Below are 143,404 nucleotides of genomic sequence, written 5' to 3' on the forward strand. Positions count from 1 at the left end.
TCAGCTGATTTTGCAGAAGAAACTTTGCAGACTAGAAGAAATTGGTAAGAAATATTCAAAGTTATGAAAAGCAGGGGACTACAGCCAGGATTGCTCTACTCAGCAAAGCTATTATTTAGAATCAAAGGGCAGATAAACAGGTTTCCAGTCAAGAAAAAATAAAAGAGTTCATCATGACCAAACCATTAGTATAAGAAATGTTAAAGGGACTTATTTAATTTATTATTTATTAATTACTCATTTATTTTTAGAGAGGGGGGAAGGGAAGGAAAAGGAGAGGGAGAGAAAGATTGATGTGCTAGAGAAACATCAGTTGCCTATCATATGCTCCCAAATGGTGACCTGATCCATAACCCAGGTTCGTGGCCTGACCAGGAATCAAACTATCAACCTTTTGGATTGTAGGCCTGTGCTCAGTTCCCTGAGCCACACCAACTAGGGCCTGAAGGGACTTATTTAAGAAAAAGAAGGTCAAAAGTATGAACAATAAAATAGAAAAAAAAACCCAAAACCATATCTACCAACAATTAAATCTAAAAAATAAACTAACCAGAGTCATGGATTTGGAGAACATTTTGATGGTTGCCAGATGGGAGGGAGATGGGAAAGAATGGCTGAAGAGGTGGGGGATTAAGAAGTACAAATAGGTAGTTACAGGATAACCATGAGGATGCGAAGTACAGTGTAGGAAATGGAGTAGGCAAAGAACTTAAATGCATGACCCATGAACATAAACCATGGTGGGAGGATTGTCTGAGGGAGTAGGGGTGCTGGGTGGAAGAAGGTAAAGGGGGGAAAATAGGATAACTGTAATAGCATAATCAATAAAATATAATTTTTTAAAACTCTATAATTGGCCTTGGTTGATGTGGCTCAGTGGATTGAGCTCTAGCCTGCAAACCAAAAGGTCCCTGGTTTGATTCCCAGTCAGGACACATGACTGGGTTGCAGGCCAGGTCCCCCGTAGGGGGCACTCAAGAGGCAACCACACATGATGTTTCTCTCCCTCTCTTTCTCCTTCCCTTCCCCTCTCTCTGTAAATAAATAAATAAATAAAATCTTAAAAAAAATAAAAATAATAAAAAACATTGCCATATGTCCTCATCTTCTTGCTCTAACCCATTCTAGTATCTTCAACAAATGTGTCCATAAATTTGAATTCCTTTTTCAACATTATGCTAACTGCTGTAGCTTTGACCTTTTGCCTTTACATGATTAAACTTATTTACTTCTGGGAGACAGGAACCTCTCACTCCTCCTTTTTCTAATCCCTTTACAATAGTAGAATACTTTGGCATGCTGAAATATTTTAAGTACAATATTTAGATGCATTATTATTAGTATTAATACCTTTATTTCATCCCACTACCAGCAAATTAGAGCAACTAAGGTGCTAGATGTTCCCCTTCCTTCTTATCGAAACCACCGTCACCTCACCTCACTCAACTCCCTCAGTCAACTACTTTTCTTTTTTTTTTTTAAAGACAAAGTGAAAGGGAGGGGGAAAGACAAGGAGAGAAACATCAGTGTGTGGTTGCCTCTTGCATTTCCCACACTGGGAAACCTGGCCTACAACCCAGGCATATGCCCTGACTGGGAATCGAACCAGCGACCCTCTGCTTCACAGTCCATCATTGAATCCACTGAGCCACACCATCCAGGGCTCAACTACTTTTCTAAGTTCTTCTTCCTCATTCTCTAACACCTACTGATACACAGAGAAGTTCTATTCACCTCTAGATCAAGAATATCAGATCCTTCTAGAGCAATTTTAAACATTTAGTCAGATTTGGTAGACTTTTCCAGATGCTTCCCCCCCTCCCCCGGAGGCTAGACCTAATAGGGGGAAAAGAAAGCTCTTTTTACATTGAGTCAAAGGTGCCCTGAGGGTAAGGTGGGAAAGAGGGAGCAATGCCCTGATGTCCCTAGTGTGCTCAGGGTCAAACTCTGAAAATTCACCCAGCCAATGACAAAGTGTGGAAGTATACTAGGACTCACGTGAGGGTTGACTTTGGCTCCAGCACTCCCAGATGGCATTGCTGAAACCTACTTAGACTTTTAGGCAGTCTAGGATGTTTCCATTCAGTCTCCCTCTCTTCCTTTCTCCTTCACTTGGGGTCAGACTTGCTTCATGATCTGCTGTGGCTCTCCAGCCTTTTAAGCTCCTTCCTTATTTGCTCCACTACAGGCATTTCCCCTAAATAAATTCTTGCATGCTTAAAAAAAAAAAAAAAAAAAGAAAGAGTACTCCAACCACTCAGCTTGATGGTTTACCCTTCTGAACTCTTCACTAGAACTTAGAATTTGGTACACCTAATAATTTACTTCTTAAATATCATAAACCTTTAGTCAGAGTAAGATCTAACAAATCTAAAACTGAAGCACAAGAAAGAAATCTGCGTTTTTGTTTGTTTTTGAGCGTTCTTACAATTCTCCAATATTCTGAATATCATTGTTTTAGCCACGGGAGCTAAATTATTAATTAATAAATAAGTACTGAACATTTTCCTTTCTGTCCCTCACTGTATTCCAGAGCAGTGTTTCCCAAAATTTAGGGTGTATAAGAATTAGAGATTTTTTAAACTGATCTTAAATTCTTTTAAAAAACATTTTTGTTGATTGATTTTCGAGAGAGACCTGAATTTTTTGTTTCACTGACCACATTTTTAACCCCTCCCCCACATCGCACTGACCATATGTTGCTGTGTACAGTGTGCTCCCAATGTATAATGTGCAACCATGTTTTGGCCCAAGCTTTCAGGAAGAAAATCTTTTGTTTTTATTTTTAATTCTATTTTTTACTTATTTATATCTAGAAACAAAACTAATGATCATATTCCAGGGTATTATTTTGCATACAGATATCAGTATTACTTTCTACAGTTACACTTTTAACACAGAAGCATAAATAAAATAACTAGAAACATTTATACAGATACCAAATTGGTACTATCCATGTATAATGTGCATCCTTATTTTTCCCTCAAAAATTTGGCCAGAAAAAGTGCACATTATACACAGCAAAATATGGCTTTTAACATTCATTGGTTGATTCTGGTACGTGCCCTGACTGTGGCTAGCAATGTCGGCATCTTGGGATCATTTTCTAACCAGCTGAGCTATCCGGCCAAGGCTGAACTAGACATTTTTAAAAGACAAGATTCCTGAACCCCATTCCCAGGTATTTGGATTCAGTAGGTCTAAGGTAACACCCAGCCCACGGATTTGCATTTCAATAAAGCTCCCTGGTGGTGCTGACTGTGTCGGGAAAGTTGGGACTGTGGACTCTGCAGTGCTAGCACTAAGTTGTAGTATTAATGAGCCAGACCCTCAAGGAATTTTTATTCCAAGCTGGGAATCCAGACACACGAAACTGTGACCAAAGCGTAAAATTACAAATGCTGTAAAGGGAGTTGGACACAGAAGAAGGGCACCTAATTCACTGGGAGAAGAGGGATTATACAAGGTGACACCTGATCTGGGTCTTGGAAGATACCTAAGATGGGAGCTCTGGCCGGTGTGGCTCAGTTGGTTGGAGCATCTTCCCATGTAAACCAAAAGGTTGAAGAGCCATGAGTTCAATTCCCAGCCAGGGCACATGTCTGGGTTGTGCGGTCCCAGTCAGAGAGTGTTCGAGAGGCAACCAATTGAAGTTTCTCTCTCACATCAATGTTTCTCTCCCTCTCTCACCTTCCCTTCACCCTAAAGTCAATGGGGGATGTCCTTGGATGAGGATAAAATAAAATGAAATAAAATTTTTAAAAAAAGAAAGATAACAAAAATGAACCAAGCAAAGAGAGGGGAGAAAAGCATTCAAGGCAGCGGGGATTGCTTGTGTAGAGCAATTTGCCGAAGCTTCAAATGGGCTTGAGAAGCAGGCAGAGAGCAGACTGTGAACCTACTCAGAGAAGACTTCGGCAGGGGAAAGCATGGCTGAATGGCAGGTCCATCGCTGTGGCGCAGTCTGGGCAAGAGGTGATGCCGTCCCTAGGGTCTAGGGACTGGTGTCGAACATCTAGGGGACAGACTGGAGAAGAGTTAGAAAATTAAACCATTACGACAGTTATTAATTTACTAAGTAAAGGTTTGGATGGTAAAAAATGTCAATGATGTCTCACATATTTTTCTTTTAGGTGAATTTTTCACTGAACTTCAAAACACGTGCTAATGGTAAGGTCTGAGGTTCTTCCTAGTGCACAGACTACCTGTGGAGCCCCTGCCAGCAAATGGCTGCTGGACTCTAACTATTTGTAAAATTTGGACCCTTGATTGACCATGGGGAGTCCATCTCAGCAAATAAATTTCTTTTAAGATTTTATATATCCCCTTTTCAAGAGAAGGAAAGGAAGGGAGGGAGGGGGAAAGAGACACTGACGTGAGAGAAAACTCCTGCATTTGCCCCAGCCAGGCACAGAACTCGCAACCCCGGCGTGTGCCCTGACTGGGATTCAAACTGGTGACTCTTTGCTTGGCAGGAGGGTTCCCAGCCAACTGAGCCACAACAGTCAGAGAAGCGTATGCACTCATTTTGAAGGTTCAAATCAAGTGAATGTTTCTTCTCTGGGCCCACAAAAGTTATTTTGTGTATCACCACTGAAGTAAAATTTAATATTTAAATGTAAGAAAATGGCACCCACCCTCTGTTTATTTGCTTATAGAGTTCCAGATTTTATTTAACCCCATTCCTTCATGTACAAGTAACACAAAGCAGTACTATTTGCCTAGTATTTTCCTGAAATAGTAGTTCTTAAAAAATAGCAAGTGAAAAAAATTACCTGGAGAACTTTAAAAACACAGATTTCCAGTGACCTCCACCAGAGATTCCTATTCAGTACGTCTGTGATAAAGCCCATCCACTGTGTCCCTAACAAGATTCTGGGCCAGGCTGAGGGTGCTGGCCTTTGGACCACTCTCTCCCAGGGCTGGGGATACTGCACTGAACAAAACACAAAAATTAAAATAATAGCCCTCATGTAACATATTTTAGTAGTAGTGGGGAGATAGAAGATGATAATAGTTGATGGTAGATGACAAAGATAGGTAGATGATAGATAGAATTTATATTATGGAAGATGATGATAAATGGTATGAAAATAACCAAGTAGAGGATAGGGCATAAGAGACATCAATGAGAAGACGATAGTAAAGATTTAAAAAGAGGGAAAAGGTAAAGCTGGTTAGATTTCTGAGGGGAAAATGGAGCAGAAAGAGATAAAAGTAAGGGCAAAAACGCTGATTCTGGAGCTTTGTTGGCTTGTTCCTGAATCAGCAAGGAATCTGGCTTTGTGGAGTAGAAAAGAATGCAAGGAGACAAGACAGAGGTACAGTACCAAACTAGAGGGGCGTTTATGTAATCTCAGTAGTTTGACTTGTTCCTCTGAATGTGACAATGCCAAAGACAGGTTCTGAGCAAAGAAATAATTTGATGAGACTTGTCTGAAAAAAAAAAACAAATTTTTTTCATTTTGGCCAGTAGGTTGACACTAGGTCAGGAAGGTGATGGTGCAAACAAGGAAATCAACTGGGAGGCTGTTAGAATAATCCTGGCAATAGATGGTAGTCTGGATAGGGTGATAGCCGTGTAGCCTGGTAGATACTTCCAAAAGTTAAGTGCAGCTTATTTAGAGCAGTTGCCAGTGTAAATTTACTCTTTGGCTAGAGGATGCAGGTAATTTCAAGCCCCAGCTCTTCTGTGACACAGGCAGCAACACAATAAATACATGTCAAAAGAAATAACCATTTCTTGCTCCTCTGGTTCTCTGAGCTCTAGTCCATGTGCTGATCAAAAAAATCACTCACTGAAAATAGAAAACATATGTAGAAAAAATTAAAAGAAAGAAGCAAAAATTCAAAGAAATTAAAAGAAAGATGTATATATATACACACATGTGTATATATATATAGAATTCTATATATGATTCTCTCTCTATATTCTCTCTCTATATATAGATTTAGATTTTATTTATTTATTATTTTAGAGAGAGGGTAAGGAAGGGAGAAAGAGAAGGAAAGAAACATTAATGCACCCCTAACTGGGGACCTGGCCCCGAAACCCAAGCATGATTGAGAATCAAACTGGCAACACTTTGGTTTACAGCCCGGCACTCAGTCCACCGAGCCACACCGGCCAGGGCTGATTCTAGGTATATTTTGATGGCCTGGTAAACAAAAATAGTTTTAGGATCTTGGCCTGAGCAACTAAACAGCTGGAATTGTTACCCACTGATGGAGAAGTCTATAAAGAGCTTGTACAGGGAGGAACATTGGAAGTTTGGTTTGGAAAGGTGGATTTTGTGTTGCCTACTAGAAACGCAAGGAAAGATGTGAAGAAAGGGGTTGGATATATGAGACCTGAGGTAGGGGAGTAGGTCTGGGATAAAGATACACATTTGAAAGTCAAAAGCATACTGATGGTATTTAAAGTCCTATGACAGAATGAGATCACCCAGGTAGTGAATATAAGTGGAAAAAAAGTTTGAGAACTAAGAGTTGGTACACCTTCAAACACACAGGACATAAGGAAGAACCAGAAAGGAAACTGAGAGCAAACCACCAGGTTAGGAGGAGGAATACCAGAGCAATGTAAATTAATGACAAGGGGAGATTTCATTGAAAATTTACAGGTTTGTTTGTTTATTTGTTTTTGTAATACCCAGGGCCATTTCTTTATCTCTCAGGTCTCTTGACTATAATTTCAACAAATAAGCAATAAATATAATATTTCCTGACCAATACATGTTTATTAAATCACTAAATATGCACACATGTATGTGCGTACATAACCAGCAAGGAACGGTTGCTTATAGAATGGGCTTATTAGGTAGAGTGGAACGACGTAAAGAAGAGACATAGAATAAAGGGACACAGCTGTGTGGTGATGGGTGGTGAGCATGATGTAGGACATACAGATGTCAAATTATAATGTCGCACACCTGAAACTTATGTACTGTTCTATAAAAATGTTACTTCTATAAAAAAAGAAATTTTGAAAGAATTTTTTAAAAGATTATGACTTGCTGACCTCCGGCCAAGATGGAGGCATAGGTGGAAACACTGTGTCTCCTCGAACAACCAAGTTTAAAGATAACAAATTTTTAGTAACAAAAATGCAACCAAAACACAAGAAATTGAATTGTACCGAAGTCCAACAACGATGAACCATTCATCCAGACCGGTAAGAGGGGCCGAGTCAGCGGCTGGTGGAGCGGGGTCTCGCAGGAAAAAGCACTAGACTGGACCGACCCAGGCGCGCAGGGGGCCCTTGGCGAATCCCAGGCATGGGGTGGTAATGGGCAGACCCAGTGAGGGTGCAAGGCAGCTGGCTGACTGCAGTCACACATTCACACTCAGGTAAATCAGGTGAAGGAGTGAGCAGTGAGAAGGGGTGAGCAGTGAGACAGACCGCGCAGGCTACGTACAGCCCCAGCAATGGGAATTAAAGTCTAAAAGCATCAACTGGAAAAACTCTTGGGGTCGAGGTGCCGGGAGAAGCTCCCAGGCTCACAGAGAGTTTATTGGAGAGACCCACAGGCTGCTGGAGGGTGCACAGGCCCACACACCCAGGAACCAGCACTAGAAGGGCCCAATTTGCTTGCAGGAACCAAAATCTGAGAGAGAGGAACAGGCACCATTGCCCCTCTCTGACCCCGCCCCCACATACAGTGTCACAACCCAGCAACTGGGTCACCCCTCCCTGGTGAACACCTAGGGCTCTGCCCCTCATAGGTAACAGGCCCGAACAGACCAAAACATTATGGTTCAAGAACAGCTCAAAGCCCCAGAGCCAATAATTCTAAGCAACCAAGAAATAGCCTACCTATCAGATGCACACTTCAAAATATTGGTGATCAGGATGCTCACAGAACTGGTTGATTTTAGTCGCAAATTAAAGGAACAAATGAAGACTAAACTAGTTGAAATGAAGGGAAATGCACAGGAAACCAATAGTGATGGAAAGAAAACTGGGACTCAAGTCAATAGAGTGGACCAAAAGGAAGAAAAAAATGACCAACCAGAAAAGAATGAAGAAACAAGAATTCAAAAAACTGAGGCGAGGCTTAGAAACCTCCAGGATATCTTTAAATGTTACAACATCCTAATTATAGGGGTACCAGAAGTGGAAGAGGATGCGACAAGTGGAAAACTTATTTGAACAAATAATAAAGGAGAACTTCCCCAGTCTGACAAAGGAAATAGACTTCCAGGAAATCCAGGAAGCTCAGAGAGTCCCAAAGAAGTTGGATCCAAGAAGGAACACACCAAGGCACATCATCATTACATTAGCCAAGATTAAAATGAAGGAGAGAATCCCAGAAGCAGCAAGAGATAAGGAGACAGTCACCTACAAAGGAGTTCCCATCACACTATCAGCTGATTTCTCAAGAGACCTTACAGGCAAGAAGGGGCTGGAAAGAAGAATTCCAACTCATGAAATCCAATTACCTACATCCAAGATTGCTCTATCCAGCAAAGCTTTCATTTAGAATGGAAGGACAGATAAAGTGCTTCTCAGATAAGGTCAAATTCAAGGAGTTCATCATCACCAAGTCCTTATTATAAGAAATGTTAAAGGGACTTATCTAAGAAAAAGAAGATAAAAAATATGAACAGTGAAAGGACAGCAAACTCACCGTTATTAACAACCACAACTAAAACAAAAGCAAACTAAGAGGACAGCTAGATCAGGAGTGGAACCATAGAAATGGAGATCACATGGAGGGTTAGCAACAGGGGAGTGGGAGGAGGAGAAGAGGGGAGAAGGTACAGAGAATAAGTAGCATAGACAGTAGGTAGAAAATAGACAGGGGGGAAGGCAAGAATACTATGGGAAATATAGAATCTAAAGAACTTGGGACACATAGACGTAAACAAAAGGGGGGAATGGTGGGGGAGGGGTGTGGAGGGTAGAGAGGAATGAAGGGGGGAAAATGGGACAACTGTAATGGCATAATCAATAAAATAAAAAGAAAAAAGATTATGACTTGCTGAACAATCAGATGATGGTTAACATTTTTTAGCAAAAAGTATTTTTAAGTTAGGGTATAAACACTATTTTAGACACAATGCTATTGCATACTTACAGGCAACACTGGAATAAATGTAACGTTTATATGTGTGGGCAAACCAAAAAATCGTGTAACTCATGTTATTGCAGTGTTTGTTTCATTGTGTTGGTCTGGAGTGGAACTTGCAATATCTCCAAGGTTATGCCTCTAAAATGTAGAATAAGGGTTTCATCCCAGTCACACTTGCAGCCCTGGACTCCAGCACATTACAACACACCCCTCCTCCACCCACACAGCCTACCCAAACAAACTCAAGGTCGCTGGCAGCTTCTGAAGAATTCTCAACTTATTTAAATTGCTTTCCTGGTCAAAGAATGTAGTAAGTCTGCCTTCTAGCTACCACCCCCTTCCTCTTGACCTTTCACTCCGGAGGCTCTTACACTGGATACAATGGGACTTGGATCCGGACGATGGGGTGAATTTGTCCCAGTCTTTCATGCAAAGAACCCCGTCAGCAAAGAACAACTCTTCTGGTACCTGCAGTTTAGAGAGCTGCAAAAAAGCTATGGTGGCTTAGACTGCTCTCATTTACCAAACTGCTAAATGAGAGCCAGGAAGTAAGGTGTACTTACTACTTACTTTTATCCCAGTTTTACTGAGATGTAAATTGACGTATAACATTATATTAAAGTTTACAGCAGAATAACCTGATATATGAAATGTCAATAAATGATTACCATAATTAGTTAACATCCATAACTTTGCAATCCCTCTTTTAAAGAAATCTTATTCTATTTCTTTTTTTTACTTGATTTTTTTTTTGAGAGAGAGAGAATGAGAGGAAGGGAGAAAGAGAGAAACATCAATTTGTTGGTTTTTTCCAATCACTTATGCATTCACTGATTGCCTCTTGTATGTGCCCTGACTGGGGATGGAGCCCTCGCTCCTGGTGTATCAGACGATGCTCTAACCAACTGAGCCACCTGGCCAGAGCTCATATCCTATTTCTAATGAGACAGAGAGTATCTGCCTAAACCGCAAAGTCTTCCCACGTACCCTCTCTTTGGCTCCCCTATTCCAGACCCTTGCTTTCCAGAATGATGCTCTGCAAAGGCAAAGAAAAGATCACATAAAATTTCATCCCCTCATTTGGACCGGGCCATATTCCTACGCTCACAAGTGGACATCTTTGCATCGTGAACAAAAACCAGCTTGCAGGGCCGCAAAGCCAGTGAGTGGCTCTAGGTGGAGACCCAAGTAGCTAAGTGCATGGAGGGGACTGGGTAAGAGTTGTGTCTTAGAAAAACATGTGCTAGGGATTTGCTAAAGGGTTTAGTTTTAGGGATGGGAGATTGAAAGGGGGGAAGAAATCTTAAATTTCTTAAATGTTGAATTTGGAAGTGGGTAGGAAAATTGAAAGCTGTGGACTGTTATCTTTGTCATAAATATGTCAGTGCTGGAACCCACTCTAAAAATTGTCCCTTTGGAAGACATACCAAAAAAAGAACAGTGTGAGGATGTAGTAGGGTTGAAGGATCTGACCTAATTGCCAGGCTAGCAATGAAAAAACTGATTAAAGAAAGCCAAGAAGGATGGGGAAAGGCCATAAAACCATGACTGCTTGGGAAAGAGGGACAGACTGGAAGGCAAACACTGACTCTAAAAGGAACCTATCACAAACACTTCTGCAAGTCCATTATGGGAATATCATTTGTCCAGAGGATGTTCTTTAATTCCTTCTTTTCAATTGGTTGGTCAGTAAATTTCATTATTTTACATCTAGTAATATCCCAGGTAAAATTAAAAGGTTGTGGTTTCATTCTATCATGTTGTCCATTGGATTAGAATAAAAATCCCGACAAAAGATAATTTCAAACTTGAAGGTCATGGGCACAGGATCCTGACAGAATTTCTATTAACAGCCACTGTTTGTAGGTCACTGTTGTATCAAATATTGCATTTATCTTTATTTAATTTTTACAACAACAGAGAGATGGTACTTTTGTCCCTATTTACAGATGAGAAAACCAAGACTTTTTAAAGTAGCTGAACCAGAATTCTATTCAGTAACATGTGTAAGCAAACCAAAAACCTTCCATAGAAATGGTATGTACATAATTACTAACAGGACACCCAAGTATCTTAGGTTAGCAGATCGCAGCTTCTTTCGGGAAAACAAGACAACAGTCCCGTTGGAAAGACTAGGCTGTCTTTTTGAAAACTAAAAAACAAGAAGCAACTTCAGTGGAAGTTGCAAACAAGTACTATTTTTAACATCAATTGAAGCCTTAGCAACACACAATGTGTTTTATTTCGACCCCAGGGTGAGTCAAAGAGGTAAACTGAGGAAGTTGAAGTTTCTGCATAACTAGCCCAATTTCTAGGAGTCTAGAATTCAAGAAAGCAATTGTCCTAGTGGGAATTTTATTCACCTGACGTAGCCTCAGGAATTGGAAGTACACCTTTGATTTTAAAAGGTAGAAAAGTGATGAATCGAGAAGCGTTTCATTACGGGGTTTATTGTGTCCGTGGCCCCAGTTTTCTCATTCCCCACCCAGTCTGGGTTATTCCGCAGCTACCTTTTGCATTACAATGGCCTTGGGGAGACTGGCAGACGGGATTAACTGAGATTTCGAGAGGGTGTGTGTGGGTGTGGGGCTAACAAGAGGGGCGGGTCTAAATGCCGCTGAGCCTCCCTTATAAATCGCGAGCTTCCAACAGTTCAACCTTTTCGTGGATTGGGTTGGTTGACTCTGACTACGGGAAAGGTTGCTCACTTCATCCTTTTTGATACTTTTACACCTGGAGGTCTTCGTATTTCTCTAAGCTCTTCTCTCTTACCATCTGGTTCCTGACGTGTTTTTCTCCTTCAACTCAACAGCATGAGTGTGGATTCGGCTTCTCCCCAAAGCCTGCCCTGCCTTGAAGCATCCAATTCTAGGGAACCTTCACCAGTGCCTGAGGTTTATGAGCCTGACAAAAACTATGCATCCTTGCCAATGTCATCTTCTGAGACACTCCACACAGAGACTGGTAAGAAAAAATTGAATCCTTGCCTGAGTTCCTTCAGGGAGCGAGGAAGAAGGAAAAGGGGTTAAGGGTCATCCTTTCCCTCTTGTGAGCAATTACACCCACTAAGAGAAGCAGGTGTCATCTATTTATTAATCCTTGTGACGCCTCTCTTTCCATTGTAATGTAGCACGTGTGCCCTTTCACCCGCGTCCCAGGTGTCAGGAGTTGTGGGCTGAGACTAGGCGCGGGACTCCACTGCATCCTGTACATTTGAGGGTTAATGTGTGTGGACACTGGAAACAAATGTGTTGTGGTCAATGAGCTGATGTATGAATGAGAACCTTGTGCCAGGCACACGGTAATAGGAAATGTTTCTAAGCCAGAGGTGATAAATAACATCCCAGTTTGGGGGACTGCAGGGGGTGGGCAGGGTTGTGGGTGGTGAGCCTCACCTTCCTGGTCCGCCTCTCCAGGAATGCCAGAAATGGCTTGGCTGGTTACATGAATCTCACCTTGTTCGAATGTTTTACTTTCCACGACAGTAGCAGTGTGGCTTTTCTCCCACCTCTGGATGTCTGGGAGTTCATGGAAAGTTCTGTGACCACATGCTACCTCACATCTCTTAAATCCCAAGGAAGTGTTCGCATTATGGTGGCTAGTTTCAGAAGGTTTAGTCTGCTGATAGTCAAAGTGGCTGGAGTTGGGAATTAAAATCCAGTCCGGCTTCAAAACCTATACACTGTGGCACCTAGGCTTCCAAATAACGGTGGGTGGGAGGTGTTGGGATGTTTAAAGCCAGCAACACCTTTTTGGAAATCATTCTGTTAAAAATGAAAAGGTAAATCAATTTTTAAAGCCAAGAACGCCATTTTTAACATAGTATAAAATTAGCATAAAAACTGTTATTATAACTGTAAAACTTAAGTCATGGGAGAGTTATAACTATGTTTGAGTGCTGGGCTTTAATGCTATCCTGTTGCCTTAAACTTTGTGTCAGTGTCCTTTGATAATTTCAGCATTGAAAAAACAGTGCTGGATTGTGGGAGAAATAGCAGATGTGCATGTCCTCTGTAACAAGCCAAGTACAAGTTTGTGTAGATGCTTAATTTTTAAAACTTGCCCCACTTCTAGTCATTCGTTGAGGGCTTTCCTTCTTAGGTCTGTTTGCAAGAAGCACAAGATTGTGAATTTTTGCCTTTAAAAAAAGATTTTCTTGGGGAAAGACGGAGAGAAACATCAACCTGTGGTTGCCTCTCACGTGCCTCCTACTGGGAACCTGGCCCTGCAATCCAGGCCTTTGCCCTACACTGGGAATCCAAACGGTGACCCTTTGGTTTGCAGGCCAGCACTCAATCCACTTAGCCACACCACCTAGGGCGAGTGTTTGCCTTTTAAAGCCTGTGCATTTATACCATGACTAGGAGAACTGGAGTTGAGAACTGGGAATTCCTTAGTGCAAATAAGAATCAAAGTGCCTACCTAAATGTAGGTAATATAGGAAATAAACTACAAAATCGGTATACCCAAGTCCTGTGCTGGACCATTTTTGTCTATTACCTCATTCAGTCAGTGAAGAAACTGACTGGGGGAGGAATAATATTGGAGATGAGGTCGCAGAGCTAAGAAAGTCTGGATCGGAACAGAAGCCTATTGAACATCACATCTCCTGTTGGTTGTGGTATTTAGTAATGGGTAGTAACTGCTGGTGGTATAGGGTTCCCAGAATCTGATCATCGGTTTACTTATTTATTTACCTTTTAGATTAAATACCTTTGTTACCGGAGCTGAGGGAGGAGGGAGGAGCATTCATTTGCTGTTTTGGGCCTTGATTTTCCTCAGCTACATCCCCAGCTCCCTGCCCTCCAGCACAGACCATCTGCTCTGCCACACGGGCCTGGTCTTGGAGTGATGCACGCAAGCAGCTTGCCCTTTGGTATTGCTCCTCAAGAAGACGGCTGATTTTGGAATTCTTTTTCCTTTCATCATATTTCTTCTGAATTTTCTTTGATCATGTTTAAATTCTCTTCCTCCTTAGGAGTCAACTTGGTGCCCTTCTTGTAGCCCAGGGCAGTGCCTAGTGGGATTTCCACTGTCTGCTGTGTGGCCAATGAGTACAGTGCAGTTCTTATTTATTTTTAGAGGGAGTGGGAGGGAGAAAAGAGAAAGAGAAACATCAATGTGTGGTTGCTTCTCGAATGCCCCCTCTTGGAGACCTAGCCTGCAACCCAGGCATGAGCCCTGACTGGGAATCGAACTGGCAACTCTTTGGTTTACAGGCCTATGCTCAATCCGCTGAGCCACACCAGCCAGGGCAACATGCAATTCTTTACTAGAGTCTTGATACAGACTAGCTTATTGTTGGGTGCACTGCAGACAACATCAGTAATCTTTGTTTTTCATGTACAACACTTGGAGCCCCAGGAGAAACTGCCCACATCCAGCCTCAAGGCACAGGTGGTACTTCTGGTTGCCTCCCCACACGTGGACTGTGTGTAGGCAGTGGGCCAATCTGAGCACTGGCAGCAGGGTGCCCCAGCTCAGAGTTTTGCTTCTTGCGCTGGGGTTTGCTCTTGCCCCCAGTCTTTGTTGCTTGTGCCAGCTGTCTTGAGACATGCCCATGGCACAGCACTGGCTGGAAAAAGCTGATCATCACTTTAAAAAATCATGTAGGTATTAAGATTACTAAAGGAAGTTATGAAGGGACACAGTAGGTGGGAGTCAAGTAATCCGTTTTGACTTTTATGAACAGCCAGGGTGTTGTCCCAGAGGTTTGAATCCCACTCTGTTCCCCAGCAGTATTAGCCAAGTCCGTTAGGATTAGCCATGACCACTGCATGTAAAATGGTAACACTGGTACACTGAACTGTACAAAGGTTGGCATATTATTCAGGTTACTTAAAAACTATTTGTTCCTACCTATCTCTGAGGTTGTGAAGACTTTAAAGATGCTTTGAAAATAAATATACATATTAGTATTTTAAAGGCTTTAGAGAAAAGTGTCATTTTTATTCCCAACAGTCTCTCCTCTTCCTTCCTCCATGGACCTGCTTATTCAGAACAGCCCTGATTCTTCCACCAGTCCCAGCATAATACTGCCCACTTCTGTAGAGGACAATGTAGCGAAGGAGGAAAAGGGCCAGGTCAAGAAACAGAAGGTCAGAACCGTCTTCTCACAGACCCAGCTCTGTGTACTCAATGAGAGATTTCAGAGACAGAAGTATCTCAGCCTCCAGCAGATGCAAGAACTTTCCAACGTCCTGAACCTTAGCTACAAACAAGTAAGGTGTTTTTGGTTGTTTTCTTTGCAATAAGAAATTTTAAAAAATGGAAAGCTAATTTGCAGATAAGCATTGCTAGCATCTTTCTGTGCCCTTTGTCTTTATAGTACCACCCACAAATAATTTAATATGAGAATGGAAGGTTTTTGCAACATGTTTCATAACCATCTTTCTTTTCATTAAACAGTCGACTGTGTGAATGTATCTAATTTATTTGACAATTTTCCCTGTTGCACAAATCAAAATTGTGAAACTGTTTCCAATTTTGCCTTAATCAAAAGAGGTGCATACTTTCATCTTCCAGGTTAGGAGAGTCCCTGACCAAAACTGGTTCTCTTTAAAAATTACATCTTTTGTTTTTATCTGTTTTCATTTGATTACTAATGAGGTTAATCATTTTTTACACGCTTCTCTTTTTTTCATACATGTGTTGGCATTTTACTCAGTAAAATATTTTATTGTGATCTATCAGTGGTTCCGTACTTAGAAAGGCCTTCAATCATGGTTTTATTTTACATGTGTGTATATGTGTGTACACACATTCTGGTCCTTCTGTGATCTCATTTCCTAACTTAAGTTTATAAACCATGTGGAATTTTAGTTTCTTGTGTCCTGCAATATAACTTGATATTTTCTAATTGTCCTGGTTGTGTGTTTCATAATCCCTGAATTAAAATGCCACCATTATCATGAAATGCTGCATTTTTCCACGTATAAAGTGCTCCCGTGTATAATGTGCATGCAAGGTTTTGACCCACACATTCAGGGAGAAAACCTTTCCTTTTATTTTTATTATTATTTTTTAATATTTTATTTATTTATCTTTAGAGGGGAAGGGAAGGAGAGAAGGAGAGAAATATCAATGTGTGGTTGCCTCTCATGAGTCCCCTGCTGGGAACTGGCCTGCAACCCAGGCATGTGCCCTGACTGGGAATCGAACCGCGATACTCTGGTTCGCAGGCCCGCGCTCAATCCACTGAGCTACACCAGCCAGGGCAAAACCTTTCCTTTTAATTTTTTAATTCAATTATTTATTTGTTTATATTTAGATATTTGGGGGTTTTTTGTATTATAAAGGAATTGTAGCATTAACTTTTGAACATATTTTGGTATAAGAAATTTTGTGTAACAAAAAAAGTACAAAAATAAAAGAACAGATACAATGTACAAGAAGTTTTTTACAACAAAATTATCATATTCCAGGGTGTTAGTTTACATATGGATATCATTATTACTCTCTAGAGTTATACTTTTTTTACAGGTTTTATTTCTTTTTAGGGAGAGGGGAAGGATGCTAGACAGGGAGAGAAACATCAGTGTGTGATTGCCTGTCACACACTCCCTACTGGAGACCTGGCCAACAATCCAGACATGTGTCCTAACTGGGAATCGAACCGGCTGCACTTCGGTTCATAGGCTGACAAACCACGGAGCCACACCAGTCAGGATGTTTTTTAGAGTTACACTTTTAACACATAAGCATAAATAATTAAAAACGTTTATATAGCTATGGAATTAGTGCTTCCCATGTATAATGTGCATCCTTAATTTTCCCTCAAGAATGTGGGCAAAAGTGCACGTTATACATGGCAAAGTATGTTATGTGTTCATGGGGAGGGGGCTTTTTTATTGCAAACAGATTAGGGTTGACTGGGGCTAATGGCATGAGTAAACTAAAGGAAGATGAGTAGACATTTCAATGTGCACTTCCAGGTTAATAGAATTGCAGTTCTTTCTTAAAAAGAATTCTAGAGATCAAAATTTTGTTCCTGAGCTTTAGATAGGGGTAGTTGTCAGGGAGGGAAATGTGAATAGTGTTCTGATCCCCAGCACATCTGCATCACTACTACTGTACGTTGTCACTTTTTTCCTGCAGATTAAGACCTGGTTCCAGAACCAGAGAATGAAATGTAAGAGGTGGCAGAAGTACAACTGGCCAAAGAGTAGCAACCATTTAACTCAGGTAACAGGAAGCATTTTTCCTGCTCTTCCCTTCCAATGACGTTTTAGTTTTGTCTGTTGCTGAAGCATACAACGCCAGTCACAGGCAGTTCTGAGTTTTCCTGTACCATTTCAGTTAACACACCCTTCTCTTTCAGATGAGCTCGGCAACTACAGAGTACATGGGCTTCTCTTCCTATCATCACCAGGGATATGTGGTGAATGCTTCTGGAAACCTTCCGATGTGGAGCAACCAGGCCTGCAGCAACCTCTCTTGCAGCAACCCTTCCTGGAACAGCCCGTCTTGGAACTACCATTCCTGCAATAGTCAGGCCTGGTGCCCCCAGACCTGGACCAACCAGGTCTGGACCAACCAGTTCTATGGTTATGGAGAGGAATCCCTGCAGCCCCAGATCCAGGTCCAGCAAACTCCCATCAGTGATTTAGAGGTCACCTTGGAAACTGCTGGGGAAAGCTATGATGCAACCGTGCAAACCCCTATGTATTATAGCAGCCAGCAAACCATGGATTTATTCCCGGATTACTACATGAATATGCAGCCAGACTCCACAGACATCTAGCCATGAACATCCAGTGTGACGACAGGTATATTCAGTCTCTATCTGGGCAGTGGCTGTATCTCTCCTAGGATTTTTCAGTGTATCTGCCTCGACAGGCTGCTTCTCATTATGCCTATTATGCTGACTTGGAGCAGTGGGGGCGAGGTGTGCTGAGTCTCATCAGAGATTTCCATAGCCTTGCTGCCATAGACATATAAGATGTTTCTGGCTATAGATGATTAAATACAATATTATTTTGAATTACTCTAGGGTGTAGAATCTCAAACTGAAGAATAGAAAGTAAAAAGTACAAAGATGTGTGATAAAAGATTATGTGTTTTCCGGGATTGGAGGCCTGTTACCAACCTCAGTTCAGGTGAATGCGGTTAAGCTACAACATACTTAACTGGTTTCCTCTGCGCCTTTTGCTGTTTTACTACAAACCCCAATTTATTACTCAACTATTTGTGATAGATGTTTTGTATTTTGCTGTATCATCATACTACCAGTTTGGCTGGTTGGTTTATAAGTTTAAATACAAATAAATAAAACATCTATTTTCCCATTAGCTGGCTCTATCCTACTTTCACCCAGTGATCTAATGAGTAAAAATCTGCCCAACATGGGTACTTACTGCACTTTTTTGATGGGGGGGATATTAACTGAAATTTTCTCTAGCCACGGGGGAGACTGCTGTTTTAGAAATGAGTAAAGAAAAAGTCAGCAAGGATATGACAGATGACTGACTAACCCAAACAAACTTACATCCTCCTGGTATGTGTAATATTGAAACTACAATAAAGTCTGTGGCTATTTTCAGTGAACAGTGACACATGTGGAGGATTTGGAAAGTGAGGAGCTCTTGGGTTCGTGGAGGCAGCCGGGAGAGGCAAATACTGGGATGTCGCCCCGGAACAAATGTCACTTACACAAAAGGCTCTGTGGCTGCTCTTCATTCAGTGTCATTCTACCCTGCCAGAAGTAACTATATTGAAATAAGCTTATTTTTAAGCATTTAAAAAACAAAGTGCTTTTATTTTTTGGCATTTAAATTCATAGATCAACTACACAGCCCAATTTCATGTGTCATTTTAATGTATGACTTCATAATTAATGTTAAAGACAAAAAATGGATCAGAGACCAATATATAAGTAAACGCTAGGGCTAGTTTGAAATAGAATTTTTTTTTTTTCAGGTAAACTATGTTCTCATCTTAGAAGAAGCTAAGCGGTCCCCTATAACTTACACTAATAAACCCTTTTTTACTTCCCTTTCCCCACCCAGGCTTGTCCCCAGTTGATTGGATTGTGGGTGCACTTTTCATTCGTGACTCTGCTTTTTGCTCCGTGGAAACCTACAGGTCTCGGAAGCATCAGAGATGCAGAGAATAACCAGAGTAGGTTTTCACAGTTCTCCCAATTTTCCACTATTGCGCTATAATGTCATCCAATCCAATTACCTAGACATTTCACAGAAGAAAAGGAAGGCAGGATAATTAATTTCTGCCAAGACCTAAGGACAACATGCTATTCCTTTCAACCGTCAGGTGTCTGAATCTGTGCCAAGCATTATATTATGAACCAAGTAGATAACTGAAACAGCATTTTATTGAACTACAAAAACAGTATACGAAATGCCATTCTCTGTCACCATTTTTTAGTTTTACAATTCAAAGACAGATTCAGTTTTGACTTTGAAAAACATCTGCCTTTTTCACTTAAATTTTGAATGTATGAATAAAGGATTAAACAAAAGATTAAACTACAGCTTTTTTTTTTTTTTAAGAAAATAATTTGTCACTAACACTTTTACAAAATGTTTGGCTCTAACTAAATGCACATAGTAGACAAAAATGTTGAGGAAATACTAAATGGTGAACCAGAGCCTAGTAACTTTTGGGAAAAGAAACTTATTACAAAGTGATTGAGCCCCGGAAACATCAGTTTAGCTCTGCATTACTTGCTCGTGTCACGGAACAATTCTTTACAGCCCTGCTTAACTGCTCGTGTTCTGCATAAACTTTGGTTTATTAGACATTGGGAACAGGCAAGGATAGGGCTAAGAATTAAGGAAAGTTTAGAGGAGCAAAGTGGACAGCAGCACCTATCACCTTCAAAGCATGCTGGATACTGGAGAAGAAAAAGGAAAAAAAAGATTGAAAAACCTAAGGCAGAGAATAGCAAAATCAAAATAAGGAAGAAAAGAACATTTTTTAAAAGATTTTTTACATTTATTTTTAGAGGGGAAGGGAAGGAGAAAGAGGGAGAGAAACATCAATGTGTGGTTGCCACTCACGGGCCCCCTACTGGGGACCTGGCTTGCAACCCAGACATGTGCCCTGACTGGGAATCAAACCAGCAACTCTGGTTCCCAGACGATGCTCAATCCACTGAGCTACACCAGCCAGGGCCAGAGAACATTTTTTATTTATCTTTTCATAAAATTGTACATTCTGATTGTAAAACTAAAAGAAACTTGCAATTAAAAACAAACTTAAGAACTACATAATAAAATGAATCTACTAAAAACATTCAATGAGAAACACTTTCTACAGTTATTGTATATGGGTGGTTTTACAAGTACTTTTTTTTTAACTCTTCATAAATTTGTGTGTCTTCCTTGCACAGGGGCCAGGCTAGTCTCTGTATCGTCCCAATTTTAGTATATATGTTGCAGAAGTGAGCACTATGTGTGAATTTTAATGGATATATGTATACTTTGTGACAGGATTATATCATGTGTTTTTTAATTAAAAATACTGATTTTAGAGACAGACATCAAATTGTTGTTCCACTTACTTAGGCATTTATTGCTTGTTTTTTGTATGTGCCTTGATGGGAGATCAAATCCACAACCTTGGTGTGTTGGGATGATGCTCTAACCAACTGCGCCACCTGGCCAGGGCCATACATTCTGTTCTCTTTTGAAAACTACTTTTTCACGACATCTTCAACTTCTCATGTCAGAATTTAGAAATATATTTGTTTGAAAGGATTGTACCTGCAATTTCCCATTTTTTCCTAAGTTTATTAGGCAAAGGTTGAGACAGTTTCTCAAGTATTCTCTATCAAAGCATTTCTTCCTTTTTTAAAAAAGATTTTATTTTTTAGAGAGAAGGGAAGAGAAGGAGAGAGGGAAACATCAATGTTGGGGGGCGCCTCCTATGCACCCCCTACTGGAGACCTGACCTGAAACCCAGGCACTCAATCCACTAGGACACACCAGCCAGGGCATCTTCCTTTAAAAAAAAAAGACTTTATTTTTAGAGAAAGAAATCAATAAGTAAAAATTAACTTCATTAAGACAAGATCATTGCAGTTAACATCACTGTTAATGTCTTCCGAGATTTTCATACACACAAATGACAAACAGAATTATAACACACTTCTCCCTATTCAAATATGGGATTATGTTATACACTTTATTCTGCAGCCTGCTTTTTCTACTTAGAAAATATCAGAAATATCTTTCCATATCAGTATATTTAGATCTGACTCCCTTTTATTGCTACATANAACTAAATGCACATAGTAGACAAAAATTTTGAGGAAATACTAAATGGTGAACCAGAGCCTAGTAACTTTTGGGAAAAGAAACTTATTACAAAGTGATTGAGCCCAGGAAACGTCAGTTTAGCTCTGTATTACTTGCTCGTGTCACGGAACAATTCTTTATAGCCCTGCTTAACTGCTCGTGTTCTGCATAAACTTTGGTTTATTAGACATTGGGAATAGGCAAGGATAGTGCTAAGAATTAAGGGAAGTTTAGAGGAGCAAAGTGGACAGCAGTACCTATCACCTTCAAAGCATGCTGGATACTGGAGAAGAAAAAGGAAAAAAAAGATTGAAAAAACCTAAGGCAGAGAATAGCAGAATCAAAATAAGGAAGAAAAGAACATCTTTAAAAAGATTTTTTACATTTATTTTTAGAGGGGAAGGGAAGAAGAAAGAGGGAGAGAAACATCAATGTGTGGTTGCCACTCACGGGCCCCCTACTGGGGACCTGGCCTGCAACCCAGGCATGTGCCCTGACTGGGAATCAAACCAGCAACTCTGGTTCCCAGACGATGCTCAATCCACTGAGCTACACCAGCCAGGGCAAGAGAACATTTTTTATTTATCTTTTCATAAAATTGTACATTCTGATTGTAAAACAAAAAGAAACTTGCAATTAAAAACAAACTTAAGAACTACATAATAAAATGAATCCACTAAAAACATTTATTCAATGATAAACACTTTCTACAGTTATTGTATATGGGTGGTTTTACAAGTACTTTTTTTTAACTCTTCATAAATTTGTGTGTCTTCCTTGCACAGGGGCCAGGCTAATCTCTGTATCGTCCCAATTTTAGTATATATGTTGCAGAAGTGAGCACTACGTGTGAATTTTAATGGATATATGTATACTTTCTGACAGGATTATACCATGTGTTTTTTAATTAAAAATACTGATTTTAGAGACAGACATCAAATTGTTGTTCCACTTACTTAGGCATTTATTGCTTGTTTTTTGTATGTGCCTTGATGGGAGATCAAATCCACAACCTTGGTGTGTTGGGATGATGCTCTAACCAACTGCGCCACCTGGCCAGGGCCATACATTCTGTTCTCTTTTGAAAACTACTTTTTCACGACATCTTCAACTTCGCATGTCAGAATTTAGAAATATATTTGTTTGAAAGGATTGTACCTGCAATTTCCCATTTTTCCCCTAAGTTTATTAGGCAAAGGTTGAGACAGTTTCTCAAGTATTCTCTATCAAAGCATTTCTTCCTTTTTTAAAAAAGATTTTATTTTTTAGAGAGAAGGGAAGAGAAGGAGAGAGGGAAACATCAATGTTGGGGGGCGCCTCCTATGCACCCCCTACTGGAGACCTGACCTGAAACCCAGGCACTCAATCCACTAGGACACACCAGCCAGGGCATCTTCCTTTAAAAAAAAAAAAGACTTTATTTTTAGAGAAAGAAATCAATAAGTAAAAATTAACTTCATTAAGACAAGATCATTGCAGTTAACATCACTGTTAATGTCTTCCGAGATTTTCATACACACAAATGACAAACAGAATTATAACACACTTCTCCCTATTCAAATATGGGATTATGTTATACACTTTATTCTGCAGCCTGCTTTTTCTACTTAGAAAATATCAGAAATATCTTTCCATATCAGTATATTTAGATCTGACTCCCTTTTATTGCTACATAGTATATATTACAGGTGTACTACAACTTACGTTGTTTCTGTTTTGGTTATTTGCCACCACAAATCATGTTGATACTAACATTTTGTCGTTTTAAACATGTTAAGATATGTTTTAAAATATGGAAAAATGCTTTCATAAATAATAGAAATTGAATTTCATACTTGACATTTCACAATATTCTTGGACTGGCCATTTCTTTTTTCTTGCAGATTTTGTGGTTAAATGAGAACTCATTAACTGGCTAATTTATTAAAACACTATTAGATAATTGTGATTAAAAAACAAGTTTATCATTTATATATGTTTTTAAAAACTTAAAAATGTGTAGTTAATACCTAAGAAGATAAAAAGATTGCTCTTTGACAATTAAGCTAATAAATATGAGGACCAAATTCATCATGTTTGTGAGGATGTCACCACAAAACCTGGAAGAGGCTGCCAAAAAAACATTAGGGGAGCCCTGGCTGGGTAGCTCAGTTGGTTAGAGCAGTGTCCCAAAACACTGAGGTCGTGGGTTCGATCTCCAGTCAGGGCACATACAGGAATCAACTAGTGAATGCATGAATAAGTGGAACAAAAAAGTTGATGTCTCTCTCCCTTTCTTTCTCATTAAAATCAATAAACAAAAATTTTTTTAAAACTTTGAAGAAATTAGGAGAGGTTAAAACCCAGTTTAAAGCTTTTCAGGGGGTAGGGAGGTAGCAAGGGGTGGAAAAGGGTATAAGGGGGATAAATGGTAATAGAAAAAATACAATGTAAAAAACAGGAAAAATAATTATTTTTGTTTAAAAAAAAAAAGGTTTTCAGCTCATCTCTTTTGGTCACACAATCGCCAAGAATATAAACTAGTGTAGAAGGGAGAAGATAGGGTAAAGATAAAATTAGTTTTAAATTCACCTGCCAATCTCTTAGTCTGTTCACTTCCCTTCAAAATCCTGCTCTTTCCATTCTCTTCCCGAAAGGAAGGAGGTGGTTATTACCCCCAATGCCATATTTTAGTTGCTTTATTAAACAGGGTAGGACAAAATTAGGTTTACAGTTATTTGTACAAAAATAACACAAGAATAAACTTTCGTGTATTCACAACTGTAAACCTACTTTCCCCACACCCTGTCTTAGATTTTAAAAATCGCTTGGTCTCGATTTTCATCTTGCACTTTCATTTCAGTTTGTACCTGAAGGGAAGCAGCCCAGTGGATTGAGTTGCCTGGGTCTTGTGACTTTCAGTCTGGACCTAATGCTCAGAAGTGGGAGAAGTACACAACAGAGCACACATCTTTCCTGTGACACATGGAACTCACACCCATTTTACCTACTTCGATAAGTAAAGAACCAGCACATGTAGGGAAAAGGAAGAAGTGGGAGGAATGCCTACTTGGCTTAGTGAATTTCAAGCACACAATTCTCACAGTAAAAGACACGTTTAATTCTGTCCTGAATAATCGTACTCAATACTTGGAAAGGTTGGTGTCTGCAGAGAAAAGTCAGGCCCAAACTGCAAACCCAAGGTAGAGGCAGATAACTGCCAGACAGGGAGGGGAGCGGGGGAGGGGCTTTTAGTAAAGTCAATACTGCTCTCAGGGCCCAGCGAGCTTTGCCTCTAGCGGGACTTAAAGGCAATTTGTTAAATAAAGAACCAGTTGGGGCAGACAAAAGCTTCCGGCACAGGAAGTTGGTTGACTAAGGACAGGGAAATGTAGGCATTTGAATAGGTTCCTTGGTGTGAGGTTGAAGTGTAACCTGATTGAAAAGCAGCAGCAGCAGCAGCTGGTGGTCAGTCTCTCTTTAAGCAGTTCCTGGTTTCTCGGTGGTTGATACAAACTCTTTGGCCGAGAAGGAAGTGCCCTTCAGAACTTCAGAAGGTTAAGTGCCTGGAAAAGGACTTTAATGCAAAGGTAACACTACTTCCATGTACACTACCACAACAAAAAAAATCTCAGACCAAATTAAGATGCTAGAATCAAATTAAACACAGGGCACGAAGCCCGGGGAATGAGATGGGTCACACTAATGCACTTAGAATGGGGCACAAGTAGGGGAGAAGGGGTTGCAACGTTCACTTGACCCTTCTCTGATGCACGATGTAGTGACAATAACTAAGAGCAAGGATTGAGGACCAGAACTGGAGGTTGAATCAGGGCCAGGGTGTTGCAGAAAAAAGGCACCTGGACACAATTGCACTGACTTGCACTATCACAGACACTGAGGGCAAGTACTTCTGGCCATAAAGTAGCTCTCCTTAGCCTGATTTTTGTCACACAAAAAAGTGTGAGCAGCTAAGTAATTTTTAAAAAGATTTTATTTATTTTTCTTTAGAGGGGAAGGGAAGGAGAGAAAGAGAAGTATCAATGTATGGTTGCCTCTCGAGTCCCCTGCCGGGAACTGGCCTGCAACCCCGGCATGTGCCCTGACTGGGAATTGAACCTCAATCGTGTGGTTCCTAGGCTCGTGCTCAATCCACTGAACTATACCAGTCAGGGCAGCTAAGTAATTTTTTTTCACTAGTTGATCAAGATACCTGTGAGGCTGGAATGGGTATAATCAATGGATGGCCAATTTAAGGGTGATGGATTCTGAGTGCCTTTGGTGAATAACCATATGTACTGTGAGACCACATAAGGGTATTAGGTGCCTCTTGCTCCTTCCATCTCATTCTGTGTTGTGTGCACATATATCTATTTATCTAAATCCAATGTCTTACAGATGAATAATTTATCTATAGTTAATGTGCTATGCCTTAGACAAATTTCCTTTGTTTCTGCTTCCATAGTCAAAGTGAGCATTCTCAGGCAACACCATAAATGCACATTGCACCAGATTAGCCACACAGTCCTATCCTTTCTGCAACCTGAAATTTTCCTGAAAGGCTCATTCTTAGCCTCCCCTCAATCTTGCACCTTACTTCTTAAGTCTCTTACCCTTTGTCAGTGGCTTAATCCTACATTCATACTCAGTGTGCCTCAAATTATGTAAGGCTTTGCAGATTCCATCAGCAGTGTTCAATTCTTCTCATTAGGTCAATAGAAATGGTTCCTTTTATCTACTGACACTCTGCCCTCTGTGAAGAAGATGCCCTTGCTTAAACATCTGCTGTATCAGTTTTCATCAGGGTTAGAAAAATATGATCATTATTGACTTTGTCAGTGGCTTTTTCCTGTGTCTTTCCTTATGCCACTTCTTTCAAAAGAACGGTGAAAATAAAGTTAGTTTCAAGGTAGACAAAAACACTGATAAGAATACTTTCCAGCCTGTCCAGGTAGCTCAGTAGATTAGAGCATCTCCCTATAAGCCAAGGCTGTGGGTTCGATCCCCAGTTCGGGCACAGACAAGAATCAACCAGTGAATGCATAAATAAGAGAAACAATACATCAGTCGGTGTTTCCTTCTCTCCCTTCCTCTCTCTTTCTCTGAAAAAAAAAAGAAAGAATACATTTATATAGTATTCTCTTACATGGGAATATATAAATTTTATTTCTCATGATCCTTATGCTACACTTCAAAGTCAAATATCATTTATACGTAAAGAAACCAAAGCTTGGGAAGTCATTTGTTGTGGTTTTTCCAGCCTGTCCCTCCTTCAGGAAGTTTAAATAACATCCAGTGTTGTCACGTTACCTCCCCTTCACAGTCTGAGTGGACTAGAACCTGTCTCTATGGGGAAACTGCTCTATCTTCACTGTAATTAATTTTCAGTCCTTAAGAAGCTACTGTTATCAAACTAAAATGTAAAAATCACCTCAAAATTCATCCTTCATTAGTTCATTTAAAATACTTGTTTTGCTAGGCATTGAGATGAGCAATATATACATGGTGCCTATCTTCTTAGGGATAACATAAATGGTTCAAGTCTCTAACCTTAGGTATTATCTTACTTGACTCTTAACATCTATGCTAACTATGTGACTACTTGAAATGCATTCTCATTCCATCTTAATAAAACAAGGTGAGATGCTATTATCCTTTATAGATTCTGAGAGTTAGAGCAGGACTAAGGACCTGCCAATGAACGAAAGCACATCTAAGAAGAGCTGACTCCGGAACCTCTAATCTCAGACACACTTTCACATGAATTTCTCTTCCTCTCAGTAGGTTGACAATACTCCCATTTTAGTACCTATGCATATGGCAATACACCCTTTAAAAAATCATCTTTTTTCCTCGGCATGTGAATACCTTCCAGATCTTTGAACCTTGAAGACTTCTGATGGGTTTCTTTTCCTCTGCTAACTATGAACAGTGGTATTCCCCAAGATTCTGTCATGAGACCTGTTCTGCGCTCTGTCTTCTTGCTTTGTCTGTGTTTTTCACTAGCACCTCCATACTGTCTGGGCTGATTTTCCAAATATGTATCTATAATTCAAGAGTTTGCAGCGCCTGTACCCCAGACATACCTGCCTACAGATATACTACACTGACTCTGGGACACAGTTTCCTCGTCTGTAAAATAAATGTGAGTAATAATTTTCTTATCCTGTGCTGGTGAGGATAAGAGTCAATGTTTGTAAAAGACCTCAGTAAATGGTAACCACAATTCTCATGGAAATTTCACTGCCATGTCAATAGGTTTCCATATTAGCTACTAGAATTGAGCAATTAGTGTAATAAGTTTTGGGGTTTTTTTAAAGAGATTTTATTTACTTATTTTTAGAGGGAAAGGGAGGGAGAAAAAGAGGGAGAGAAACATCAATGTGTGGTTGCCACTCATGTGCCCTCTACCGGGGACCTGGACTTCAACCCAGGCATGTGCTGACGGAATTGAGCTGAAGACACCTTGCTTCTCAGGCCGGGACTCAGTCCACTGAGCCACACCAGCCAGGACAAGTTTTTTTCATCCTTCTCTGAATTTTCATATAAAGGAGATTTATTATTATAACCATTTTTATACAATAAAAAGGAAGCCAACATTTTAAGCAATGTGTCAAAAGGTGGTACTGGTTGTGTGTGGTAAAATTTAGATTTAGACCTAATAGCCTAACTCCAAAGCTCCAGATGGTCCTCAGCAAGGCTAATATTGGTACCTTTAATCATTAAAATTTTTATTTCTGGCCCTGGCTGAATAGCTAGCTCAGTTGGTTAGCGCTTCATCCTGATATACCAAGGCTGAGGGTTTGATTCCCAGTCAGGGCACATATAAGAATCAACCGATGAATGCATAAATAAGTGGTAGAACAACAAATCTCTCTCTCTCATCAATAGATAAATTTCTAAAATGTTTTGTTTATTTTTAGATAGAGAGGAAAAGAGGAAGAAAGAGAGGGAAAGAAACATTATCACATCAGTTGGTTGCCTCTTGCACTTCCCCAACCAGGCACCAGGCTCACAACCCAGGTATGTGCCCTGACTGGGAATTGAACTGGCAACATTTTTGTCTGTAGGCTGGCATTCAAACCAGTGAGCCACACCAGCCAAGGTTCAGTAAAAGTTTTTTTTAAAAAAACCTTTATTTCTGCTCTTGCTTCCTTCTAATTTTTTCCCCTCAGTACAGGGAGAATAAAATGCAAATCTGTTTCTCCTTAAAACCTTTTAATGGCTCAGCTTTGATTATCTGATTGCTTCTCTCCCATACACCATCCTAATCAGAATGATCTTTGGAGTTTTTCTAATCAAAACAAACAAACACACAAACAAACACACAAACAAACAGAAAACAGACCTAGAAAAATATTAGAATGTGGAAACTGTTGCCATTATCAGCATTCACTATGTGTTTGTAATTATACAGCACATCCAAAAAAATACACATTAAAAACTTTGATTCATTTTCATTCAACATCACACATTATATCTCCCAAATGATTTTGTAGTGAAAAGGTATTGTCACTTCCCATATCAATTTAATGATAAGGTTTTCTTAGATGAAGGCAGGTTATATATTGTATAAAGCAGTTATTGATTATAGCATCTATTCCAAGAGAGCCTAAACAAGTTGGTACAAGGTAATATTTCACAAAAGGAAACTTCCCACATACAGAAAACACTCAAATATTTGTCTAGAATAAGGGTTGTATCCCAAATTTTTTACATTGTTTTGGGTAGATGGACAGTTCTAAGTTTCTGGTCAATTAAGTGATTCTCTAGCCAGCAAAAAGGGTGGTCAGGTGTCAACTAATTAACTTTTCTTTGTTTAGGCTTAACCTCCTGTTTTTCTCACTTCTTAAGATCATTGATTCCCAGCCTTTCATCTTTTCTGATCTATGTATTAAAAGCTGTAAGTTTAATCATTATGTTCAAAATACTGTCTACTATGAATTCTCTGATCCACTTCTTAAAATTAATTTCACTTTCCCTATTTTGTATTTAATTTTTTAAACTTATTCATTTGAGAGAGAGAGAGAGAGAGAGACATCGATTTGTTGTCCCACTCATCTATGTATTCGTTGGTTAGTTCTCGTCCGTGCCCTGACCAAAGATGGACCCGCCACCGTGATACATGGAGATGCCAATCTAAACAGCAGAGCTGCTGGGCGGGGGCTCTTTCGTCGTCATCTCTTAAAAATTGTTTTATCATCCTATGATCCTCTTTCTTTTTTCTGTTTCTGTTGTTCTCTTTCAATACTCCTTTTCTTGATGTATATTTTATCGGATATCCTCCCATTCTATTTTGAACCCATGGCAATCAAATTTTCAAAAACATCATTCCCCCAAAACTGTTCCTAGATATCAAAATCACTAGTGATCTCCATGTTGCTAAATCCAATGGCATTTCTCAGATCTTATCTTACCAGACTGCAAGCATTCCAAGTCATAAAGATAACTCTAATCACATATTCAGATAAAATTCCAATTAATAGAAAAGATTGTTAATGTTTAACTCCCTTGGACAAACATAATACCTTATAGATAGTCAATATTATACTTTGCTTTGTTCTTCTAAACAGTGTTATTCTGTTTTCACAGATGTATTTGACCTTGTTTCTAATATGCGATCAGTATTCCTTTCACATGTATGTTATCAGTATACATTTCCAATAACCTTTTTGGCATTTGCTAATTTGTTGTAAGATCTGCCTTTTCCTGACCTGCTAAGCATCAAATGTCTAATCTTCCATACCCGTGTCATGAAACCCTTCCCTCTCTACTTACCATCAGGCAAATCCTGGGGTGAGTCTTTGGTATGATCCGCTCTATTAAGGGGTCATGGGTTTGATTCCTGGTCAGGGCACATGCTTGGGTTGCAAGCCAGGTCCCCAGTGTGAGGGGCTATGTGAGAGGCAACCGAACACTGATGTTTCGCTCCCTCTCTTTGTCCCCCCTTTCCCCTCTCTAAAAACAAATAAATGAAATCTTTCTTTTTTTAAAATCTTTCTTAAAAACGAAGAAAAGAAGAAAAAATGGCATTGTTTGTTTGAAAAAATAAAAATACCTCCTAACCATTGGAAAAAAAGTATTTGAAAATCTCAATCTCAATAAAAACACAAACGTAAAGGACAGGGTCCCTTTCTCACTTGAGATTGACAAGGATTTATTAAACGTTCGATAATAAAACATTTTGGTTAAAAGTATGTAGAAACTGGCACACTTAAAGCTTGTTGGCTACTTAACTTGATTTTAGTCCTTGAGCGTTTAGTCAAAGACAATGGTGCCGGCTCCAGTTTTGCCAACTCAATCGCTAGGCTCAATTTCCTTACAGAGAGAAAGATAATTTGAATTTAATCTCTGAAAACTCAGATGATTCAACCCTATCAATTAAGTCACAAAGTTTAGAGCAATCCGGGAAGGGTACATTCACCTCAGAATAAGAAAGGCAGGAAATACCTGCACTTGAAAGTTTTTTGGGTTCCAAATATATCCTGGGTTCGAGCCAGGAATGGTTTTCATGATCTTGAACAAAACTGGACGACAGCTCCTTCCACCGCTCACGCCTGCGCAGTGCGGGCGGCTCGCGGGGAACCCAGCTTCGCCGAGCCCCGCCGCCTTCGGGGTCCGACTGTTTCACCTCGAGCCGGGCGCCGTCTGCCCCCACGACTGCCCGACTGGGGAGGCTGGGCAGTTGCGGCCTCAGGGCCACGCCTGGTCTGGCGGAGCTGAGTGCCCGTGCTCTTAGGCGGCCGTCGCTGAGTCTGGGAGCGCGATACTGCGGGGAGCCAGGGAGCCGCGCGCACACCCCCGCCTGCAGCCACGGCCGGGATCAAGGACACAGACTTGTTGCTAGATGACTAACTGGTGCCACATTTTGGAAATCGACACCCAAGGGGTTCTCCAGGGTGACAGGGGACGGGGTGGTTAAGACCACCAACCCGATGAGCCTAAGCTGGGGGGCTCCATCTTCACCTGCAGCCTGGTCCCCAACCCCGCGCAGCTCTGATGGCGCAAAGGGTGAGGCTGCCCCTTTGCCCTTCCCTTGTCTCGCCTAGCTAGCCAGCTCTGGGAAGAACTGCTCGCCCAACCTCAGCTGGAGCCACCCAGCCGGAACTTCGGCCAAATTTAACACTTCTGGTTAAAAAAAACAAAACAAAAAAAACGTGACACGTTTCAACTGGAATTTAATTCCAAGTACAGGTGGCTTTGGGAAGTTTGGAAGGAGGAAATTCTTTCAGCCAAAGACCACTTTGTCCAGCCAGCTGTCTAACAAGTATTGTGCGCGTTATCTACTGCCTCTGAGCTCCCAATTTATCCTTCAGTACCTGCTGGGTGGTAATGGATACGATTCCTTTATTTCATTTCTTCTTTAGAACGTTAAGCCCAATGAAGTTTTCCCATTGGATGGTGCTGAACCTTGTGGGAGGAAGGGAGATTTCTCTTGCTGGTTCCAGTGGCTGCACCACAGGTGAAGATGACAGAACTTTGGCTGGTGCCTTTCCCAGCCATGCACCCGGAATGCAAGCTCCCTCAGATACCTCACACAGACAGCCCCCGCCTAGGTCTGGCGATCACTTTCTGCGAGGCCCCCGGCTCCCCACCCGTATGGGTGCTCTAACTCATTTGTGTGACTGTCAGCTGTGGCTCCCCTGAAGAGGTGTCTCCTGCTTGTCTGGGGAATGCTCGCCAGCTCTGGTTCACGCAATGCAGCCAGTTTCTCTGCTATCCAGTGGGCGGCAGCGATGCCTTTTCTAATCAGATCTGAACCCCTCCACTTGGGAGGTGGCTCCCCCTTTCAACTTCGTTCTTACTTGGATACTCCCCTCAGCTCTTGGATACCATATTGAGTTTTCTTACATCTTTCATATTTTACTTACTCTTTTTTGTAGCTTGATATTCTTTATATTAAATACTGTTTAAGTCAATGTGCAGTCTTTAAATCAATGTGCGGTCTCTGTCTTCAGATAGGAGCCAGACTGATACACTTAATAAACATCACTAAATGTCAGGCAGTGTTGTAGGTATGAACAACACAGACAAAGCACAGGCTTTTATGGAGCTTACATTCTATAGAGGTTGTTAACCAAGACCTAACTCACAAGACAGAATCAGCCATGCAGAGCTTTGAGGCAGAATATTCTAAGCACAATGGGATACGTGTAAAGAAAGACCTTAAGTAATAATGAACTTGATATGTTTAAGAACTAGAAAGACCAGTGGGGCTAGACTTCAGTGAGCAAGACTTTTTTGCTTATTTGTGGTGCCAGATACCAAAAATTATGCACAGACCTTTTTTTTTTTTTTTTTTTTTTGCTCATCAGTTTTTGTTAGTGCTTGTATGTTTAATGTGTGGCCCAAGACAACTCTTCTTCCAATGTGACCCAGAGATGCTAAAAGGTGGACACCCCTGGTAAGGATTATGGTGGGAGTAAGGAAGGCTGTATGGAGCTCATGCCTGAGCAGAGTGAAAGTAAGCAGCCATTTAGGCTCTAGAAGGGTAGCTCAGTTGGTTAGACCACCATCCTGATGTACCAAGATTGTGGGTTCTATCCCCCATCAGGGTACATACAAGAAATCAATGCATAAATAGGTGGAACAACAGATCAATGTTTTTTTTTCTCTCTCTTTTTCTCCTGAATTAATAGCTTAAAAAAGCCCTGGCTGGTATGGCTTAGTGGGTTGAGTGACAGTCTGCGAACCAAGGAGTTGCTGATACATGCCTGGTTGTGGCCAGATTCCCAGCTGGGGGTGTAGGAGAGGCAACCACACATTGTTTCTCTTCCTTTCTCCCTTCCCCTCTCACTAAATACAATCTTTTTTTTTTATTTTTTAAAGATTTTATTTATTTATCTATAGAGGGGAAGGGAAGGAGAGAAGGAGAGAAATATCAATGTATGGTTGCCTCTCGTAAGTCCCCTGCTGGGAACTGGCCTGCAACCCAGGCATGTGCCCTGACTGGGAATTGAACCGCGATCGTGTGGTTCACAGGCCCGAGCTCAATCACTGAGCTACACCAGCCAGGGCACTAAATACAATCTTAAAAATAAAATAAGTAAACAAAAGAAAGCAGCCACCCCACCATCTTTAGTAAGTGGATGGAAACAGGGAAGGCAGTGTCTGGACTACGTAAGGCGTGGAGGTGTTAAATGTGTTGTAGAGGGCGCCAGGTATTTTCCTATGTAAAGGGGAGCCAAGAAATGATAAATCAAACTGAAAGGCAGCAGGAACTTGCTCTGGAGTGGTTGTGCCCACTATGGGGCTTAAGTTTGTTTTCTGTAGTTGATGGGAAGCTATTGAGAATTTTAAGTAGAATGGTGACATGTACATTTATATATGTGACATGAACGTTCTAACATATTAGTGTAGGACTGATTTTTTAAAAAAGATTTTATTTATTTATTTTTAGAGGGGAAGGGGGGGAGAGAAATATCAATGTATGGTTGCCTCTTGTGAGTCCCCTCCTGGGAACTGGCCTGCAACCCAGGCATGTGCCCTGACTGGGAATTGAACCGCGATCCTCTGGTTCGCAGGCCTGTGCTCAATCCACTGAGCTACACCAGCCAGGGCGTAGGACTGATTTTTAATTATCAAAGACTGAAGGAGAAACAAAGTAGGAAAGTACATAAGAGAAAAACAGAAATCTCACTGGGGAAAGAAAGCAACGCAATTTAACTATTCAAAGCAATGCACTAAGATGTTTTCATTTCATCTACACAACAAACAAGAACTGTTACTTTCACATGTCTGAGACTGTACTTGTAAGAAATTTACTCACCTGCTGGAATGATACTATCATTAAATCAACAAACAAGTGCTGGTGAGGATGTGGAGAAAAGGGAAAACTAGTGCACTGTTGGTGGGAATGCAGACTGGTGCAGCCACTTTGGGAAACAGTATGGAATTCTCTCAAAAAAATTAAAAATGGATCTGCCTTTTAACCCAGTGATTCCACTTCGGGGAATTTATCCGAAGAAACTCAAAACACTANGGCATAGGACTGATTTTTAATTATCAAAGACTGAAGGAGAAACAAAGTAGGAAAGTGCATAAGAGAAAAACAGAAATCTCACTGGGGAAAGAAAGCAACGCAATTTAACTATTCAAAGCAATGCACTAAGATGTTTTCATTTCATCTACACAACAAACGAGAACTGTTACTTTCACATGTCTGAGACTGTACTTGTAAGAAATTTACTCACCTGCCGGAATGATACTATCATTAAATCAACAAACAAGTGCTGGTGAGGATGTGGAGAAAAGGGAAAACTAGTGCACTGTTGGTGGGAATGCAGACTGGTGCAGCCACTTTGGGAAACAGTATGGAATTCTCTCAAAAAAATTAAAAATGGATCTGCCTTTTAACCCAGTGATTCCACTTCGGGGAATTTATCCGAAGAAACTCAAAACACTAATTCTGTACCCCTATGTTCACTGAGGCATTATTTACAATGGCCAAGATCTAGAAACAGCCCAATTGCTCATCAGCAGATGAGTGAATAAAAAAAGCTGTGGTACATTTGCAGAATGGAATACTACACAGCTATATAAAAGAAACTCTTACCTTTTTGCAATAGCATGGACAGACCTGGAGATTACTACACTAAGTGAAATAAGCCAGTCCAAGAAAGAAAAATAACATATGATCTCACTTACTTGTGGAATCTAATGAACAAAATAAATTAGCAAACAAAATAGAAGCAGAGGCATGGATACACAGAACAGACTGACAGCTGTCAGAAGGGAGGGGTGAACTGGATGGAAGGTGAAAGGATTAGCCAAAGAACATAGATACAAAATGCATGGACACAGACAACAGTGTGGCAATGGCCCGAGGGAAGGAGGGGCCAGGGCTGGGTGGAGGTGGGAAATGAGGAAAAAATGGGGACATATACAATAGGTACTGAATGGCTAAACCAGGATACCAAGTGGAATTTGTTGTTAGAGGAAGGACAAAAACAAAACCAAGCCTGTGATATCATAATGTACATTCAGAATTTTTATTTCAAAACAAAAAACCACAGTAACATTAATAATATAAAACATTTAGAAATATTCACAATCTGGTCACTGAAAAATGGGAAAACTTCCACATAACGTTACTGCCAACCCACAGTTTTTGAGGAGCTGAAAGCGGAGGTGTGGCTGAAGGAAAGTCACCTGTCCCAGCAAAGCTCCACACCATAGCTCTGTGAGTTCTTATCCGGAGGCTCAGTGACCACGGGGAATGGCAAGAACTGAAAACTAAGATATTGTCATAGGCAAGGATTTGGCTAAAGGGCCTGAAACGTGTAAGCACCAAGGAGGGAAAGGGAGACCAAGCAACACATGAAAAGGGGAAGAGAGGGAATCACTGGGGCCCTATCTCCATTTATAAAAGCACTGGGAAACTAGATTGTGGAGGTGTCCATGACCTACAGCAAGTGCAAGTACCTCCATCTCATCTAACTCTTCGAAACTTTCCAGATTGACAAGTCTTCAGAGTGTTTCTTAACCCCTTGAAAAGAATGCCTCCCTCTCCCCCCATGACTTCCCTCTGGCTCCCCTAGTTCGCCACTCGTCCTGATCTCACACTCTCCTACTCCCATTTTCTGAATCTAGAGTGAGGCAGAGCTCCCTACATGTTAGGAATGAGCCACAGATACAAATGCCACCCAGCAGAGGCAGTGTTCCTCAGACACATCGGGCTGAGTTTTAACACATTCCACCCAAAAGGGGGCTATAGGAACGGAGGTAACAAGTTACCAGTAAACCGCTTCCACCCAGAGCAAAGTGACAGTGCACATACATTCATACGCTCTCAAGTGTGGGCTGCACTGCACATTTACTCACACCATCTCAAATGTGGTCTATGGGAAAGACTCACATGCTCTTAGGGGACCTGACATAATACTATGGTGACATGGCAACGAGTAACTTGGCAGGGTAATAGACATAAACAAACACAAGCTGCCCCCAAAGCAATAACATATTTCAACTAGGTACTAATCACTCAGGAAAAAACCTCTCCCAGAGCCGAGGCGACAAATCCAGCTTAAATACCAACACTCTCCTATGAATCCTTTTAAAGCTATGGCTTAAAACTTAAAAAAAAAAAAATCTAAACCTCTAAAATCACCTAAAGAACAAAGTGGAGAAAAAAAGCAAGCCTTCACCAAGAACCAGTATTTCATGTTGCTCTCCCACCAATGGTAGGAGGATTTAAAAAAAAAAAAGGCTGAGTCCACCATAAAAGGAAGAAGTTGTTTGCTCCAGTGAGGGGAGGAGAGGACTGATTTCCACAAACAACCTTCCCCTCTCGGGACACCATCCAAAATCAGAACCCATCAACCACCATCACCTGCAATGCCCATCTTAGTAATAATACTAGATTTCAAGTAATACTACGTATAATTATAATCTTAAACAAAGAGAGTTCACAAGGAAACCAGTAGCTTCTTTACAAGGAAACCAGTAGCTTCTTTACACAGGCACATGACTTCGAAAAACTGAACTTGAGGCATTCCATCTGAAGGACAGATATTGTTAAGAGGCAACACGCAAACCTCACACGCCACATCATATACTCTCCAGCAACACATTAGATTTCTGCCTAAATTCTTCCCTTATTAAACTATAACCTCTCCAGTATCAAAACTTCCACCCCATAAACTCTTTAAACACCTCCCTCTAACCTCTGTTTCCTTATGTTTTCATTATTTGGTAAAATTACACTTAAAAAAATAAATATTTATGCAATAAAACCAGAAGATAAAATAAATAAAACTCAAATTAATTTGCTCTGCAGCACGGTATGGAAGTGAGGCAGGTGCTCTTATGGAAACCCTCTCCGCCTTCCACGCACTCATGCGATCTGTTTCCTGGTGAGTCTGAGGTGGGGGGAACTCTCTCCCCTACATGCCCGGATAAGCAAATATTAGAACTTAAGGAAGGAACAGCTGGCACAGCTATCAAATGCCAAGTAGCCAGTCCCTCCTGAAATGAAGGTAGGTTCACTTGGTCTCTCCTAAACAGAAGAGAATGTCCAAGAAATGAAATGTTTAAAAAGCCACTGAAGATACAATGAACCGCAGCACTGGGTTCCTCTGAGTACTCATGGAGGGTGGGCTGACAGAAGAATCAAGTAGCAGCATTCAGAAACAGTCCTGGGTTACAACCTGATGCGGTCTCTCCGCCACTCGGGGAGAGGGTGCTTTTTCATGTTGGGCGGGGGGGGGGGAGGAAGCATGGCTTAGACATTGGTGGTGGCCTCCTTATCCAGCGGGATGCTCCTCATCTCCCCGTGGTGGCCCTTCTCCGCTCGGTTAGCCTCCATCGACTGCCCTTCAAAGCCTCGCGTAATTTCCTCAAAAGTCCTGCCCCGAGTCTCAGGGACTTTGAAGAAGGTGAAGACCAAGAAGATCACAAGGAAGCCGGTGAAGACAACAAAAACGTAGGGTCCCAAATAGAACTACAAAAGAATACAGAGAAAGGAGTGTTGATGTATAGAAATCCAGTTGGCCACTGACAAACCCCATCTCCTTCACATCCATATTGCCAACAGACTGTGAGCCCTAACCCTTTCACAGTGAACGAAAACGGTAACATTTCTTCAGAGATTCATTTAGGAGTCCATCGCTAGCTTAATGTATTTCTCTACGGTTTTGTGTCCCCCCTTTTCCTATTCATTTAAGTTAGCTGCTTCTAAATACCTAGGGAGTATTTTAGGGTTTTTGATTATCACTGTTAAAATCTAGGCTTATGAAAGACTCACAGAAATACAAAATGCATTATAGGTGTCTATTGCAAGTTCTTTTATCAAAGTCAGGTTCAGGTCACTTTACAGCAGGACCCACCTCATTCATTAACACCCTTTACTTAGTGAACTTTTAAGATCACCAAGCCAAAATGCTAATCCAAATGATGGATTTTAAGTATTGGTTTGAAATCCACTGAGGCTTGGCTTATCACTACTCTTCTGTTTCTAGGTAGAACTATGCTTATCTCATTTCAGACCAGTGGTCTTTTAAAAGTTCCCAGTTTTATGCTCCTGCTTCAATCTTTTCTGCTGTCAGTCCTTCTTTTTCTGTATGTCATTAGAAATGGGGGGGGGGGGGGGGGATCTGGTACAAAGCTCTTGAAATATAATCCTTCATTGTGCCAGTAATAATATTGTAAATAAGGCTTATGTGGATTGGGTGAGTTTTGCTTTACTTTACTTACAGCAGCTGAAGGGAAGAGCAGTCCAACCAGAAAGTTGGAGGTCCAGTTGGAACAACCAGCCACCGCCATAGCAGCTGGGCGGGGTCCCTGGCTGAAGAGTTCGGCCACAATAAACCAGGGAATGGGGCCTGGGCCAATTTCAAAGAAGGCCACGAAGAGCAAGATTGCCCCAATGCAGATATAGCTCATCCAGTTGTACTCATCCTACATGAGGAAGGAATAGAGGAAAATTAACATTAAAGATAGCGTGACCTAGGCAGGATCCAGCTTCCCAGAGACGAGCACTGATACACCAAAAGCCTCCTCTGTCCCGTGGTGTGTGATGGAGTCACTGGGCTTAGAGCAAAAACTTTTGGATTTTTGAATCCTAGCTGTGTGATCACACATATACCATTTCTCCTGAGATCATTTTGTCAATTATGAAACAGAAATAATCGCCTCAAGATTATTTTAAGAATTAAAATAATATAATGTATTTTACAAGCTAGATGTTATATATTCGATGTAAGGATTATAGCAATTTAATTACCTATCTGTGGTGACCTACTTTTCTTAAAACTCTGGGCATGCTGCTTCTCCCAAATTTGACTTTATCAATCTCCAGCCTCAACTACTCACCCCTATCCCAGAGACTCAACCTCACCCTCCGACCCCCGTCTTCATTCAAAGAGCACGCACCTTTAATAACAGGGAAATAGTCATGAAGATGGAAGAAAATGCCATCCCTCCAAGGCCAGTCATATGTAAAGTTCTTCTTCCTGCTCTTTCCACCAGAAACAGCTAAAAGAAGAATAAAACGTGAGGCTTCTGCTTTTCTTTTCATGAAAACTGTATGAGCCACCGGAATCTGCCTTAACAACAACAGGGTACTTGTTACACTTCCCCTTTTCCAGTTCAAAGTTTAACATATCCTAGATAACAACCTCTTCTATAACCTCCCTCTTCCCCAGCGATTCTACATGTGCCTGCAAAAAGTGAAGGCTACTTCCACCTGTCACTCAATATCTCTTTGTCCCTCAAAGAGGAATTCAATAACAAAGGGCTGGGAGGGAAGTGGAGATACACGCCACCCATCTCTGAACACCTGCAGCAAGAATTCCTCTCCCCCCTAAGCCCCATCCGCCGAAGATGATCAAACCGTCCAACTCACAGACACTACAGTGAAGATGGTATTGACCACACCAGCACCAATGGTGGCATAGATTGGCTCCTCGACACCCGCATCTTTGAAGATTCCCGTTGAGTAATAGAACACCTAGGAATAAACAAAAGAAGATGCAATTTACTATTTAGAGTATCGACTGTGCTTTGAAAAATGCTTCACAACAAAATGATTTAATCGTATCAATCAAAGCCTGATGAGAAACCAGCAGGGCATGAGGTCAGTATTTAAAGACTATTGTATCTGCAAACGCATAAAAGGTATGGTAATATCACCTCTGCCCACAATCATGACCAGCTTCCCATTTTGTCCCCACTGACTCTCAAGTATCATGGTCTGTATTCTACTCGTAAAAAAATAAACAGACAGGCAAGGCCACCTCAGTATAAAGTTGCCAGTGTGCCCCCACACGTTTTGATTTCCTAAATGTTCCCTGGGGCTTTATACTGATTTTAGAAAGTAAAGTCCTAGGGAAAAGCGACGGCATATAAATCCTCGGATCTCTACTCCCAGATACAACCAACATTCCTGGAGCAGCTGCTACATACATGGCTGCTTCTCTGTGTAAGAAGGTGAGCTCTTTACCTCTAGTCACGTATTTCTTTTTTTTTTTTTTAGATTTTATTCATTTATCTTTAGAGGGGAAGGGAAGGAGAGAAGGAGAGAAATATCAGTGTATGGTTGCCTCTGGTGTGTCCCCCGCTGGGAACTGGCCTGCAACCCAGGCACATGCCCTGACTGGGAATCGGACCGCGATCGCCTGGTTCGCAGGCCCGCGCTCAATCCACTGAGCTACACCAGCCAGGGCCTCTGGTCACATATTTTAAGCGAGATACCGTAGGAGGCCTTGGACACACAGGCCAATACTCACAGCATTGATTCCAGAGAGCTGCTGGGAAAGCTGGAGCATGATGGAGATCATGATGGGCTGCTGGTAGCTCCGCACTCTGAAGAGCTCCAGCACAGTGACCTGCTTTTCCTGCGCCATCCTAGCACTCTCATCTTTCATCTCCTGGATGTCCTGACTCACATCCTGTGTGCCCCACAACCGCTGGAGGACTGGAGAAGAGAGCAAAGAGGAAAGGATAAAGATAAGGTGCTGCTCCAATCCACTTTCCCCATGAGACAGCTAGGGAGAAACCATCTGAGATGAGCCCTGCATGTGGCAATTCAAACCAATGCCCTACTTCTCACTCCATTCTTTTTCTAAAATTCTAACACAAGGGATATGTTTGTTGATTTTAGAGAGACAGACAGAGAGAGAGAGAGAGAGAGAGAGACATCAATGTGAGAGAGAAACATCAATCAGTTGCCTCTTGTACATGCCCTAACTAGGGATTGAACACGCCACCTTTTGGTGTAGGGAATGACATTTCACACAACTGAGCCACACCAGCAGGGCTTCTTACCCCATTCTTTAGGGGTTGAAAGTTCCTAACCAAATGGTAATTAGAAAACTCTTCACTTGGGTTCTGAGGGTCAGAGAAAGGAGATCACCAAAAACAAACGAGATCCAATATTTTTGTCCCTGAATAAACCACAACCCTACAGTTCCGATAGTGAAGGCGTGAAGGATACTCACTCTTCTTAGCACTATCCTCTTCCTTTCTGTTAATTAGCAAGAACCTAGGACTTTCTGGGCAAAATGGAAGGGCTATGCTTTGCAGGAGAGCTGGGAGGATGGTGAAGCCCAACAGCACAGGCCAAAGATCTTCGGTCCCCAAGATGACTTTCAGACCAAAGATCTAGAAATCAGACAAAGATAATACTATAAATACCATACTTTACAGGCCACAAGTTGATTAAAACAAAAAAGTTCAGAAAACCATCCATTCTTTTACCACAGGAAAAGATAAATGTTTCTTTTCCTTTTCTACCCTGTCTGCTTTTTGAGCTATTTGTGAGCTACAATAATATCTGAAACCTACGCATAGCTGAATATGTACCAGACGTTCTTTTGAGTATTTTATGTTAACTCTTTTAATAAGCCTTGAAATGAGCACTCATTAAGTTTAAGTTCTAGAGTACCTGGGCCACCAGAATCCCGATGACGATGCCCAACTGGTTGAGAGTGCCAAATGCCCCCCGCAGGGCGGTGGGAGATACCTCTCCAATGTACATGGGCACAAAACCCGTGCAGAGTCCGCAGAAGAGGCCAATAATCAACCGGCCCAGGATCAGCATTACAACCGACTCGGCTAATTTGCAGAATCCCATAAGGCAGCCACCAACGATTGCCAATAGATTGACAATAAGCATTGAATTGCGCCTGCACGTTTAAACAAAAACAAGTAATGTTAGCAAAATAATCCTTATCTTTCCCCTTCTTTCCTTATTATACTGTTCCCCAAGCTCATACATCTCTTCTCCTGGTTTAACTTTTCCACCTGCCGTCATGAAAACATTTCTACTTGGGAACCAGAATTGATAGTTCTTACATCTCTATATGCAAAAAAACTAACCTAGAGAGAACTATGCCATAGGCACTTGTGATATGTATGGCTGGTCCGTGAACATAACTCAAGTGATATATATATTTTTAAAGATTTTATTTATTTATCTTAGAGAGGAAAGGAAGGAGAGAGAGAGAGAAAAAAATATCTATGTATGGTTGCCTCTCACAGGTCCCCAGCTGGGGGACGTGGCCTGAAACCCTGGCTTGTGCCCTGACCTGGAATTAAATCTATGATCCTTCAGTTCGCAGGCCGGCGCTCAAACAGCAGCCAGGGCTGGCACTGGGACTTTTAAAAGCTCCCCAGGAGATACTAAGAGGTCAAGCCACAGTAGAGAGCCCTTTTAGAGAAAAACCTCATCCCTCGTTCTCAGTTTCGCCCATCTCTGCATTCCTTTCCCTGTCCCCTCGCTCCCCTGCTGTTTCTTTTACTGATAAAAGAAAGAAGAAGCCATGTTAGTTCTGGGAAACCCATGTTAATTTTAATAACTTTAGTAGACAAAAATTGTAAGCTCTCCAAAACAAAAATCAAACAAAACCCAAACATTATCAAAATAAAATAGTTTCCTTTCATTTTTGCGGGGTGGGGGATCCCACCACTTCACTGAGGGCCTCAGGGGGCAGGTTGAAGCTTCTGCAGGACAATGAGATCATTTGTCGTCTCCCCAGCCTCACAGCCTCCGAAAAGCGCTTTTTTTTTTTTTTAAAGAAAACTTGAATTCCACTGACACTTTCAGAACATATAATGAGTAAACAAAATGGTTCTTTTACCAGTCATTACTGAAAGCATTCTACCCTCTAAGACATTTATTAAGCCGGCATAAAATGAAAAGATACAATTTCCTTTTTTCAGGGAAAAACATTTCAGTTTAGTTATTTGGCCATTATCCACATTTGCCAAAGAGTAAGGAACACAAATTTTTTCCTCCCTATCTTGGTATGTGAAGTAAGGAAAGTAAACAACCGACCTTATAAAAAAAGTACATGTCTGGGAAACTCCATTGTGAACTTTATTGGACTGGATTTCCCCTGATCAGAAACTGAGGTGCTCTCATTCAAATACATCATCACCATCCCATCCTAATTCTCACTACCTGTCCTCAGTACAACCAAAGTAGCCCCCCTTTCCTTGCCCAGTTTCTGGTCAATACCTGCCAAAGCGGTTGACGAAGAGTCCAACGGAAAAGGATCCAATCATACCACCGACGGAGAATATGGCCACTGACAAGGACCAGAGGGACGTTAGAAGCTCCTCACTGGGAGGGTTTTCTAAGCTCTCTTCCAAAGTGTAATTGATAAAGTCCTTTATGATCTGCAAATTAAAGTGGGTGATGAGAAGGCAGACTGTTACAGTTGGACGAGAAAAGAGACAAACATCGGGGGTCTTCCCTTCTCTAGGAGGACATTACAATCACTACTCTCCAAGTAGAGAGCCAGGGGATGACTAGGTGGGGATGGGAGACCGGAAACACTGGAGTTAATGTTACTCTGAAGAGCCCAATTTTTTATTTGTTCTGAAAATCCCAGCAGGTAGCAGCAGCACTGATTTCAGTGAGTACCTCTGTGCCCTCCTCAGAGCCCTCTCTTTCCCTTGTAACCACCTGGAAGGGGAAGTATATTACCATGGGGTGAGAGGAAGAATGGGTACAGTGCAGGATATGGGGAGCAACGAACTTTTGGTTTAATGATTCAAGTACACTTCCCACCAATATTACTCCCCCTCTTCAGTGTTAACCAGACTAGATATCAAGTTCATCTGAAATTCTTAATTCTTGAGACCCTACTTAAAGGAGTAACTCCCCTTTTCCAACCCCTAACTTCGAGTTGCCTGGTACTCACGGTTTCCGGAGCGTTGATAACACCAGTGTTGTAGCCGAATTGGAACGAGCCTATGGTAGCCACGGTGATGGCAAAGATCAGAGGAGCAGTGACCTGGGGTGGGAGGGGGAGGGGAGAAACAGTCCTCAACTTCCGATAATTGTCTCTTCCAAATTAAGGAGATATATTAAGATAACGACCTAGGAGTAGTACGAAGATCAAACCTTAATGATATTTAGGCCATGAATGGGAAACACAAAAGAACAGGTTATCAGTGAAGACCTTACTTGGAAATACATGAACAGGCATATAGAGCAAATTTGGGAAGTTGGGAAGGAAAAAGTTTAGGAGGTACTGAGTTAGTCAATCCGGAATTCAAAAAAATTGCTCCAGGTAAAAGCAAACAGAATTGTACTAAGGACTTAAAGAATTTAGGAGGAAAAGACAGATTAGGACTCCTAAAAAAGAGATTATTTTGGAAACAGCTACATCTAGTGCAGTCTCACTGGTACCCTCAATTCCACAGAGGCCCCAGAGCGTGGAGCCCGTACGCCTTCACCAATGAGCCGCTCCTCCATCTCTCTCTCTACCGGGTAATCCAGTGTCTATTCGCTGTGTCCCGGCCCCACCGAAATCCTTCGTTTACTTAACACTGTACTGCTATCCATCACCCAGCAGGGGGAGAGCACAAGTTCGCTCCCAACCCAACACACAGGAGACATATTTGGGGGAAAGGAGACAGAAATCAGCCCAGTATTCTTTCAGCTTGCCAGAAATACTTCAAGCTGGTGTTACCTTAGATTTCCATGTCAAAGAAGGCTCAATATTTATGCCCGAGGCCATCCTTCACACCACACCGTCCACCCATTCATCCAACTCTTTCTCTCTCCAGTCCGACTAGTGGGAGGCTGAGGATTTCAGTTCCCACAATTGACCTTTGCTTCCCAGGCAACTAAGTATAAGGATCCCCGAGGCGCCCCCCTGCCAGTGCGTAGCTCTTTCTGTTCAATCCTTTTTCTTTAAGTAAAAACCTCTTTTCCCCCTCATCGTACTACCCTTGAGAGCCTTTTCTTCTTCCTTCCCATTTTTTTATGCCTTCTCTTACCTTCGCTTATTTTCAAGTAAGTTTACCTTAGTGAAAATGCCTTTCTCCCTACAAATATTGCCTAGTTCACAATAATATATTATTATACCACGAACTCACAATCATAACCACAATAGAAAGGACAACAGGAATTCTCTCTTAGTATCCAGGGAATCTCATAGGTCATATAGCAAACAGATGGGTGGACACCAGGACCCCAAACAAATCTCAGGTCTTTTCAAGGTCTAATAATTCCAGAGAAAACCTCCTATCTCGTCAGGTCCCACACTCCTATAGCGGCCCCTTGTCCCCCGTACACTCACTCAACTCAACCGGTTCAACATCCGTAGGGTGTAATTATGTAAAATAAACCTGAGAAACGAACACACCTTCCCCTAAGACAGGAAGGCAATGGAATTAGAATAAATCCTTTCTAAGGTATGACATTCAAAGAGCATTGGGGGAACTGGCACAGTAGGCTGGAGGAGAAGGGAAAGGCCTGCGGAGGACTGGGTGACTTAGAATAAAACAGAGCAGAGCAATCACTGTTACGGTTCGCCTTTCAGAGCGCACCCAAACACACAAAAATAACTAGTAATTGCATCATCCTTACCTTCTGAGTGCCCATGGCCCTAACTTAATTCTTTTCCAGTCTTCAGGAAAGATCTAGAAGTGGAATTCCAGAGACACCTCTTCCAGCCAACAAATCCTTCAAAAATGTCCTTCTCTTTTCAGGTCTTCAGTGATGCTCTACATCTGACCGTCGCTCTCAACATCTGAGCGCACACCCAGCACCTATTTATAGTCCCTGCAAAGGGTGGAGCCAGGATGGGAGCCAAGCCCCCAGCCCTACCCTAGAACCGCCCCCAAATATACCCCTGATCTTTCGGAATTTTTGTGACACTCAGGCAGCCCCACTCAAAGCAACAACTCCCTCCCCTTTTAAAACCACATCCTTCTCCAACGTCGTATTTTTTTTCTCTAAAGCTCGTCCTCCTTCCCTTTTCTAAAGCAGCCTCTTAGTTTCACAGACAAAATGCTTCTAGAAAAGCCTGGAGGGAGGGCAAATTCACTTTATTTTTTGCTCTCACATCTGCTCAGAATTAAATCAATCTTTAAGGAGAGGAGAATAAATGCTATCTATTAAGGCCAGGTCGAGGGGAGCTGCTATCTGAGAGTTAAGGTTGTTTGAAGGAGTGTAAGCAGAATTCACGATCCTAGGAATTCATTTATCAGCTGCTTTTTGATTGTCGACTGGTTCTACAGGCTTGAAGGGGAGGAAAGGACAGTCAGGGGGAAGAAAAGGGAGGGGAGAGCTGGGACAGTTTGTGGCTCTACTTGTCGTCTGATTGGCATAATCGCTCCAAATAGAAAGGAAATATCCAGAAGCCCGACCAACTGCTCTCAGCTGCAGGAAGGAGAGAATCAACTACCTAAGCGATAGGCTCCAAACTCTTTAATATCGCATCCACCAAACACCCATTGTGAATTCTACCCTTTCTGCAAGTTTGCCTCTAGTCTCCAGTGTACAGCATCTAGAGATGGGACCATGATCGGACTCAGTCCAACAGGTATTTGCAGAACACATAGTGTGTACCAGCCACTCTCCAGGAGTTAGGGGTTCATTAGTATAGAAGACATAAAGTCTCGGCCTTTAAGGAATTTATAGCATTTCCCTTCCTCACTAAAAAAAAGTGGGGAAGGGCTCATGGTGGGGTCGGGAGGGGAACAAAGTTAGTTCTTACACAACTGGAGAGAATGATCAATATCCTATTAATTATAGACTGAATTTTTTGAAAGTATGAGATAAATATCTCATACTAAGCTAATCAAAAAATTGAGCAGATCAGTAGAAAAAACAGGTGAGAAAAAAATGTGAAGGGAGAAAAATGAAGGATAACAAGAGGAGAAGAGGCTCCAGCCTGAGAGAGTAAACAAGGGGAAGCAAACTAGTTGGAGTTGGAGAGTTGGGTAAATTGGAGATAAAATCACAGATCTGAGGGGGGAAAACATCATTGGTCAAACTTCTAATGCCCATCATTTGTAACCCAGCAACCCCTTGAGTTGGAGGAACAGGGTGTTGAGGGAAGCACAATAAATGGACAGAATTTTTCTAGGTAAAGCAGAGAAAGTGTATATTACTTTGGGGTTCTGATTAAGGTCCTAGAATACACACTGAAATTACTGGACCTGAAACAAACCAGATTATGTTGTCTCCTTTCCCTAAAACAGGATATTTGCTAAAGCTGAGAACCGCGATGTCCATGGAAATCTTCCCTAATGGCACACCTCCCCTCCCCCATCTCATCCTGTCTTCCAGGAAACATGTAGCCTGGAGGCCCCTTCAGTTACTACAGCAACTGAATTAGCAGCCAAAGGACAAAGAACACCCCGTATTTCACAGAAATATAATTGAAGCCACTTATGTAATATTACATTTTCCAGTAGCCACATTAAAATTTTTTTAAGAAACAAGAGAAATGAACTTTAATTTCTAATACTAAGTAATATCATTTCAGCATGTAATCAATATAAAAATCAATTCATTTTTTTTCTGCTAAGTCTTCAGAATTTGGTGTCTATTTTACATTTGCCATGCATCTCCATTTTAGACTCTAAGTTTCCCACAGTTAAAGTAATAGATTGTTCTATCAAAAAAAAAATAGAGTTGTGTATAATAGGAAAACATTTTAAATTGCTTCCGTTTTAAAATAATTAAAATTAGTCATTCACTCCTTAGTTGCACTGGCCACCTGTAAATACTCCACGGGCACAACCTTGCAGCTGATAACAAGACAAGCACAGTGCCCTCCTTCTTCTGGCTTTTTCTTTTTTATCTTTGGCTTTATTATTTGACTCACAAATGGCATTCTCGGTTCTAAATCACTTTGTCTGCTCTTTCTCCCTCTCCCGAGCCTTAGAATAAGAATCCTCTAATGTTTTCTGAGAGCAAATGGCATCAGTGAATTAAAAGTAGGTGTCTGTCTTACCCCTTTCATTCACTCAGAGCAGACTCCAGTGTAATTCAGACCACAGTGTTTGCCCCAGTAATTATTTTCCCGGTATTTATTGAAAGAGTAAATGAAATATTTGTGAGGGCCCAGGATTATGACTGTCCCCAAGTGGTTTGTATAAAATCAGTATGACATCTGTAGAATGTCATTTTCTTCTTGGTAAAAAGGAGGGAGAGTGAAAGGGAGATCTGAAATCTGTTTGTTTTCTCTGTGGAAACTCAATCTGAGTGAATTGCCTTTTTTTTTTAGAGAGAGAAAGAGAGAGAGAAATACTGATGTGCGAGAAATAAATGGATCAGTTGTCTCTCTCATGACCCCAACTGGGGACCCGGCCCACAACCCAGGCATGTACACTGACTGAGAATTGAACTGGCAACCTTTCAGTTTGCAGGCTGTTGCTCAAGCCACTGAGCCACACTAGCCAGTGTATGAATGAATTACCTTAAAAAATGCTGGCTAAGAATTTTTGATAGAAAGAATACTTGTACAATATGTATTTGAAAGGTTTTAAGTGGAATTCAATTGACATCTCAAGAATCTAAAAGTGTACTAATTATATGGAGATAAAGTCTTCTTAAACAAGTGGGATCTAATCTCCTGATGCTCCAAGACCAGTTCAGCAGATAGACCCAAATTAGGCAAACCTCACCGGGGGCAACATAATACTTGCTCAATACTGCAGTTTGATGATGTGTTTGCAGGAGATTGGTTGGTTGATTGGGGTTTGGGGTGCACTTTGGGAGCAGGTACCACTGAATCTCAAGTTCCATTCATTCAGGGGTCACAGCTCTGGTGATGGGTCTAGAGGAAGTATGTTAGAGTAGGCGAGCAAGGTAAATGTCCTGAAATGTGTAGCCTGTGTCATTTGATTCATGTGAGAAGTTCTTCCATTTCTATTGAAAACAAAAGAAGAGGAAATGTGGTAGATAAATTTCAAAATGCAGTAAGTTAGGGAGGGATGTTATGAAATCTCTACCTGGCAGTGAAACGTAGGGCTGCAGAGGATGAAGCGAATGAGTGGACTTACGGTCTGAAATTCCTGAGACCAAATCTGAGTATCTGCAGACGTAAATCTTAACCCTAGAGTCCTGTCACCTCTGTGGGAGGATGCGTCCTAGTGTGATAACCAAGTGGGAAAACAAACCCAAAACCCTGAAGTCTGGGAGTACTCTGGGGCTTTAACATTTCAGGACAAAGGCAGGGAAAACTGCCTGTGTCACAGAACAATGAAAACGGCATTTCAAAACACACAAAAAGCTGGTGACTGTTCTAAAGTCTGCCAAGGTTACTACCACTCATTGCTTGTATTAGAAATATTTCTCATAAGAAACACCTTTTGTTTTAGCAGACCGTTTTTTAATCTTCCTTTAGTAGTTTAAATGTAGACAAAGTTCATTTTGAATCTGAAAACACCTTATAAAATACACACTCAGGGTAAAGAAAACAAAAAGAGAAATTTTGATCTTCCTGTCTAAAATGGGCTTCAATTATTCATCACTCCAACTGCCCTGAGGGGTCTAATCTCAGCTCCTAGACCCTTATCACTTTCTAAGGGGTCTTGTCTCCGCCAGTCCCTTCAAAACTTAATACATCACACACCAGTGCTAGATGCACTATCCTAAATTAAATTTTTTTAAATATTTTATTTATTTATTTTTAGAGAGAGGGGAAGGGAAGGAGAAAGAGTGGGAGAGAAACATCAATGCCCTGACTGGGAATCAAACAGGCAACCCTTTGCTTCATAGGCCGGTGCTCAATCCCCTAAGCTACACCAGCCAGGGCCTAAATTAAACTTTTAATCAGCCCTGGCTGGTGTAACTCAGTGGATTGAGCGTGGGCCTGCGAACCACACGATCGCAGTTCGATTCCCAGTCAGGGCACATTCCTGGGTTGCAGGCCAGTTTCCAGGAGGGGACGCACGAGAGGCAACCATACATTGATATTTCTCTCCCTCTCTCCTTCCCTTCCCCTCTAAATATAAATAAGTAAAATCTTAAAAAAAACTTTTAATCATATCAATACCTATGCAAATATCCTCAATGGTTATTGAATAAAGTCAAAATCAGTGCTGCCCAAGAGAAACATGTAAGTCACACATGAAATTAAAAATTTTCCAGTAGCCATATTTAAAAAATAACAAAAGCAAACAAGGTGTTAATTTTAACATATTTTATTTAACTTACTTTACCCAATTTTCTCATTTCAACATGTAACTAACATAAAAATTATTAATGAGAGAAGTTTTCTCTCTCTCTCGGTACTAGACCTTCAAAATTCAATCTGCATTTTACACATAACAGCACATCTTAATTGGAAGACTAAATTTTCAATGATAGTTGAAATGTGTTTAACAAAGACATTTTACACTGTTTCAAATTTTTTATATTGCTTTTGATTTTTATATATGAACTCAAATAAATTAAAATTAAATTCTTTAGTCACACTGGCCACCTTTCGCGTGCTCAGTAGCCACATGTGGCAAGTGACTAACCTATTGGACAGTGCAGACCTGGGCTCCTCAGCATGGTCTGGAACCTGGACTAACCACCCAAGAAATACATCTCCCCTTTGCCCAAGCCAAACTGAACCATTTGTCAGTTTCAAACAGGCCCCATTTCCTGTCTCAGTTTTTACTTTGCTACTGTCTCTCTTACAAGTCTTTCATTCCTACTTGTAAAAATCATTCTCATTATTCAATAGTCAATTAAAATCCCCCCAGCCAAAGAAAATCCATTTGAAGATTATACATGACTTAGATATATCATTCTATCTTGAATTTTGAAAAAAAGATTTTATTTATTCGTAGAGAGGGGAAGGGAGGAAGAAAGAGAGGGAGAGAAATATTGATGTGTGAAAGAAAAATCCACCAGTTGCCTCTTGCACACACCCCAACCAGGGGCCTGGCCTGCAACCCAGGAATGTGTTCTCACCGGAAATCAAACCAGTGACCTTTCACTTTGTAGGAGACACCCAACCAACTGAATTACTCTGGTCAGTGAGGGCTCTATCTTAAATTTTAGATATTTAGGCTGGAACTCCATGGAAGCATGATCTGATTTGATCAGTTTTCTATGGCCCAAATCAGTCAGCTATGCTTGTCCCTTGTCACCTCTTTAATAAAATCCAATGATTAATTTCTATTGAACAATTAATCAGTTTGTAAAACCATCCTATGAAGACCTGTAAACTTTGCTATTTAATACACTCCTAAACTTTTTGAATATATGCCCTTGTTTAATGCTTACCTCTTTAGAAACTTCATTTCATGATTTTTAAGATTCTATTTATTTATTTTTAGAGAGAGGGGAAGGGAGGGAGAAAGAAAGGGAGAGAAACATCAATGTGCGGTTGCCTGTCAGGCACCCCCTAATGGGGATCTGGCCTGTAACCCAGTCATGTGCCCTGACGGCGAATCAAACTTGCGACCCTTTGGTTTGCAGGCTGGCACTCAATCCACTGAGCCACACCAGCCAGGGCTCATTTCATGCTTTTAAGTCTGTTTGTCAATTCCAAGTAATTATTATTTTTTGGATCAAGTATTCTTTAATACTTGGCAGAGATTAAATTGATTTACCTGGCCATAGCATTGTATGGATTATATTTATTGTTAACAGTTGATAATATGTCAGAATATACTCTAAACAGTATCTGCAAAGAAAACGAGGTCTCTCTAGTTGATAAAGATCTTAAGAAAAAAGAAGAACCCGATTACTAAGAGGGGAAGTGAGTGTCTATGTCATAATTCAAACTAAAAAGAACTGCTACTTTATATAGCACCTGTACACAATTCAGTCCCAAACTCCCCCAAGTCCCCATGTACCAAACTAACTCTGAAAAGCAACACGGACAAATCTTTGGGTTTATCTTTATAGACTCCTTCCAGTGTTTTCTTAACTGGTCTTTCAGGATTCGAGAAAGAGGAGGCACTCTCTCCTTGCAGAGCTCTCAGTGCTTTCCTAAAACGATCAACCACCACTAAAGCAGAGGCTTCCTCTCAGACACCTCCCCTTACTGATCACACTTGCCATGGGCGGGGCACAAATATCTTCCTCACTGGCCCACTACTTGTCCTTTCTAACACCCAGCAGAGGCTTGACCTTATCATGTTGTCTATTTCCTCTTACGATCAATACAAGGAGGAATAGGTAGGAGTGAGAATTATTTAGTGTAATTGACTAAACAGGTCTGGGGGTCAAAAGAGCAAAATCTGAGTCCTAACTCTGGAACATGAACTAGAACTTAGACATATGAACAGATCGTTTAACTTCTCTCTCACTTTTAGTATTTAAATTGGAGGCTGCGACATGCAGCTAATGGAATTATTGTAAGAATTGAATGAGATAATTCAAGTGAAAAAAACAAAAACTCTAAAGCACTAGCAAATATTCTTTCAATTTGCTGATCAGCTGTTTATTAAATACCTACTGTATGTAAGGTATAGTCCTAGGTGGAGACAATACAAATATCACTAAGACAAAGTTCTTATCCTCAAAGAGCTTACATTTTAACATGGAAAAATGCCTATGTGATGGTTAATTCTATGTGTCAGCTTGGCTGGGCCACCACAGGGCCTAGATATTTGATGAAACATTTTGTATGCGGAGTTTTTTGGGATGAGATTTACCTTTAAATCAGTGGGCTTTGAGTAAGGCAAATTGCTTTCCATAATGTGGGTAGGCTTCATCTAATCAGTTGAGGGTCTGACTGAAACAAAAAACTGACATCCCCCTCTCCCCAGGCAAGAAAGAATTCTGCCAGCAGACTAGACTGCCTTTGAATTTCAACAGCAACTGGGTCTCTAGCCTGCCAGCCTCCATAATCACATGAGAAAATTCCTTAAAACAAATCTCTTTCTATGTAGAAGTAGCTTTGAACTAATGGTTAGACTCTAGAAGAGTTGTGAGGTACATCTGATGATATTCAGATGGGACTTCAGGCTTGGAGAGGATGTATCTTCCTAAAATCTGTATGTTGAAGTCCTGACCTCCAGTACCTTAGAATATAACTGTATCTGGAGACAGGACCTTTAAAAAGGTTAAGTTTAAAAGAGGTTTTTGGGTTGAGTTACACTAGTTAATATATGTCTTTTAAAAAAGGATTTGCTGTTGAATGGAGAAGAACTCGAGTGGGAAACATAGAGACCCATTGGGAGGCTACCAGTCCTGGTGAGAAATGATGAGAGCTTAGACAAAAGTAGTAGCAGTGGAAGCAGTGAGTTGTTTGATGTAGAATTTGTTTTCAAGACAGAAATAACAGGGTTAATTGAAAATCTAGATGTTGGGAGTAAAAGACAAAAAAGTCAAGAATGATCTCAAAGCCCTGGCTGGTGTAGCTCAGTGGATTGAGCACAGGCTGCAAACCAAAGGGTCACTGGTTCGATTCCCAGTCAGGGTACATGCCTGGATTGTGGGCCAGGTCCCCAGTGGGGGCCACGTGAGAGGCAATCACACACTGGTATTTCTCTCTCTCTTTCTCCCTCCCTTCTCCTCTCTAAAAATAAATAAAATCTGTTTTAAAAAAAAGAAAAGTTTTGTTTTAGACTTAAGTCTGACTTATTGTTAGGATATGCATTTATAAGTGAACATTACTTCTATTTCATCTTTAGATTCTGAGAATGAAAACATACAAAAAATATGGTTCTTGCCTTTAAGGTCTCATGGAAGGGGATGGAGAGAGACATAGAAAGCAGGGTTTTTGTTTTGTTTTTTAATATTTTATTTATTTATCTTTTTAATTTTTAAAAAAATTTATTTATCTTTAGAGGGGAAGGGAAGGAGAGAGGAAGAGAAATACCAATGTATGGTTGCTTCTTGTGTATCCCCTGCTGGGAACTGGCCCGCAACCCAGGCATGTGCCCTGACTGGGAATCGAACCACGATCATCAGGTTCACAGGCCTGCGCTCAATCCACTGAGCTACCCCAGCCAGGGCTTGTTTTTTTTTTTTTTTTTTTTTTTAAATGAATAGGCTTTATTTGGTGGGAGCAGTTTTAACATTATAGAAAAATTGAGTGGAAACTACGTACAGTTCCCAACTACCCCCTCCATTTCCCTATTATTTCACATCTTGCATTAGTGTAGTATATTTGTGACAACTGATGAACCTATATTGAGACACCATAGTCACCCAAACTCCATAGTTTACATTAGGGTTCACTCTTGGTCTTGGTCCTGTCTTTACAGGTTTGGAAAAATATATAATAACATGTGCTCATCAGTGCAGTGTCGTATAGAACAGTTTCACTGCCCTAAAAACCCTCTGTGCTTTGCCTGTTCATCTCTCCTTCCCAGCCTCCAGCCCACCTCCCCATTCCCTGGCAACCAGTGTTTTTGCTATTTCCATAGTTTTGTCTTTTGCAGAATGTCATATAGTTGGAATCATGTAGTATGTATTCTTTCCAGATAGCCTCCTTTAAAAATTTTTTCAATTTATTTTTAGAGTAGGGGGAGGGAGAAAGAGGGAGAGAAACATCAATGTGCAAGAGGCACACTGATTGATTGGTTGCCTCTCACACACCCACAACTGGGGGCCTGGCCCACAACCCCCAGACATATGCCCTGACTGGGAATTGAACCGGAGACCTTTTAGTTTGTAGGTCAGCAATCAATCCACTGAGCCACACCAGCCAGGGCTATAGCTCATGTCTTTTTAGTACTGAAAAATATTTCATTGTCTGAATGAACCTATTTTTTCACCTATTGAAGAATGTCTTGGTTGCTTCTAAATTTTGGCAGTTACGAATAAAGCTCCTGTAAACACTTGTGTGCAGGTTTTGTGTGGATGTAGGTTTTCGTCATCTCATTTGGGTAAGCACCAAGGAGTGTGATTGCTGGATCATAAAAAAAGTGTTTGTTTGTTTAATGAGAGAGAGAAGGGAAAGAGAAACATCAATTTTGTTGTCCCACTTATTTATGTATTTATTGCTTGATTCTTGTATGTGCCCTGACAGGGGATGGAACCCTCAACCCTGACATATCCAAACTGACCAACTAAGCTAGTCAGCCAGGGCCATAAACAAGTATTTTATTATTATTTTTTAAACAAGTATTTTAAATGGCAACTTCTATGTAATGCCAACAGAGAAAACAGTCTGTTGCTTTCAGGAAGCAGAGAGCTTTCTCTGAGTTCCTCCTGTTTATTCTAGCAATCCTCTAAAACCGTAGATGTCCTTCCTTCTCTCTGTGTGGTTATTAACTGGACCTTATCACCAGGATACCCTTTCCTGGCTCGTTTCTAGAAAGACAGTTACTGAATACTGATAACTGAAGCATTCTGCTGACTCATATCCACCCTTTCAAAAATACTGTGAGCAAGTGTCAATCTGTGGATTGAGGTAATGAGCAAAGCCATTTTTCAATACAGTGTTTCACAATTAAAGGTCTTTGTTCTTTTAGCAGGGCTCTTTCCTAACTTTGGTGACCCTCCAGAGCCCCAGAGCCAACTCAGGAAAAAAAAAAATCATCAGGTTCCCTAGAAAGAAAAAGGCTATTGAAGCTCTAGGGTGGCATTTATTAACACGGGGTTCTAAGATGGACGAGGCAGAAACACAACCCCCCTGAAGGTGATTCAAATGTTGTATTTCAGTGTACTTTTCCTAGGGGGAGGCAGGCCATGAGCTCTTACCGGTCTCAAAAATGAGTACAGGATCCAGAGAACAGCCAAAGGAGCTGGCAAACCATGGGTGTGGTAGCTAGGGGGAGGAGAAGAATCTGCCCCTTCCTGTGTCATCAGAGGAACTGCAGTGTGTCAACTGCAGGTACTGTCTGCTTTCACACAGCTTCTCCTCTCACTCTCAGAGACGATCTGAACTACAGGTGGAATCACAAAGAATAACCTTGCCCTGGCTGGTGTAGCTCACTCAGTGGATTGAGCTCAGGCCTGCGAACCACACGATAGTGGTTCAATTCCCAGTCAGGGCACATTCCTGGGTTGCAGGCCAGTTTCCAGCAGGGGACTCACGAGAGGCAACCATACATTGATATTTCTCTCCTTCTCTCCTTCCCTTCTTCTCTAAAGATAAATAAATAAAATCTTTAAAAAAAAAAGAATAATCTTTTTTCAAGCCAGAGGCTCTAATTCCCTCCTTCTTGGGGGGGGAGGGGGCGGAGACAAGAGAAAGTAGTCCTCTGAGAGTGTAGGAATGTGCCACTTACTATTAGGGTGCTTTAGCAAGAAACACAACCCATCCTTGGAACAGGGTATCATCTGGAGACTAAAAATACTTCATGTCTACTCATCCAAGTGGTGATGGTAATATTTTAGCGTTTGCCTTTAGTAACTCGAAGAGGAAGAGATGTGACCCAGCTAGGCTCAGCTCCTGAGCTAAACTAAGAATCATGTATTCTTCAAAACTGTCCACATGCATTCAACAAATGTTACCAAATGCCCATTATGCCTCACGCAGTTTCTAGCCACTATACTTGTAATAATTCTATGTCTTCTACATGTGCTCCATGTATCATGTGGAAGTACCATGTGATTTTTCTGTGTAGTTAAAAAAAATCAGTTTTACTGGAAAATAACTGAGGCTATTAGCCTTTCTTATTTTCAGCCTCAAAGTGAGTCAGGCAGTCACAGAAATCTTTGGATGAGGCGGGCCCAGAAACCAAAGAATCTCTTTTTAGTCAGTGTCGACCCCGTAGGAGCTACGTAAGCTAGTGCCTACGTGCTTCTCGAAGCGTTAGCCAAATCTCCGAAGCGACCAGTTCCGTTACTGGGAGCTGACCAAAGCCTCTGGTGCCTTCATTATTCTGCTGCTCCCCCGCCCCACGGAATTTATTTTCATGATAATGCTACCCTGGGGTGCAGGCAGTTGTCAGTATTTCCCTAATTCTCCTGCTTTTCCTCATCCTCTTTGGTCCTCGGTGTCCATTTGACATGAATACCATGATCTCATTCATGGGTGTGTAAAACTCTTGAGTGCTTCTTGCATGGTTGTATGCAAACTTAATGAGTGACTACGTACCTGTTTCAAAAATGTGTGCAGTAAGTGTTGACTTTGATGCCCTGACCCCATAATCCTACAACTGTTTAGTGTTCAAATGTTGGGAAGTTACTTTGATTACAAGCACAATCTAAATTCTTCAAATGTTAGGTTCCAGGTGGACTTTTTTTTCTTTTAAACCTCACCTGAGGATATATTTTACTGATTTGAGAGACAAAGGAAGGGAGAGAAAGAGAGAGAGAAACATCAATGTGAGAGAAGCATTGATAAATTGCCTCCCCCACACACCCCACCAGACTGGACTGGTGATCCAATGCCCAGTCTAGGTATGTGCCTGACCTGCAATTGACCTGAAACCTTTTGGTGTAGGGAAGGATGCTGGAACCAACTGAGCCACCTGGCCAGGGCTCCAGGCAGACCTTTAAATCCAATTTAATACCAATTACATGTAAATAGCTATTTTATTATTTTTTGTAAACACCTGTTTTAAGCTAATTAGAAATTTAAAAGTTCCTACTTGTTTTTACAAAATTAAGAGGAAAGAGGAAAATTAAATTTTAACAAATGGCCCTTTAAGGGCTTTGGGTCTTAGCTTGGACGGAAAGCTAAGAAGGGAAATTCTACCCCAATATTTTGGAATTTAGGACTTACTACCACAAAATATGCCTTTTAGGATGTTATTTTAAGGTGGTTTTGTCGACAGACTTGTAATAAACCATTGACCTCCCCCCTCATTGACTAACAGAATTTAGATAGAAGATTTACATCAGAAAGGGAGCTATCATCATAGATAACTGTAGTTTAATATAAACTAGTGAATGGTGGACAGGGAGAAAACTAGCTAAGCCTGTTTGATCAAAGTCCTCTCTGCCTGCCATTGTTAAAGATGGGCCAGCAAACATTTATTTACCAAACATTTGCTTTTCTAGCTCCATGTGAATTGCCTGCCTCTCCTTTGAAGTCCCAAACCAGAACTGTCACCCTTCACCTTAGCTCAAGGCAGCATATAAACCTTAACCACCTTATCGGTCCTGGGCCCCATATTCGATTTTTTTTCTACCATACTCACATTTTGCTTTATTTACTGTCAAGATATTTTTTCTACTAACCTACACACATGCATACATTATTTAAAAGGTATTTTTGTTTGTATTGTTTAGAATTTGCTTTTCTAATAATATAACCTGGACATTTTCTTAACTAAACATTCTTTTGTCTGAGGGTCTGAACATATTGTTTTTATTTATTTCTTCTTTTTTTTGTTGAATTTATTGGGGTGACACTAGTTAACAAAATTAGAAATTTCAGGCACACAATTCCACAATACATTATCTGTACACTGTATTGTGTGTTCCACATCCCAAGCCAAGTCCCTGTCTTTCATCATTTATTTCCCCTAATGGGACCCATATTATTATGAAATCCCTACATGCAAATAATAAGCTTGGTTATTTTTCACCTGTTACTCTGACTCAAAGTAACTTTCCGCCATGTGAACACTAAACACTTACAGATTTACTAGATCAGCCAGAACAGTTTAGAAGATTAAGAGGAAAATTCTTCTTCCTCCCTCACAGTTTGATATTCTTTGGGCTGCTCCCTCTCCTTCTTAACACTGTTAATGAGGAGCAACAGATCAAGAGAGTGACAGCAAGAATGAAGAAGACAGACAAATAGTCTGAAAAATCCACAGTGGGGTGTAGGTCAGGGTTAATTTATTCCTTCACTCATACAATTCTACTATGTTGCCAGGCCCAGTTTTATTTTATTTATTGATTTTAGAGGGAGGATGGGGAGAGGGAGAGAGAGAGAAACATTCACCTGTTGTTCCACTTATTTATGCCTTCATTGGTCAATTCTTGTATGTGCCCTGACAGTGGATGGAACCTGCAACCTTGGCGCATCTAGCAGATGCTTCAATCAACCAAACTACCTGGCCAGGGCCAGGCCCCGTTTTAGACACTCACTGTGGTGAAGGTGGTAGGAGAAATCTACTCCCAGTTTGCTCGGGACCTCATCTGAGTGAGTGGGTTGGAGTTACATACACATTTTTACTTTTTATTTCTATTTTAAAAATATTTTAAAGCAAGCGTGATTCAAAGCACACATTGCCGAGTCAGACATCCTGGGTTCGAATCCTGTCTCTACCACTTCCACTGTGTGATCTGGAGAAAGTTATCTGGCCTCACTGTGCCTCTGTTTCCTCATCTGTAAAAGGAAGGCATTGACAGAGTCTATCTACTTCATAAGGCTTGTAATGGCGATTAAATTAAATCAGGTCATATATGCAAAGTACTTAGAATAGTGCTCAGATTTATCTACTACCGAGAAGAGTGTTTCTATGATGATTTAACTTCTCACATGTAATTGAAGACTTTTTGGAAAGTCTTTAGGGGAAATGAATGGGGATCTAGACTTTCATGCGCGCAGAGCAGTAACCTCTTTGTCCCTGGGCATACATATTCAAATGTAAAATCAAATAGGTACGTTTGCTTCTTCTTTTAAGTTTGAAAAATACCTGTATTACACCTAGTATATACAAGTTTATTCTCTTTTTTAATACCTCCATCAATTCTTCCTACTCTTCCACTCCCAGTCAAGGTGCATCTATCTGGGCCTCTTATTTCTCCAGCCTCTTGAATGGCTCAAAATAATCGCTTTTCTCCGTACCAGCCCTGCCCACTCACAGTGCTCTCTCCCGGCGCTCATCCCACTATCCGATTTCCACGTCCCCCCTTTCCCTTCTTTTGCACTCCACTCAGTCTTTTTATAATCCCTCCATCCGTTTCCACTTTCATCCTCTTCGTTGACATCTCTCCCGCCTTGGCTAAAATTGGTCCGGTTTTATCGGAGACCGAGAGCAGATACGAACGGGGGGGAAAAGGGTGTGCCTGCGACCGCGCAGGGCCTGGACCAAGTTGACTCAGCCTCCCTGCCGGGATTCCTGGCTCAGGCGGCACCGGAGGCGAGCGCGCGGCCGTGCCACCCTGCACGTCCTCCCGCGGCTGCGACGGGAAGCCGCCGCTCACGCTCACAGCTGCGGGCACCAGCAGAGCCGCCCCCTCACCGCTGCTGAGCCGGACGCAGAGAGGAACTGGCTGGCGGCAGTGCCCAAACAACTGGACCGAGAACGTTGCAGTTGACAGGAATGCGCGGCATCTCTGCGAAGATGTCCAAGATTATACAAGGATTTTGCCTCAAGTGCAGATATTTTTGTCGTAGGCAACTAATCCCCAGAAATCCCCACCAAAAGTACTACTCAGCAGCCTCAGCCGTCACCCCCTACGGCTGTCCCAATGACGATGCCGGTTTACCCGGAGATCTTCTTTTCTTTTTCTCCCTCTTTGCTACATTTCATCCCACATTTCCCACTTCCACACGGCCTCGGATCTTTACAAAATCTTCCCCTCCTTTTTTTTGCTCCTGCAGCAACCCTATTCTATTTTTAAAGTCAATTTATTTTTGTATAAAATACATAAAATAGAATTCATGCATTTTATGTGTACAGGTTGATCACTTGACAGCTAGATACGCACACCCGTGCAGCCCCCGCGCCATAGATTTGCACCCCCTCGGAAAGTTCCCCTCGGCACCCTGATTCTTGGCTGCTGTTAACTCTGTCATTTTCCAACAACACCTTACAGTTTTATTTTCATGCAGTCATCTTTTATATATATCAGCAAGTATTTACTAAGTACCTTCAAACACAAATGTCTTTACAGAAATAAGCAACTAAAGCCACTCAATGTAAAAAAAAAAGGTACATTTAATATGTGACTCAACTTTTTGCTCTCCCTGCACTTACATATTTCTGATAATTCTCCATATTTAGATCCTCAGATTACTTGGTCAGCTGACTAATCCTTCTTGAGAAATAAATGATTTCTTTTGTTCTCCTAAGGAAGGCAGTGGTTGAATAAAACCCAGGAGACCCAGAATAACCAATTAGGAGGATGCTAGGTGGGAAATGACTAACACATACATTTCCTGGCAGCCTGAGAATAGGCACGCCCTGATGAATGTGGGACTGTCACGGGCACTGTTTTGAAAACATGTAGACAGAAGTCCGAGAATGCAGACTTTTTATCTATGTAAAGGCTACTGGAAGGCTCCTTGGGCAGGGGGACAGGATAAGACGCATAAAAGTCTTAGGAAAAGACTCATAAGGAAAAAACGTCAGTGTGGACAATTGGGTTTAATGAGACACATTAGAAAAGATGGGAGAGTAGGGTACTGAGGAGAGAGAAGGAAAATTTGAAGGCTCCCCTCCCTGAAAGGTGTGTTGAATGAGGAGAGGGTGAAAAATCAATCTAAGGGAAGCAGGCGTTAAGGACACGAAGATGAAAAAGAAGAAGAAAGGAAGGAAAGAAAGATTTGTTGCAATATTGTTGTAAACCTGGCCCTCTTCCTGAACCAGTGACACAGGGTTTCTGCTTCCCTGTGCGGCCCCTTGTTGCTCAAGCGTAGAAAACCGAGCCATCGGACAGCGGCTCTGCACAGCCTCTAGATCCGCTTACCAGAAACGGAGCCTCTGCAGTAGTGCTGGCACTTGTTAGACCTGAAACTTCTCCAGAAAAAGAACTTGTCTTTTAGTGGTGTTAGAACTGAGGGCGAGTTTCTTCTGTCCTTTAATTTGTGTTTTTTTTCTTTTTTACTCAGGCATAATATACATATGGTAAAGCAGGTAAAATGCACCAATGTTAAGTGTGCAGCTGGATGGCTATTTCCATCTGTGTTCACCTGTACAAACACTACCCTTGTAGAGATCTAGACTCCAGAATACTTTTGGCTCCCCAGAAGGCTTCCTTGTGCCTGTCCCAGGCTGTTCCAGCCTCCCTCCGCAGAGGTGACCACTGTAACGACTGCTGCTAGCACCGTCAATTAATTTTATTGCTCTCGATCTATGTATGAATGAAATCCTAGCGTGTACTCTTGTGCCAGGACTTGTTTTCACTCAACATAGTGTCTATGAGTATCAATGTCATGTGTATCAGTGGTTCCTTCTTTGTTATTGCTGAGTAATGGTCCCTTTATGAATATGCCAAAATTTATTTATCCATTGCCCTGTTGATGCACATACTATTGTTTTCAGTTTTGAACTATAAACATTCTTGTCCTTTGCCACGCGTGTGAATTTTTTAATATACACAATTTGACTACAAATTTTTTTATAAAACAAGATGCAACATTCTAAAAAATGTTGCAAAATTTACTATTGATACTAATTCCTATGAGTTTGTTGTGCTACCATACACAAGTCAAGAAACTAAAGAAACCATTAAATATTTAGAAACATTTAACAGCCAGAGCCTTAAAATCTAACTGTATGGAGTAGCCCCTCAGAGAGCTACAACCTGCATTTAAAAAAAAAAAGATTTTATTTATTTATTTTTAGATAGAGGGAAAGGGAAGAAGAAAGAGAGAAACATCAATATGTAGTTGCCTCCTGCGCACCCCCCACCGGGGACCTGGCCTGTAACCCAGGCATGCGCCCTGACTGGGAATGGAACCAGCGATCCTTCGGTTCACAGGCTGGCACTCAATCCACTAATGACACCAACCAGGGCTATTTGGTATTTTAATAAAAGTCTTTTATATACATTGTTTCAATTGATCTTCAGACTTCTTGTGTGTGAGGTAAGTAGAGTAGGTGATACTATCTCCATTTTACAGATACGGAAACTGAAAAAGAATTTAAATGCCCAATTTAAAGTTGTAAGTTAATATGTTGTAAATCAGGACTAGAAATCACATTTTCTGATTCCAGGTCAAATTCATTTTTTCTTTTACATTTCTCTTAGTTCACTGGCCTCATGAGAATAGAGAAGTCACCCTAATGTCCAGTTTGCCTGGGTCTTCCAGTTTTAGCACTGAAAGACCCTGGGCAATTGGGATGGCTGTTCACTCTGTAGAATAAAGAAATGATGCCTGGCTGGTGTGGCTCAGTGGATTGAGTGCAGGCCTGCGAACCAGACAATCACAGTTCGATTCCCAGTCAGGGCACATGCCTGGGTTGCGGGCCGGTTCCCAGCGGGGGACGCACGAGAGGCAACCACGCATTGATATTTCTCTCCCTCTCTCCTTCCCTTCCCCTCTGAAGATAAATAAATAAAATTTTTAAAAAATGAGTGAAGTGGATAGCGTAGCTTAAAAAAAAACAGAACCTGTCTGATTTAGCCTGTCTGAACATAAAATCATTTATGTTCTCCCATTCCCAAAGAAGATATTTTTAATCAAAGAACAATGAAATAGCCACACATTTATGTTCTATGTATGTCAACTGTATTCCTTGACTTTGGAAGTCCTCTAGATTAGCGCTATTCAAATTGTGGTCCTGGAACCAGCAGCTGCAGCATCTCTAGGGGGCCTATTAGAAATGCAAATTCACTTTCTGCCCAACATTTTAGAGAGGGTGCAGTGGTAGCAGCTGCTCTCCAAACGTTACTATGTCACTCAAAAATGACAGAAAAAAAATGTTGGAAAGTCAGCTAAGAAAGACAAAGTCCTAGTGAACAAATATGGGCACATGGCCAAAAAGAAGGGGTCCAAAGGCAAAGCTGGGGACAAGATCAACAACCTAGTCTTGTATGACAAAGCAACATATGACAAACTCTGTAAGAAAGTTCCCAACTATAAGTTTATAACCACGGCTGTTGTTTCTGAGACACTGAAGATCCCCAGTTCCCTAGCCAGGGCAGCACTTCAGGAGCTCCTCAATTAAGGACTTAGTACATTGGTTTCAGCCCTGGCTGGTGTGGCTCAGCGGGTTGAGCACCAGCCTGCAAACAGAAAGGTCACTAGTTCGATTCCCACTCAGGGCATGTGCCTGGGTTACGGGCCAGGTCCTTGGGGGCATGCGAGAGGCAACAGATAGATGTTTCTCTCTCTCCCTTATCCTCTCTCTAGAAATGAATAAATAAAATCTTGAAAAAAAAAATTGGTTTCAAAGCACAGAGCTCAAGGACCAGAAACACAAAGGCTCAAGGACCAGAAACACAAAGGGTGCAAATTCATACTGACTCCATCATCCTCCACCCCCCACCCCCAAACCTACAGAATTAGAATCTCTAAAGGAGGAGTTCAGGAACTTGTTTGAAAAGCCCTCCAGGTTGAGGTCAAGGGAAAAGGAAGCTCAAGTTTGAGAAGCACTGATCTTTAAACCTAAATTCCTTTACAGATAGATATATGGTTACCTACTGGTTTTATAAAGACCTTGGGGCAGAATGATACCCTTGGGAAAACAAATTCCATTGTTGGCAAAACCTTCTTTCTTGTTTATTGACTCTTTTATCTAGCATTCTGGTCCTAAAAGAGTATATAATACCATTTCATAGTTGATTTTTTTGACTTTTTCTAAGGCCATTTCATGTGTTCTTTATTATCACTTAAATTATGATGTCCAGAACAAATTCTAGTGAATACTCCAGTACATTGAAAGACAGATCTTGTGGTCCCAATGTGAATATTTACAAATCTTTAAGAAAATCAATTTTCAAAGTATGATACACCCAAAACCATATGTGTATAAAAATCATGAAGCCTAAAAACAGAAAAAAATAGTTAATATGAATCACAAGAGGAAAAAACAGGTGACAGATTGGTAAAATAATAATAATAATAGTAATAGTAATAATAATAATAATAACAACAACAGAAAAGATGTGCTGAATGACTTTTGCTAGCAGGGATTGGATTGCGGCTCCAAATTTGTTCTCCCTTAAGGTTTGTTTATTTATTTATTTATTTATTTATTTATTTATTTATCTTTAGAGGGGAAGGAAAGGAGAGAGGAAGAGAAACATCAATGTATGATTGCTTTCTCGTGCATCCCCTGCTGGGAACTGGCCCCTGCTGGGAACTGGCCTGCAACCCAGGCATGTGCCCTGACTGGGAATCGAACCGAGATTGTCTGGTTCGCAGGCCCGCGCTCAATCCTCTGAGCTACACCAGCCAGGGCTCCCTTAAGGTTTTGTGTAACTTGGCTGACATCCATCCATATAATTTGCACTCTGTTCCCCGACTCAGTCCCAGAGGTTGCTGTCCAATTCTAATCCAGCTTCTCATTGTCTATCTATGCTAGGCTTTCTGTTCCTTCCACTTCCCCTCATTCTCCCCCAGAGGGGGGGTTGCCATGGGGATGAAATCATATTAAAGCCAGCTGGTAAAGAAAAGCTGTGATAGAAACAGAATGAGAGAGCGTGCCAAGGGAAAGTAGATGAAAGCAAAAGGAAAAGGCACGGGCATAGATGAGACTTGAAACAGTCAAAAACGGAACTGCAAAAGTGATAAAATGCCATAAACAGCTTATAGGACTAGATGGAGACATGTTGCCCACAGTGAGAGGGGCAGAGAAGAGGCACTGAAGTGGTGGACCTGAAACATACGTAGGGACACTGGAGGGCAGAGACATAGTCAGGTGCTGAGACAGATCCTCCTGGATTCTGGAGAAAGTAGCTGCAGACAAAATCTCTCAAAACTATTTTTTATTTTTGCCCTGACTGGTGTGGCTCATTTGGTTGGGTATCATTTGCAAACTGAAAGGTTGCTGGTTCAATCCCTGGTAAGGGCACATGCCCCTTTCTCCCTTAGTCATTCCTATTTCCAAAAAGGGACCAATGGGAGGATCTTTACTTCCACATTATTTTCCACTTCCTTTTCTTGCCTGTGGTCTTCTGAAGTGCAAGGAACAGAAACCCCCAAAGACAACCAAAGGGGCCTACTTAGACACAACCCTTTTAATCAAATCTCTTGACTATCCTTCCTTCCATCTCTTCAATATTTGTACCTCAAAATTTCCATAATTTTTTCTTTTTTGCTCCTTTTTCTTTTCTTTCCACTTTCCCCAGGTTATAAGTCATCATCTTAATGGCTTCCTCTGTCTACTCCATTCTCGTTTCTCATATCTGCCTTTAGCTCAAATCCTACTTGTCCCCATATCCTAGCCAGAAACTTTGTTTATTACAATCCTATTTTTGCCCATTAGCTGCATTCTTGAGTCTCTCAGTCTTTGGATAACATGTTATAAAAGCCATAAGAAACAACAGTTTTCTAAATCTACAAAGATTTTAATGAGTTTTTAAAAGTCAGTGTTGAGAAAAGTTAAAATATATCAAGAGAGCCTACAAAATGCACAGAAGGTTGCTGAATAATGGAGAGGTCTCCACGTCCCTACCCTCACGTTGACTGCAGGCAAAGTGCTGAGGAAAGCCAAAGAGTGACGAGACTTTATTCATGCGGGAACAATCCAGAAAGGGTTCCTGAAGTTAGAATTTGGAATTGATCTTGAAAGATGGGTAGGCTAAGAGATAGGCAGAGATCACAGAGGGGCATTTCAGGGAGATGGAGTGGCCTCAGCAAAGGTGCGGTGGTAGGAAATCTGTCGGGAAGGCTGGAGAACAGTGTGTTGTCCAATTTAGTTAAAGAGTAGCATACTCAGAGGTGTTCAGTAACAGCTAGTGCTGAAAAAGCAGGCTTGAGCTTTGCTGCAGAAGTCCTTGACTACCAGATCTGCTACCTGAAGTGTGAGCCCTTAGGTAGGGAATGGAGTAAAATCTTATTGCGTTTTTTTTTCTTTTTTATAGTACCAAAGTACCACCTGTATTCTAGAGATACCAAATGTATCACTTCTCCCTTATACGCTTTCCCTAAGTAAAAGGTTCTCCCTGTTCTGCGTTTTTATTACTCTCATTTTTCCACAGCCTTCCCTCAACCTCAACCCTGAACCCTGGCCCTGAACCCTGACCTCTGTTGCTTCATTTCACTATCCCACACATGGTTTCAGTCAGATGGCTTTCTGGGTAGAAATCAGTTGGTCTAATAGTGGAAAGCATTTTCCACAAACAATCTTCTTTCACTTCAATTTTTAAACAGAGATTAAAAAGTTAGAAAGTTCAAACAGAAGGTTAAACCAAGGCTAAAAGTTCAAAAACTCAGGCATCAGCTCAGACTATGGTACTGACTGGCTGTGCTACACATTATGCTAACAGATAAGTCCTTAACTCTGTGTTTAGGTTCTCCAATTCTGAAAGGTGATGTTAGGGCTGAAGGAGAAGGACACTAGCTGTTTTGTTCTCTGCAGTCTCAAGGGTCCCCACAAATAATCTGCCTATAGAAATACTTAGTGATTCATGCATGTAAAGATATCATTACTCCATGAAAGAAAGGTGATAAATCATATAAAAATTCTTACTACTGATTAAGTATTCACTTATCATTCCTCTTTCAAATACATACTTGAAATTTCCAAATTTTTAGATGCTTTTCCTGGTTTATTCATATACATGATACACAAATAAGTATTTGAATGAGTGAATGAATCTTTAGCTTTTAAAAAAAGATTTTATTTATACATTTTTTAGACAGAGGGGAAGGGAGGGAGACAGAGAGGGAGAGAAACATCAATGTGTGGTTGCCTCTTGTGCACCCCCCACTCGGGGCCCAGGCATGTGCCCCAACTAGGAATCAAACCAGTGACCCTTTGGTTCACAGGCCAGTGCTCAGTCCACTAAGCCACATCAGCCAGGGCTGGATCTTCAGCTTTAAACCAGGGGTGTCAAACTTATTTTTACCAGGGGCCTCATGGTTGCCTTCAAAGGGTTGAAATAATTTTAGGACTGTATAAATGTAACTACTCTTTAACTGTTAAGGAGTTGAAATTACCTTCGACCCTTCAAAGGCAACCATGAGGTCGATGTGGTTTCGGTGAAAATGAGTTTGACACCCCTGCTCTAAATATAAAGGTATTGGGGAAAGATTATTTTTGCCCCAGGATTCTGAGTGGTAACACAGTTGGAATGTGAAAAATTAGAGGCATCTGGGAAGAGACCCACCTAATTCTCGTTTCTGGGCATGGCCGAGGAAAGAATCTGTTTTTCTTCTTTTACCTCAATCCCCATCAGAACTTGTTCTTTTCAGGTGCCCTGAGAATGAAGCTATTTACTCCTGCCTCGTTATTTCCTCTTTGATCTTGACAGCAGCAGTCAATACAAAGACATGAAACAGCCCCAGGAAAAGACTCACATGCTCTCACCGTGGAGGACGTGTAGTCAACAGCGTTCTTCTTCCTCCCCCCAACCCTCCCACCTCGTGAGTATGACCAGTGACTGGACAGTGACTTCTGCCTCCACCTAACTCACGCATAGCAAACTGCAGAATAGGGTGGGACAGCCACATCCCAAAATAGCTGCACGCCTCACTGAGGCACCTGCGAGATAAGAAGAGCACAGCACCTAGCTGACTTGTATGGTGTTTATCTCATGCTAAGGGATGACAGAAGAAAGGCAGGATCATTCCTCTCCTCCCGGAACCTGGCATTTCAGGAAAGAACGAACAAAATATGGGGAGGAGAAACCCAAGGCCAGAAAGGAGAATGAGAAAAAAGAAGGTTATTTTGCTTTAAATAGAAATATTTGAAAACAATGTCCAAGTTTGATTGCTGAACATTGTTCATATTCTAAAAGTTATGGAGATTGGGAGAAGTGACAGAAAATTAGAGCCATGATAATATTTTCTTATAAAAATTAGTGCTTCATTATTTTCTCTCAAATTCCAGAAAGATTATTAACAGATGGCTGGCATACTATAAAAGGAGAGAGCAATGATTAGTTGGAAGCAGAATTAATTCATTAAATTTAAATCATGTAAATTTTTTTCACACGAGATTTTACTCACTTTTTCCAGTAAGGGTAGTAAACAAAATCAGAGAAATACAATAGTTCAGGGCTTCTAAATCTAAGTACTATTGAGATTTTGGGCCAGGTGATTCTTATTGGGGCTTGCCCTTTGCATTGTGGGATGTTTAGCAGCATCCCTGGCCGCTTCCCACAGATGCCAGTAGCATTCTCTTTGCCGTAAGTCACAGCAACCAAAAATGTCTGCAGAAATTGCCAAGATTTCCCTGGAAAGCAAAATCATGGTTCTCAATCAGCATGATTGATTCTCATGCTGATTGAGAACCACTGCCTTAGATCGAGAAAGTCTCCATATAAGTTAGAAATACCAAAAAAGAGAGAGAGAAAAGAAAGAGAAAAGAAAGAAACGAGAGAAAGAAAGACCTCACCCATCTGGAACTCAAGTATTTGAAAAACTTACTTATTTTGAATATATATTAGAAAACCAGAGTAAGAAAAAAAGATTTTCTCACTAGAATTCAAAGCTTTTCATAGGACGGCTCTGTTGGCCCCTCTCAGAAAGCACATACTCTCTCTCCTTTTAAATTACTGTAACTAATCCAAGTAATCCAAACATGCACAGCCAAATGCTAACATCTGACACAGGGCATAGGTTGGTTACTTGATTTCCAAACCAACAACAGATTACGTAAAAATAAGAAGAGATATTGCATGCTACAGGCAGGCACCCTAACTAATATACAGACGACTGTGAGACAAAAACACCACAAATTATAAAAAGTGAACGTGTTTCTGAAAAACATAATACATCAGGGGGCAATCATCCTACATGTTGGGTGTGTTATTCGGATCACTTTAGTCCTTGGTATCCTGCTTTGAAACGGATGACGAAGCATCAGGTAACGAGGTATGATGGACAGCTGGGGGACTACAGTTATGAGCTTAGTGAAGAAGAGACATTGGGGAAGAACATGGTAAGTTTCTTCAAATACTTAATGTGTTTCCAAAAAAATGTGTATTTTTCAGTAACCCTGGATGGAAATGAACATCACATTTATATTACATTTGTAAACATATCAATGTAATAAAAAAGAACTTTCTGGTGATTTGAAGTATCCAAAATATAATGGGCTGCCTTGTAAGGCAGAAAGTTGCTCACTGCCAACTTATCTCCTGATTTCCAGTGTCATGTACGATAGCCTGTGTGATACCTCCACTTGAGCGCCAAAAGGCATCTCAAACTAAGCAAAGAAGTCCTGATTTCTCTTTCAAACCGCACTCTCCCTCCATTTATTTCTTTGCTTAGTCTTCTCCCTCTCAGTAAACATCACTATTACCTTTGTGCACAATGCTAGGAGCTATTCAGGATTTCTCTCTTTCCCACACCACATCCAACAGCAACTAACTACTGTTGGCTTTACCTCCAAAACACACCCAGATTCTTTCTATTCTCCCATTTCCACTGCACCGCTCGATTAGGTTCCCAGACCCAATTCCACTGTGTGTTGGTGGGGGGAGTTCCCCGACACCAACCAATTCTCAGACGCCAGCAGTGTGTCAGCTCAATTCTGACACTATCTGGAGATAGCATCAGATTCCACAGGTTAAGGGTTCAGTCCTACAAGATTGCTGCCTTCGCCCACATACTTCAGATGCCAGATGCAAGCCCAGGTTACTCGCACTTCTGAACAACAGGCCGCAGATTAGAGATTCCAACGACCCCCTTTAATTCAGAATGCCAATCACAAGTCCAGGTTGTCACCTGTACTTCTGAACGACTGCCTATAAATCAGAGGTTCCTACAACCCCCTCCTTGAGTTTGATTGATTTGCTAGAATGACTCACAGAACTCAGAGAAGCAAGTTCCTCACCAGATAACTGGTTTATTGCAAAAGGCTATAACTCAGGATCAGCCAGATGAAAGACAGGCACAAGGGAAGGTATGTGGGAAGGGGCGTGGAGCTTCCTTCCCCTCTCCAGGTGTGCCGTTCTCTGGCATCTCCCTGTATTCACCAATCAGGAAGCCTTGCCAAAACCCAGTTTAAGTACTTTACGGAAGTCACCTCATTAACATAACAAAAGACACCTTCCCCCCCCCCCCAACTTTCAGTACTTAGCAAATTCCAAGAGTTCAGGGAGTTGTGAGTCAGGGATTGTGGAAGAAGACCAAATACATAAGAGAAATATATTTCGGTCAGGTGAATCTGATCATAAATCACAATATCACAACCATCTTTGTCAAAACCGTCGTAATACATCACATTACCTATTGCCACAGTCTTTTAATCAGGCTTAATGACATCATCCTTATTCTTCTACAAGTCCTTTTTCACAGAGGTACGGAAACTGCACCTGGTCCCTATTTATTTCCTTTCGTGCCTTACTGTCTAGCACTGTTCCCTTGTTTCACTAAGCTCCAGCCATATAGGTATTTTTCTGTCTCTATTATATTAAGTTCATTTCTGATGCAGGGCCTTCCTGGAGATGTCTACACTAGATTTTCAATGCCTGACTGCTTTTTGTCATTCAGGTCTGAGCTCAAAGCCACTTCCTCAGAGAGGTCTCCTGGTTAGGCTATCTCTGTTGCCTTTCTACGTGTCCACCCTTTATCTCGACGTATACAGTGTGAGAAAACATATCTGATAAAAGACATTCCGAATATATAAGGATTTACAACTCATAAAAAACAGGCAAAGGACTTGAATAGCCACATTTCCAAAGAACATATACAAATTGACCACTAAGCAAAATATATGCTCCATATCTAGCCATTAAGAAAATGCAAATTTGCCCTGGCTGATGTGGCTCAGTGGATTGAACACTGACCTGCAACCAAAGTATTGCAGGTTCAATTCCCAGTCAGGGCAAATGCCTGGTTTGACAGCCAGGTCCCCAGTAGGGTGTGTGAGAGAGGCAACCACACATTGATGTTTCTCTCCCTTTCTTTCTCTCTCCTTTCCCCTCACTCTAAAAATAAAATAAAATCTAAAAAAAAATTTAAAAAAGAAAATGCAAATTGAACACATAATGCAATACCAATTTAAACCCATTAGAATGACTATAATAAAAATACATAATAATTGTTGGTGAGAATATGGAAAAATTAGGACCCACAGATTGCTGGTGTGAAATGGTACAGTGCTTTGGAAAGTAGTTTTGTAGTTTCTTATAAATTGAACAGAACTTCCCATATGACCTAGCAATCTCACTGCAGTGTATATAACCAAGAGGGTTGAAAACCTATGCCCATGCAAAAAGTTGGACAAGAATGTTCATAGCAGCTTTATTAATAATAACCCAAAACTGAATAAACCCAAATGTCCATCAACTGATCAGTGGATAAACAAATGCAGTATAATCATCATACAGTGAAATCTTTGTCCACAGAAAACCATGCAGTACCAATACATGCGACAACACATGTAAATCATGAGATATCAGGTGAAAGAGGCCAGCTGTAAAAGGTCACATATTTTTTAATTCCATTCATGAAATGTCCAGAATAGGCAAATCTATCAAGACAGAAAGCAGTTTAGTATTAGCCAAGGGCTGAGAGGCAGTTACGGAGGGATGCAGAATGCCTGCAAATGGTTATGGGGCGTCTTTCGGGGGTGATGAGATGTTCCAAAACTAGCTAATGCTTCCGCCTCTGTATGGATACAATAAAAACCTTTGAAATGCAACACTTTAAGTGAATTGTATCGTAATTAAACTGCTATATTTAAAAAACAGCCCCTCAAATCTCTCTCTATTCCTTATGCTCAGGGCTACCGCCTCCATTTACAGTGAATCACTGGTCTCATTTTCCTCGGCTTCCTCAGCCCCACTTCCGCTATAATATGCCTCTAGATCACTATGGTTGCCTGAATTATAAAGGATAAAATTTACAAATCTGACCACACAAAAGTAAAACTTTTTATCGTGATAAAACATCAAAAAGAATTTTAAGGAACTGGGAAAAATCTCTGCAACCCGTATGAGGAAGGCTTAGTTTTCATAATATGCAAAGCACTCCTTTAGAGTGGTAAGTACAGTGAACAAGAGAAGATGAAAACAGACCAAACACAGAAATAAGCATTCATACAGGAAAAAAAAAACAGTAGTGACCCAAATGAAGACAGCCTGACTTACTAACAATAAAAGAAATCAAACTAAAAGGTTTTTCCCCTTCCTATAGAGATTGGTAAACATCATGAAGACTGGCAATACTCAAGATTCATTAAAGTATTTAGAAAATATTGCCCTGGCTGGTGTAGCTCAGTGGATTGAGCACGAGCCTGTGAAGCAAAGGGTCACTGGTTCGATTCCCAGTCAGGGAACATGCCTGGGTTGTAGGCCAGGTCCCCAGTAGGGGACACATGAGAGGCAACCACACATTGATGTTTCTTTCCCACTTTTTCTCCTTCCCTTCCCCTCTCTCTAAAAAATTAAATAAACAAAATATTTTTAAAAATAAAGTTTTAGAAAATAGACATGGCCTTCTCGAAGGCACTTTGACAATTTATTAAAATCTAAATATTCATACTTTTAAAAAGATTTTATTTATTTATCTTTAGAGGGGAAGGGAAGGAGAGAGGGAGAGAAATATCAATGTATGGTTGCTTCTCATGAGTCCTCTTGCTGGGAACTGGCCTGCAACCCAGGTATGTGCCCTGACTGAGAATCGAACCATGATCCTTTGGTTCGCAGGCCTGCACTCAGTCCACTGAGCTACACCAGCCAGGGCATATATATTTTAAATTTTGAAAAAAATTGCAGATTTTGCTCTCCTACCATACTAATTTTTATCTTACCAAAAGTGCTTTTTTGGTTATATCCTCACCAAACCTGAATCTTTTTTATTTATTTTTATTTTTTATTGATTATACCATTACAGTTGTTCTATTTCCCCCTTCATTCCCCTCCACCCGCGCACTCCCTCCCCCACCATTCTCCCCCGCCTTAGTTTATAACCACGTGTCTCAAGTTCTTTAGATTCTATATTTCCCCTACTATTCTTGCCCTTCCCCCTATCTATTTTCTACCTATTGTCTATGCTATTTTCTGTATCTTCTCCCCACTTCTCCTCCTCCCACTCCCCTGTTGCTAACCCTCCATGTGATCTCCATTTCTATGGTTCCACTCCTGATCTAGCTGTCCTCTTGGTTTGCTTTTGTTTTAGGCTCGGTTGTTAATAACTGTGAGTTTGCTGTCCTTTCACTGTTTATATTTTTCACCTTCTTTTTCTTATATAAGTCCCTTTAGCATTTCATATAATAAGGGCTTGGTGATGATGAACTCCTTGAACTTGACCTTGTCTGAGAAGCACTTAATCTGTCCTTCCATTTTAAATGAAAGTTTTGCTGGATAAAGCAATCTTGGCTGTAGGTCTTTGGATTTCATGACTTGGAATACTTCTTTCCAGCCCCTTCTTGCCTGTAAGGTCTCTTTTGAGAAATCCGCTGACAGTCTGATGGGTACTCCTTTGTAGGTGACTGTCCCCTTATCTCTTGCTGCTTCTAGGATTCTCTCCTTCATTTTAGTCTTGGCTAATGTAATTATGATGTGCCTTGGTGTGTTCCTTCTTGGGTCCAACTTCTTTGGGACTCTCTGAGCTTCCTGGATTTCCTGGAAGTCTATTTCCTTTGCCAGACTGGGGAAGTTCTCCTTTATTATTTGTTCAAATAAGTTTTCCACTCGTGGCTGTTTCTTTCCCCCTTCTGGTACCCCTATAATCCGGATGTTGGAACGTTTAAAGATGTCCTGGAGGTTCCTAAGCCTCTCCTCATTTTTTTGAATTCTCATTTCTTCATTCCTTTCTGGTGGGATGTTTTGTTCTTCCTTCTGGTCCATTCCATTGATTTGAGTCCCAGTTTCCTTTCCATCACTATTGGTTTCCTGTGCATCTCCCTTCATTTCAATTAGTTTAGCCTTCATATGTTCCTCTAATTTGTGACTATAATCAACCAGTTCTGTGAGCATCCTGATAAACAGTGTCTTGAACTGTGCTTCTGAGAGGCTGGCAATTTCTCGGTCGCTGAGAGTTATTGGCCCTGGGACTTTGAGTTCTTCTTGCGCCATCTTTTGGGCTGTTCGTGCCTGTTCCATAGCAGGATCGGAGCCCTAGGTGTTCACCAGAGCAGGGCAACTCAGTCACTGGGTTGTGATGCTGTATGTGGGGGCGGGGTCAAAGAGGAGCAATGGTGTCCTGTCTGCTGCCTCCTGCCTCGGCCCCCACAGGTGCGGCAGCTGCCACCATCACCTGGGCCCATGCGTATTGTCCCACTGCACTGGGCCCATGCGTATTGTCCCACTGCACTCGAGTGTGCCACCGCCGTCAGCCCTCCACCACTGGGTTTGCCTTCTGGGGCCTGCGCCGTCCGTCTCACTGTGCAAGAATGTGCGACTGTGGTCAGTCTGCCCCACACCCTGACTGGGTCCGGGCTACCTGCACACCTAGGTTGGGAGATCTTTCCTGCCCGACCCTGCTCCGTTGCTGGCTCCACTCCTCTTACTGTCCCGGTTAAATGGTTCATTGTTGTCGGACTTCCGTATAATTTAATTTTCTGTTCTTTGGCTGTTTCTTTGTTCTCCAAACCTTTGTTGTATTCAAACTTGGTTGTGGGAGAAGGCACAGTGTTTCCACCTATGCCTCCATCTTGGCAGAAGTCCCCACCAAACCTGAATCTTGATCATTCTTTTAATTTGTCCAACCATAGGTAAAATAGGATATTATTTCTATGTTGATTATCAGTAAAATAGAGTAGAGGAGATTCCATTACTTTAAAAAAGGCAATGACCAAAAGTATGGTTAGAATGACCTCATTCTTATAATAAATGATTCCATATAAACACATACACATGTACACAGAGAAAAATACGGAGCATTATACCAAATAGTTAACTCTAATGAGTAAGTTACAGAGACTTTTCACTTTATATAATATGTATTTTTCTGGAATAAGTTTATTTTATTTTATTTTATTTTATTTTATTTATCTTCAGAGGGGAAGGGAAGGAGAGAGGGAGAGAAATATCAATGTATGGTTGCCTCCTGTGTGTCCTCCGCTGGGAACTGGCCCACAACCCAGGCATGTGCCCTGACTGGGAATCGAACCGCAATCGTGTGGTTTGCAGGCCTGCGCTCAATCCAACTGAGCTACATCAGCCAGGGCTGGAATAAGTTTTTTAAAAAAATAAGCATTATTTGTTTTATAATAAAAATAATAGTTAAAATATTTTTAAACACATCTGATTATATAGCTGTTATGCTCAAATTCTTCAATAATTTGCTGCCTACAGAGTACAATTCATTTTTTCTTAGATTTTATTTATTCGTTTTTAGAGAGAGGGGAAGAGAAGGAGAGAACTATCAGTGTGTGGTTGCCTCAGTTGCCTCTCCCACACCCCATACTGGGGACCTGGTCTGCAACCCAGGCATGTGCCCTGACTGGGAATCGAACTGGCGACCCTTTGGTTTGCAGCTCACGTTCAATCCACTGAGCTATGCCAGCCAGGGCAGTACAATTCATTTTGATTAATAAAGCACTGAAGGCATTACACTGCCTTACTTGCCATCCTCCTCATTCACTCCTGTCTAGTCTGCTCACACAGATTATCTCTAGACTCTTTTCATTATGATTTCCTCTGCCTGAAATATGGTCATTTACCTTTTCTGCCCGTTGCCATACCTTCCAGGCCCAGTTCAAATGTCCCTCCACTTGCACTCTTTCCAATACTTAGAAACAATTATGTTCCCCTGAATGCTTGCACAGTAATTTATTTTTTCAATTTCATTATAGGACTAACCATAATCTTATTATGTATTATAGTGGAGTACAAATATTAATTCCTTCAGTTTTCCTTTGTGTTCTTCCAGTACTCAGTAAAGGGCCTGGAATTATAAAGGTTGCAGTGATATGGGGGACAATGGTAATAGGCGATGTCACTACAGAGTATTAGAGACAGAGTGTACATGGGACTCATAAAGTCCAATGGAGACACCACATAACATTGTGCAGATGGCGTCTGCACACCCCAGATTGACATTCACATCAGAGTTTACGTGAATGGTGCTCCCTGGTAACCTGGTGGCGCACAGCTTCCTGTCTTGCACAAGGCCAGGGTGGGGACTTAGGAGGGAAACTAAATTCAGGCAGGAGGAACGGGTGTGGTAGTGCCCAAAAAGTCTTCCTCTTTGAGAAGGTAAATTGAGAAAGACCTGAAGGCACAGTAGTACTTGCCCTGACAAAGTAGGAGGTAGGGAGATAGGAGAAAATATTGCTCTAGGTAGTGTGGGAAAGAGCTTGATCCTGCAAAACCTTCAGCATAATTGAAAGATAGAGGTGAGAAGAGGCGGGAAGTAAGCAGAGATCATATCACAAATGGCCTGCCCTGGCTGGTGTGGCTCAGTGGATTGAGTGCTGGCCCATGAATCAGAGGACTCTGGGTTCAATTCCCAGTCAGGGCACATGCCTGGGTTGTGGGCCAGGTCCCCAGTAGGGGGCACATGAGAGGCAACCATACATTGATGTTTCTTTCCCTCTCTTTCTCCCTCCTTCCCTTCTCTCTAAAGTAATTAAACAAAATCTTTTTAAAAGATGGCCTAATATGCCAGGTTAAGAAATTTGGACTTTATTCTGAGGACAAGAGAGAACTAGTAGGTTATTAAACATAAGCAGATTAGAATTTTCAAAAGATGACTGACTATACTAAAACTATACTAAACTATACTAAAGTTAGAGGTTTTTATATTAACAGGTGATAATGACTTGAATTGTACTGGCAGTGAGCTGAGACTAGTAGGTATCAAAAGAACTTAAAAAATACATCTCACATAAATCTACATTTTCAAGTAAATTGCCTTGAGAGGCAGATATTATGATTCCTTGTTTGATTTTTGTTTTTCCTAAGCTACGAATGGGAAAAAATGAGACACAGAAATGGTTGTGACAAAGCAGGAAAAAAAAATCCAGAATCTAATTTTGGCGTCTCCATTCAGTAAACATTTATTGATCAGCTACTTCATACTGCGCCCTGTTGGCACAATTCTTTGTGTGCTCACAGAGAGATATCGTGTTGTTATGGCTTCAAGCCACTGCTAAGCTCCCAGATATGCTCTATCTGACCACGGGTAAGTGCCTTTCTACAGGCTGGTGGCCCTTCTAGTAGGAGAGTCATTTAGGAAGTATTTTAGCTGATCTGTTTGCTTCTCCAGAACATAAGCAAGGTCACACACTCATTAGAAGGCCAGGTACTGACTAATTTGGCATTTGCTCCTCTTGAGCACTCTTGACCTTGGATTCTATTGGTTTTAGAAGAATAAGCTTATGTTTACCCACCACAAGAAGCCCATGTGGTTGACCTCTCCTTCTCTTTCTCCCCTGCTGGAATGGACTGTTCTTCCACAGCCTGGCACAGTTCCCCCTAAGGGGCTTTCCCCAGGTTTGGGGCTGTCCATGTCCATGTCTAATTTTGTTCCATATCACGTCCTCTCTTCTGCTTAACTTTTATTACCGCCAGTTTGGAGCCATAGACATAATATTTTATAACCTAAGGACAAAAGATATTTCAAATGATAGGCAGTCAGACAAGGAGAGGTGTCTGGGGTGGTACACAGGCAAGAAAAGGGGAAAGGTGAGAGAGGTTCACCCCATCGCCTCCTGCAGGTGGCACAGGACTCCCCACCTACAAAGTCCTCTCATTGCCTGGAGACCTCTGTTCTAGGTTAAGATTCAAAGTTAGATTCTGGAAACTCTAAGAGTTAGATAATCTCTAAAGCTCCGTCTGGCTTTAAAATTGTATAATTCTCATAAGATTTCACCACCATATCTATTCGCAAGTGAGGATTCCTGAACCAGAGGTCGTGCAGGTAGCTCATCCCACGGGCGGGCGTTCCTCAAAGGCTCTCACTTTATGTGCAGCTTGGGAAATCGAGGAGCGTCATTTGTCCAGTAAAATGACCTCATTACTTCCCAAGGTAAACTCTTAACGCCTGTTCTGGACATTAGGCAACCTGTCTTTACATTCTCTTAAGATAGGTCCATTTCTGTTCCTACTTGTTTTCTGAAGACCGGCTCCCCAAATGGCTATGTTAGCAATGTTGGGACCAGGAGCAGAAGTCTAAACTGGTCATGTAATACACCGGCAGCTCTATACTCCTTCACCAGGCTGTGCTGCCCTCCTTACCCTAAACTCTTACCATTGTTCCTTCCAATCCACAAAGGCTTTTCCTTAAAGTACCAGCCCAATAACATGAAGTAGAATTAAAGTATGTTAGCCATACCACTTTGCACACAACTTTACATTTTTAGTGTAAAATCTAACAAGTAAAATTTGACTACTTTGGCCACATGTTTTTAAACCCAATAGCCCCCCTTTTTTTCCAACCACTATCATCCCCACCCCAGACTGGTACAGTTGTTAGTTGATGAATCTACATTGGCACATCCTTACCACCTAGAATTCACATTTACATTAGAGTTTACTTCTGGTGTTATACATTCTATGGGTTTGGACAAAAGTGTAATGGCTTACACCTACCATTATAGTATCATACAGTGTAGTTTCACTGCCCTAAGTATTTTTTATCTTCTACTTAGTCAGCTCCACTGTTCTCCTGATCCATTTTTAATGAAGTACTTTTCTTTTTTTTTTTTTTAAGATTTTATTTATTTATCTTTAGAGGGAAAGGGGAGAGGGAGAGAAATATCAATGTATGGTTGCCTCCTGTGTGCCCCCTGCCAGGAACTGCATCCCCTGCTGGAAACTGGCCTGCAACCCAGGCATGTGCCCCGACCTGGAATCAAACCGTGATCCTCTGGTTTGCAGGCCCAAGCTCAATCCACTGAGCTACACCAGCCAGGGCTAATGAAGTACTTTTCAAGATCCTAAACTTTCACGTGTTGCCCTGGTTGCTGTGGCTCAGGGATTGAGTGCTGGCTACCACACCGAAAGGTCGCCAACTGGATTCCCAATCAGGGCCCATGTCTGGGTTGTGGGCCAGGCCCCCAGTTAGGGGCGTGCGAGAGGCAACTGATAGATAGAAGTTTCCTCTCACACACTCATATTTCTCTCTCTCTTTCTCTCTCCTTTCCCTCTCTAAAAAGTAAATAAAATAAAATAAACCTTTCATGTGTTTTCTTTCCTAAAATTGTTTTTTTAATGCATATGCCTGGTTTTCACCACCCCCACCTCACCTTTCTTTTTACTACATTCTCCCACTTCACAAATAAATAAATAAAAAAGCTGATTCCTAACCCACCTTCAATTTTTGCTATAGTGCAACAGGCACAGTGGGAGAGTGCGTAACTGAGGGAGTGTGCTGTGGCAATCAACACTGCACGGTGGGTAACGGGAAAAGGCAGTGCCTTTGTGTCTAGTGCTGCTCAGAGTGTGACCATCCGTGGACAGGCAACAGTGGTATCTCTTGGGAGTGTGTTAGGCAAATTTTCAGCTCTGCCCCAGATATGTTGAGTCAGAATCTCTGCAGGGGGGGGGGACCAAGAAATCTGTATTAACGAGCTTCCAAGTGACTCTTTATTGTTCTAAACTCTTACAGTTTTAAAAGCATGCTTTTAAAGACATCCTAAGCATCTGTATGTCTTAGAATTAAGAAGTAGGATGGTCTGGGATGGGGACATATATTAACATTTTCATTTGAAATAAAAAGAAAGTTAGACTTTTTCTGATAGGAAGTCTGATTCAAGCTTAATGGTTTGCCCGTGAACGGTGGCTTTGTCATTCCATTTATACTTCTGAAAATTGAATGAGCTACATCTGTATTCAAAGTTTTTTATATGCACACACACAAAGCACACAAAGTCTACAAGAGTTTTGTGTGTGGTCGTGCAGCTTAAGCGCCGAGTGAAGGCTGAAATCCAGATGTGCGGTTTCTTAGCATAAGTAGAGGCTGAAATACAGCCTGCATGCAACCCACTTGTCAGACCTGCTACTCAGCCAGGAGGGGTCCTTTTTCTTTGCACTGGGTACTGAGAGGAAGCAGGGTTTGCCACCCCAAAATATGCCTTTTTGGGTTATTTTAGCCTTGTTATTATTATTTTTATTATTTTTCATTTCTTAGTCATTTATTTATCAAGAGAAACTATTCCTTAGCTCAAATGTTTATGAGTAAACATTTATTCATGTTTATGTCCTAGCTACTGTAGCTCAGTGGATTGAGTGCTGGCCTGCAAACCAAAAGGTCACCAGTTCAATTCCTAGTCAGGACACATGCCTGGGTTGCAGGCCAGGTCCTCAGTTGGGGGTGTGTGAGAGGCAACTGGTAGATGGATCTCTCACATATTGATGTTTCTCTACCTCTCTCTCCTTTCCTCCCCCCTCCCTATAAAAAGTACATAAATAAAATCTTTTAAAAAAATCATGTTTCATAGATCAGGAACACAGGTCAGTGAAAAACTTCCATGGAATCCAACTCAAAGAAATTGTTTACATTTCAAGATCACTTGGCATTCTGAAAGATACCGGTCTTTCTCATTTCCTCAAATTCTTCCATGGAATCATAATTTCTGTAGAAAGCTGCAACCCCCAGGGATACAACGACGGTTTCCAACATGACATTGCAGATGCTTGGCCAGAAGCCCAGGCATCTGAGGTTTCGTCAAAGCACTGGAAGCTGTGGTAGTAATACTTTCCTCAACACCAACACCCTTTCTGTTGGAGAAATAGTCTTAAGCTGGTTATTTTTAGGAAATAAAGGACTCAGAACAAAACCTTTGACCGTCTTCCCTTAACTGCCTAAAAGAATGTAATCTCTTCCTTTCTCTGCGGTTCCCATTTTCTGCCTTTACTTATTCCCCCCATCATACCCATAACCTGCAACAGCTTCCCTTTTACCTTCTTCATCTTTTGCCTAAATATTCTCAAGCTTATTCTCTTCATTTGAGGGTTATGCCACTTCATTGCTGGGACCATGACAACACTTCCAGACCTAACTAAACACATCAATCCACATCTCACTTGCCTAACCTCAATGAGAGCTATGGCAGTCTCATGTCCAGCCACAGCAAACCCACAGTACTAGGAAGGACACCTCAAATACATGCACTGCCACCTAGTGGCCTGCTGCTAACGAGCTCTGGCTACACCAGATGTTACTAGCATTAGCAACAGCAGGCCTGTAGGTGGAATTGCAAAAGCACTAGACGTGGGCAGAACCCACAGTGTTAGCTTCCTCTTCTTTGGTAATAGCATTTTCTCTGGCTGGAAGTACCTTCCCAAATCTATTTCTCTTAAAGTTATTTTTGTCTTTCGGACTCCAGTGTAAATGCGATTTTTTCCATGACCTCATTTCTTTCTTTTTTTTATTTGATTTGATTTATTTTTAGAGAGAGGGGAAGGGAGGAAGAGAGGGAGAGAAACATCAATGTGTGGTTGCCTCTCACACACCCCCTCCTGGGGACCTGGCCCACAACCCAGGCATGTGCCCTGACAGGGAATTGAATTGGCAACCCTTTGGTTCACAGGCTGGTACTCAATCCACTGAGTTACACCAGCCAGGGCCTTCCACGATCCCCCTTCTGATCTTCTTCCTTAGGGTATATCACTTCTCTAAAATACCACAGTGCGTAGGTTCAGTATTTCATTTCTACTTCTTACAGAGTTTTTCACTGCCTGTTCCAAACTATTTCTCATCCTCTAGTCCCTCAAAAACTCAGCTCCTTTGAAGTACATGTCATCAGAATCCTGCAACCATACGCTGCTGATCTCCTGGGCCACTTACTCTCATTCCCTGGAAATTTTAAAACCTGATTCATTCTCTTAGTTGTACCACTCCTACTGTTATCATCCATTGTGACTTCATCATTCATGGAAACAATCTGTCCCATATGCTGGCCTCTCAGTTTCTTGCCCACTCATTTCCAACCATCTTGCTTTTCAGTGTACTTCAGTAACTTATTTCCATGGTGACACCCTCACCCTGGTCATTAATAATAAAGGTACTCCTGGCTGGTGTAGTTCAGTGGATTGAGCACGGGCCTGCAAACCAGACTATTGAGGTTCGATTCCCAGTCAGGGCACATTCCTGGGTCGCAGGCCAGTTCCCGGCAGGGGCCAGTTCCCAGCAGGGGATGCACGAGAAGCAACCATATATTGATGTTTCTCTTCCTCTCTCCTTCCCTTCCCCTCTAAAAATAAATAAATATTTTTAAAAAATAATAAAGGTACTCCTTCTAAATCCTCTTCTTGCATCTCATACTGACCATCACCTCCTTTCCAACAATGTGATAGAAGAAGTAGAATTTCTAAGCTATTGGCCATAAAAATTTTTCACTGCCCATCAACCTTCTTGTTCACATCACCCAACTTAAATTTTATGATTCATCACTCTAAGCACTCATTTGCATAAACTGGCAACTCTGTGGCCCTTCTTTCCCTCTTGTTGCATTCTTTGGTAAAATCCAACCCTTGGCTAGACCTAACTCTACTTACTCAGCTTGCACTCACTAACTAGCTGGGGAAAAATCAACAAATAAAACCTTAAGGTTATTAAATTCATTCATTCATTCATTCATTCATTTATTCCTTAAGGTTTTATTTATCTTTTAAATTATATTTTATTGATTACGCTATTACAGTTGTCCTGATTTTTCCCCTTTTGCTCCCTTCCACCCAGCATTCCCTCAGGCAATTCCCCCACCATTGTTCTTGTCCTTGAGTCAGGCATTAAGTCCTTTGCCTACTCCATTTCCTGTGCTGTACTTTACATCCCTATGGCTATTCTGTAGCTACCTATTGGTACTTCTTAATCCCCTTACCTCTTCACCCATTCTCTGCCTCCCCCCTCCCATCTGGCAACCTTCCAGTAACTTTCTTTTCTCTTGTTTTTAAGAGTCTCTTTCTACCATCAACCTTTGGCCTTTTAATAATAATGTGTCTTGGAGTGGGCCTCTTGGTGTCCATCATAATCGGGATTATCTGTGCTTCCTGGACTTGCATGTCTATTTCTTTCAACAAATTAAGGAAGTTTTCTTTCATTATTTTTCAAATAGATTTCCAATTTCTTGCTCTTTCTCGTCTCCTTCTGGCACCCCTATGATGAGAATGTTGGACTGTTTAAAGTTGTCCCAGAGGCTGCTTACATTGTCCTCATTTTTTTGTATTCTTTTTTCTTCTTGTCATTCAGCATGATTGTTTTTTGCTTCTTTATGTTCCAAATCATTGATTTGATTCTCAGCTTCATCCACTCTACTGTTGTTTCCCTGTAAATAGTTCTTTATTTCACTTAGTGTATCCTTCGCTTCTGACTGGGATTTTTTATGCTATTGAGGTCCTAAGTTCCTTGAACATCCTTATAACCAATGTCTTGAACTCTGCATCTAGGAGATTCCTTACCTCCATTTGTTTAGCTCTTTTTCTAGAGTGTTGACCTAGTCTTTCATTTGGGCCATGTTTCTTTGTCTTCTCATTTTGGCAGCCTCCATGTGTTTGTTTCTATGTATTATGTAGAGCTGCTATGACTCCCTATCTTAGTAGCCTGGCCTAATGTAGTAGGTGTTCTTTAGGGTCCAGTGGCACAGCCTCCCCTATCGCCTAAGCTGGGTACTCCAGGTTCACCCCTTACGTAGGCTGAGTACATCCTCCTCCTGTAGTTGAGTCTTGTTGCTGTTGGCAGATCAATGGGAGAGATTTACCCAGGCCAGTCAGCTGTAAGGATTGGCTGTGACCACTTACCACCAACCTCCGCCACCCATGGAGGATCAGGTGTGTAGGGGAAGGGTGCTCCGACATGGTCTGGAGCTGTCCACTGGGTATGTTGGTTCTGGGGTTTCCCAGGTGGTGCAGGCCAAGTTCAGTGCCCCCGAGTTTTGCCCAGGGCACCCTGCCTGAGCTCTAAAGTTATCTGAGATGGCTGCTACTTGTGCTGGGTTTGAAGATTCCCAGGTGAAGTCAACCTGTGACTCTAAACTGCCTGCCCCTAGGGCTTGCTGAAGCCAGCCTTGCCTGTTTAATATGATTTAGGTGTCAAAGGCAGCCCTTTTCATATGGAAAGGCAGCATGGGTGGCCCCTTAAGTTGGTGGGGTAGAGCCTCTGTGGATCTCCACAGTGTTAGCCAGGTTGATGGAGTCTCAGATATGGTACCAGCCTACTGGCTCTGTGGGGGAGGGCTCAACACAGGGCAATGATCTCTGCTCGCCCCAATGCCAGACACTTCAGTTTCTCTCTCTACACCACTGGTGCCCTTCAAGCTGTCACCCCTGTGCAGGAGCTCAGAGGGAGAGTGTCCTAGTTGGCGAATCTGTGTGGGGGTTTCCCAGGATGAACTGCTTGGGGCCCCAGCAGCCAGCCTTCTCCGCCAACTCAATCGCTGCTGGTTTTTGCAGCCAGAAGGTGTGGGGCCTTATCTTCCTGGCACTGGAACCCTGGGCTGGGGGGCCTAGTGTGGGTCCAGGACTCCTTGCTCCCAAGATATCCCTCCTGAATTTTTATCCCCCTGGGTGTAGGGCCAGCCCATTCTGCGTCTCTGCCCCTCCTACCAGTCTGGATGGATGTGGTTTCTTCAATTCCATAGTTGTCAGACTTCCATTCAACTCGATTTCTGACAGTCCTGATGATGGCTGTTCTACATTTTAGCTATAATTTTGATGTGGCTGTGTGAAGGGGTGAGCCATGTCCTCCTAGGTCACCATCCTGACCAGACGTCTTATTAAATTTAGGTGACAATCTCAAGCAGGCTGTCAACACTGCCCTGCAAAGCTGTTTTCCCAAATCAATTCACTCCTTATTCTCCAAGAAAAAAAATTCATACCATTTCCTCTCAAATTTCCAAGATCTCCTCTTCCTTTTTCACTTAGATGACTTATTTCATTGAAAACCCTGAGAGAGAAATTTCTCACCTTCCTACTTGCAGTTCGACTATCAGTCTCCACACATTCCTGTCCTTGTTGCTGAAGTGTAGAACTTGTCTCCCATGCCCCACTCACCCCAACTTGAGGCCAGCCCCTCCACTAGAGAAGTGGACCCCTTTCCCTCTTATCTTCCTTAAGAATTTTGTCCTACAAATCACTGCAAGAGCATACTTCATAAGGAAAATACAGAGAAGTTCATGGCCAAGCAAAGAAAGGAAAAGGAGCAGAATGAAGTTGAAGAACGAAGCTCGGGTGATTGGGGTGTAGAGGAAAAACATGCATTAGAAATTGGTTTAGGGTCCAGTTGATTTGTGTATTTATGGTATCACTTTGTAATTTTTGTTTCAGAGCAAATATTCATTTTGTATAAATTTCTAATTGCCTTTGATGTAGACTGATGGGGAAAGTATGATGGGTTTGATTTTTATATCAAATCATCAGGCATAGAGAAATATCTTTTAGAAGTGTTAAAATAAATATTCCTACTGTATATTTAAAATAAAGAATAGAAAGAGAATTTTGTCTTAAAAGTATTTTCTTTATACCATTAAAGTTTTCCTTTCTGACAGATCCATACCATAATGTCTTAACAAGTCTTTCCCTTAGATAAAGATAAAATGCAGAGAACTGGATGGGTCCGGCATGGTAAGATTCTAGATGAGAATCCACCGTGGCTGGTGAGGCTCAACGGACTGAGTGCCAGCTTGCAAACCACAGGGCTGCCTGTTCATTGTGGGCTAGGTCCCCGGCAGAGGGTGCTCGAGAGGCAACCATACATTTATGTTTCTTTCCCTCTCTTTCTCCCTCCCCTTCTCTCTAAAAATAAATAAATTAAATCCTTTTTATAAAGTGAAAAGAATTAATAAAAAAGATTCTAGAAGAGAATCTTACAACATCTAAAAGATTCTATTTTTTAAGTAGAATGGTAGGTGTCAAGGAGTTCATTTTAAACATTCTTGCCCTTTTCACAACAATGGTGCTGAAAACAAAGGAAGGCCGTTGCTTTTCCCAAAGTTGAAGCCAAAGCAAAGGCTCTGAAGGTCAAGAAAGCAGTACTGAAAGGTGTCCGCACGCTGCGGCTCCGAAGGCAGCCTAAATAGCCTAAGAGGGACACCCCCAGGAGAAGCGAGTTTGACCACTATGCCATCATCAGGCTCCCCCTGACTACTCAGCCAGCCAGGAAAGAGACAGATGACAACACACCTGTGTTCCTTGTAGGGGTCTAGACCAACAATCACCACGTCAAACAGGCCATGAGCAGCTCTGTGACATTGACGTGGCCGATGTCAACACCCTGATCAGGCCTGATGGAGAGAAGAGACATATGTTCTATGGCTCCTGACTACGATGCTTCAGACATTGCCAATAAAACTGGGATCACCTAAACTGAGTCCAGCTGCACAATTATAAATGTAAATTTTTCACCATAAAAAAATTCTTAAACACATATATATTCCTTCATAAAAAGGAAAGAAATAATTCTTCTCTTGATCTTAAGTCCTTCTGAAGGTGAGCACCCCATAGCTGTGCTTCCTGTAAAGAAAAATTCCTCGGCGAGCTCTCCCTCTCAGGAGTCCACTGTGCCTTTCCCTCCTCCCTCTGGCCCCCCCAGGGATGCTGTACACTTCCTCTTCTCTCTCCTAAAACCTAAGGGACTTTAAAAAAAAACACTTTTTGCTTCTGTAACTTGTTTCCTTAGCCCATTTCTTTTTTTCTTTCTGTTCTTTTTAAAAATATTTTATTTATTTATTTTCAGAGTGAGGGGAAGAGAAGGAGGGAAACATCAATGTGAGAGAAAAACATTAGTTGGCTGCTTCTCGCACACCCCCAGCCAGGGACCTGGCCCGCATCCCAGGCATGTGCCCTGCCTGGGAATCCAACCAGCGACCTTTCAGTTCACAGGCTGGTGCTCAATCCACTGAGCCACAGCAGCCAGGGCTCCTTAGCCCATTTCTTCTACAGCTCACTTTTACTACCTCTGTAACTTTCTAAGTAAACTTTCTCTTATAATTTGAAAAAAAAAAAAAGAAGTAAATTTCTTCCAGTTCCTTAAACCAGTCTCTATTAAACTTTCTCCAGTTGTGCTTTTGTATCACCTGGTCTGTTTGAACTACTTCCCCCAAGATCATCAACAAACTTTATCTTTCCAAAGCCAATGATTAATTTTCTATTCCTTTTTTAATCAAGCACTCAAAAACATATGATAAAACTGATCCCCCCCTTTGTACAAATACATTTCTTCCCTTGGCTTTATATGCCAATCTGTTTATCTCACTGCATTTTCTCAGCGTGCCTAAATACTTAGTGTCCCCAAAGGGTCAATCCTTAAAGCTCTTCAATATATACTCACTTTCTGGGCTCTTCTCCAGACCAGTGGCTCTAAACACCATCTCAGTCTCCAATCTGGCCCTGCTCTCTAAGCTGCAGACTTGGATATCTCCACGTGGGGATTAATGGAATTTCAAACCCAGAAGCACTCTAGGCTTCTGGTCCACTCATCCACTAACTTGTTTTTCCTCCTCACTTGCACAAGCCAAAAACTGAGAGCTAGTATTCATTTCTGTATTGCCTTCAAACTCCACACCTAATTCGTTAGCAAGTGCTGCTTGCTGAATCTGACTGCTTCTACCACCCCTGTCACGACCCTATTTCCTCGGGTCACTATTACCTCTAAAATATAATAGCCAGTAACTAATCTCTCTGCTTCTACATTTATCCCCATAGAGCGTTTCTTTAATCCACAAGGACAGGGATTGTCTAGAAACATAAATCTGCTCTTATTTCTTTCCAGGTCAAAACCTTTCTAGCAGCCTTCCATCACCGTTAGAAAACAATGTAAACATCTCATCATGGACTACTGGGCCATATATACGGCCTGGCTCCGGGTCGCCTGCCCAACCTCCTTTCCTACCACGCTCTTCATGCACCATATTCCGTCCTTGCTGTTGTCTGAATGGTCCATCAGCCAAATGCAGCCTACCATTTGTTTTATGTTGTTTTAATTTTTTATTATGAGGTAATTACAGATCCACATGTAATTATAAGAAATAATCTAGCCCTGGCTGGTGTGGCTCAGTGGATTGAGTGCTGGCCTGCGAACCAAAGGGTCGCTGGTTTGATTCCTGGTCATGGTACATGCCTGCGTTTGTGAGCCAGGTCCTCAGTAGGGGGTGCATGAGAGATGTTTCTCTCCCTTTCTTTCTCCCTCCCTTCCTCTCTCTAAAAATAAATTAATTAGATCTTTTAAAAATAATTTAAAAATATTACATATACAGAGATCCCACATACACTTCACCTAGTTTTCCAATGGCAATATGTTACCAATTTTATATGCACTCATTTGTGTGTGTTTAATTCTATGCAGTTTTATCACATGTGTAGATTCATTCATATACCATCACAGTCAAGATACAAAACTTCTGGGGGAGCGGTGGGCTGGGATGGGAGTAAAAGACAGAAAACTGTACTTGAACAACAATTTAAAAAAAAAAGATACAGCCCTGGCTGGTGTAGTTCAGTGGATTGAGCACAGGCCTGTGAAGCAAAGGATCACTGGTTCGATTCCCAGTCAGGGCACATGCCTGGGTTGCAGGCCAGGTTCCCAGTAGGGGACACATGAGAGGCAACCACACATTGATGTTTCTCTCCCACTCTTTCTCCTTCCCTTCTCCTCTCTCTAAAAACAAATAAATAAACTATTAAAAAAAGATACAAAACTTCTATCAGAAGGATCCTTCCAAAAAAGATCCCTCGAGTCTCCCTTTTATTTTTTTATCATTTTAAAAGATTTTGTTTATTTTTATTTTCAGAGAGAGGAGAAGGGAGGGAGAAAGAGAGAAAAGAAAACATCAAGGTGTGAGAGAAACATCGATGTTCGGTTGCCTCTCACATGCGTCCATCCAGGGACCTGGCCTGCAACCCAGGCATGTGCCCTGACTGGTTCACAGGCTGGCACTCAATCCACCGAACTACATCAGCCAGGATGTCCAGTTTCCCTTTTATAGCCTGTCATCTCTCGTCCAATCCCAGCCCATGGCAACCATTAGTCTTTTCTCCATCTCTAATAATTTTGTCATGAAAGAAAATGTTATATAAGTGGAACCTATCTTAGTCTGGGCTGCCGCCACAGAACACCACAGACTGGGGACGTAAACAACCAGTCCTCACGGTTATGAAGGCTGGAAGTCTAAGGTCAGGTGCCAGCATGGTGGGGTTTGGCGAAGGTGCCCCTCCTGGTTTACAGTCATCTTGTTGTGTCTTCCCAAGGTGGAGAGACAGCAGACCAGCTCTCTGGCCTCTTCCTGTAAAGGCACTAATCTAGTTTGAGGCCTGCACCACGTGATCTCATCAATCACCTCCTACAGGCCCCGCCTCCAAATGCTATCACAGAGGGGGTTCGATTTAAACATGTGAATCTTGGGGGATACAAACATTCAGTCCCTAACAATATCATATAATACTGTCTTTTTTCCCCACTCAGCTTGATTCCCTTGAGATCCACCCAAGTTGTTGTATGTATTAACAGTTTGTTCCCTTTTATTGCTGAGTAGTATACCAGGAACATACTATAGTGTGTTTTACCATTCATCTGGTAAAGGACAATTGGGTTGTTTCTAGTTACTCCTTTGCTATGACAAACAAACCTGGTATGAACTCTCAAGTAACGGTTTTTGTATGATTATGTTTTTATATCTCTGGGAATGCCATTGCCGAGTCATAAGGCAAATGCATGTTTTGTAAGAAACTTCATAATTTTTACCAGAATAATTGTACCATTTTACATTTCATCATTAATGTATGAATGATTCAGTTTCTCTGCATCCTGGCCAGCAAATGGTGTTATCATTAATTTTCATTTTAGGAATTCTGATAGGTGTATAGTTATAGTCAATTATCAGTTCTCGAATGTCTCCCATCTCGAACTATTTGGTTCTTGACCAAGTTGTTCACGGAAATAATGTTTTGGTTGTTGAACAAAACTTTGGTTCTTGACCTGACATTTTCATGCCGATACCTGTATGATTAGCCACACATCTCTCAGGTGAGAAAGGAGAGAGTGAATGAGTTATGATTTGGTTTTTAAACAAACCACTTCTGGAACAGCTGTCCAGAACGAATTAAAGTTCTACTGTGTATCTTATTGATTTCACTTTGCATTTCCCTAGTAACTAACGACACTGAACATCTTTTCACGTGCTTTTTTGTCATCTGTATACCCTCTTCGGTGACATGTCTGTTTGTGTCCTTTGCCCATTTTTTTAAACCACTGAGGTTTTTAAATAACAGTTTTATTGAGATGTAACTCATATGCTATACAATTCACCATTTAAAGTGTCCAACTTGGTAGTTTTTTTAGTATATTTACAATTATGCAACCACCATGCAATCACCAAAATTATGAAATTTTGAAATATTTCATACCATACCCATTAGCAGTCGCTCTCCGATTTCCCCAAAACTCCGGGCCCTAGGCAACCACTAAACCACTTTTCTCCTTACGGATTTGTCTGCTCTAGACATTTCCTATGAATGGCACCATACAGTGAGTGGTCCTTTGTGACTGGCTTATTTTGCTGAGTATGTTTCCAAGGTTCATCTACGTTACGGCCTGTATCAGTTCTCATTTCTTTTTATCGTTAAGTGATATTCCATTGTAGGGGTATACCACATTTTATTTATGCAGTCATCAGACGCTTGGCATTTGGGTTGTTTCTACCTTATGAATAATACTGTTATGAACATTCAAGTACAAGTTTCTGTGTGGACATATGTTTTCATTTCTCTTGGGTATATACCTATAACTGAAATTGCTAGGGTCACATGGTAATTCCATGTTTAACCTTTTAAGAAATTGTCAGACTAATTTCCAAAGTGGCAATACCATTTTGCATTCCTATTAGCAGTGTATAGGGTTCCAATTTCTCCAAATCCTTGCCAAAACTTTAATTAAAAATTTTTTATTATTGATTTTAGAGAGAGAAAGGGATAAAGAAACATCAATTTGTTGTTCCACTTATTTATGCAATCATTGGTTGCTTCTTGTAATATGTGCCCTTACTGGGGATCAAACCTTCAACCTTGGTGTATCAGGATGATGCCCTGACCAACTGAGCTACCTGGCCTGGGCACCTTGCCAACTCTTTTCAATGTCTGTACTTTCAGTTGCAGACAACTTAGTGAGTATAAAGTAATGTCTCACTGTGGTTGTGATTTGCATTCCCCTAATAGCTAGTGATAGTGAATACCTTTTCATGTGCTTATCAGTCATTTGTATATCTTCTTCTGGGAAGTATCCAGAGATCCTTCACCCATTTTTTAATTGGGTTATTTGTCTTTTTATTATTGAATTCAATAGTCTTTCTATATCCTAGATGCAAGTCCCTTATATATATATATACTACTTGCCAAAATTATCTCCCATTTTGTGGGTTGTCTTTTCAGTTTCTTGATAGTGTCCTTTGAAACACAAGGGTTTTACCTTGGCTGGTGTGGCTCAGCGGATTGAGTGCTGGCCTGCTAACAGGAGGTTGCTGGTTCGATCCCCAGTCAGAGTACATGCCCAGGTTGCGGGCTGGGTACCCAGTGGGGGACACACAAGAGGCAACCACACATGGATGTTTCTCTCTCCCTCCCTCCCTTCCCTTCTCTCTAGAAGTGAATAAAGTCTTAAAAAGAGAAAAAAAACAAGGATTTTTTTTGGGGGGCATTGTTTTGTTTTGTTCTACCATCACTGATATATATATTGCAAAAATAATGCAGACTAACACAATTACCTTAGCAGGATGTGGCAATGATTTAAGACTGGCTAAAAAAAAGGGATCATATTATGTAATTCATTTTTAAGGTCTACAGGAAATGGTTTGAAGCATTGGAAAGTACTGAAAGCTGCACTCTGACAACAATCTCCCATGTTAACATAAATTATTATTTTGCATGTTACTAAGCTATGTAAAGTAAAAATAAAGATCAATTCTCATTTAGACCCAAACTGTATAAAAACTACTACCAAGGACCATCTTTGACTTCTGGGTGGGAAATTTTACACATAGACAGCCCAGGGCCTTTGTTGTGGGTGGAAACACAAGTTCTTTGTTCATTTTTCCCCCCCTTCACCCAAGGATTTTTTTAGAAATTCCTTTTAGAAAGAAAGGAAGGGACAGAAGAAGGGAGAGAGAGAAACATTGATACAAGAGAGAAGCATCCATTGGTTGCATCCCATATATGCCCGGACTGGGGATCTTAAGTGGCCAGACCAGGGCTTAAACCTACAACCTCGGTATGTGCCCAGACCAGGTATGGAACCTGAAATGTTTTGGGGCCAGATACCAGTGAATTCTCAAAGAACAAGCTCATTTAGAATCTTTCTCGATGTGATCATGTTGGTAAGCCCTTGACTTCAGGCCATATGTGATTTCGCTGTAAGATGATGTCCACCTACCCCATCTCATTCCCAAATCTTAAAAATACCTTTCTGAGGATCTTCATCCAAATGTTTTGCAAGATATATGACTCACACTCTGGAGAACAGTTCTTATCATTGTGCATACTCATATATTACTTGATATTACTCTTTACACTTATATGTCATGGCTCTTTTCAAGGAGATTCCTCAAGACCACCTGTGTATATTTTAACTGAGGCCTGTTGGCAGTTACAATGCTGAACATGGGTATTTTGTCATTCTTATTATTCTTGATAATATTGAAGTACAAAACCCCACATATTTTAATTAAATATGAACAGAAGTGTGGGATTGTACACAGTTCTGTTGGCTGCAATAGTCTCTCCCATCACCATTTATGAATGTAGGTCACTCAGTATCAGGACGACAAAAGTTTACAAGTAATAGGTATTGTGATTATTGACATAACTGTGACAAAACAAATTGATTTCAATCTTACATTCTTAATACTCACATCCTGTTTGTTCCTTTCCATCTTTCTGCTATACTAAGAATTGACTCTCCCTCCAATTCCTCTTCCAGGTACTGCTGCCTGTAAATTGTAATTGGCTAGTTATTTATTTGCTGTACTTAAGCTCCATAATAGGCTGTGACTTTAGCAACCTAACCAATGGGCACACCAATAAATACTTGTGGAAGAAGGTAAAACCTCATACAACTCTAATGTTGTCTTAGATTAACTCAATTCTGGGGTCAACAAAGCTCTTTCCACTTGTTCAGGAGCCAGTGCAAGGGTTCTGGGGAAAGAAAAGGGAAAGGGCTGAATATGTTGAAAACAGAGCCTGTGTATTTTGAGTCATTGCTCTGTCATCAATTACTACAGTTTCCCCACGAGCAAAATGAGCAGGAAACAGGCTAGGTGATCATGCTGTTATAAAATTCTGGAACTGAATGTGGCTTATTTGGCCATGTATAATTTTAAATATTTGAAATAAGCCACCCCCTCATAGCTCCACCTTAGCCTACACTGTTTCAGTGAGCTGCAGTGGAACGCACAACTGTGATTCTACTTAACCAGTTACCAAGTCTGAGTCTGTTCCCTCCCCTTCTGGCTCTCCTGGCTTGGATGCACAGTTCTGAGGATCAGATGAAATGCGCATGTTGAAGCACTAGTATTATTTCCTATGCTTATCTGAAGGAAGAGAATAAAGGACAAGCTATTCCTTTGACTATTCCAAAGCCTCCTTATTATCTTTTCCTTTTCCTTTTTCCCTATGGCCTTTCCATTCCCAGTTTCACCTCTTTCCTTCCTTCTGCTTGCTACTTCTTGTCTTCTAGGTCGTCCTCACTTGGGGAAAAACAAACAAACAAACCAAAAAGAACCAAACCCAATCTGCAACTTTTTTAACTCAAATAAATATACTTTTCTTAAAAAGTGGGATGCTACTTGGTTTTTTTGTAAAATTAACTCAGATAAAGTCTTCATGAAAACCAATGGAAAGTCTAACTTTAGTCTACATATTAAATGGGGACATAATTCATAACAATATTTTGCCAAAAGCACTTAGGTTTACTACCCTTCTGTCCCACCTCAGGAATGAAGAACTGCATGAATTCTTTAGCCCTGAATGATTGAATGATGGCTAACTTTCTAAGAAAACTCCAATTTTCAACGTACAAAAACCTACAAAGCTAATCTCATCTGCATAGCGCTTTCCTGGTAGACATCTTTCAAGGCCAACACAACTCCCTCTTCCTTAGTCCAGTTCCCTGTTTCTGGATCATTCTTCTATGGCTTCCTCACTTCCTTCAGGTGTCTGGTCAAAAGGCACTTGCTCAGAAAGGCCTTCTCAGACCCATCCCTTCTCCTTCCCCCAATTTAAAATACCAGTCCCCCCTCTCCTCCATTTCCTACTATGTGTTTCCTTGGTGAGATTTATCATTGTCTGGCGTATCGTTGATCTGTCTATGCATTTTCTTGTCTGTCCCTTCCCTAGTAAGCAAGCTCCAGGTTGGCAGGTCCACAGTTCACCTCGTTCACCGTGGATCCTCAGCACGAAGGGTTTGGGACATAGTAGGTGCTTAGGTAATAAATATTCTCCCTAATACCCTGAGGCCACTTGGCTAGTTTCTCCAGAGCCTCCGGACCCCTTCTCCCCTGGCCCAGCCCCACACTCGCCCACCTCCACCCGAGCCCACCTGCCGGCGCAGGGACGGCGCCGCGCACCCACCACCCAGACCCGGCCACTGCGGTTGGGCCCTGCGCGCCGCTCAACCGCCCATCTCGGGGCCACCCACACCTCTCCGCTGGTCCCCGGCCGCCGCGCCCGGGAGGGACAGTGACGGCGCCACTGCGCTTCAGCGCCCGCTGAGTAGCCGTTAGGCCCCGCGCTGCTCGGAAATGCCAAGGATTCTGTTTGGAACGATCCGTTGGCCTGGTAGGAAAATGTGACTCGGTTTATCCGGCTCCTCCGTGAGCGGGACTCAGGGCTCGCGAGGCCCCGCCCGCAGCCCCGCCGGATTTCTCACCTTCACACCCAACAGACCCGCGGGGCGCCTCCTTCCGCCCGGCCCGTGCCATCCGGCGCCCCACCGGCGTCTTCAGGCGACAGGAGCGGGGAACCATCAATGGGGCAGCACTTCTGGGCCCCACCACCCTTAAAGTCGCTCTCAGGAGAGTGCTGGCATTTCTGCTTTAAGAGATATCTGCCTGCCTCCCCGCCTCCCCGGAATTGGTGCCCCCAGATACCACTGGGGGAACCCCAGAGTCGGGCGGAGAAGGCCAAGGGCAATTTCTATTGACAGTCCTTTGGATCCAGTAGCTCTTCTGGGATGAAAAACCCGAGGCCTTCTGCTCCGCCTACTGGAAAGGACCCTGCAGAGTTTGGGGGTTAGAAGTACTAAGTAAAGGTCGTCCTCTGCTGCCTCACTGGTGGTGTCCGGGGGAGGGGAAGGCCCCAGGACATGGACCACAGAAGATGTTTGAAGGCATGGTGCTCCTCTGAACCTAAATGTTCGGGGTCTCAGCATGAGAGCCTGGCTTTTTTTGGTGAAAAGTTGAGTCGACGGTGATAAGGGTTTTTTAAAAAGTCTACACTACACTTCTCAAAAGAGAATATCCCAGTGAACAGTTCACACATGAAAAGGTGTGCAACTGAATTGGTCATCGGGAAACTCTAAATTAACACCGCATGAGCTTCCATTCCACACCTTCAGAAGGGATAAAATGGGAGGAGGAAAGAGAGAGAGAGCTGCCAAACTTGGGAGGGGACATGGAGTATCCTGAACTCTCATATACTATTTGGTTTTTATTATTTTATTTTATTTCATTTCATTTCATTTTATTTTTAAACCTAGAATTTCTCTCTCTTTTTAAGATTTTATTTATCTTTAGAGGGGAAGGGAAGGAGAGAGGGAGAGAAATGTCTATGTATGGTTGCCTCTTGTGCATCCCATGTTGGGAACTGGCCTGCAACCCAGGCATGTGCCCTGACTGGGAATTGAACCAGCGACCCTTTGGTTTGCAGGCCAGCACTCAATCCACTGAGTCACCCCAGCCAGGGCAAGATTATATATTTAAAAAAATAGGTCCTAGAATATTTATCTCAGCAGTTTTCATAATAGATCCAAACTGGAAACAATTCAAATTCAAATGTTCATTTTGAATGGTCATTTTGAATGATGGACAAATATATTGTGTTATATTCACACAATGGAATATAACACAAAGAGAGTGAATGTAGTACAGTGACATGCAACTATATGGATAAATTTCACAAAACTGAATGAAAGAAACTAGGTGCAAAAAAGAACACAGTGAATGGTTTCATTTCTATAAAGGTCAAAAACAGGCAACACTAATCTAGATGTCATGAAGTCAGATTGTGGTTAGCCTTTGGGGCGTGGTCACTGGGAAGAGGCATCAGGGCTCCTGGGGTACGTTCTGTGGGTTGGTCTGGGCGCTGTCAGCTTTGTAAAAACAACCATCCAACTGAACTTTTTCCGTCTGTCTTTTACTTTAAGAAGTTTTTAAGAAAAAACAAAGCCTGAAGTGCACTGGTAGGCACTATGGTGTCCTGGAAAGGCGTTTCTGCTTCTAGTCGTTCATAATTGAGGAGGTGACAAAAACATAAAAATCGTTGCTTGGGAATAGTCTTTGATACTATGCTAATTTTCAGGGAGGTTCAAAATAATTACAACGGAATAAAGTTGGGAAAAAGAATATGCATCTGGGCAGAGTTTCTGAGTGAGCAGGGATCATCAGATTACTTATGGCCAGGAGGCAGGGTCATCAACTGTCTCAGTTCCCCAGGACGGAGGTGTTTCCCAGGACAGGTGACTTTCAGTGCTAATTCTGGGATCCTACTGGGAATCCTAGGATGGATGGTCACTCTAGCAGGGGCTGAGCCTAATATGTCTTTGAACTTGTGTAAGTATTCTAAGAGAAAGTCTTACACGTAGAAGATGCTCAATAAGCTCAGTGAATATTTGTTGGAATGAAATAGGGGACATAATAACAGAAATAAGGGCATCTATTCAAATGATGCCAGTCATTTTAGGGGTGGGCAGAGAACTGTGAGAAATGTGGGATAGGACCAGGGTGCAGAGGACCGTGAATGCTAGACTGAATGTTTTGGATTGTATTTTATTGACAGTTGGTAGCCATGGAATGCTTTTGAATGAAATGTGTAACATGAAAAAAAAAGAAGAAGAAGAAGCAGTACTGCCCTGGCAGGGCAGCCCCGTTGATGAGAGCATTGTCCTGATACACCAAGGTTGTGGGTTCAATCCCCAGTCGGGGCACGTACAAGAATCAACCAGTGATGCACAAATAAGTGAACAAATAAACTGATGTGTCTCACATGCACTCTTTCTCCCTTTTTCTCTAAAATAAATTAAAATTATTATATAAAAGTGTGCTTTTCCTTATTAAATCTTGGAAAAGTCAATATAAGTAGAGTAGTACAAGTTGAAGCCCACCAAAAAGTCATTATGAGTCCAGGAAAAAAGTTAAATAATAGACTTTTAGAACTCTGTGGGAAGAAAGAGGTCCACTAATCTAATGTCCTTCTTATTTATTTTAATTTTTTAATTTATTGATTTTAGAGGTAGAGAGAGAGATTTGTAGTTCTACTTATTTATACACTCACTGGTCAGTTCTTACATGTGCCTGGACCAGGGATCAAACCCACATCCTTGTATCGGTGTGACACTAACCAGCTGAGCTACCAGGCCAGCACTTCCCTTCCTCCCTCCCTCTCTTCCTTTTTTAAAATATTTTATCTTATTTTTAGAGAGAGGAGATGGGAAAGAGAAAGAGAGGGCAAGAAATATCAATGTGTGGTTGCCTCCTGCACGCCCTCCACCAGGGACCTAGCCCACAATCCAGGCACATGACCTGACTAGGAATGGAACCTGCCACCCTTTGCTTTAGCGGGCCCACGCTCAATGCACTGGGCTATACCAGCCAGGGCTCTTTCTTTCTTTCTTAATTAATTAATTAACATTTTTTTGTCCTTACTATATCCTCCTTTTAGAAACCATTTCTTCTATCCTGGCTGGTGTGGCTCAGTGGATTGAGTACTACTAGCCTGCAAACCAAAGTGTCACTGGTTCAATTCCCAGTCAGGACACATGCCAGGGTTACCAACCAGGTCCCCAGTAGGGGGCGTGTCAGAGGCAGCCAAACATTAATGTTTCCCTCTCTTGCTCCCTCCCTTCCCCTTTCTAAAAATAAATAAATAAAATCTTTAAAAAAGAGAGAAAGAAACCATTTCTTCCAGTATTCTCCTTTCTTTCTTTTTAAACTATTTTATGTATTTATTTTTAGAAAGAGAGGAAGGGAGAGAGAACTAGAGGGAGAGAAACATCACTCCCCGACTGGGGACCTGGCCTGCAACCCAGGCGTATTCCCTGACTGGGAATCGAACCAGTGACCCTTTGCTTTGTAGGCTGGCACTCAATCCACTGAGCCACACCAGTCAGGGATCTTTCTTTCTTTTTTTTAAAGATTATATTTATTAACTTTTAGAGAAAGGGGAAGGGAGGGAGAAAGAGAGGGAGAGAAACATTGATGTGTGAGAGATACGTGATTGATTGCTGCTTGCACACCCCAAACCTGGGTCCTGGCCCGCAACCCAAGCATATCCCCTGACTTCGAATCCAACCAGCGGGTGACTTTTTAGTTCACAGTCTGCACTCAATCCACTGAGGCACACCAGCCAGGGCTCATCTCCTTTCTTAAGTGTTAATATTTGTTTGTAATACTAATTACAGTTAGCAGTAAAGGAAGGACCGGCAGTAACATCACTTGTTCAAGGTTATTCAGCAAGTCCTAGCCAGGGCTGGCCAAGGAGCTAAGATTCTTCCTTGTAAGGGGAGTGACCTTGCACTTCTTCAGTGGTTTCATAGTACTGCCAGACTGGAACAAAGTGTTGACTGAGAAAGAAAAGGACAAGATAGTATTTTTCTTGAAGTTAAATTTATCTACTTTTTAAGTTCTGAGAGTATAACCTTTCCACCTTTTTGGTGGTACAAATGTTAATTTTTTAAGGAAATGACAGTTGTGGTAGACAGTAGTTGGTAATGTCTTTTTTTTTTTAAGTTTTTATTTATTTGTTTTTAGAGAGAGGGGATGGGAAGGAGAAAGAGAGGGAAAGAAACGTCAATGTGTGGTTGCCTGTCCTGCACCCCCTACTGGGGACCTGGCCTGCAACCCAGGCATGTGCCCTGGTTGGTAATCAAACCAGCGACCTTTTGGTCTGCAGGCCAATGCTCAGTCCACTGAGCCATACCAGCCAGTTGGTAATTTCTTTATGTGACATTATATAAAAAATTCTCTGCTTCCCCTTATGTCCTTATTGGTTTATAAAATGCGAAAGTCTGAAGCAGACTTTGGCTTCATTCTTGTGCTGCTTCTGGCTCAGAATCCTTTCTTTCTACTTAATACCAAGGAAATTTTTAAAATGTAACTATGGAAAAAATATGGATACATATACACTTGTGATGGATATGGCTGATCCACATCCTATTTGCTTTTTATATACCTTCCTAAACTGCAAAGGCTGGAAACCCAAAAACTCTATCTCTCAGATTTTTTTTTATTTAAAGATTGTATTTATTTATCTTTAGAGGGGAAGAGAAGGAGAAAGGGAGAGAAATATTAATGTATGGTTGCTTCTCCTGTGTCCCCTGCAGGAAACTGGCCTGCAACCCAGGCATGTGCCCCGACTGGGAATCGAACCTCGATCCTTTGCTTCACAGGCCCCCACTCAATCCACTGAGCTACAGCAGGAAGGGCCAGATTTTTTTGTTTAAACCTGAGCATATGTTTTTACTGATTTTAGAGAGAGGAAGGGAGAGAGAGAAACATCGATTTGGGAAACACTAGTCGGTTGCCTGCAGCATGCACCCAGACCAGGGATCAAACCTGCAACCTCGGCATGTGCCCTGACAGGGAATCGAATCTGAAAGCTTTTGCTGTATGGGATGATGTTCCAACAAACTGAGCCACCCGGCCAGGGCAATTTCCCAGATTTTCCTGCACAGAGGATTGTAGTTGTAAATTGTGATTATCAATAATTTGGCTACCCGAGAGAACTGAGAAGTGGACGTGAGGCAGGGGCCATCTCCCGCTGCTTTGGCTGTCGCCGGCCAGCGCGGCCAGGGGCCATTGGGTGTTCCTGCTGCAGTGTTCCACATAGCTTCACCTGGCCACGGAAGGCTGTCGAGACAGCATTAGCAACAGTAGCTTTCTGATTCCTGGGTCACAATTAGTGCACTGTGTTTTTATTTTTATTTTATTTTTTAAAAAATTTATTGATTTTTTTAGAAAGAAGAAGGTGGGGGGGTAGGAGAGAGGGAATCATTGATTTGTTGTTCCACTTATTTATGCACTCATTGGTTGATTCTTGTATGTGTGCTGGCTGGAGATCGAACCCATGACCTTGGCTATCAGGATGACACTGTAACAAACCGACTAGTAGGCCAGGGCTAGAAACTTGATTACTGTTTCACAAGGGGATTGGGAGGGTAGGGAGAGCAAGGAAAAGCTCGGCTCCAGTGAAGATTTTTCCGAGGTCCAAGATTCTACCTACTGTCTGACTCAGTGTCCCATGTTCTCACTGTCAAGATGCCTCTGGTTTATTTTGTCACGTAAGAAAGGCCCAAACCTTTAGAGAATGTTTATGAGTTTATTTGAGCCAAACTGACAACATATGCTAGGGAGCAAGATTTTTTTAAAAAAAAATGACAGTTTTGTCATTTCTTTCAGTCATTTGAAATTAAGGAAGGAACTGTAAGGAAGATTACATGAAGGTGGGAAAAAGCAAGGCAGGGATTGGATTATAGGAGTCTAACAATGTGCTCTCTTGAGGATGGTTATGGCTTATTTCAAAGGCATGTTCACCTGGATAGGCAGAAACAGGGGACAGGGCTTGCTGAAAGCAAAGGAAACCTTTATACAAAAAAGCTGTATGCCTGGGGCATGATGACAATGACCTGCCCAGTTAGGTTACTTTCCGTAGGGCCCCTTTTTACATTCACAAATGGAGGGTTTGGATCTGCGATTGGGAACAATGACAGTTTTTTTTCTCCCTTCCTTGGACTTGGTGCTGGGCTCTAGGTTCCCTCAGAGACAATTTCTGCTCGGCTGACTGGGTGTCAGCAAAGGGGAAGTGACAGTGCCATCCGTGTACAAATTATTAACCTAAAAATCATTTTGTATGTATTCACATAAGTCATACAACATTAGGAATGTGGATGAAAATGGGGTTCTATGGAAGGTAACCTCATAGGGTAACCTGAACATAAAGTTTCTAACCGGACAGGGCAGGATGGGTAGCCACACCCAGGCATACAACGTCTTTAGTAAAAGGCTTATCTTTGTCTTGAGCAAACCCTGTCCATTGTTTTCGTGCATCTAAACTGTAACAAACCTTTGAAATGCCTCTTTTCATCTGCTTCATTAAAGTGGAGCACTCTCAAGAGAGCACAAAATCTTAAACTGTTATCCGATCCCCACCTTGTTTCTCCCACCTTCCTGAAATCGTCCTTACAGTTCCCTCCTTAACTTTGTGAATGCATAACAGAAACTTATTTTCCAGAGCATTTGAGTTCTTGCTCTCCAGTATATGTGGTCAGTTTGGCTCAAAATTATCCACGGGTTCGGATGTCTCTTATGATGACAGGAACAAAATGTGAACACAATTCTTGAAAATTTTCTTAACACCTTCTTCCACCCATTGACATAAGCAACATATGCCTTTTTATGCTAGAATTATGTATGTATCATGCCATAATTTTGGCACTTTCTTTTTTTAAGATTTTTATTTATTTATTTATCTTTAGAGGGGGAGGAGAGAGGGAGAGAAACATCTATGTATGGTTGCCTCTTGTGCGTCCCCTGCTGGTAGTTGGCCTGCAAGGAACCGACCTGCAACCCAGGCATGTGCCCTGACTGGGAATCGAACCGCAATCGTCTGGTTCGCAGGCCCGCGCTCAATCCACTGAGCTACACCAGCCAGGGCTAATTTTGGCACTTTCATTACTGCAAATATAACTGCCTCCTGTGCCTCCCCTTATTTCTAAACTGTTGCCATAATGATAATGAAGATCCAGTAGGATAGACTCTCTTGTAAATTATCCGACCTAGAACATCCTAGAAAGTCACAAAAAGAAGGGATTGCTTCTGATAAACAGGTGGCATGTGTTGCTGAATCTTCAGTGATAGCCCTGGCTAGGTCCTGCAGTTGGGATGTTATACTACTACTTGTCAACAAAACAAACGTCCAAACCCGTAAAAAAATTTTATGAGTTTATTTGAACCAAACTGATGACAGTTGCCAGGAAGCAAAATCTCAATGGATTAAGAAATGCTCCAGAGAATGGCAGTTTTATCACTTACTTTGTACATTAGAATTTAAGTGGAAGACACAAAGGGGTTACAGGAAATTCACTGGTGGTAGATTAGGCAGGTGGGTGAAAGCAAAGTGGGGAAATCTCTGGGATTGAATAAAAAGTAAAAGGAATAGACGCATACTTCTTTTGTATAGGTGGGTACAGGGCAGTTAACAAAGAACATGATAATCATAACAATAAGGGTTCTTGCTCTGGTGGGGGATTGTGCCTTGAGGGAGTCTGGAAAAAGGGATTACTCGATTTTTCCAAAGGTGTGCTACATCAGACGCAGAAAGACAACAGGCAGGCTTGGTTAAGGGAAACACTGACCTTTGTCAAGGAAGGTAACTGGCCTAGGACAAGACTACATGCCATAAGTCACTTTCAGTTAAGAAGTTTTTTAAAATAGAGATGTAAAGAGATTAAGACTATTTTTTAAAGAATTTTATTTATTATTAGAGAGAGGGGAAGGGAAGGAGAAAGAGAGGGAGAGAAATATCAATGTGTGGTTGCCTCTCCTGTGCCCCCTCCTGGGGACCCAGCCTACAACCCAGGCATGTGCCCTGACTGGGAATCAGACTGGCAACCCTTTGTTTGCCAGCCTGTACTCAATCCACTGAGCTACACCAGCCAGGGCTTAATTAAGAAGTTTTAATTTAAGACTGTCCCCTCTGAGCTTGCCAGGTTTGGTATGTGGCCCTTTTTTATCCACATGCTAATGGGAAGTTCTTGCACTGTTTGCTCAGTTTCAGAGCAGTTTTTACACCATTCTAAAGCATTGCTTAGGTCTAGGTATAAGAAAAAGACTGGACTTGGAAAAACGCATGTACATTCATGCTGGGAAGCAAGTGATTCTGTAATTTATAGTGTAGATGATATTTCTCAACACGCAAATAGTAGTCCTTCCTATTCTTGAATCTCAGCAGGTTCAAGACTATTTTTCATTTACTGTATGTAGAGGAGATCTTTCCATTTAATCTCATCTATCTTTTTAATTTTTCTAGGAAGGCAGATTGATGGGAAATCTGCTTTAAATTGTAAAGGCCTCAGGGTGTTAAGGAGAAAATGGTAGCATTTTCACAGGTAGGACGAATATCTACATCTCAGTTTATAGCTGGATTAACTCAGGTGGTTAAGTGTGGAATATTTTCCCAGGATCATAAGATTGCCATAGGAAAGGTCTGACATGTTTAGCCCTTTCAAAATTAGCCCAGCATACTTTTTAAGAGTCTACTCATTCTGGTTTGGTTCAGATCACCTACTATGTATGAGACACTTCCAGGCACCAGAGATACAACGATGAGTAAAATACACTCTACTCAAGGTTTTTATATGCAATTAATGCCCTTCCTTCAGACAAATGTTTACAGTTCTCTTCATCTCCACCCACCCTCCCCAATTATTTTATGAAAGGGTTTTTATTATTTTTTTAGAAGCCCACTTGCTTGAATATTGCTTGAATATTGTGATACAGCATCACCCTTAGCTTTCCATGTGAGAGCCTCGATTTCCCTATTCTTCCCTAAAGGAAGTGTTAAACTCCGTGCTTCTCCGCGCTTTTCCTTTCCTCTGCCGTGCATTATTTCATACATATATAAATGAGAAGTCTGGAACCAAAGGTTCATCAGAATTTAATTATCACGTATATTTCAGAAAGCCAGGATACACGCAGACTTCGCTGAGTAAACAGGAAACTATCGATCCCACGCAGGAAATGACCTTGTTTGAGGGCAGGGAAGGTGCCGCGGATTTTCCTTTTTCCTGCAGTTCCCTTCGAAACTCATTTCCGGGTTTCAACCACTTTGGTCCTTCGCTACAATAACAGAATCCGGCTGCCTCCTCCCAGTCCCACCCGAGGAAACGTCCCTGCAGAATGGCCAATAGGCCCTTCTCTTTGCTGGACATTTTCAGGCCTCGTTTCACATCGCTGCAAATCTCAACCAATCAGTAGTTGAGGCAGGAGGTACCAAAATAACCTTCACTTCCTCCCCAAATAGTTGCGTCATCCTGATAGATCACTTAGGGAGCCAATTAACAAGGAACCTTGGACCCAGCCTACCTTAGACCCAACCAATTAAAACGAAGAAGGGGAATCGGGGCGGGGAATGAGAAACTTGCCCCTCTTTTGGAAATGGTCTGAAGAGGTGCGCCCGGACCTCGCGAACTTACACTGTTTTACTAGCGATCACTGCGTACAGTGTCTCGTCAAACGCGCCAGTTCTGTCCCCTTGCGACCCCACAAGATGAGCCCCACCCCTCGCATCCCCCCTCGTCCCCGGTTCAGTAGAGCACATCCCCACCCCGAAACCTCCGGCAAAGACCCAGACCCCAAAGCCCGTGTGCTTTCCACGCTCCTCCCCCGTGCGCGTAGAGTCCGTCGGGGGAAGGAGAGACCCTGCAGTCCCTGGCGCCAATCTTCCCATTCAGTGCGTCTCTCCAGTCTTCTCCACGTTCCCGGGTCGGAGCAGACACGGGAGAGGGAGGAGCTGAGCGCCCGCTCCGCTGCGAAGCGGCAGGAGCTCCTTAAGGTGGATCACAAAGATTAGGCAGCTGGGCCTCGGAGCAACTGCGGTGTGACGTCCTGCTTCTCAACCTCGCTTCCCACAGCTTCTCATCTCTGTGCCCTAGCCTTAGTTTTAGTCTTATTTTTAGCAACAATAAACAGGTTAGGTAGAAGAGATAGAGTTAAATTAATAAAACTTGAAAGAATACACAGTAACCGGTATGTAAAGGAAATAAAAACCTTAGCAAGGACTTTTCCCTTATTTAATCTCTTCTGCTTGGGTTCTGTTCTTCTGAGATTGCCTTTTAAAGTAGTAGCTAGGGTTCTTCTGATGTGTAAATGTGAGCTCAAGTCTTGTCTGATAACTTTTTCTAAATGAGTCATTTTGTATGTTCTGTTTATTCTCTCCCTACTAGATCTGACTAGAGGCATTTAAAAAACTATATATATATATATATATATATATATATATATATATATATATATATATATAGACTGATTCCAGAGAAAGAGGAAGGGAGAGAGAAAGAGGGAAACTTCGAAACATCGATTGGTTGCCTCCTGCAGGTGCCCCAACCGCAGGACAGAACCCTGCAAGCTAGATAAGCGCTCTGACTGGGAAGCGAGCCTGCCACCTTTCCGTGCTTGGTGAGCCAAGGACCTTGTGCCAGTGGCCGGTGGTACCTCCTATCCTTTTACCACGGGTCCCCTGTAGCTGGCTGAGTGGAGAGTATATTTCCTGGCATTGAAGTCTTATCTCTGGCTCAGTCTTCTCATTTGCAAAATGGGCACATAATACCTACCTCCTAGATTTAGCGTGAGTACCAGAAATCATAGGGTAAATGAAAACATGTTGTAATCTGAAAAATATAAGCAAACATTAGATAATATAAATATTGTACAAAACATATAATAATAGTAAACAGTATTGTTCTTACTATGTTACAGCACTTTAAAAAACTATTTTGTAAAACTTCAGACACATATACAAGTACAGAAAATAGTATTTAAAAAACCCACATGGTAATGAGCAACAATGGGCCAACCTTTTATCATCTATGCCTCTCTCCCCCATCACTTGATTATTTTGAAGAAAATTTCAGGCATTTCATGACTAAATACTTCCATATACATCTTTAAAAGATAAAGATTCTTAAATAATAACACAATTTCATTATTGTGTTAATTTCATTAACAAAATATTGTTATATTTTAACATTGAAAATACAACAACAGCCCTGGCTGGTATAGCTCTGTGGATTGAGCGCGGGCCTGTAAAGCAAAGGGTTGCCAGTTCGATTCCCAGTCAGGGCACATGGCTGGGTTGCAGGCCAGGTCCCCAGTAGGGGATACATGAGAGGCAACCGCACATTGATGTTTCTCTCCCACTTTCTTCTTCCCTTCCCCTCTCTCTAAAAATAAATAAATAAAGTATTTTTAAAAATAAAATACAATAACAATTCCTTGATATCACCACAGTTCGGATTTAAATTTCACCAGCTGCTTCATAATATTCATTCCAGCTGATTTCTTCAAGTCAGGACTTCCCCCAAATGTCTACACACTGTATTTGATGAATATGTGTTTCTTGATCCATATATATTGCACTTGGTTGATATATGTTTCAAGCCTCTTTCAATCTCTAGATTTCCCTTCCCTTATGCACTTATTAAATGCATTACATGCATGAAGTCACACAGTCCCTCCACAGTACTATGAAGTAGGAATTATTATTATACCCATTTTACCAATGAGATACCGAGTAACAGAACAGTTTAATGACTTAATTTATCAGTTATTGAGTGCTAAAGCTGCGATTTGAATACATGACTCTTATCCACTGTACAAGGTTTCATATAATACACAGGTCTTTAATGCTTCCAAAATGTGTATTGTGACATATTAGTCACCAATATTATGAAGAAGCACCTTGCTAAAGGTCAACTAACACTCATGAAGAATTATATAATACATTCTATTATGTAGAAGGGTAGATCCTTCCTTTTTAACTCCTATATTTTTACTCCGCTTCATATTACTCCTCTTAATAGAAAGTAAAGAGAAAACGAATGCCAAGTGCTTCTCCTATCTTAGGACAAAAACAAAATAAGACCAGGTTTATTGGTTTTTAAAAAAATTTAAAATTATATAAGCATAAAGCATATAAATGCTAATTATAAATATAGTAGAAATGAAATAAATTAACATAATTTTTAAGCTCACATCTTTGGTGTATATCTATGTGTGTGTGTCATGTACATACACATGTACATAGTTTAAGGAGCAACTATATGATCATATACAGACTTTTGAAAGTGATTTTCTTTTTTAAAGATTTTATTTATTTATTTATTTATCTTTAGAGGGGAAGGAGAGGGAGAGAAACATCAATGTATGGTTGCCTTTCGTGCATCCCCTGCTGGGAGTTGGCCTGCAGGGAACCAGCCTGCAACCCAGGCATGTGCCCTGACTGGGAATCGAACCCCGATCCTCTGGTTCGCAGTGAAAGTGATTTTCTTAATGAAATATACTTGTGTATATTAAAAAATTGGTTCTTTAAAATAATATATGCCTATTACAAAATATCTAAATGGTAAAGAAGATATAAAAAGAAAAACTACTCTTCACTAATTCTACCTTCCAGAGTTAAATACAATTGCTACTCTTTTAAAATCTGAGTAGTATGCTATTATGTAGATGTACCATAGCTTAACAGTTACACTATTATGAATATTTAAGTTGTTTATATTTTATAGTTACAAATAATGCTCCAACAAGTATCTTGTATATATCTTGAAATATATATAAGAATTGTATATATTTCTTGAAATAATTTCTTGAGCTTTTTTTTATATAAAATATTTTATTTATTTATCTTTTTAGAGGGGAAGGGAAGGAGAGAGGAAAGAAACATCAATGTATGGTTGCTTCTTGTGCATCCCCTGAAGGGAACTGGCCCCTGCAAGAAACTGGCCTGCAACCCAAGCATGTGCCCTGACTGGGAATCGAACCGCGATTATCTGGTTCGCAGGCCTGCGCTCAATCCACTGAGCTACACCAACCAGGGCCATAATTTCTTGAGCTTTTAATTTTTCTATATTTCCAGAGAAAGAGTCTAATACTTTCCTAGTTTCTCCATTTTTGATATTTTTACCTCTTTACCCCTGGCCCCCAAATTTCATATACATACATAGAAAATGTCAAAAAGGGTTGGAGAAATATAATAAAACATCTAACATGGAGTAAGACATATTTGATGCCAAATTATCTGTGTGGGGAGAATGAGTTAATGTTTCAAAGGGGTGAGGGGGCACCTGGATATTGGAAGGGTGGGAAGAAAGAAAAGGCTCCACTGGCCCTTACTTCCTTTAAATTTCAGGATGACTTTTAATTCTGACAGCTGTGAACAATGGAATAGAAAGTATAAGCCGGGTATTTAGAGTTATTTGGAATTGTAAATTTAAGTCCTGACTTTGCTACTTACTAATCATGTAAACTTAAGACACAAGGCAATATTTCTTTTTAAAGTAAAGTTTATTGATTATGCTATTACAGTTGTCCCATTTTTTTCTCCCCTTTAGCCTCCTCCACCCTGCACGCCTCCTCCCACCAGCATTCTCCCCACCCTTAGTTCATGCCCATGAATTGTACATGTAAGATCTTCGGCTTCTCTGTTTCCTACACTATTCTTAACCTTCCCCTGTCTATTTTATACCTACCACTTATGCTCCTTATTCCCTTACCTTTTCCCTCATTCTCATCCCTCTCTCTCCCCACTGATGACCCTCCATGTGATCTCCATTTCTGTGATTCTGTTCCTGTTCTAGTTGTTTGCATAGTTTGTTTTTATTTTTGTTTTTGTTTTAGGTTCAGTTGTTGATAGTTGTGAGCTTGTTGTCATTCTACTGTTCATAGTTTTGATTTTCTTCTTTTTCTTAGATAAGTCCCTTTAACATTTCACATAATTTCACTTCTTCCTCTCTTTTGCATCCGTGCTCAGTTATTTCTGTGAGCATCCTGATCACCAGTGTTTTGAACTCTGCACCTGATAGGTGGCTATCTCCTTGATGCTTAGTTCTTTTTCTGGGGCTTTGATCTGTTCTTTCATGTGGGCCATGTTTCTTTGTTTCAGCACGCCAGTTTCTGTTTTTTCTTTAACTCCTTATTTTTTGGACTTCCATACAGTTAGATTTTCTGGCAGTTTTAAAATTGATTTTTGTCCTTATTTTGGTTGTGCGAGGAAGCAAAGCATATCCACCTACACCTCCACCTGGGCTGGAAGTGGAGACACAGTCAATATTTCTCGGTCATAACTTTCTCATCTCTAAAATAGGTTTAAGAACAGTGCCTTATTGGGCTTCTAGAAGAATTCAATGTGATAACACATGCAGGGTGCTAAGCCCAATGCCTGACACATTGTAAATATAATGTAATTATATATGTATATATAAATCATACATATATATGATTTAAATAAAATATAATGTCATGTATTTAGTGAGAGGACATAAGACTAACATCTAAATGTGAAATGTAGTCAACAAGCTGTAATCTTGAGTATGTAGTCTTTTTTAGCAATGCAAATACTTCATGGATATTTTGCTTTCATATTACTTTATGTGACAGAAAGTAGAGTATATTTAGAAAAGTTTAAAGAGCCAGAAGGTGAAATATATAAGAATCTACAGAGAAATAATATGAGTCCAGGAGGAAAAATGGCGGTAGAGTCCCTGGTGGCATTTACTATCTTTGGGTGGGGGTTATTTTGTATGTGGCAGAGAATGAGAACATTCTACACTCTGTGATCAGTAAGATATATACAGGATTTTCAATGTAACTGAACAACAGTCATATTTTTGTATACTGTACAACTTAAAAAGCATTTCCACATACATTATCTCATTTGATCTTTAAAATACCCTTATTGGGTATTTTAAAGGCAAGGTCCTCTGTTTGGTGACCAAGATTCCATAGAAGAAGGGCCTTGCACAAGCTTATAAAGCCAGATTTTCTCATGTTTAGTTCAGAGTTTTCTCAGTTGCATGCTTTTATCCCTTTATACACTCATTTATTCAGCAAGCATTTACTGAACTCCAGGTGGATATCAGGGTCACTTATCACCCTCATCCCCATAATTCTTTATAAACTATCTCAGGGGAAAGAGAAGTCCATCAAAGACACTCCTGGGGGGAAAAATGGAGATGGTCTTCTGCGTATAGAATCAACAGAATGAAAAAAGGTCAGCGTACCAGAATTAGTGTCAAATCGGAATTGACAGTTCGTGTACGGTGCGAACGAGGGAATCTCCGGGTGCAGAGCAGGAGGTTGGCCCCTTGGGTGGATGGAGAGATGCACGGAGCGAGGCGTCCAGGTGGCGGCTGGAGGGGGCTGAGGGCAGTCCCCGTGGGCAGTGGCGGGTCGCAGGGGAGCGGAGTGCAGCGACGCCGCTCCCCAGGCGCAACGCCGCTCCCCAGGCGCAGCGCCGCCCCGCGGCGAGGCCCGCAGCTCGGCGCCGCCCGCTCCTCCTTAACCCGCGCGGGGAGGCAGCCACGGCGGCCCGGCGGGCGGGGGAGGGGGAGGGGCTCGGAGTGCGGCGCGGAGGCCGGGGAGGAGCCGGGGCCTGCAGCGGAGCCGAGCCGAGCCCGAGCCCGAGCCGAGCCCTGACACTGTCCGTCCGCCTTCTGACTCCCCGGGAGCCCGGACTGGCTGGAGCCCAGGAGGCGGCAGCGCGGGGAGCCCCACGCGCGGAGTGAGCGGACCCGACGGGACGCGGCTGGAAGAGGCGCTGCCGCCCCAGTAGCCAGTGACGGGGGTGCGGAGCCGCGGCCTCCCGGACCCTGCTGCCCAGGCCGGCCGGGGAGAGCGGGGAGTGCGAAAACCCCACCCTCGGGGGCTCCCCAGGAGCGGAGGCGGGAGCGGGGACGGGAGCCACCTCCCTCCCTGTGGAAGAGAAGACCCTTACCATCCGGGCGAGGGAAAGAAGAGACCCCTGCGGGGGACAAGTCCCTCCTTCCTGGAGGCGAGGAAAATCCCCATACTGGCCCGGGGATAGACCTTCAGAAGTAAAAGGGGGACGATCCTTTCTAAGGAAGCGGAGTGAGACCGCCCCGCGTGCCTCCACCCCTCCAAACACACTCTCAGCGCTTCGGGACTTTCGAGGCAAAGAGAAAAGGGGGTGAGCCTGTGGAATAGGCACCCTGCATCCTCGCCAGTACTCACAGAGGCAGGGGACACTCCGGGGAAAGAAGAGGAGGCGGCTTTCAGCCTTTCGGGTGTGGGCAAGAACTCCCCTCAACTTCCTTGTACCTAGACAGTGGAACAGGGCAGAGCCCCTCCGCTCAGATCTCTAGCAGACCGAAGGAGCCCTCCACTCCCGAAGGACCCACTTTGGGGGGGAGGGGGACTCCCCCAAGGGGGAGGAGACAACTCCTGGTTGGGAGAGGCTCCTCCCCTCCTCCCCAGCGTGACTGGCAGGGTGTGGGGGGTGTGCCACCTTCCCCAGGTAGGACCTCCTTCTCCTCCCCCTCCTCCTTCTCCTCCCTTCACTCCGCATCCTCAGGGGACCCAAGTCCCCTCCCCAGCTTGGAAGGCTCAGCCAAGTACAGGAAAAGCCACCGAGAATGAGACTCTTCATCTGCCTTTGAAGACGGGGCTCCCTCCAACCCCAAACTCCAGTGCAAGGTGGTTCCCTCACTTTGCTGGGGGAACCTTGGAGACAGGTTAGTAGTGCATTTTTTTGTCATCTCTCTGTCATCCTTAGGGACAAGTGGGTGTAGGGGTCTGCGATGGTGTCTCTTGGGTTTCATTACTGGGGAAGGTAGAGTGATAACTCAGACTCCTCAGAGAAGTGTGTTCCAAAGGAGCTCCTGCATTCAAACCCACATCTTGTGGCCGAGACTCTGAGAAGTGGGTTTCTTGGTGTCTGGGGTCTGAGGGATGGCATTCATCGGAGGTCCCTAGGGAGGTGTATGCTTCCACACTGATAGCAAAGAGATATCAGAAAACAGCTGCTTTTTGGGAATCCATCTGTACTGTGTAACAATGATGGACACATCCCAGCCAGACTCCCTTACCACTCTCCCTCCTTGGCCTGTGTCACCTGGACAGTGGGCCTTCTCACCTGAAGAGTGGGCCCTTGCTAAAGTCCTGGTGATGTTTCATGGCCTGGCCTTGTTTACGGCTTCCATTGATATTACATTTTCTTATCTGTAACTCTAGGTTAGTTTTATGTCCACCAGAATTGCTCTCTCCTACCACTGTGATGATTGCTCTCTTGAAAGAAAAGCAGTCGCCCCCCACTCATTGTAGCTCAGACATCAAGAGGTCTCTTGAGTAGTGATGGATATTCTCATGCCTGGCTGGAATCATACCTCTACCATTGAAATCCAAAGGGAGAATGGGAACTCCACATGTCTTGAGACAAGAAGAAAGGGCACAGGGGAATGCCAACTCCTGGGTTGAAGTTGTTCCCTAAGGCTGACCCTGTACCACTGCCCCAGTCCCCTGTCCAGCTCTTGTCCTTTGCTGACAGACAGTTCCTCAGGGAAAATCAGATCCGCCTAGGAAGAGAGAAGTGTTCTGCTCAGCCTCTCTCCAGCCTCTCATTTGAGTAAGTTGGCCACCAGGGAGATGTGACCTTTGAGGAATTCCTTTTCCTGAAAGCACCGAATAGTCTCATCTTCTCCCTTCCTGCTTCGTGTTGGGTGCTGGGTCTCTGGAACCCTGCATTAAAGTTTTCCTTTGTAAGATAGGAGTAGGAAGCATCAAAGTCCAGAATCTTTAGACAATCCAGGGGAAAGGTGCCAGGACATCCCTCTAGTTGAGCCCAGGCTGGTGTTTGGTAGAGCTCCGCCTTTCACCCTGGGGTCACTAACTGGGTGCCTGCCTTCCTGCCTTGCCATTAGGAAATGTCTTTGTGAGGGGTTTTATTCCTCACAGCAAGGTCAAGTGGGAGGCTTTATCTCTTTGGGGTTTTATGTTTCATCCCTCTCTCTTTGGTCCATTGATGAGTTGCCTGAGTCCCTAAGTACAACCACTTGGTCCTGGAGGCTATCTGGTGGTAGCGGTATAGGAGTGTAGGAGGCGACTGTCATCCAGGTTTATGTGGCTGCACTTTAGAATGATGGGCATATGTTTCTTAATTCAGGTGAGTGTGTTTCCATGTGTCTCCATGACTGTGTTTCGAGTAAGTATGTTTCTGGAGATGGGTACATGTACGCTTTTCAGACCAAGCCTTCGATGACCTGGCATTGCATGTTTCTGGTAGGCCTCTAGAAGAAGGTGTCCCTGTGCAGAGACCTGGGGAAGATCCTAGTAAGGATGCCCAGGCCAGAGGAAAGGCTTGGCCTTCCCCGGCCAGTGGGAGTCCTTATGAATGGCTGCATGATAGTCATCCCAAGCAGCACACAGCCCAGTCTCAGGCTGGGACCGCTTCTTCTGGAACTTATTAATAAGAGAGCTTCATTTCTGGTATCTCTGGTCTCAAAGGCATAAGAATCTTTGACTCTTAATCCTAAAACTCCCTTCTTAACTTCTTGGAAAAGAGACAGCTCTGGTGTACCAGCAGTCTGTTTCCTACACAGCACTCTACCGGACGCCGGGATGCAACCTGTGGACAGCTCAGAGGGGACAGCAGCACAGTGCCCCTAGGTGTGCCACCACCACACACAGCCTCATTGGCCCTGCTCGCTCTGAGTTTCCCTAATCCTCCTGGCCTCTGCCATATCAGAAGCACATGGCTCTGGGGCTGAATAAACTGTGGTTGAGAGAGTGCTGTTTTCCAGATCATGTCATGGCGAGACCTTGTGCCCCCTGAAAAATGAGAGATGATATTCCTCCATTTCTTCATCCTTGGAGTGTACTTGGTCCTGGCACTGGTCAGCACTGGAGTGATGCTATCCCCAAAGCAAAAGCTTGAGATTCTGATGTCCTGAAAATATTTCGAACGGAGTGTAGGCTTTGCAGTGTGTAAACCACCACAGGCTTTCTGCTTCCAGTCTTACCTCTATAATCTGTTAGTTTTCTAATTTTTAATTTCTAATGTTCTTTTCCCCATTCAAAAGTAGTAATAGTTATACCTACTAAGGGCTTTAAGAATATTAACTCAGGGTAATTCTCACAACAACCCTCTGTAGGTACTGTTACCATCTCTGGTTTATAGATGGAAAAACCACAGTGCCCAGTGGTTAAGTGATTTGCCTGAAGTTGCACAGCCCATAGGTAGTGGAGCCAGGACTGAAACCGAGGCAGCCTGACTAGTAATTGGTAATATAGTTAACTTAGCTACTGCTCTATTAGGTTTGGCAGTATGTACAAAGCAGGAAGTTATCACTCTTTAATACCTGACCTTGGCACCATCCAGAGAACAATTACTGGCCTTGCAGATAAAATGGGAAGAAAGCTGTGGCTATAATTTTGGATCTTACACATCTCATTTGGGATCAGTCTTCCACTCCAACAGAATATCTTTCTGTTTTTCTTTGCCTTTCTCCCAGTACTGTAGTCTCATTAGACGCCCTGTGGATGTGATGGAGCCTGCCCTTTGGCTGCCTTTCCCAGTTTCTGTGGGTATTTCCTTTCAGTCTTCCAGCACGCAGAGAAGAATGTGGCCTGACTCAGGTTCTGCCCAAGCCCAGTGGCACGAGGCCCACCTGGAGAGAGAGGTCTGGGTAACTAGGTTGGTTGGCCTGAGAAATGGAAGTACCTCTTGTTTGCCTTTCTAATAATAGCCCTGAACATTAGCCTCATGCCATTATTTTGGGGAGCGTGGAATTTGTGGCAGCCACGAGGTCATTCAGCTTCATTCACTTCCCTCCAGGGATGAAGCTTTGGCAGTGTTTATGACTTTATCCCTTTTATTGACAGGGGAAACCGAGGCCTCAAAACTTCAGGGGGCGAGGGGTGGTTAGGGACATTTAGTGAGTCAGCGTCCAGGTTGGGAGTGGAACAGAGGAACCTCCATCTTTGAGCCTCTTCACACTGGGCTGCCCTTCACGAATGGGGAAGTGACAGGAGTGAGGAAGTGGGATGGGTTGGAGGAGAATGGTGCTGAAAGATCAGAAGGACCTTGTGCTACACGCGTCTTGGAGCTGGTACGACTGGAGTATATTTTGAGTCTAGGGCGGTATCTGGAGGGCAGACAGGGAGGGTGCTGGAGAAAGGTTAAATTTAACCTCAGTGTCCTAACCGGGTGCCGGGGTAAGGATACGGAAGGGCATAGAACAACTAGCAAAAGGCTGAGAATGCTTCCCTTTCTAGAAGTCACAGCGATTGGCACGTGCCAAATCGGTTCTGGAAGCCCTCTCATCACTTCAAATCTACTCTCATGCTCTTGTCCACTGTTTCAAATAAAATACCCACTGCAGGCTTCTGTGTTCTTTTTTTTTAAAATAAGATTTTATTTATTTATCTTTAGAGGGGAAGGGAAGGAGAGAGGGAGAGAAATATCAATGTATGGTTGCCTCTGGTGTGTCCCCGCCGGGAACTGGCCTGCAACCCAGGCATGTGCCCTGACTGGGAATCGAACCGCGATCCTTTGGTTCGCAGGCCCGCGCTCAATCCACTGAGCTATGCCAGCCAGGGATAGGCTTCTGTGTTCTTAAAATGAGATTTCCTAAGGATCTTTAGCAGGAGATGGTAAGGAGTAGAGTAAAACTTCTTTACAGGCCTTCCCTTCTGGTCACTGAGACCCTGCTCACATCTTATCCTTCAGCTGGGATAACCCAGCCCCCTGTGCTGCCCAAAGAGCCCTTCTCTCCCCCAGAGCCTGTGGTGTTTTGACTTAGTACAATGCTAGGAGGTCTGAGACTTCCTGGAACGATTGAATATCCCTATTAGTTTCTAAGTTTCCATGGTGGTGGGATGAAAAGGAGGGTGGTGGGAGAGAAGATAAGGATAAAAGGAAAACCCCCTTATGAAGCTATTTGTAAACATGCCCCGCCCCCATCCTCCGCCTTTCTCCTGTCAAGCAGTTCTTGGGTTGCAATTGGGTCTCTGGATGCCCAGGCCCCTGAGGCACTAAGGTGTTTCCTTCAGTCTGTAGAGTGGGTGTGTTGCTGGTGACAGCTCAGGGCAGGGTACTTGTATGTGTGTGCACAGATTGTGTAGGTGGGGACCTGGGGAGAGAGGGAGATGAGCATGAATGCCGATCCTTAGGAGGAAGAGGTAAGCGTCGAGGGGAGAAGAGTCACTGACTACAAGAGTGACTGATAGCCTGAAAGCTGTGTTGGAGTCAGGAGAGGGGTAGGCAGCCAAAGTGGCAGAGAGCTTTGAATGGCAAAGTGAGTGGATTTGTGTGGAGGTGTATGTATATGCTTGTGCATAGTACCTGTGTGTGGGTTCAGAGTACATACAAAATATTTTTCGGTTCAGGACTCTGAAATCTGAGGCGTGCTAGAGAAATGCCCCGGTGGGACTGTCTGCAGGGGCAAGAGGGAGAAATACCAGTTGGAAGGTGGAGGCCGTGCAGGCACCAACCTGTTAGGCAGCAAGTGCTCAGTGGATCGCTGGCATCAGCTCTCGGGGAGTGCCGAATGGCTACCAAGCGGTTCCTGCCAGCCCTTCTAGACCCTGCAGGACAGATGTCACCCATCGTTCTAATCCTTCCCCACCAAGACGTCACTCTAGCTACACCTCTCTCCCAGAAAGAGCGCCCAGGCTGTGTGGGTGGCAGCGGGGCGTGCAAACATCAGGCGTGGGCGGTTTGGCAGCGCCAGGACTTTGCATGGAGGTGCAGCGAGCTTGCGTGCCTGGCTTGGAAGGAAGGAGAGAGGAGGGCGGGAGAAGGGGAGCCAGTTCTTAGCCCCAGAGCGGCTATTTTTAGCCAGGCTATCTGATTGTTACCGGTGCGCACTCAGCTGGGTGTCTCCTCGGCTCGGTGAAGCCCAGCAGGATGAGAGGTGGGAGGTCCTTGTTGACGAGTTCTTCCTGGTGTAGGTGTCTGTGGGCGGGAGCTTGCGGAGGGGTAGCTCTCAAGGTGTGAGGGCAACCACGCAGGCTCTGTTACCTCTGTGTGTGACTCTGGGCTCTGTCGGTAACGTATGCTGTGTCGCTACTTGTAATCTCTCTGTGGGGGCCCCTGTTTATGTGTCTTACATCTGTTCTTTGCTGCTACTCATGTAACTTATGCTTAGTGTACATCTAATATGCCTCACACGCACATGTATGTGGGCTCAAATAGATTTGATATGAAATATCTTTAAAGGGTTGGTTTGTGCTTCATTAGTGCATTTTTCTGTTTAGACTTTTTCTTTACATGTTCACTTGTGCTATCCGTAGATGTTGTATGTAAATTATAACAAGGGTCACATAATTGAAGAATAAGCTTTGGCAGATTTGCTATCTAAGTGTATTTAGAAAAATTATTTCTACATAGTTTTAAAATGTTATGCTGTAGGGCTTTCCACTGTCAGGACAGTGGAAGGGATAGCTGGGTTGGGTGGGAGGTTTGATGTCTCTCTTACTCTGCCAGAAGGGAGAGACCTCTTGGTCATCTTCCACATTAAGATGTAGAATAAGTACCAATCTCTCATCTGATAGATAATTGGTGATAGATCCATTGGAGGGTTCTAGGACCGTGTGGTTGGGGGCTATCTCATAGAGAAGTCTACTAAGGGAATGATAGAAGAAAGGAATGTTGCTTCCCACTTCCCTTTAAGACTAGCATTTGAGTATTACTTGCCGCCATGACCAGAGGTAACACTCATTTATTCTATTTTCCTGTTCCCTTTGTCCACTTTTCTGCAGAACCAAGAAGAACCATGGCTTCTGACCTAGAGAGTAGCCTTACGTCCATAGACTGGCTCCCCCAGCTGACCCTCCGGGCTACCATTGAGAAGCTTGGGAGCGCCTCCCAGGCTGGGCCTCCAGGGGGCAGCCGCAAGTGTCCACCAGGCTCACCCACAGATCCTAATGCCACCCTGAGCAAAGATGAGGCAGCAGTCCACCAGGATGGCAAACCACGATACAGCTACGCCACCCTCATCACCTATGCCATCAACTCCTCTCCAGCCAAGAAGATGACCCTCAGTGAGATTTACCGCTGGATCTGTGATAACTTCCCTTATTACAAGAATGCTGGCATTGGTTGGAAGGTAGGTTGGTGTCCATAACAAAGGCTTGTTTTCAGCCTTTGACAGCCTTGTTCTCTGCTTTTGTTTCTTTGTGTAATCTGGCCCAGCGCACTCTGGCCTGTCTCAGACATGTACCCTTTCCTCAGGTATGTCAGGGAAACTCCAGTGATACCAAGCCTCCAAGTATAGTTACAGGGATGGTAGGATGCTGTTGCTCATCATATACTCTCTGATGACTCCTCAAAAAGAAGATCAATTCATTTCACAAATATTTATTGCCACTCTACTATGTTCAAGTCACTGTGCAAGGCATGGCATTACTCCTTCATGCCTAGTGGTAGGAATTTCATCGCATTTCCAAAGTTTCGTTGCACATAGTCATTATCTTTTGAAAATTGGTATACCAAGAAAAATAATATAATTAGGTCCTTTACCAACAACTCATTCAACAAGCAAGTAATGAGAGGATGAGTTGTTTGGCTGGAGATAAAAAAAGACAGGGACTCCTTTTCCAAATAAAGAAGGAAGACGGATGTTCCCAGTCTTTGGAGTGACAACTTATTTGCCAATTGCAGAGTAGAATGGGGATTTAATGACGTTCTCTCACTCTATGAATCACCAGTTGACATACAAACCAGATGATGAGCTGAAGACTGTTGAAAGCATTCAGTTGTTTTGTTTTTTAATCCTCACCCAAGGGTATGTTTAGAGAGCAAGAGAGGGAGAGAGAGAAACATCGATCGTCCTGACCAGGAATGGAGCCCACAAGCTAGGTATGTGCCCTGCCCGGGAATCAAAACTGCAGACCTTTGGTGTACAGGATGATGCTCCAACCCACTGAGCCACCCGGTCTGGGCGAAAGCGTTCAGTTTTCTCCTTTGTGAATATGTCCTTGCTAGCTCCCCAAACCCCCAGCACATTTATACGACAATATTTCTTATTCTCCTCATGTGACCATTCTGTGGGCTGCTGAGAAAACAAAGGTGAACTGTGCTTTTGTTTTTCTCATAGTTTATACTTGTAATTATATTTATAAATAGTTTAAAGTATTGTGCTTTTATGATGGAATGATATAAGAACTGGGCAGATGTGATTGTGAAGCATTTATATACCTGTTGTCAGTGGGTGGAAGGATTGAAAAACTCTGTACTGTAATCAGCCTTCCAGAAGCACCTGGGGGTCAAATTTATAGTCATTACTGCTCATCAATATAATTTCTGCATTTTTCTTAGTTCATTGCATTTGCTACCTGAGAGGTAATTTCCTCTATCAGTAGAGTTGAGAGTTGATAAGTTTATCCTGAGACTTGAACTTGATTTTTTGTTATGTCCTTTTGTGTCCCTTTTTGTTCTATTGTAAAATGTACTGCTTTGCACAATGCTCAACTCTAACTTGCTTCTGTGCTTCCCCAGAATTCAATTCGGCACAACCTTTCCCTCAACAAGTGTTTCCGGAAGGTGCCCAGACCTCGGGATGATCCTGGGAAGGTGAGATGCTGCCCTTTGTAAGCACTGAAAGGAGGAACAGGAAGGAGCGAGAAGTAGTTGACAGCCGAGTCCTGAGGTTGTTTTAATTACCCAGAAGAGGAAACTATGCTCATTAGAGAAGCAGCTTTATTTTTTCTCAATGGAAGAGCTTGGTAATCAAGCTTTTGGGCCCCTACTAATATGGGTGACTAAGGAAGATTGTGAAATCTCTTTTTAAAAGTAGGAATATCGGTGTTAAGGTCAATTTTGCTGTCCTGTCTTTTGTGTGTGGCACACTTTCTAAATGTAAAAGGTGTGGCCTTGGTAGCCTCTATGAGAATGTTTCTCTGCACGAATCTTGTGACTTTTGTCTTCAGAGGGAAACGGAATAAATCGTTCTCTTCATTTGACAGGTGTGGACACTAAAGTCCAAGTCTTGCCTCAGATCACGCGCAGGGGCAGGGTTGTGTCTGGCATGCCCAGCTCTTTGAACTAGATACCATTGTTCTGCCTCTGCAGAAACATCGAGGTCTGTGAGTGCACCACCGGGGTGTGTTTGGTGTACTTAGTGAACTTGCGGGACAGATTGACTCCTCAAAAATAGCCAACATCCTCCGGCTTCTCTGCGAATTTCCAGTCATTTTTCTTTTTTTTCCTTCCCAGTCCGTTGTCTTAATATTAGTGTTATTTGATGAGAAAATCCTCCAAAACATCTACTTTTCCAAAGGTGGGACTTTTCAGCTATAATGATGTTGTTCTCCGTGGTGCTGGTTCTCCTTCTAGGGCTCTTATTGGACGATTGACACCTGCCCCGACATCTCCCGAAAGAGAAGACACCCTCCGGATGATGATGTAAGTGCCCGCGCCGTGGGGAGGCGTCAGTCCCAAGCCAGCTGCTGCTTCCACATTCTTTCCTGTGATTTCGGTCGTTTGCTGGTATTTGCCCTTTCATGTATCCAGGGCAAAGGGCGAATACCAGCAAAGGGGAAACCATGGGTCTTGGGAGGAAACCTTCTGCCTATGGATTTCTTTTCTTTCGCAACCCTCAGCTCTCCCAGGACTCACCAGAACAGGAGGCAAGCAAGAGCCCCCGGGGAGGTGTTCCAGGGAGTGGAGAAGCCTCCCTGCCTCCTGAGGGGAATCCTCAGATGTCACTTCAGAGCCCCACATCTCTCGCCAGCTACAGCCAGGTAGGAAGCAGAGGGGGCAAAGGGGCAGGTGAACAAATGGATGGGTTTACGAGTTGGTGGCTGGGTGAGTGGATGGATGAGTGGTTGAATGGAGCCATATATCTGTCTGTTCGAAATTATGTATTGCGTATCTGTGATACAGGAGGCAGATAAATTGGTAAAGAAGGGGAAAAGAAAAGGGGAAAGCTGAGAGAGAGAGAAGGGGTGGAAGTGAGAGAATGAGAGCAGGAATTTGAGAAAGATTACCAAAAAAGGGATTAGAAGAAGCGGGGTAAAAACATTGATAAAAGAAATAAATGCATGGGTGTAACATAGGGAAAGAGCAAGGGGCTACCGCAAAATAAGAACGTATAAAGAAAGAAGAAATGATGCTCTTTCACCGAAAAGCTGGTGGAGGGTGGAGACAGGCAGGAGAGCTTGGGCACCGTTAAAGAGTAGCATTGGGTCCTCACGTAGGACATGGATCAAGTCTTTCTTACTTCTGTTTGCAGGGCACAGGGTCTGTGGATGGCGCAGCGGCGGCTGCAGGGGCTCCAGGCCGAGAAAGTGCCGAGGGTCCGCCTCCCTTATATAACACGAACCATGACTTCAAATTCTCCTACTCAGAGATCAATTTTCAGGATCTGAGCTGGTCCTTCCGCAACCTCTACAAGTCCATGCTGGAGAAGTCTTCGTCCTCCTCTCAGCATGGTGAGTCTGGAGTTGGGATGGGAGCACGGTCATCTTCGTATTTTTGAACAGGTGGTGACATGCTCTTTTTTCCCTCCTTTCTTATTTTTAACATTAGGAAAGGTTGATCACTGGTCAGGGGAAGCATGTCATGAATGAAAACTGTTTGGAGTCAAGCTCTTCTGGCTTAGTTCTGAAGGACAGCTGTTTCAACATGTGGTCTGGGTTGTTAACTTCAGAAAGGGACTTAGAAGAATTCCCTGGCTAGAAGGGCAGTGATTTGATTGCTTCAAGCAAGTCATTTAGGGGATGACCACTAGGGGACAGCAGTTCTCTTTCCTTAAGGGTCAGGCCAAAAAAAAAAAAGTTACTGTATGTGTGTTTTTTTTCTGTCAAAACAATTTAATTTTATTTTTAGCATATATATGTTAATTTTTATTAGGAAAAATTTCAAACAGATTCAAAAGTAGTGGAAATAGTGGTATAAATCCTCATGTTTCTATATCCCAATTTAAACAATTACCAATATTTTGTTAGGTTTATTTCATTTACTACTCAACTTTCTCCTTTTTTTAAAAAAGATTCTTTATTTATTTTTAGAGAAAGGGGAAGGGAGGGAGAAAGAGAGGTAGAGAAACATCAATGTGTGGTTGCCCCTTAGGTGCCCCCTATGGGGGACCTGGCCCGCAACCCAGGCATGTGCCTGGACTGGGAATTGAACTGGTGACTCTTCGGTTTGCAGGTTGGCACTCATCCACTGAGCCACACCAGCCAGGGTTCTTTCTTTCTTTCTTTCTTTCTCTTTTTTTAATTGGAGTAATTGCATGCAATTTCCAGACATGTCCTCTACCTGTAAATATTATTTGAACATGCATCCTTAACGATAAAGACTTTTTTAGTTAGTTATTTTAATTATCACTTCAAATACAATGAACGATTCTTCTTAATATTAGTTTATATCTTGTCCATACTCACCTTCCTGAATTATCAATTGAGCATGCTTTAAAATCCTCATTGGAAGATTCTTTGGGAGAGGATCTGGTTCAACCCTCCTACCCCCCGTTTTTATCCTCACCCAAAGATATGCTTATTGACTTTAGAGCGAGGGATGGGGGGGGGAGAGAGAGAGAAACATCCATCAGTGTCCTCTTGTACACGCCCCAATGAGTACCAAACCTGCAGCCTAGGCGTGTGCCCTGATGGAATCGAAACTGAAACCTTCCAGTTTCCAGGACAGTTCTCCAACCAACTGAGCCACACCAGCCAGGGCTGTTTTGTTTCATTTTTAAAGAAGTTAGTTAGAGGTAGGGATGCAGTCAAGACTTCAAGTGAATCATCAGATCTGGTTCTATACTGTGGCCCTGCCTAGACAGCAGGAGATGAGTGGAATGATTAAAAGTAGTTAGGAGTCACTTTTTAGAAAGTGTATTTTAACTGTCATTAATTCGTTCTTTTGTATCCCAGGGGATTCATATCTAGAGTTGTGTTCTGAGGCTGTAGCATTTGCATGAGAGACGAGTCCAACACAGGTGATCGGTTGATTGGAAGAGAGGAACATGGAGGGGCTCTTAGAAACAAAGTAAAAAATTCAGTGGGCGAGGACAGCAAAAGGTCCACTGGCGTTTAATGATGGCTGAAGACTGCAAGCCTCAATCTCTAGTTCTTATCTGTCCATTCTGTTTGAGAAGCACATCCATCCTTCCTCCACTACTCAATGAAGCTGCATTTGTTGATGGTCAATGCAAGAAAAGGTGGTGGGAGTAGAAGGTGAAGGGACAATAAGGAAGAGGAGAGAATAGACGCCCAGTGGTTTTGACTTCTTTATGATTTGCTTTTTAAACTTTACCTGATGTGTGGTCTTTTGATACTGTGATTGCAGGCCTACACCCAAATCTTGGTAAAATCACATAAAAAGGTGCATGCTGACCTTTTGCTAAAATTTCGGTGTTCACCACATTCTCAAGGCTCTCCCCCTCTGCCTGTGTTACCGACCAATGGGATCCCTGCTGTCCCAGTACACCCTTACCCTTTGAAGTCTGTGGTTTCTGTCTGAGGTTACCCACCTCAACGCAGTGGAAATCCTGTTGAGTGAAGAATGCATTGCCCAAGTGACTTGCCTGCTTCCTCCTACCCTGCAGGCTTTTCGTCTCTCCTGGGCGACATGGCGCCCTCTAACAACTACTACATGTACCAGCAGCAGCCGCCGCCACCTCAGCAGCAGCAGTCACCACAGCCACAGCCCCAGCAGTCACAGCCCCAGCAGCAGCAGGCACCCGCCCAGGGCCCTTCAACTGTAGGGGGTGCTCCTCCACTGCACACCCCAAGCCCAGATGGTTGTACCCCACCAGGGGGGAAACAAACTGGGGCTGAAGGCTACGGGCCTCCCTCTTTGATGGCCATGCATCCACCCCCCCTGCAGCATGGAGGCTACCACCCTCACCAGCACCATCCCCACTCCCACCCCGGCCAGCAGCCACCACCACCACCGCCACAGCCACAGCCACAAGGCCAGGCTTCTATCAACAGTACTGGTTTTGGTGAGTAAGGAGGGTAAAGGGAGATGCTGGAGCAGGGTGAAGGACCTCCTTGTGCTGGCCCTGGCATGCAGGTGCAGTTGGTGAGGAAGTTAATACTGAGCCTTTTCGTCTCTCCCGTGAGAGCTCATCTGAGCCAATAGAAGTTGCTACTTTGAGCCCTGTATTATAGAAATTGTGGATATATTGGGATTGTTTTACATATTCTCCTGCCTATGAGCTGGGCTGTCACTACCTAATGAATAGATAGCTTTACTAATCCTAAATCTCCAGGGAGGGAGATTTCAAAACTATCTTGGCAATGTAATCAATAACCTGTGTCGATGCCAGAATCCTGCATGTAGTCAGGCTGCTGTGAGTTGGCTGCCCCCTTACACTTGCCTCTCGCTTATTCCCCAATCTACCCTCCTCTTTACAGCCTTTCCTCCTGACTGGTGCTCTAATATCGACTCCTTAAAGGAGAGCTTCAAGATGGTGAATCGGCTCAATTGGTCCAGCATTGAGCAGTCGCAGTTCTCAGGTTAGTGATGACAGGAGAGAGGAGGGTCCAGTGTAAGTGCGTGAACCCCAGAGAAACCAGGACCAGAAGTGGATGGTTAAGTGAAGTTTGAGGATTGATGATTTCATTATTTTCCCTTTGTATTTCACAAGGTGGATGATATTGATATGATTTGTAAGTTCAGTTTCATAGACTTAGCTTTATTTCAAAACACAACAGTAGTTCATCCTAGCCAGTTCTGTCTCTGGGAGAGGGGAGGCTCTCAGGAATTCAGAAAACCTGGACCGTTATTTTGTGTATTTGTCAGCATTTACTGGTGGTGTGGCCATGGTTCATTCCCTCAGTTACTTGGAAATTTTGTTTTATTCATTAGTAAGTTCAAAATTATGATACAAATTTAGCAACAAATAGAATGAGAGTTTGAAAATGCAGAGCCCTAATGGATACCAGTAATAATCGGTGATGCATTTAATCAGTGGTGTTGATTCATGATGTGATCAGAACAGTGAGATGCTGTGGCATCTCTGGGGCCTCTGGGAGGACAGCGCTCCTTGCGTCTCTGTTTGTAGAACTGATGGAGAGTCTACGGCAGGCTGAGCAGAAGAACTGGAGCCTGGACCAGCATCACATCGCCAATCTGTGCGACTCCCTCAACCACTTCCTCACTCAGACCGGTCACATGCCCTCCCAAGGGGGCTCCCACCGGCCATCAGCCCCTCCCCGTATTACTGACTCCTGTGCCCTCACGAGTGGCAAACAGGAGCCAGCCCTGACCCAAGGTACAAACAAAGCAAGTGGCCAAGGAGGTGGATACTCGGATGAAAAGGGATGGGGAGGAGCAGGGCAGAAGAGAATTGAGAAAAATTATCTAATGGGCAGTGGTCCCAACTGAGCAGCGGGACTAGTTTGTGTGCCACATTGACTGAACATTTGTCTGTAACGTGCTATACTGGAGAATGCCAAAGAAAGAGACTGTGTGATTCCTTCGTGTGGGAGATTAGAATTATGTAAGAAAAGGGAGGAGAAAGTCTCTGGTCCTAATTTGTGTCTAAGTGACCCCTACCTGAATTATGTCAGGTGAGCTCTTGAATGTCCACCGTTACGGGATCATTAGCCCCGTGACATGAGGAGAGAGATTCAGTGACCCTGTTTTCATATTTGTCATCTTTCTAATAGCTATGTTCTTTCATGGTTCTAGTACCCAGGTCTTTTCACCCTAAGAGGTGAAGGCTGATAGCTTCTGCAGAAAGCCTTCATGCCCGCAGGAGCTACAGAACAGAGCAGGGGAGGCAGGAGTGAAGGGGAGGGGAAGAGGGCTGCTTCTTCCTCGCTGTGGTACCCTGCTTCAGGGAGTAGAATGCTCCATTCAGGGAACTCTTGTCTTGTTTGGCAGTCAACTCTTATGGACACCCACAAGCCCCCCACCTCTACTCTGGCCCATCACCAATGTACCCAATCTCCACCCAGGACTCAGCAGGATACAACCGCCCAGGTAAGAGCCAGAAAGCTTGTTCCACTCTTAACCAAGCAGTCTCTTCCCTCACCAGTTGTTTTATTTTCTCCTGTCTCTTGACCTGCATTCTCTGCACTTCCTGGCAAGGGTGAGCCTTCAGGATTCTAAAGGCTGGAGTGTGGGCCACTTACTAGTGAGGCATATGTCATGGGAGACTAAATAGGACAGATTCACTTCAAAATTATCTGGTGTGCCTTGGTTGATGTGGCTTCGTTGGTTGAAGTGTCCTCCCCAAACTGAAAGGTTGCGGGATCAGTTCCTAGTCAAGGCATGCACCTGAGTTTTAGGTTCGGTTCCTGGTCTGGGTACATGCGATTCCCAGTCTGGGCATGTATGATCTCTGGTCTGGGAGTGTACGAAGGCAACCAATCAGTGCTTCTCTTTTGCATTGATGTTCTTCTCTCTCCCTTCCTCTCTCTCTAAAAAGCAATGGAAAAATGTCTTCAGGTGAGAATAAAATAAATAAATTAATTAATAAAATGATCAGGCACCTTCAATAATGAAAGTCAGTACATTCAAGACTGTAAACAAAAGCTAGATACCTAGAACATGTGTGTCTGGCATTAGAAGCTAGATGAGCTGTGGCTTGTGTGCTAAGGACTGAGTGCCACCTGTGAACCAAAGGGTCAAGGTTCGATTCCCAGTCAGGGCATATGCCTGGGTTGCAGGGCCAGGTCCCCAGTAGGGGGCGCACGAGGAGGCATCAACCCCTACACTGATGTTTCTCCCCCTTTCTTTCTCCCTCCCTTTGCCTCTCTCTAAAAGTAGAGAAAGAAAGAAAAGAAGCTAGATGAGAGATAGATGCAGGCAAATAAAATGAATATAGTGTGCAAAACATAAAGCCCATGTCTGCCTTCCTGTTGCCTGACCACTAGTGTCAGGGGTCTGGGATTGAACTATCTCTGATGGTGGTAGTGCCAGGGAGATCCCAAATCATCTTAAATAGTGCAAAATGAACAGATCTTTCACCTTTAAATACAGTTTTTAAAAATTTATTTAATTATTATTCAAGTACAGTTTTCTGTCTTATAATACTTCCATTCCAGCCCACCCCCCACCCCAGTGCTCCCCACCTCCCCCCCTCCATCTTAGTGTTTGTCCATGTGTCCTTTATACTTGTTCCTGTAGACCCTTCCTCTTTTCCCCTGAAATTCTCTCCCCTCTGATCCCTGTCAGCCTGTTCTGTATTTCAGTGTCTTTGGTCATATTTTGCTTGCTTGTTTGTTTTGTTGTTTAGCTTCCTGTTAAAGGTCAGATCATATGGTATTTGTCCTTCACCACCTGGCTTATTTCGGTCAGCATAATGCTTTTCAGTTCCATCCATGTTGTTGCAAAGGGTAGTAGCTCCTTCTTTCTTTCTGCTGCATAGTATTCCATTGTGTAAATGTACTATAGTTTTTTGATCCATTCATTTACTGATGGGCACCTAGGTTGCTCTCCAACTCTTGTTACAATTTACTATTGTAAATTGTGCTGCTATGAACATTGGTGTGCATAGGTTCTTTCGGATTGGTGTTTCAGGGTTCTTAGGATATACTCCTAACAGTGGAATTGCTGGGTCAAAAGGCATATTCATTTTTAGAAAAGTTACTAATATCCTGTGAAACCACCAGTGTTTTTAGTTTTGGAGATGGCATCTAAATCCTTGTCCCCATATTCCTTATCCATTTAATACATATACACATTTCTGTGCTGCGGCTTCACAACAGTACATCTGTATGTTGTTTGCCACTGGTACACAGTCTTCATAAGTATAAGTGTTAATGGCTGTAAACTCTCATATGGGCATGGGGCCTAGTTCCTGTTTATTTCCTAGGGCTTCATTGAAGTAGTGGCTAGCAACGAAAAAATAGCTTGGGGCTGATAAGGACAGTGGTTTCACCGGGCGTTCCTCATGGTAATTGGGGGGCTGAACATTATCCATCTAACTGACAGAACAGCTTCCCATCCACCCTCCTTTTAATCTCTTTGTCTTTTCCTGACAGCACATCACATGGTCCCTCGGCCACCGGTTCCACCTCCTGGTGCCAATGAGGAGATCCCCGATGACTTCGACTGGGACTTGATCACTTAGTGCATCACAGAGTGTGACTGTCAGCCCAGGGCTGGATGGTGAAGTCTGCCAGTGTAGAAAGCAGCCCATCCCACCCTTTCTCCCCCTGCCTGTATATAGATATATATTCTGTTTTTTTCTTTCTCTGTCAGAGAAGCCACTGCAAGATGCTGCCGAAGATAACCCCTCTTTCCTGCCTCATTCTTCCTCTTCTTCTTGTTTTTTTTCCTAATTCTTTTAGTATTATTCTTATTATGTTGTTATTATTATTTTTGGTTATATGCAACCCCCCGTCTCCTGTTCCTATACCACTGACCGTGTACACCCCTTGCTAATTTAAAGTCATCTGGCTGGAAGGTGAGGCCATGATGACTACAGAGAAAGGTTTCAAATTCGGATTTATACCTTTCTATCTGAGAAATTCAGTGCTAATCCCACCTTTCAGCCCGAAATTGTTTTTCTGTTCCTGTGAATTCAGTCCAGGACTGGAGAGGCCGCATTTTCAAGTAGAAGGGATCTCTAACACTGCTTGGCAGTCGTGACTTAGCAGGTTTTACTCAATGGTGCTAATTTTGTCCTTTGAGCTCCTCCTTGTCCTTTATATCTTCAATTCTTCTGGCGAGCCTCATTCCCCATCAGGGACAGGCATAATGGTGGTGGTGCCCGAAGGTGACAGTAAAACGCTAGTGGAATAAGAAGAGGCTGGGCGGAGTGGAGTGGAATACTGCAGCCGGGTGATGACATTTAAAACATTCGGGAATTGGTAAATAATACCACGTCAAATCAGAGTCCGCTGGCTCATCCCTAGGCCATACTCTGTGGGAGACACGGGGGCTTTGAGCCAGGCCTCTGCTGCGGTGGTGGGCGGAGGACCGCTGTTCGGCACAGGTTCAGCGTTTTGGAGATGTTTTCAGTTGAACCCTTTTGGCTTTTTGAACATAATTTTCTCTGAAAATTAACAGTGGCTCTTATCTGTATTTACCAATTATTCTTCAATTCCCATTTCCCATTCAGCAAGTACTATTTTGTCCTCTCGGTTGGTTGCTCCAGTCCTCTTCTGCTCGCCTCGTTTTCTTGCCTTATTTTCTAACACTGTTCGCTTCATCATGTTTTAGGACAGGGTGGGGATCTCTTTCCCACCTGTCATGGAGAACCAAACGGGATTGGTGATAGGTGGGTGGGGAAAGCAAAATGTAGCTGGCAGGGACATGGGAAGGGAATATTTCAGTTACTTAACTGTGTAGGCAAATGCTTCTGTTGGAATCCACATCATTGGGGCTGAAACTTTTGCAATAGTCTTCTGAGGGGCAAAGGCATTGGTAGTGTGGGGTAAATAATCTAGAGTGAAGTATTCACTGGGGGCCAAGGGAAACCCCCAGAAAAAGGTATAGGGATAACTTATATCTCCTTTGACAAGGAATGGCCATGATTTATTGCTGCAAAGAACTTAGTGTATATATAAGGTTAATTACTGAATTTTACTCATAGGGGAAAGAACAGTTTTATTTCTGTTTTTCTCAGTTTAGTTTCTGAAAACTACAGGAAAAATGTATGGAGTGGACAGGGCAACTCTCTTTATTTCTGCTTTATTATCATATTCTTTTGTTTACTGAGGATTTCTGAGAGATTTATCTTTCTACTCTCCTGCTTTTTCCTCCTTCCACCCCTTCTTCTCGCTGTAAGGGGTTCTATATGGGAGTTTGTTGAAGAAGTCCAGTGAGGCTGAAGTAAAGGGGCAAGAAAGGGCAGTTGGCTAAAGAGCACTTTATGTCTTTGAAGTTCTTTGTAAGAGGTGGGGGTGTGAGTGGCTTGAGTTCCCCCTGTTGTGTTAGAGGGCAGTTAGTGGGGTTGAAGAATGATGTCATATTTTCCACTGGGGAAAGGAGACTTTGTCTTAGATGACAGCACAATGCCTTTGCCCAGTGTTCCTATTTTGGGCATCTCTTCCTTATTCTTTCCAATCAGGGTGCCTCTTGCACACAACTTCCATCTGTTCTCCCTAAGATGTCCCCTTTACCTGTTATCACTCCTCTTTTGTAAATCACTTTTCTACTCAGATCCAGACAGGGTTTGCAAGGGTAGACTAAATCATACATGTGAGTATCCCTTGTTTATAATTCATCAGTGTCTTAAGGAAAAACTAGCCACATTAAGAACTCTGGTGGGCTGCCAGAGTAACTGAAGTTTGGGGCTAGGGCTGGAGATCGGCCATCAGGCCTCCTGGGACTTCAGGTCCCCACCACTAAATTCAGCCCTGCTCAGTGGCACAGGACAAACTCGACCCTCTTTGGGCCTCAGTTCCCTGCCCCTCCATGAAATGGAAGAATACTACTTTTTCTTGTTGGTTCAGCATTGCTGGACTTGAAGTATAGTCATTGTATTGTATTGGGTGATGTGTGCAAAGCCGCAGGAGCTCACTGCCTGCAAGAGGAAATAAGGGAGAAAATGAGAGGGACAGAAGGAGCAATTGCTTGGTGTAGATTCACCCATCACTGCCTTCCTCTCTTCAACCCCTATGTCTCTGGTTTGGTGAGTCCTTCCTACCACCCACAATGCTTTGCATCGGTGCAGGCTGGGAAGGGGGTATGGTCTCACAATTGTTGTTGTTGGTTTTTGCATGCTTTCTTAATAAAAACAAAAAAGAATGTTTATGGTTTTGTCTTATTTGTGCTGGTCTCAAATTTCTTTTTGCCAGGGTAGGAAGAGAGAAACGTGAGGCATTTGTTTTCAGTTGGTCTTTTGCTGCACTCTGACCTCACACCACAGGGTTTGATTAGTTGACTATTTGGGGGGAAGATTGATGAGAGAGAAGAGTTTAAGCATGCCTTTAACATTCCCCTTGTCAAATGCTATTAAAGATAGTGAAATATCATTGGGAGAGACAGTCATCCTTTGCAGTTTGGTGTGTGGACAAGGCCAGCTTGCTTGCATTCTTGGGTATTTTAAAGATTAAAGGTGCTATAATTTGGGGGGAGTTGGATCCCCATCTGGGACTTCCTGTGAGTACTTACAGGTACTTGCCAGAAGTTTTAATCAGAAATGAGGGAATTCCTATCATAGAAATTGTTTTCAGGATACATTTCCAAGGTAACTGGCACTCTAGAAGGAGCCCAGTAATGCCAATGATTGAATCTTTGTACCTATGCCAAGTTCCTTCATCTAATACACTATGTATTAACCTCAGGAGTTTGGGACTTACACCCAGGGTCTTGTGAGATGTGTTGGCCCATTGCTATTAGAAGCCTAGCGCACTGCTATTAGAGCAAACCTGCAGCTACTCACAAGATTTATTGGTTGCGTATCTAGATATTATGATATATTCGGAGTGTCATACAATTAAAAGGATCCATGAATCTCTGAACCTTGCAAGGAACCATGAGAAAGAAACCATTTATTTGCATCAAATATATAAGCAGATTAAAATAAAAGGTAGCCTGCAAATGTACATCATATCAGGCATTACCTCACAGGGTGAAAGAATTCCAAGTTATTTGAAATTTCCTGTATAGCTCTTTGTAACAAATTTGTAGTCCAGACCCTCACATCAATCATAGCAAGTCAAGAGCTTCTCATTTTCTATCTTTAGATTAAATCATTGTATTCAGCATAGAAGGAGCTATGTTGACGTGCAAGGAAACCTGAAATTTTAGAGGTTTAACACATGGATTTGTATACCGAGAAAACAAGAAGGTGATAGGGAATCGAACAATGCTTTTATAAAATGAAAGAAGGACAGAAGGAAAGTTATATATCTATATGGTTGGAATGGAGAGAGGAAGTGGAAGAAAATGTGTGGTAATGAATGAATTGAAGTGTGATGGTTAGTGAATATTGGGACTCTGGATAAAGAAAAATATAAATGGGCTTGGATAAAGTTCATCTTGCAAAACAAGGAGTTATTTTTATCATGTCTACAAAAACGATCAGCATAAGCCCGTGACTTAGAAATATCACGGCAGATATCAGAAGAAACCTCACAAGTCGTTGCAAGGGTTATCTCTGGGAAATGGGAGTTATCTCTGGGAGGAGGGAGCAGTTGGACAGAGTGGGGCAGGAAACGTCTCATATTTCATGATAAACCTTGAATCTCTTTAAACCATGAATATGTGTTATTTTGATGAAGTTTAATGAAAAAACCTAAAGATACATCTGGTAATTATAGCGTGAAAGATCTATACCTATCGTCACGGATTAATATGTTTGATGGTGTTCTGGGAGGCTACTCAGTCATTTTCCAATGATTTTAAACTTTTGAAGTGAGAGGTTAGTGTAGGTACAAAGTGTAGTGTGAAAGAAGACTTAGAGGCAGGGGAGGAATAAGGAACTAATGAATTCAAGATCAGGAGAAGTTGGATGGTGCTATCAACGGGCAGAGTAAAGGAACTGATCAAAGACCTCCTCAAAGGGCAGGGTACATCCCAGTCCATGAGTAGGTTGTTCTGTGTCAGTTGTTGGTTTGCACAGCAGATGACTATTGCAGTGATGGAAGCTTGGAATTGTCCTGTGTCCATGAGTCTTTCAAATAAGTGTCTGGCATTGTACTTTGCTCCAGACTAAGTTGCATAGGTCCTTGTTTTCGTAGGGGATTTCTTCTTGCGCTTTCTCTTTATTTATAACCATCCCACCACCAGCAGCAGTACAACAGTAAAGCCATAGAATAAATTAATCATCTTTCACTCAAAGCTGGAAGAATTGGTTTTAAAATTAATCTGGAAGGGAATTTAGATATATAAATAGTAACTTTAATGATGGATACATCATTTTACAGCAGACTAGGTTCTCGCTTATTTCAGTAGGCTTAGTTTGGGATTGACATAGACTAAGCTCTGCATTGACTCTCAAATTTAGCATTCATCAGAAACAGGGGACCTTGTTATCCTCTGGGGTGGGGCCGGAGAGTTTCCAGGTGCTACCAATGCAGCTGGTCCAGGACCCACTCTGAAGACCTCTACACTGAGTCTTTGGTGTTTTCTGAAATCCTTGCTCACCATGTCCCTGTCCTTTTAGAAACATATCATCACACTCAGTGAATACCTAAGAAGCTCTGCTGGGGCCAAGTGCTCCATATTTTCACACAGCTCTACTGCTGTTTCTTTCGGAAAGGGTGTTGTTTTGGGTACAGCTGGTAGAATGTGTGTGATCCTCACTGAAAGCTGCCTCCAGAATTCCCTGCATGGACTGCTTTGCTGTCTTCCTAAAATCTTTTCCCATGAAGGCATACAGGAAGGGATTCAAGCAACTATTGGCAGATGCTAGAGCAATGGACACTTGGTCCAGGAAGTGCAGAGCTTCCCCAAAGGGAGTACGGGGGTCAATAAACAATAAGAGGACTCCAACAATGTGGTATGGGGCCCAGCAGACAAGAAAGACAACTACCACCACCATGGACACTCGGAAGGTTTTGCTTCGAGACTTGGCAAAGCGGCTTCGTCGCATTCGGGAGAGAATGAGGCCATAACAGGTCAGCATGACAGTCAAGGGCAGCAGGAAACCCATCACTAACCTAGTGATGGCCATTGCTACCAGCGGTCTTGGAACTGGATTGTCATGTGCAAAGAGGTCTTCATCGTCATATTGGAAATCTTGCGGGAGCTCAGCCATGTACAAGGCATTACTAGAGGCAGTAGAGAAAAGCTTTAAATGGGTAGACAGGGAAGCATTTAAGTTACTCAGTGGGTCAGTTCTGTGATCATCAGTGGGGAGGCCAACGGGGATTGTGGGTAAGACCTCATCGTCAGGTTTAATTAGTTTATGATATGGGTGTTGATTAGATAATCTCGTCGAATCCACAGGGCGTGAATCTCCAGGAAGTCTTTGAAATGTTTGAGAAGGAAGGAGAGTAGTAGCTGCCCAAGGGTGGTCGTTAGTTTGTAAAGGGAAAGCATCTAACCTATCATCCATTTTTCCAGACAGCTGTACAATGGAGTTGTCAAAAGATCCATTTTCCAGTCCATCAAAGGTGAAGTTCAAATAGTCGAAGGAGCTATCGCCACCAAAATAGTAGCCACACATATTTTTGTTGTCTACAGTGAACATCTCCCGGTATATGAACACAGGTATACACATTATAAGAGCCACCACCCAGACACATACACAGATAATGAAGGCTGCCCTCACATTGCGGTGATTCTGGCACCAGATCGGCTTGAGCACCAAAAGACAGCGGTCCAGGCTAATGGCAGTCAGCAAGAAGACGCTGGCAAACATGTTGAGGATGATGATGGAGGGAATGAGCTTGCATAGGGGCCGACCATAAGGCCAGTGTCCTTGGAGAGCCAAGTGAGCCATGGAGAAGGGCAAGGAGAGGCAGCAGAGGAAGTCTGCCAGCGTGAGATGGAGAAACCAAACGGTGCTCACTGTCCACTTCATCTTTAGGCCAGCCACCCACAGCACCAGCCCATTGCCTGGCAATCCCAATAAGAGAGTGAGGCTGAGGATGACCATGGAGAGAATCAGTTGGGGTTCAGTCCAGGGCAGTTGGTGTAGGTCAGTTGAATTGGTCTCATTAGGGAAAGACTCCATTGCTAAATTTCTGCAAAAAGATGAGCAAACATGTTGAAAGTAACATTATCTTTTTAAAAAAATCAGTATTCTTAGAAATCTAGCCTCCCCACATAATGATGTAGGACCACACAAGCCCCCTCACATTGTTTTAATTTGTATTCCTTGACTTCACACTGGATCACACAAAACACTCTCTGATAGACCATTTAAATTTACTGTACCAATTTAAATCTGTATCAAAATAATAACCTCATTTGGAAGTTTATATCAATGTATATTTCTCCTTTTTCTTGCACTTTCAATCTCTCATTCTCCTCTGGTTCCTTTCCTTACCCCACATTTTCTATTAAAGACAAACGAATGGAAGGGCAGCTAAAGTGCTTCTCAGATAAGGTCAAGTTCAAGGAGTTCATCATCACCAAGCCCTTATTATATAAAATGTTAAAGAGACTTATCTAAAAAAAGAATATAAAAAATACGAACAGTGAAAGGACAGCAAACTCACAGTTATTAACAACCACACCTAAAACAAAAGCAAACTAAGAGGACAGCTAGATCAGGAGCAGAACCATAGAAATGGAGATCACATGGAGGGTTAGCAACAGGGGAGTGGGAGGAGGAGAAGGGGGGAGAAGGTACAGAGAATAAGTGGTATAGATGGTAGGTAGAAAATAGGGGGAGGGCAAGAGTAGTGTGGGAAATGTAGAAGCTAAAGAACTTGTGACACATGGACATGAACTAAAGGGTGGGAAATGGGAGGAGGGGGTGTGCAGGGTGGAGGGGAATGAAAGGGGGGAAATGGGACAACTGTAATGGCATAATCAACAAAATATATATAAAAAAACAAATGAGTCTAATGGACAAACAAACAATAACTTCTATATCAGGAGTTCCCAACTTTAGATCCACGAAAGGGGTTTGAGGAACTAACTCCATTACCACCTCAACTGATATAGAATATTTTACCTTTACATATTTTTATTTCCTTGAGGGCAAAAGGTCCTTCATCTATTGCCTGCACCAGATTTTCAAAGGATCCATCATGACTGCAGAAAAAGGTGTTCTAGACTCAGTTATGTCTTTTAGATACAAGCTCAGCTTTTTCTTCTGCTGTCCAATTTCTCGAGAGTTGTTCACACTCTTGAGATTGATTTTCTCACCACCCACCATTTCTTTCTTTCTTTCTTTTTTTTAAAACATTTTTTATATATTTTTTAAATATTTTATTTATTTATCTTTAGAGGGGAAGGGAAGGAGAGAGGAAGAGAAACATCAATGTATGGTTGCTTCTGGTGCATCCCCTGCTGGGAACTGGCCCCTGCTGGGAACTGACCTGCAACCCAGGCATGTGCCCTGACTGGGAATCGAACTGTGATCGTCTGTATTGTAGGCCCGTGCTGAATCCACTGAGCTACACCATTCAGGGCTACCATTTCTTTCTTATTTATTTATTTTGTATTGAATGTAGCAGTAATAATTGCTTTATTATTACGGAAACAGAAAATATGCATGAAACAATTTGGAAAATATGGACAAGTAAGAACAATAAAATAAAAATGTCATATTCCACCAGTCAGTGATTACTACCTTAGCACCTTAATTACACCCTCTGGATCTTTCATGTTATACTATACTATATTATATTATACTACAGTAATATATACACATCTATATGTATGTATACTTTTTGTTAAGTTTAACAAACTTATTATGTCATATGTGTATATTTGTTCTTAATAATTTTTAATTGTGGTAAAATACATGTAANTTCTATATCAGGAGTTCCCAACTTTAGATCCACGAAAGGGGTTTGAGGAACTAATTCCATTACCACCTCAACTGATATAGAATATTTTACCTTTACATATTTTTATTTCCTTGAGGGCAAAAGGTTCATCTATTGCCTGCACCAGATTTTCAAAGGATCCATCATGACTGCAGAAAAAGGTGTTCTAGACTCAGTTATGTCTTTTAGATACAAGCTCAGCTTTTTCTTCTGCTGTCCAATTTCTCGAGAGTTGTTCACACTCTTGACATTGATTTTCTCACCACCCACCATTTCTTTCTTTCTTTCTTTTTTTTAAAACATTTTTTATATATTTTTTAAATATTTTATTTATTTATCTTTAGAGGGGAAGGGAAGGAGAGAGGAAGAGAAACATCAATGTATGGTTGCTTCTGGTGCATCCCCTGCTGGGAACTGGCCCCTGCTGGGAACTGACCTGCAACCCAGGCATGTGCCCTGACTGGAAATCGAACTTCGATCGTCTGTATTGTAGGCCCGTGCTGAATCCACTGAGCTACACCATTCAGGGCTACCATTTCTTTCTTATTTATTTATTTTGTATTGAATGTAGCAGTAATAATTGCTTTATTATTACGGAAACAGAAAATATGCATGAAACAATTTGGAAAATATGGACAAGTAAGAACAATAAAATAAAAATGTCATATTCCACCAGTCAGTGATTACTACCTTAGCACCTTAATTACACCCTCTGGATCTTTCATGTTATACTATACTATATTATATTATACTACAGTAATATATACACATCTATATGTATGTATACTTTTTGTTAAGTTTAACAAACTTATTATGTCATATGTGTATATTTGTTCTTAATAATTTTTAATTGTGGTAAAATACATGTAAATAAAATTTACCATCTTAGATGTTTTTAAGTGTTCAGTTCAGTAGTGTTAGATATACTCACATTATTGTGCAAAATCTAGAACTTTTTCATCTTGCCAAACTGAAACTCTGTGTCTATTAGACAACTTTCTATTTACCCCCTGCCAGCCCTAGCCACCACCCTTCTATATTCTGTTTCTAGTTATATGTAGGATCATATAGCCTTCCTCTTTGTTGTGTGACTAGCTTCTTTCACTTAGCTAGCATAATGTCCTTAAGATTCATCCATATTGCAGTGTGTGTCAGAATTTCCAACAGTGGGGTGTTTGCTGAAGGAGGGGGGTGTAGGAGGACAAAGGGTAATGGGAAAAAATACCATAAAGATTAAATAAAAAATAATTTCCTTTGTTATTAAGGCTGAAAACATTCTGTTGTCTGCATAGACCACGTTTTGTTCATACACTCATCTGTCAATGGGGCTGCTCCCGGGTTTTAGCTGTCGGGAACGTCGTCGCTGTGGCTGAGGGTGCAAGTGCATGTCGTTTTATGAACGGCTTTCTTTTTCTCAGTCCGCAGTCTCCCCCGATGCAGCACAATTGCACCGTAAGGAATACTCAATCTTTATTCAATTTTCCAAATGGCCCCAAAGGATCTCGTCTAGCTGATTTGCCCACAGTTTTACCCAGTGCAGGATCACGCTTGCATCAGGATGTTATGTTTTTTATGTCCAAATGTAGCCTAGTTTCTGTTTTTCAAAGATACTGGCTTGTTTGGGGGGGTCTGTTGTTTTTACCACTCACTTCTCACATCATGAATTTGCCTTCTGCTTCTATCACTTTGCTGACATTACATCTAAGTAACATATCCAAGCATCTTTTTCTCTGTTTCCATCCTCCAGAATATAATACACATCATTTGATACATTAACTCCTCCACACTCTCTTCTCTTGGCCTCTGTGACATTATCCTCCCCTAATTCTCAACATTCCTAAAAACATCCCTGACTTTGCAGTTTTCCTGAAGAGCTCAATGTCCCAAGTTAATGCCATTTTCTGTTCCTTGGCTTCTATCTGCACTTGTTTCCTTCATCTTAACTTCCTCTTCCCTCCATCTTTAATCGCTGCCTGTTAAAGTCTAGCTATTCTTCAAGATCCAGTTCAAATACCATATTTTCCCTGGAACTTCCTCTCATAATCCCAATCAGAAGTTAGTTCTTCAGCCTCTTAAATTTCTTTTGAGTGTGCTGTTTGAAACTCTTTTCTTTCTTTCTTAAAAAATTTTATTTTATTTATTTTTAGAGAGAAGGGAGAACAAGAGGGAGACAAACCTTAATGTGTGGTTGCCTCTCACACGCCCACAACTAGGGACCTTGTTGGCGGAAATGGAACCCACGACCCTTTGGCTTGCAGGCCAGTGCTCAATCCACTGAGCCACACCAGTCAGGGCTGAATCTCTTCATATTCTCTGTGAAATGATGCATTTTATCTTGTATTGTAATTATTATGGTGGCTGTTCTATTTATCATTTTGACCTTAAATTTCATGGTGGTAAAAAAAAAATGAGTCTTGTCCCTAAATGCTTATTCCACAGAATTTAGCACAATGCCTTATGACATAAAGATTAAATATTACTTGAATGAATGGATGTCCATTTGGGGGAGGGTATTACTTTTTCTTTTAACAAAGAAAGAAATGGATGTTCATTTGGGGGAGGGTGTTACTTTGTTACTTTTAACAAAGTTTAAAATTCTAATTATATCCACTTAATACAGTCAGAATGCTCTTTTCTAACTTCCTTTTTATTTTCCAGTTCCCATTTCCTAGGGGCTATAACAGAATTTTACGCTTTCCTTCCAGAGGCCACAAGTATTTTTATAACAAGGAAATAGTTCTGCTGAGTTAATAAAATGTCCTCAGAGGGTTTTGAATAATTAGCAGAAGTTAAAATAACTGAGTCAGCAACATAATAATTTAAAAGCGTTATTCTCATGCCCTTCTCTGTAGCCTTACCTACTCAAATATTCAAGTGCTGCCTTGTCGTGCCTGGCAGAGACCCTGACCCCCGTCCTGCTCCAGCACGCACATCCACGCACAGATCCCTAAAACACTGAGGGGAGGACAGAGTTACAGAATGCTAGGACTGAAAATAAACTTAGCAATCCTCTTGCCTTGTCTCTACTTTTATTTTGTAGTTTTTGAAACTGACGCTCAGCAACTTAGTTGACTTTTACACATACACCCAGGAGGGTTCTCAGATGCTGATACTGTTTTCACTCTGAAGAATCATGTAACCGACAAGCCTTTGGTACCGTTAACAAGGGGTAAGGTGCTGAGAACCATACAAATTGAGATGTTCAAGACTCACAAAAGCAAAATTCCAATATAAAGCAAGTGAATAATCCAGTAGGAGCTATTTTAGATATTACATATTATCTGCCTTGAAATGAAAGTATGTATAAATCATAGTTTTAAAGTCTTTCGGAACATGATCTTTTTTATAACTCTCCAACTGTTTTGACTAAAATATATCTCTACATTTGAGAAAAATAGAGAATTTTTAGTTTTATTTTTTTAATACTGGTTTGACTGACAATAACTTAAAATGTTAGTAAAATTTGAAACTAAAATTCAACTATGACAGGTAAAGCAAATTCCAGAACCAAATTCTAATGATAGGATAACAGTCAGTGGCAAGAAGGAATAAATAAAATGATACATACAAATAAGAAAGAGATATAATAAGAATATATCTATCTATACATATATATAGTGGGTAATCAATGATCTGAAAAAACAAAACTATTGGGGAAGACTGGAATCAAAGGTCAGAAGGAGAAACTCAGCCAACCTAAGAGAGGGGGAAATGACATATCGGTTTAGAATGAATGTATTAAGAAGAAAGATAAATAGAGTGTGGAATATTTAGAAGAAGAAAGGCACACATGGGGACAAAACAAAGGAAATATAAGTTGGGGAGGAATAAGTGGAAATAGAAGAGAATGACCCTCCAGCCATGATGTATAATAAGAAAAATAAGCTACCTGCTAGTCTCCGGGATGCAGCGTTCCTTACCAGAAACTCGAGACAGCGGCCAGAGGCTCCAGCACCGATCTGGAGGCATCCGCAAGCCCTGTTCTGTCTTCACACTTAACCACAATCAAGTCATGAAGTGTATTTAGGGAATTTGCTGAGATGTTTGTTTTTCTTCTCTCTTCATTTGTGTTGGTAAATGGAACGCCACACTTTCGACTGCTCTTTGCCTTCACAGGAAGAGTTTCAAGATGAGTCATTTCTAAGTGTATCAGATAAAAAAGTAAGAAACAGAAGTGGGCAAGCATCTTTCTCAGAATTTTTTTTGCAGGACAGAGCATGGTTAGAAAGAATTTCTTAATGTAAGCTACTCATTTTGTAAATTTTTTTTCTGTTTTTTTTTTTTGTCTTAGAAATGCATCAAAATGGCCTATGATATGCGAGGGTCAGGGACAGGAATTGGGGCAATGACCTGCACAATCCCATGTAATTAATCTCAAGTAACATCTCTTACATGCTTAACATGTTTAAAGAAATGTGCCATGCTAAAATCAAATAAATTAAACTATGTTCTTATCTGCTGAGACACAATCTTTTAGAAATATGCACCCCCCCCCCCACAAACAGTAATGAAACCCAGACTATAATGACACAAATACCAATAGAAGTAAAACTATAGAATATAATGATATCAGCAAAACACCAGCCCGGCTCCCTGCCACATGAAAGCCAATACTCAAGGGGCAGATGTTGATGTGTAAGAAAGTGGTTTATTTTTAGGTGCCAACATCCTGGAAGATGGGGGATCTCATGTCTCAAAGCCTAGCTCCTGGGCAGAGGTGTTTTTTTGTTGTTGTTGTTTTTTTTTGTTTTTTAGATTTTACTTATTTATTTTCAGAGAGGGGGAAGGGAAGGAGAAAGAGAGGAAGAGAAACATCAGTGTGTGGTTGCCTCTCACAAGCCCTCCACTGGGGACCTGGCCTGCAACCCAGGCACGTGCTCTGATTGGGAATGGAACCAGGAGCCCTTTACTTTGCAGTCGGATGCTCAATCCACTGAGCCATACCAGCCAGGGCCAGGTGAAGGTTTTTATAAGGAGGAAGAAGAGGAGCAGAACAAAAAGGTCTAGGGAGGGGGTTGAAAAGTTCTCTCTGTGCAGACGAGCACAGTCCATTCCGAGAGGGCAAGTGACGGTCCGGTGTGCATCACCCTGCTTTAGTCATCCTGGCTCCAGGGATGAAGTTCCCAGAGCTGGGATGCTTGAAAGTTGGAGTTTGTATCTTTTGAAGTTAGTTCCTAGGGTTCTCTTGTTTTAAATTGTTGTTCAATTACAATGGACTCCATTTCCCCCCATTATTCTACCCCCCCTGTCCTACCCACCCCGACCTCCCACATTTAATCCTCCTCCCATACCCCATTGTCTTTGTTGGTCGTCCTTTACACGTGTTACAACCATGCTGTGCATCTTCTAAGCTACATATTAGTCAAAATGAGCACTTACAGAAATAATGTCAGAAGAATGGTGGGACAGGTTACAATCTCCCACCGGTAAAATTTTCCACTGTTACAGCCAATTTGGACGTATTAGCCTGGGGCAATCTAAGAAAGTCTTATGGTAGAAAAAAGATCTGAGCAGGTCCTTAAAAAAACTACAGAAGTCCCATCAGCAGAAAAAGATGACAAACTGTTTGGAGTGTGTAGGTGGAGCACAGTCAGAGGCCAGTGGGTGGGAGAGTAATTTGGGCACCGGGGCACGAGCCGGAGTCTGGGGGGTTAGACTGTGTTTTGTCATGAAACAGAGCACAAGACTGAAGTGGGACTTTGAGCAACGACTCCTGCTCAAACAAAGAATCCTCACAAAGAATCCTCACCCATATCATTCTGGTACGCATACCCATATGAAGTAAAGTTTATTTGGGTCAAAATATTTGACCATTCTTGCCTGTGGTAGGGCTTCAATCCATATTAATCAACTTATTGTCCAAACAATACTATCTGCTTCTGTGCTTGTTTGCAGTCAAATCCCTTTGAAATAGTTTTGGTGGAAAAGACCCAAGAAAAATGGCAAGAGTTGAGTTTTATTGTTTTATCTACTTGTTTATTTCTACTGTTATTATCTGATTATCAGAGTAACACATATTTTTTAAATGATTAATTGAAATAATACAGAAGTATAAAGGGTAAAAGAATGAAAGATTTTATTTTCAATTCTACTGCCTGGGAGTAACCACTTCAAGGCTTCTTTTATATCTGACAATCTATAATTCTCCCATTTGACCAGAGGGAGAGAAGCTGAAAGTGCATTTCAAGCAAGAGGGAAACAAGAGCACGTATTAAGGTGGAGGTGAGCCCAAACATGAGTGAATGGCTCAGTAAAGTGGCTTGGTTGGAGTAAGCAGGACACACTAAGGACTAATGAAAGGTACGTTCGAGGCCTGAGTTAGGATTCCAGCTCCGCCACTTACTAACTATATGAATGTACAGAAGTCATTCAAACTCTGCGTTTTTATTTCCTCACCTGCCAACGAGGATTGTGCCGATGTCGTCCATTGGTACCCAAGCCCGTTCCCATCTTTCCGTACCACCTCTGTACTGGAAGCCCAGGTGCTACCTTTCCCAGAGTTTCTCCCCAGTGGGGTCTGAAGAGGCTCTGCCGCAGGGGCGTGGTCACCTGCTGTCAGAAAGTGAAGGGAAAGGGCAATCATTGCATTTGATGCTGGAACTTAGTTTGTGCACCGAGACTGCAACTCTATTTTAAAAGTAAAAGAACAAAAACTATAGAAGAGAATAAGTGTTAAAACGATTAAAAATGAAAGACAGAGAAGGAGAGAGATTGAGACTGAAAGGGAATCACTTAGCTTTTGGTTTCTGAAGAGGCAGAAAACTCTGGAGGGCTCCTGCAGTGGGGACGCAGTGTGGCCCTGGCATCTGCGGGTGGCTCCGGGCTCTGGCAGGATTAGCAGTTTCAGCAGCAGCCACGGGCCTG

The 143,404-nt window shown here is 42.2% G+C and overlaps 4 protein-coding genes and 2 non-coding genes across 10 annotated transcripts; 2 read left to right on the top strand and 4 right to left on the bottom strand.

Moving 5' to 3' along the window:
- Positions 1–11,887: 11,887 nt before the first annotated feature.
- Positions 11,888–17,884, top strand: NANOG (Nanog homeobox). Of its 2 annotated transcripts, none has more exons than XM_037068270.1 (4): positions 11,888–12,038; positions 15,036–15,295; positions 17,172–17,258; positions 17,395–17,884. In XM_037068270.1, the coding sequence occupies exons 1-4, from the start codon at positions 11,888–11,890 to the stop codon at positions 17,815–17,817; spliced, it is 921 nt and encodes a 306-aa protein (XP_036924165.1). In that variant the 3' UTR covers positions 17,818–17,884. The 2 variants fall into 2 exon arrangements, with proteins under 2 accessions (XP_036924165.1, XP_036924166.1); XM_037068271.1 differs by having other exon boundaries at positions 17,446–17,884.
- Positions 17,885–20,379: 2,495 nt separating this feature from the next.
- On the bottom strand, positions 20,380–20,483 carry LOC119002578 (U6 spliceosomal RNA). Its single transcript, XR_005069773.1, has one exon. It is a non-coding gene; the product is annotated as a U6 spliceosomal RNA (small nuclear RNA).
- A 1,588-nt stretch (positions 20,484–22,071) lies between these two features.
- On the bottom strand, positions 22,072–22,175 carry LOC119002576 (U6 spliceosomal RNA). The gene has a single exon (XR_005069771.1). It is a non-coding gene; the product is annotated as a U6 spliceosomal RNA (small nuclear RNA).
- Positions 22,176–35,325: 13,150 nt separating this feature from the next.
- Positions 35,326–95,533, bottom strand: SLC2A3 (solute carrier family 2 member 3). Of its 2 annotated transcripts, XM_037068137.1 has the most exons (11): positions 95,386–95,533; positions 93,371–93,448; positions 43,957–44,049; positions 43,269–43,429; positions 41,694–41,934; positions 41,248–41,410; positions 40,537–40,724; positions 39,654–39,758; positions 39,182–39,283; positions 38,504–38,707; positions 35,326–37,751 (listed from the first exon to the last, which is right to left on the bottom strand). In XM_037068137.1, the coding sequence occupies exons 2-11, from the start codon at positions 93,389–93,391 to the stop codon at positions 37,533–37,535; spliced, it is 1,497 nt and encodes a 498-aa protein (XP_036924032.1). In that variant the 5' UTR covers positions 93,392–93,448; positions 95,386–95,533; the 3' UTR covers positions 35,326–37,532. The 2 variants fall into 2 exon arrangements, with proteins under 2 accessions (XP_036924032.1, XP_036924033.1); XM_037068138.1 differs by lacking the exons at positions 93,371–93,448; positions 95,386–95,533 and adding an exon at positions 45,633–45,957.
- Positions 95,534–110,853: 15,320 nt separating this feature from the next.
- FOXJ2 (forkhead box J2) lies at positions 110,854–130,908 on the top strand. 2 transcript variants are annotated; one of them, XM_037067923.1, is made up of 12 exons: positions 110,854–111,975; positions 114,751–114,932; positions 118,001–118,347; positions 119,739–119,813; positions 120,576–120,644; positions 120,842–120,982; positions 121,474–121,672; positions 123,790–124,188; positions 124,604–124,705; positions 125,254–125,463; positions 126,078–126,176; positions 128,183–130,908. In XM_037067923.1, exons 3-12 carry the CDS (start codon positions 118,015–118,017, stop codon positions 128,269–128,271), a joined length of 1,716 nt encoding a protein of 571 aa, XP_036923818.1. In that variant the 5' UTR covers positions 110,854–111,975; positions 114,751–114,932; positions 118,001–118,014; the 3' UTR covers positions 128,272–130,908. The 2 variants fall into 2 exon arrangements, with proteins under 2 accessions (XP_036923818.1, XP_036923817.1); XM_037067922.1 differs by lacking the exon at positions 114,751–114,932.
- A 716-nt stretch (positions 130,909–131,624) lies between these two features.
- On the bottom strand, positions 131,625–140,643 carry C3AR1 (complement C3a receptor 1). 2 transcript variants are annotated; one of them, XM_037068309.1, is made up of 2 exons: positions 140,430–140,643; positions 131,625–134,782 (listed from the first exon to the last, which is right to left on the bottom strand). In XM_037068309.1, the coding sequence occupies exons 1-2, from the start codon at positions 140,507–140,509 to the stop codon at positions 133,321–133,323; spliced, it is 1,542 nt and encodes a 513-aa protein (XP_036924204.1). In that variant the 5' UTR covers positions 140,510–140,643; the 3' UTR covers positions 131,625–133,320. The 2 variants fall into 2 exon arrangements, with proteins under 2 accessions (XP_036924204.1, XP_036924207.1); XM_037068312.1 differs by having other exon boundaries at positions 131,625–134,802; positions 140,430–140,511.
- Positions 140,644–143,404: the final 2,761 nt, after the last annotated feature.

The sequence above is a fragment of the Sturnira hondurensis genome, unplaced genomic scaffold (genome assembly GCF_014824575.4).
Source record: "Sturnira hondurensis isolate 20B ecotype Veracruz unplaced genomic scaffold, ASM1482457v3 Scaffold0017436, whole genome shotgun sequence".
NCBI classification, from domain to species: domain Eukaryota; kingdom Metazoa; phylum Chordata; class Mammalia; order Chiroptera; family Phyllostomidae; genus Sturnira; species Sturnira hondurensis.

What these genes read in the sequence shown, in the direction of transcription:
- C3AR1 (XM_037068309.1), bottom strand. Translation starts at nt 140,509, where the DNA reads ATGCCTCCAGATCGGTGCTGGAGCCTCTGGCCGCTGTCTCGAGTTTCT. An exon ending in TGCATCCCGGAGACTAGCAG is followed by an intron (nt 134,783 to 140,429) that starts GTAGCTTATTTT and finishes ATCTTTTTGCAG; the next exon opens with AAATTTAGCAATGGAGTCTT.
- SLC2A3 (XM_037068137.1), bottom strand. Translation starts at nt 93,391, where the DNA reads ATGGAAAGGAACAAACAGGAT. An exon ending in TGGAAAGGAACAAACAGGAT is followed by an intron (nt 44,050 to 93,370) that starts GTGAGTATTAAG and finishes CTCCCACCCCAG; the next exon opens with GTCACTGCTCCTCTGATCTT. An exon ending in TCGGGATTCTGGTGGCCCAG is followed by an intron (nt 41,411 to 41,693) that starts GTACTCTAGAAC and finishes TCTGATTTCTAG; the next exon opens with ATCTTTGGTCTGAAAGTCAT.
- NANOG (XM_037068270.1), top strand. Translation starts at nt 11,888, where the DNA reads ATGAGTGTGGATTCGGCTTCTCCCCAAAGCCTGCCCTGCCTTGAAGCA. An exon ending in GACACTCCACACAGAGACTG is followed by an intron (nt 12,039 to 15,035) that starts GTAAGAAAAAAT and finishes TATTCCCAACAG; the next exon opens with TCTCTCCTCTTCCTTCCTCC. An exon ending in TGAACCTTAGCTACAAACAA is followed by an intron (nt 15,296 to 17,171) that starts GTAAGGTGTTTT and finishes TTTTTCCTGCAG; the next exon opens with ATTAAGACCTGGTTCCAGAA.
- FOXJ2 (XM_037067923.1), top strand. Translation starts at nt 118,015, where the DNA reads ATGGCTTCTGACCTAGAGAGTAGCCTTACGTCCATAGACTGGCTCCCC. An exon ending in CTCTCGCCAGCTACAGCCAG is followed by an intron (nt 120,983 to 121,473) that starts GTAGGAAGCAGA and finishes TTCTGTTTGCAG; the next exon opens with GGCACAGGGTCTGTGGATGG. An exon ending in AGCAGGATACAACCGCCCAG is followed by an intron (nt 126,177 to 128,182) that starts GTAAGAGCCAGA and finishes TTTTCCTGACAG; the next exon opens with CACATCACATGGTCCCTCGG.